This window comes from Mustela nivalis (genome assembly GCF_964662115.1).
Source record: "Mustela nivalis genome assembly, chromosome: 4".
Classification (NCBI taxonomy): domain Eukaryota; kingdom Metazoa; phylum Chordata; class Mammalia; order Carnivora; family Mustelidae; genus Mustela; species Mustela nivalis.
In genome coordinates, this window is record NC_139023.1 from 1,001,573 (window position 1) to 1,145,164 (window position 143,592).

General features: G+C 44.0%; 2 protein-coding genes and 1 long non-coding RNA gene across 12 annotated transcripts; 1 reads left to right on the top strand and 2 right to left on the bottom strand.

The window, feature by feature from the left end:
* Positions 1 to 34,056: 34,056 nt before the first annotated feature.
* On the bottom strand, positions 34,057 to 36,469 carry LOC309862551. Its single transcript, XR_014310577.1, has 2 exons — positions 36,370 to 36,469; positions 34,057 to 34,333 (listed from the first exon to the last, which is right to left on the bottom strand). It is a non-coding gene; the product is annotated as an uncharacterized lncRNA (long non-coding RNA).
* Positions 36,470 to 37,078: 609 nt separating this feature from the next.
* On the top strand, positions 37,079 to 54,497 carry HNRNPD (heterogeneous nuclear ribonucleoprotein D). Of its 5 annotated transcripts, none has more exons than XR_014310562.1 (9): positions 37,079 to 37,577; positions 39,118 to 39,174; positions 48,951 to 49,119; positions 49,666 to 49,827; positions 50,867 to 50,998; positions 51,441 to 51,540; positions 52,896 to 52,993; positions 53,296 to 53,402; positions 54,170 to 54,497. XR_014310562.1 is itself a non-coding variant. In XM_082726509.1 (9 exons), the coding sequence occupies exons 1-8, from the start codon at positions 37,345 to 37,347 to the stop codon at positions 52,961 to 52,963; spliced, it is 1,068 nt and encodes a 355-aa protein (XP_082582635.1). In that variant the 5' UTR covers positions 37,079 to 37,344; the 3' UTR covers positions 52,964 to 52,993; positions 54,170 to 54,497. The 5 variants fall into 5 exon arrangements, 4 of the variants coding, with proteins under 4 accessions (XP_082582635.1, XP_082582637.1, XP_082582636.1 ...); XM_082726509.1 differs by lacking the exon at positions 53,296 to 53,402 and adding an exon at positions 51,652 to 51,798; XM_082726511.1 differs by lacking the exon at positions 53,296 to 53,402.
* On the bottom strand, positions 54,342 to 93,295 carry LOC309862531 (uncharacterized protein). 6 transcript variants are annotated; one of them, XM_082726517.1, is made up of 6 exons: positions 92,857 to 93,295; positions 88,785 to 88,855; positions 85,010 to 85,106; positions 83,433 to 83,534; positions 75,831 to 75,989; positions 54,342 to 62,438 (listed from the first exon to the last, which is right to left on the bottom strand). In XM_082726517.1, the coding sequence occupies exons 1-6, from the start codon at positions 92,932 to 92,934 to the stop codon at positions 62,142 to 62,144; spliced, it is 804 nt and encodes a 267-aa protein (XP_082582643.1). In that variant the 5' UTR covers positions 92,935 to 93,295; the 3' UTR covers positions 54,342 to 62,141. The 6 variants fall into 6 exon arrangements, with proteins under 6 accessions (XP_082582643.1, XP_082582646.1, XP_082582645.1 ...); XM_082726520.1 differs by having other exon boundaries at positions 54,342 to 65,932; XM_082726519.1 differs by having other exon boundaries at positions 88,785 to 88,851; positions 92,857 to 92,933.
* Between the last annotated feature and the right edge of the window lie 50,297 nt (positions 93,296 to 143,592).

Here is a 143,592-nt window from a genome sequence, read left to right on the forward strand (position 1 = left end):
ACCTGAGCCGAAGGCAGCGGCTTAACCCACTGAGCCACCCAGGCGCCCCAACAAAATGTATTTTTAAGTACATTTCATATTCTAGGGAAAAGTTGTTTTAAAATACTTACGTACTAAACTATAACTATAAAGTAGTTATCCATACTACTTAAAATGTAGTATGGATACAATTCAAGTTTTTCTTTAATTTTTTAAAGATTTACTTATTTGACAGCAAGAGAGCACAAGCGGGGAAAGTGGCAGAGAGAGGGAGAAGCAGGCTCCCCCAGTGAGCAGGGAGTCCGAAGTGGTTCAGTATGGGGCTCGATCCTGGCCCCTGAGCTGAAGGCAGACAGAACTTGAATGGCTAAGCCCCCAGGCACCCCAGTTCAAATTTTTAAAAATCATGCTTTGAAGGACTTCAGAACAAAAAGGCCTCTAAATTATACCTCTGATCTCATTTTGAACATAGACTTCTGTTTGTCATACATTTGTTCTTTAGTCACATTCCATGTAACTAAACTAGACCTTAGAGACTGTCCAAACTAAGGAAAAATTCACCCTGGTCTAGGTCTTCCTTATTCTTTTAAAGTTATTTTAATTGCTATTCGCATGATGTTTTAGGACACTAAGATGTAGACATTGAAAGGATATTTAATTTTCTTCCATTCCCCTTCGTAACACAATGACAAATTCAGGAACATCACCTCACTGCCACTCTCTGCTGACCGTGGGATCCGTCCGTCCGTCTGTCCTTCCTCTCTCTTTCCTTTTCTTCCTGCATCTTTCTCTCCCTCCCTCCCTCTCTCCCCCCTCTTTCTTTCTTCCTTTTTTTTCTTTCTTTCATCTTGAACCCCCAAGAGAGGAGGGTCTTGGTGTTAGTGGCAGGTAGAGAGATTTGCCACTGGCCCGTAACCAAGATCCACAGTACTACCAGGCAAGTGTTGTTTAATCTGAATCATTTTCGATTCTGCTTATAGATATTTTCCCCTCGAAATCATCCTCTTACTTCGTTAAGGACACCAGGGGGGCAAATTTTACTCCTCTGCCTCTAACAGAATCAATCAAGCACACACTTAGCCAGGAAATACATAGGCATTAATTACTGTTCTCTTGATAATTCCAGGAAATTGCAATTCTTGGTATAACTTGGTTGAGAACAATGGTCACAGTTTATCAACTCCATTTGTTGCCACGAGGAAAGAGAACGTCTTGGGTAAGATGTCAGCTCTTAAGTCACCCACGACACGCCACGATGATGCTGTGTTCTTACTTAGCAGTACATAATTCACATGTCCAGGCATTAGCCTATTCTTCATAATAGGGTAAGAACATGTACTCAGGTATACATCTACATGAGATACAATTTTCATTAGACATTTGTTCAAAAAGTATTTAATACTTGCTTCCGTTTTCAGCAACTATGGCCTAAGTAGTTCAAATTAATGCTTCTGAACATAAGCAGGATGAAAAGGATTTTTAAGTCTTCTTAAAAGGACTGAACGAGCTAAAAATATAATGAAAAATTCACCTGGCTAAAATCTAGAGAAGGTCAAACCTAGAGAAGTACGCCTGGCATTTACAGTTGGGTTTGATGGCCTTACCAGACAAAGAAAACGAAGTCAAAAGCGTAGGCCACCCCCAAGTGTAGACTCTGATACCCCAATTACTCCATTAAACTAAGAGTTTCCAAAAGACCTGAGAACCCAGTTCCCTCACCAATATAGTTAAGGGAATCTTAATCCCAGAATTCAGACTAAGATAGTTCTAGTAAGGGGCCCCTGGGTGGCTCAGTGGTTTAGCCTCTGCTTTCGGCTCAGGTCATGATCCCAGCGTTCTGGGATCCAGCCCCGCATCGGGCTCTCTGCTCAGTGGGAAGACTGCTTCCTCCTCTCTGTCTGCCTGCCTCTCTGCCTGCTTGTGATCTCAGTCTGTCAAATAAATAAAATCTTAAAGAAAAAAAAAAGATCTAGTAAGGTAAAGGGCCTCAAATGCTTGGAAAAAGGAAATGAAAATCATTTCTTTGTCCTAGATTTCTGATGGTTTCCATGAAGGTTTTTTTCAAACATAATGACCAGTACATAATAAAATCCACCATGAGCAGAATCAACACAATGAACAAATCCAGAAGATAACAGGTCTCCTTGCTTACTGCGTTGAAATAAAATACAAGCTTGAAAATATCTCAGGGAAGAGGAAACTTAAAGCAACACAACAGATCTGATAAAGAATCAAACAGAACTTATACAAATAAAACAATAAATGAAATTAAAAACTAAAGATGGATGGATCTAAAAATGGAGTAGATACAAGAATTAGTAAACTGAAGGATAAATGAGAAGATACTTTTCAAAATTTAACATGGAAAAACAAAAACATGAGAACTGTCATGGAGAACCAGTGACATAAAAGTTCCAGTAGGTGTATAACATGTTTGATTGGAGTTTTAGATGAAGAATCAAGAGTTTTCCAGAGGAGCCCACTGGGAAGGTGAGTACGGCACAGCGGGGAGGGATGGCAGAGGTGCCTTTGGCCTTTCCTTTTGGGCACCCCCCAAAAAGTAAAAGAGACAGAATGAGGCAATATATGAAGAGAAAATGGCTGGAATTTTCCTAGAAGTGATGAGATGCAATCTACAGATTCGATATACCAACAAATTGTGAGTTTGAAGAATATCAAGAAATCTGTACAGGATACAACTTGGTGAAACTAAAATGTTTCACAACAAAGAGGAAAACCTTCTCGACAGAACCTTGCATTCGGAGGCTTCACTTAGGGTGGGCAGCCAGAGAATATTGTGATTCAGCAGCTCGGACCTGCCACCCTCCAACTCAGAACTGCGGGAGCCACCTGTGTGTCCCAGACGTCTGTGGCTGAGGGCAGGAGTGTCCGGCAGACCGCGGAGCTCCTCGCCGGAGACTGGGAGATGATGCTCGCGGCAGCGAAGCAAGGAACATTTTTTGTGGATTGTGAGACCCACCACACAGCTGCCTCTATTCTTGGCACCCAAGGTCAGGCCGGGAAGCCGTGGACGTGTTGCACGACTCAGGGTACCCTTTGAGAAGGGCCATTGCCCCACTGCCAGCGCCAACTTCGATGAGCTCGTGGTGAAGCTCAAGGGTTTCTTCCAGGCTGCAAGGCCAGCAGGATGGAGAGCCAGAGTGCCCGTTACCAGTCCCGTGACCTTCTAGTGAAGGAAGACACAGTCCCCGTGGGGCCCAGTGCCCAGGGTGTCTCCACAGCGGTGGAGCCTGGCCCCTGTGCGGTCTGTAGCAGCCTTGGATCTCGCCGCTCTGGGTCCTACGGAGTTTTCTAGGCAGCCACGCGCCAGGGAACAGTGTCTGGGTACAGCGATGCCAACTATGGCCTAGCAGTTACCACGGTCCGGCACTTGGGCTCTTCGACACAATTCGCAAGCTGCTGCAGGTGCCGGTGGCTGGGATTCATCAGTGGTGGCCGCTGCCCACCTGAGCTCGGTCACCGGGGCAGCATAGGAGGAACAGGGGCTGCGCGCTGAGGCCTCTGGACCCCAGAGAAGCAGGACAGACATGAGGCTTCCTGTCCCTCTTCCCGGCTGTGGCTTTCGTTCTGGGGATCCGAACTCCCCTCCACTGACCCGCACACAGCCCCCCAGCAGCTGTCCCACTCTACGCCTTACTGGACCCGGCCTGTTCTCGGAGGGAACCACGACAAATGCAGAAGTGCAGAGCTTTCCTGCTTTGGGGAAGAGGCAGGACAGGCCCGTCCAGGCCTAGTGCTGGCGGGGAGCCGTCTGGATCTCCAGTTACTGAGGAGTCGGCCGAGGTCCGCAGTGGATGCCCTGGGCTGGGCTGTGCAAGCGTCTCCTTCCTCTGCTCTGGGCATGCAGCCAGGCCTCTCCCAGGGAAGCAGCAGGAGGCCTAACATGGCGAAACGCCCACTGTTTCTGACCTTCTCACCGAAGTGACCTGTGAGTTGACTTTTCGAGGGGTCCGGGGGAGTCCTCTGGAGTCTCCCTCCCGAGTCCTTCCGTTCTGCCAGGCATGAGGTTCTCCTGCTGAAACAAAGAGAACCTGAAGCGCCGTGGCCCTTCGACGTTGACGCTTCCATCTTCTGGGCTCCGCGGTGACTGCGTCCGGGGGGTCACATGGGCTGGGGCAGATTTACCTGTACGAGGTCACCAGGACCTCGGTTTGCTTCTATCTTGTTGTCCAGCCAACCCTGGGGTGTTGACCTTGCCCACAAGGTCAGCTCCGGGTCTACAATACACCAGCGAAAGCAAACAAAGCTGTTTCTTTTCAAAGGATGCGACCTGGATTCCCTCCCATGGGTGGGGCTGCTGGTGTCCCTCGCATCGGTGTGGCCGCACTCTGCGGAAAGGGATGCTGGGACGTGGAGCCTCTTCCTTGAGTGGCCGTGCGTTTAGTCAGAACTCAGAGGCTCCTGTAACTAAACGATGAAGGGGAGAGTGGATGGGGGGGCCCAGTCGGGGGCCTCTGCTATGCGGACCTCAACAGATGTGCCCAGGAGGTCCCTCGGTGGCTCTCAGTGGCTCTCTGCAGAGCGCGCCGGTAATGCAGCCATCTGTCTGCACGCACGTGGGCTGGTGCCAGAGCCACTTGTGAGTTTCGGGGGCTCAGTGGCACTGGGCCGTCAATTGCGCAACCCTCGCCTAAGGGCTCACGGTTCCCCCAGCTCTGTCCTCTCATCGGAGCCTCCAAGCCACTTGTTTGACCTGCCCTCTCCGCTCCCGCTGCAGACACGCTCCGTAGGGCTAACGTCGGTGTATACGGTCAGGGATGGTCTTAGGAAACATGTTAACGGACACACTCCGGAGCTGTCCTCCAGGAGACCAGCCTCATCGAAGGCACCTAAGAGAAATTACTTTTAGATCTAAAGCCTGTGCCGCGGAATCAGGTGGTAGGAGGGTTTCCCTGGCAGGAAGCTCCATCTAATTTTCTAACTACAGGACCTGCCATCTGCATGTTTTGTTCTCCTTTTCCCTTGGCTTTTTTGTTTCTTTGTTTTGTTTTTGCTTTTTTAAATGGAGGTGCATCTTAGATGTCATTTACATACAACAAAATGCATCGATCTTAAAAAAAAGAGAAAAATCTTCAAAGTAGCTAAATCTAGATCCAACTACCAGGAAGCAGGAAATACAAAAAACAGAGGCACATGTTAAACTACCAGGAGAACGCAACCTTCCCGGGGCACCTGGGTGGCTCAGGTAGTTGAGCAGCCGACTCTTGACTTTGGTTCAAGTCATGATCTCAGGGTCACGGGATCAAGCCCCATGTCAGGCTCCATGCTCATTGAGGAGTCTACTTGAGATTCTATCCCCTGATTCATGCTCTCTCTCTCAAATAAATAAATAAATCTTTTAAGAATGCAACCATTCAAATCTAGAATATGGGGAACTTGACAATTAGAATGTTCCATTTCTTCTTCAACAAATAAACAACATGAAAAAAAGTGTGACGTGAGGTGGTTCTAAGAGTAAAGAGGAATTACGGAAAAGCAAAATTCATCATGGCAAGCGAGCATTTAAGGTAGAAATCATTTTGCCTAAATTATGACACTGTATGTGTTATATGGAGCATGGAGACAGCCTTCCCGTGTCTGGAGAATTCTCCTGTGAGTCTTGGTGAGAAGCAAGCACTAACACTCATCCCAGGCTCTGTTAGAGCCAGAGCATTGACATGAGGCCTGTCCATCAGAATTCTCCTACATTAGACTTGGAGACAGGAACTAGTACATCAAATTGATTTAGTGGAGTTGGTGTTAAGACAGCCACCTTTCTTAACCACGGTGGCAGGTGCTTCCTTAATGGAGCTACTAAGGTTCTAGCAGCTGCGTCCAGTTTCTAGCGTGGATAAGGCCACTGTTGGAAGCAGCAGGGTCGGTGTACAGCAGGAGCAGCAGCAGAAACGGAAGCATCTTTCTGGAGCCAGTTTTGGGGTGTGATTTGGAAATTATTGCTAGATGAGAGTTCCCAAATGTGGCTTTCCAGCTCTCCTGGAGGGTGTAAGCTACTAAAATAGACATTATTAAATTCATTTTTACCTAAACACATATATGAGTAGATATTCAACACACTCACTAGTCAGAAGCACTTCCAGAACAGCAGAGTGAGGGCATCCAAAATTTCACTTCACCATTAAAACAATGAGAACGGTGGCAAAAAAACATCAAAGTCCACTTCTCTAGAATTCTGAAAATAATGTCTTGCAACAAACAAGGTGCATTTTTTAAAAAGATAACTGAATCTCAGAAAAGAGGGCTTTATGATGTTGTAACTTCCCTTTAAGGGGATACAATGGACAATTGTATGCCAACAAATTAGATATCTAGGTGAAATGAACAAATTCCTAGAAAGATAAGAACTACTGTGAAACTACAGAAGAAGAAATAGACAAATTGAACAATGGATTGAATTAATAATTTTTTAAAACTTTCTATGAAGAGGGGTGCTTGGCTGGCTCCGTTGCAGGAGCATGCAACCCTTGATCTTGGGGTCATGAGTTCAAACCCCACATTGGGGGTAGAGATTACTTTAAAATAAAAATTTCAAATTAAAAAAAAATTGGGAGGTGCCTGGGGGGCTCAGTGGGTTAGCCTCTGCCTTTGGCTTAGGTCATGATCTCAGGGTCCTGGGATCGAGCCCTGCATCAGGCTCTCTGCTCAGTAGGGAGCCTGCTTCCCTCTCACTCCCTACCTCCTTGTGACTTCTCTCTCTGTGTCAAATAAATAAATAAAATCTTAAAAAAAAAAAAAACTTTCTATGAAGAAAAACCCAGGACCACATACTTCATTGATGTATTTTATCAAAATGTTTAAAGAATTAACAACCCCCCCAAAAATGAATTAACACCAATCCTTCATAAACTCTTCCAAAAACAAAAGAGGAAAGAACACTTTCTGACTTATTCTGAGGTCAGTATTACCCTGATATCAAAACCTGAAAAAGATATAACAAAAACAGTATAGATCAATTTCCCTTATGGATAGGCACACACAAACTCTCAAAAAAAATTCTAGGAAAGAGAATCTAGCAACATAAAAAAGGATTATTCCAAATATAGGATTCCAAATAAAGGATTATTCCAAAAATTCCAAGAGGAATTTTTCCCAGGAATGCAAGGTTGGTTTAACATCTAAAAACCAATGCCAGTATAACATACCATTTTTTAAAGCATGCCGTTTTTTAATATACTAAAGAACAAAAAATACATGATAACTTCAATAGTTGCAGAAAAGCAACTGACAAAATCCAATGCCCTTCCATGATTAAAAAAAAAAGAAAAACCCACAAAACAACAACAACAATACCAAAATACTCAACCAACTGGGAATACAGGTGTTAGGGACTAAATTGCATTCCCTCACCAAAATTCATATACTGAGGCCCTAACCCCTAACTGTATTTGGAAATAGGACCTTTAAGGAGGCAATTAGGGTTAAATGAAGTCATAAGGATAGGGCCCTAATCTGGTATACCTGGTTCCTATAAGAAAAGGAAGAGATGGGGCTCCTAGGTGGTTTAGTTGGTTAAGCGTCTTCATTTGGCTCCGGTCATGATCCCAGGGCCCTGGAATTGAGTTCTGCATCAGGCTCCCTGCTCAGTAGGGAGTATGCTTCTGCTTTTCTTTCTTTCTTTTTTTTTTTTTAAAGATTTTATTTATTTATTTGACAGAGAGAGATCACAAGCAGGCAGAGAGGCAGGCAGAGAGGAGGAAGCAGGCTCCCTGCTGAGCAGAGAGCCCAATGTGGGACTCGATCCCAGGACTCCAAGATCATGACCCGAGCCGAAGGCAGCGGCTTAACCCACTGAGCCACCCAGGCGCCCCATGCTTCTGCTTTTCACTCTGCCCTTCCCTCATCTCTGCTTGTGTTCTCTCTCTCTGTCTCTGTCTCAAATAAATAAATAAATAAAATCTTAAAAAAAAAAAAAAGAAAAGGAAGAGACACCTGAGATCAATCTCTTCCTATACACACACAAACACACGTACAAAAAAGGCTACACCAGAACATAGCAGAAAGGAACACATCTGTAAGCCAGGAAAAACATGCCTCACCATGGGGCATGTGGGTGGCTCAGTCGGTTCGGTGGCTGGCTCTTGATTTTGGCTCAGGTCATGATCTCAGGGCCCTGGAATGGGGCCCCACATCAGACTCTGAACTCAGGGAGTCTGTTTGAAGATTCTTTCTCTCTCTCTCTCTCCCTCCGCCCCTCTCCCCATTTGCAAGCTCTCTCTCTCTCTCTAATAAATAAATAAATAATTCTTTTTTAAAAGATGCCTGGGGGGGGGGAGGGCGCCTGAGTGGCTCAGTGGGTTAAGCTGCTGCCTTCGGCTCAGGTCATGATCCCAGGGTCCTGGGATCGAGTCCCACATCGGGCTCTCTGCTCGGCAGGGAGCCTGCTTCTTCCTCTCTCTCTTTCAGCCTGCCTCTCTGCCTACTTGTGATCTCTGTCTGTCAAATAAATAAATAAAATCTTAAAAGAAAAAAAAAAAGCCTTACCAGAATCCAACTCTACTGCGACCTTGATTTTGGACTTCTAGCCTTCAAAACTGTGAGACAATAAATGCCCGTAGTTTAAACCTACCAGTTGGCAGTATTTTCTCATGGCAGCCTGAGCAGACCTGTAGAAAGGAACTTCCTCCACCTGATACTGTCTAGAAAACCCCACAGCTACATCACACTTAAGGACTGAATGTGCAGCTCCAGAGTGGCTCAGTGAGTTGGGCCTTTACCTTCAGTTCTGGTCATGATCTCGGGGTCCTGGGATCGAGCCCTACATGGGGCTTTCTGCTTGGCGGGGAGCCTGCTTCCCTCTCTCTCTTTGCCTGCCTCTCTGCCTACTTGTGATCTCTGTCTGTCAAATAAATAAATAAAATCTTAAAAAAAAAAAAAAAGGACTGAATATTTCCTCCCTAAAATGAGGAACTACACAAGTATGTCAACTCTGTCGCTTCCATTCAACATTGTACTGAAGGTTCTAGCCAAGCCAGTTAGGCAAGATTGAAAAACAAAAGCAATCCAGATTGAAAAATAAGTAAAACTACCTCTATTTGCAGATGACATTATCTTGTATATACAAAATCTTAAATATTCCACAAAATATTGGGTAATAAAGGAACTCAGCAAGGTTGAAGGGTACAAAATTAACATAAAGCTTGCATTTCCAGGATGAATTTTATTTAGTTATAATGTATAGTTCTTTTTATATTAAATTAAAAACTTCTGTGCTTCAAAGGACTATACCACCTAAGTGAAAAGGCAAGCCACAGAATGGAAAGAAATATTACAAAACATATAGGTGATAAAACACATATCTAGAATATATAAAGAACATTTGCAACTCAGAAAAAAGACAAATAACTCAGTTCTTAAATGTGCAAAAAATCCAAATAGACATTTCTCCAGAGAAGATATACGAATGGTCAAAAAAGACATGAAAAGATATTGAACATCATCAGTCATTAGGGAAATGCAAACATCAAAACCACAATGAGATACTGCTTCCCACACACCGGGACAGCTAAATCGAAAAGACAGTAACAAGTTTCAATGAGAATATGGAGAACTTAGAACCCTTGTATATTATTGGTTGGAATGTAAAACAGGAACAACTTTAATGTTAAATGTAGAGTTACTACATGACCCAGCAATTTCTTTGTTTTTTTAAAGATTTTATTTATTCATTGAGAGAGAGAGAGACCATGTGCACGTGAGAGAGAAAGAGAGAGAGAGAGTGTGTGTGCACAAGCAGGGGGAGGGGCAGAGGCAGAGGGAGAAAGAGAATCTCAAACAGACTCCAGGTTGAGCGTGGAGCCCGACCCAGGCCTCAACCTCACAGCCCCGAGATCATGACCTGAGCTTAAATCAAGAGTCGGATGCTTACCTGACTGCACTACCCTAGTGCCTCACCATCAATTTCATTCTTAAATTTATACCCCAAATTGTATTTATATCCAAATGTGTAAGTATAAAAACTTGTACTTAAATGTTCATAGTAACATTATTCATAAAAGCTAAAAAGTGGAAACAATCCAAATGTTCATCAAAGGATGAATGGATGAACAAAATGTGGCATAGCTCCATGATGGGATATTATTTGGCCATAAAATGTAATGAGGCACTGACATGTAGGATGTATGATAAAACTTGAACATGATGAAACTTGACAACATCATGTAAGTGAAAGTCACTAGACCCACAAGGTCACATATTATATGATTCCATTTATACGAAATGTCCAAAATATGCAAATCCCTGGAGACCAAAAATAGGCTAATAGTTGTTCAGGGGCCAGGAGAAGGTGGAGGGAGTGCCCGCTGTCGTGCACGGGGCTCCTTTCTGAGTGAAGAAAAAGTTCTCAAGTGGTGATGATTGCACAGCTCTGTGAACAGATTACAAACCATTAAATTATACATTTTAAGAGATGAATTTTTAAACTATATGAATGATAAACTATATGAATTATATCTCTCTAAAGTTGTTACTAAAAAAAAAACAAATCCATCCAATACAAATGATATAGTTCTATTTGAAACAGACTTGAACTATCACTATGACAAGACAGTTTTAAAACACATTAAGGGGGAGTCTGGGTGGCTCAGTCAGTTAAGCATCTGACTCCTAATTTTGGCTCAGATCTTGATCTCGGGGTTTTGAGATGGAGCTCCACTTTGTGGTCACGCACTGGGCATGGAGCCTGCTTGAGATGTTCTCTTTCCCTCTCCCTCTGTCCCTCCCCTCCCTAAAACAAACAGAACAACAACAACCACAACAACAACACACACACACACACACATTAAGGAAAATTAAAATATGGACATCACAATAGTATGTAGTTACCGTTTAAAGAAAGTTTTTGCCTGTTAGAGATACATTAAAAAAAATATTTATGCTAAAATGATATGGTAGGGGCACTTGGGTGGCTCAGTGGGGTAAGGCCTCTGCCTTCGGCTCAGGTCATGATCCCAGGGTCCTGGGATCAAGCCCCACATCGGGCTCTCTGCTCGGCGGGGAGCTGATTCCTCCTCCCTCTCTCTCTGCCTGCCTCTCTGCCTACTTGTGATCTCTATCTGTCAAATAAAAAAAAATCTTAAAAAAAATAAAAATAAAATGATATGGTATATGGTATTATCATAAGAAGAAAACAACAGAAAAAAACAAGATAGGAATAACACCGATAATTTTTTTAAAGTGGGTGATGGGTATATGAGTCCATTTTATGATTATTTCTAGTCTAGTGTATGTTTTGAAATTTCCCTTTAAAAATATGAAAATTAATGAATGGAGAGTAAAATAACAAGCAACGGGAGAGAGAGTACTGTTTCCACAGGAGCGACAGTGAGGCATAGAGTTGACTTCAGAGTGGGAAAAAATGGCGGCCAGTCAACAGTAGATGACATGTTCAAATGGGAATAACTATGCCCAAGAATTCTGTCAGCCAAAAATTTTTCAAGATTGAGATGAAATTAAGATAGTTTCTTAAGAAAAAAACTAACCCATGAGGAAGTTTTCACTAAAGGAAATTGTAAAGCTTAAACTAAATGTAGAAAATAACTGATCCCAGAGAAAAGGCCCATGTTACAAAAGGAGTGAAAGAAAGTTAGTGTAGATGTGGGGAAATGTAAATGAATGTTGACTGTGAAAAAATAAATCTTCATAAAAAGTATATGTTCTTGTAAACATTCCACCATTTTTAGAAGGTCATTGTTACCACTTGGAGTTTTCAGAATTTTGTTTTTGTGAAGAAGACTATGAATAGCTCTGCACCATATTTTTCATTCCTTTGGAGTAATTCTTTCTTGTACATTTCTCAAGGTATATAATTGTGCTCTCCAAGAACACTGAATACTCTGCAGTGGTATTTATAACATTTTTGTGCTAATTCATTCTATTTTGTTTTGAGTGCCAACAGTGGTCTTTAGGGTTTTTTTTTTTCGTAGTTTTAGAGAGACGTAACACTTAAGCTCTTTTAGTCTGCTTTTGGTATTTAGTTCCTAAATTGCAGAGGAAATTTTATTATTTACTTCATGATCTTGTTACTGAAGCAGGACACCTTGACTCTGTCATTTTGGACATTCCAACTATTTTCATACACCACTCTTTGTCTTTGTACTAGCCATAGTGCAGACAGTTGTTGAGTCGTTGTGTCATACCGAAACTGACCTATGTATGTGCAGAAATTAGACTGGCCAAGAATTAGACGGTCTAGTAGAATGGAAGAATCCCAAATGATCAAGAGGCTCATAATTGTCTCAGGTTTTCTGAGAAAGAATACAAATTATCAGTCTTTTAGCAAAGTCAAAATGAATATTACTGGTATGAATGACAGAAAGTAAAAATGATTTCATCTAAAACTGCATATGGTCAAATTAATGACATGCATTTTATTTTTTAAAAAAAATCAGATCTCAGGGGTGCCTGGGTGGCTTAGGTGGTTAAGCAAATAACTCTTGATTTTGGCTCAGGTCATGGTCTTGGGGTTGTGAGATGGAGCCCTTGCTTCAGGCTCTGTGCTCAGCTCAAAGTCAGCTGGGAGCTCGCTCTCCCTCACCCTCTGCCCCTCCACCCCACGCTCTCCTTCTCCCTCTCAGATAAATGGATCCATCATCGCCAGGCTGTACCATAACACATTTGTTTACACCATGGATGTGTACTTAGGTCTGGCCCATTTCCCACTCATCAAATACCACTACATGGTACAACACAGTGTGTGTGTGTTTAAGATTTTTTTTTAAGATTTTATTTATTTATTAATTTATTTGGGCGAGAGAGACAGGGAGAGAGGGAGCAGAAGCAGGGGGAGAGGGAGAGGGAAGCAGGCTCCCGCAGAGCAGAGAGCCCGACGCGGGGCTCGATCCCAGGGTGCTGGGTCATGACCGGAGCCGAGGGCAGCGGCTTGACCCACTGAGCCCCCAGGCGCCCCTGACCTCCCTCGTATTGCTGGGAGGGAAAATGATGAAATATCCCACCCGGCAAGCTTTGTGGACACGAGCACGCGCGGTCAGGCCGCACAAGCGTCTCCGGAGCGCGCGAGTCTCACGGCGAGGCCGCGGCGTCCCGGGTCCCACCTGAACGCCTTCGCCGAGCTCCGCGGTCAGACGCAGCCGAGCAGGGCGGTTCACGGGCCGGCGTCGACAGCGGCGCGCGGGTGCGAAGCCGAGGACGCGGGACGGCGTGGCCGCGCGTCCGAAGTCGTCTGGCGTCGCCGCGAAGGACGAACGAGGGCGCGCCTCGAAGCCACCCGGGGAGTCTCAGGTCCTCATGCGGCGGCGGGAGGGGCCCGGCCGGACCGGTCCGCGGCGCGACGCCGGGCGCGGGGACGCTGCGGGGGGGCTGCGGGGGGGCTGCGGGGGGGGCTGCGGGGCGTGCGGGGGAGACGCGCGGGGCGTGCGGGGGAGACGCGCGGGGGGGGCTGCGGGGGAGACGCTGCGGGGGGGCTGCGGGGGGGGCGTGCGGGGGAGACGCGCGGGGGAGGCTGCGGGGCGTGCGGGGGAGACGCGCGGGGGGGCTGCGGGGGGGCTGCGGGGCGCGCGGCGAGGCCCGCAGTCAGACCGCGGAGCGCCGGCACGTGGCGCGGCTCGGTGCGGCCGGTCGCGGCGCAGGACGCGCGGAGGAGACGCGGGTCGCGATCACGGAGCGAGACAAAGTACGACGCGGATTCACGGACACTAAGCCGTAGTCTCTAAGGCACTACATTAAAAGAAAATAACAGCCCTAAAGAGATCCGAGGGGCGCCGGGGGGCTCCGTGGTTAAGTGTCTGCCCCCGGCGCAGGTCGTGGTCTCGGGGTCCTGGGATCGGGCCCCGCGTCGGGCTCTCTGCTGGGCAGGGACGCTGCTCCTTCCTCCCTCTCTCGCTGCTGCCTCTCTGCCTGCTCGTGATCTCTGTCCGTCAAATTAATAAATAAAATCTTTAAAAAAATACTGTATTGGAGCGCCTGAATTGTTCGATCAGTTAAGTGTCCGACTCTTGATCTCAGCTCAGCTGTGGGTTTCAGGGTCGTGAGTTCAAGCCCTGCTTTGGGCTTCATGCTGGGTACGGAACCTGTTTAAAACAAGGAAGGAAGGAAATTAATAAATAAATACTGAATGCACATATAGATTTCAGCTGTAGCCTCACTGCAGAAACATTATGATGTGCTAGAAAAGACAACATCTCATGTGTCTCTGGTTCTTAGAGACTGTCTTTTCAGGCAGCTGTTCCCTTTGCAAACTGCAGTTACTTCTGCATCCTCCATCTGGGAGGAGCAGCACATCAATGACTCCACGGCCCCCTCCTCCAGACTTTCTTTTGCTTTTCAAAGCTCTTGGGTAATATATTTTGGGGGACAGGAACAATGGTAAACATAGGTACCCGTTAATGCCTTTAAGTCTCGCACTAACCCGAAGGAGAGAAACGCGGCTTCGAGCGTGCAAAGTAACATGCTCAGTGCGAGCTGACCCACATTTCAGCGAGGACAACAATTCGCCCAGTGCCTCATTCTATCATACGCAGGATCTCAAACACGAATGTGTAGAAACCTGTACCGTTTCACACGGGCGACACTGCAGAAGGGCTTGTCCTAGCTTGGATCTTCATGGAAAAGCTCATCAAGATCATCTATACACCAGTCTATACCCCTTCGGTGTATCAAGCCAGGAAGAAATGATTTATAATATCTCAATCTTATGCTTTTTTCTCTCCTGAACAGTGCTAGAAAGAACATCACTGTTTCTGCAGGCTTTGAACTTGAGAAAATAATAAACTGGCTGGAACTGACAAAGTGAAAACACCCCCGGCTCTGTCAGTCTCGGAGGACAGACCAAGTCAGCGGCAAATGTCACAAGGAATAATGTGAAGGACGCGGTGCTGTGGTAAATCACCCACCAGCCCCCATCACTGAGTGACTATGGAGTCTTTGTTGTTGCTGTGGTTGTTTTTATGATTTTATTTCTTTATTTTTTAGAGAAAGAGAGAGCGCTCATGACAGAGAGCACAAGCAGGGGAAGCATCGAGGGAGAAGTAGGTTCCCCGGTGAGCAAGGAGCCCAATGCGGGGCTCGATCCCAGGACCCTGGGACCATGACCTGAGCCGGAGGCAGACGTTCAATCGACTGAGCCACCCAGGCATCCCCAATTCTTTAAATCATAGACTAGAAACTTTGCTCTTTGAAGATACAGCAAGAAGGAATGCTGCGCCCTTTCTGAGAGAACGTAAGGCCCGAAGAAACGATCTGCATGTCCAGTCCAGGTGCAACACCTCAGAGAAGAGGTTTCCAGAGACAGCACTCCACACGGGCACTTTCACTTGGCAGTTTCCAAGGAGACAGGGGCCTGTTCCGTTTTGGGTCCAACACTCACCTCGTCCCCTTCATCCATGATCCTGCTTTGCTTTGGTGCTATCGAAACCCTGCTTCGTTTACATTTTACCTAAATGTCACCCTCCCCCCAACCCTGTAACTCAACTTTTCCTTGGCTTAGTGAGACACCCCATACTTCCTCCATGGGAGTCTCTCTGTGGGTACACCCAACCTGGTCTGACTACGGGTTTGTCCCAGGTGGTCTTTGGCTGATTGGGCCAGAACAATTACACCAAGGAGAGCCAAGGCCCTCCCTGCTATGAACTTGGATGTCCGTTCAGTCAGAAGGTACACATCTGAGACCATCTGAGTTTCCCCTTTGAGACCTCTCTCTCCTTGATTGCTTTGATTTTATGCTCTACCTGGAGGACGTCCTTTATCTCTTGGGCTCTTCAGAGTCCTGCTGACTTCAGGAGTAAGCAGGCAGAGCAACTTTTCCTTGAGGTTGGGGCCCCAAACCGTGATATTTTTATTTTTGACCCGCTACCAGCCAACTTCTAATGGGTGCTTGCTAATGAATTTGCTCTGCTGGCTGACGTAACTTCACACACAACATCTTGGAGCGGCTACTCTGAAGAGTTTTGACTTCAATAAGATTGTCCATTTTGGAGATGCCTTAGAATGAAAAAACGGAGTGGGGGGAGCTTCTTTTGAGGACATTCTCTCTCCATCAGTCCACAAGAGACTTCATTTAGTTTAATGGAAGACTCCGCACCTCCTCAAACATCCTTCTTTTCCATTCTTACAAGACGAATAAATATCAGCTGTCTCATGCCTTTGACTTGATAAAACTGCCAAGAGCCCAAGTTACTGTTTAAAGCAGGGTATCCACTGTGTGTGCGTCTGTGTGTGTGTGTGTGTGTGTGTGCTGAAATGCGTTTTTCTAACTCTAAAATTTTTCCCTCACCTAGCAGCAGAAAGATTATTAGTTTTTCTCCGATGATAATTTTTTATATTTGTCTAAAGCTGGGTCCCACTCACCTTCATTCCCTCTGTCCTGTCCCTCTTGCCCTCACTGGAGAAATTAAAGGTAAATTGACTAGGAAAAATCATTTTGTTGCCTTTCGTGCACTGAGGGAAGACCTAGTCCACAGAAACAATCAAACATTTCTAAAAGAAAGATAAAGTAAATTGTTTTATTGTACGAAATTAATGCTAACATTATATTTTAATTTTTATAAGACTAAAATTAAAATTCTCATGCTTTAAACTACCTAAATTTTTTCTCTTGGTGTTATGAGTCAAATAAGTTATCCTTTCCAAAAATTGTTTAAGATTAAAAATATAAAATGGTGGGCGCCTGGGTGGCTCAGTGGGTTAAGCCGCTGCCTTCGGCTCGGGTCATGATCTCAAGGTCCTGGGATCGAGTCCCGCATCGGGCTCTCTGCTCAGCAGGGAGCCTGCTTCCCTCTCTCTCTCTCCCTGCCTGCCTCTCCGTCTACTTGTGATCTCTGTCTGTCAAATAAATAAATAAAATCTTAAAAAAAAAAAAAAAGAACTCAAAAATATAAAATGGTGCTAATTTTTTTAAAGATTAAAATTTTTTATTTTTTTATTTTAAAGATTTTTATTTATTTGACAGACAGAGATCACAAGTAGGCAGAGAGGCAGGCAGAGAGAGAGGAGGAAGCAGGCTCCCCGCAGAGCAGAGAGCCGGATGTGGGGCTCGATCCCAGGATCCTGAGATCATGACCTGAGCCAAAGGCAGCGGCTTAACCCACCAAGCCACCCAGGCGCCCCAAAGATTAAAAAAAAATTTTTTAGAGTAATCTTTACACTAAACGTAGGGCTCAAACTCACAGATCGAGTCACATGCTCTACCAGCTGAACCAGCCAGACACCCTTGGGGGTTGGTATGTGTGTGTGTATGTGTGTGTGTTTAGGGTTTTTTAATTTATTTTGAGAGAGGGAGAAAGTGGGGGGAGGTGCAGAGGGAGGACATTGTCAAGCAGACTCCCCGCTGAGGGTAGAGCCCCGTGCAGGGCTCCACCTCACGACCCATGAGATCCTGACCTGAGTGGAAACCAAGAGTTGGACACTCAACTGATGAAGCCACCCCGTTGCCACCCCTCCTGTAATTTTAAGTAATAAGCACATTGATTTACTGTGCTGATCAGATTAATTTTATCTTAAACTATATTTATAAACTTCAATTTTATAATATATTTATATACTCATGTACTTACATATGCCTGAGTACATATATATACAGAAATTCTTAAGATTAATATAAGAATCATCTGTGATTCTTATCACACACACACACACACACAGATGCACACAAAGTGGATACCCTACTTTTCATCAAGTGTTCCCTTCTCTCTACATTCTCACCAACACTTATTAAAGAGCAAATTAAAGGTGTAATCAATGTCGGTACATTTAATTATTTTAGAAAGCTTGCAAAATCTTTTAAAATCCTTTTTAGGGGGAGCGCCTGGGTGGCTCAGTGGGTTGGGACACTGCCTTTGGCTCAGGTTATGATCTTAGGGTGCTGGGATCGAGCCCCACGTCAGGCTCTCTGCTCAGCGGGGGGCCTCTTCCCTCTTTCTCTGCCTGCCTCTCTGCCCACTTGTGATCTCTCTCTGTCAAATAAATAAATAAAATCTTTAAAAAAAAATCCTTTTTAGGAAAAAGTCACTTGAAGAGAACTTAAAAAGGTAACCAACACTTCAGGGTCAATAGTAGAAAGAAGGTTGGTTTAGAACTTTATCCTGAAAAACTATGCCCCCAAAATGGAAAAGATGGGATTTTAAAATTGAGGTAAAATTGATAGATAACATTATATTTGCTTCAGGTGTACAACATAATGACTTGACATTTGTATACACTATGAAACGTTTATCACAGTAAGTCTGATTACTACCCATTACCATAGTTCTAATTTTTTTTACTGTCATAAAAACTTTTAAGATTTACTCCTTGGCAACTCTCAGTATATGTGCTGCCGAAGCGAGCACACTCCTTGGCAACTTTCAAATAAGCACTATAAAATTATTGACCGTAGTCACATGCTGTACGTTACATCCCCCTGACTTATTGATTTTATAACTAGAAATTTCTACCTCTTAACACCTTTCACCTATTTCACACACCTCTTAACTGCCCTCCATTTCAGCAACCACTGTCCTGTTCTCTGTATCCATGAGTTCTGTTTGTTTGATCGGTTTTTAGATTCCACATATGAATGAGGTCATGTATTATTTCTCTTTCTCTGTCTGGCTTATTTCACTGAGCATACAACTCTCAAGGGCCAGCCATGTTGTCCCCAGTCACAAGATTTCATTCTTTTTATGGCTGAGTAGGACTCAGTTGGACTCCATTGTGTTTGCATATGTGTGAGTACCACAATTTCTTTATCCGCGCATCCATTACTGAACACTTAGTTGTCTCTAAATCTTGACCAACATAAATGATGCTACAATGAACATAGGGTGCATATAGCATTTCAAATCGTGCTTTCATTTCTTTGGATAAATATCCAGAAGTAGAATTTCTAGAGCATATGGTAGTTCTGTTTTTTGATTTTATGACAGACCTCCATATTTTTCCCATAGTAGCTGTGGCAATTTACATTCACATCAATAATGCACAAGTGTTCCCTTCTCTCTACATTCTCACCAATACTTATTTTTTGTTTTTTCTCTTTTAAAAAGCTTTTTTTTTTTTTATCTTTAAGTAAGCTCTATGCCCAATGTGGGGCTTGAATTCATGACCTGGAGAACAAGTCACATGTTCCGCTGACTCAGCCAGCCAGGTGCCCCAATTTCTTTTTGAATTACTGTTTCTCTAACAACTTTTCTTAAACTTTATTATTTTTTGAGAGACTTTGTAAAATTTTTTTAAAAGATTTTATTTATTTATTTATTTGAGAGAGAGTGCGCGTGTGTGTGCACACACACAAGGAGGACAGAAAGAGAGGGAGAAGCAGGCTCCCCACTGAGCAGGGAGCCCGAAGCAGGACTCGATTGCAGGACCCTGTGATCATGACCTGAGCCGAAGGCGGCTGCTTAACCATATGAGCCACCCAGGTGTCCCATGTTTCTTAAATTTTATTCGTTTGTTTGTTTGTTTTTAAAGCAATCTCCACACCTAACATAGGGCTTGAACTCATGACCTGGAGATCAAGAGTCACATGCTCTACTGACTAAGCCAGCCAGGTGCCCCTCTTGTCTTTTAGATTATAGTCATTCTAACAGGTGTGAGGTGATATCTTGTGATTTTGATTTGCATTCTCTGACGATTAGTGACCCTGAACATCTTTTCTTTTCACTTTTCTTTTCTTTTCTCTTCTTTTCCTTCTCTTTTCTTTTCCGTTTTTAAGTTGACTTCATGTCCAATGTGGGGCTTAAACTCACGACCCTTGAGTTCTAGAGTCGTGTGCTCTACTTACAAGCAGGGCAAGCACCCTGTTTTTTCTTTTTCATTTTTTAAAAGTGATGCTGAACATCTTTTCATATGCCTATTGGCCATCTATGTGTCTTCCTTGGCAAATGGCTATTCAGATCCTCTGCACATTTTAATAGATAATTAGTTTTTAAAAAGATTTTATGTATTTATTTGAGAAAGAGAGAGAGAGCGAGAGAGAGCACAAGCAGAGTGAGCGGCAAAGGGAGAGGGAGAAGCAGGCCTCCTGCTGAGCAGGGAGCCTGATATGGGGCTCAGTCCCAGGGCCCTGGGATCGTGACCTGAGCTGAAGGCAGACGTTTAACTGACTGAGCCACCCAGGCGCCCCCAGATCCTCTGCACATCTCAAAATCAGACTGTTAGTTTTTTTCTTTTTAAGATTTTGTTTATTTATTTGACAGACAGAGATCACAAGCAGGCAGAGAGGCAGGCAGAGAGAGAGGGGAGGAAGCAGGCTCCCCGCTGAGCAGAGAGCCCGATGCGGGACTCGATCCCAGGACCCTGAGATCATGACCTGAGCCGAAGGCAGCGGCTTAACCACTGAGCCCCCCAGGTGCCCCAAATGTCCACTTTGTTTTTAAAGTCGACTCCGGGCGGGGCTCGAATGCGCAGCCCCACGAGGGAGGGTCGCGGCCGCCCTGGCCGAGCAGCCGGGAGCCGCCGGTTCCCGCGGTTGGTGGTGTTGGAGAGGGACGCGCTTGGTCCCCGCAGCCTCGGAGGCCCCTAACGCACACCCTTTCTTCCGAAGGAGGACGTGCGGCCTCCGGGAGTGGGTGGCGTGGGGACAAAGGGCCGAAGCGCGCAGACGGGTGGGTCCGACCTCGGCCTCGCGCGGGTGCGACCCCGGCCGGCAGCGGCTGGACGCGGCCCTCCAAGGAACGTGATCCAGTGACGGAGACGCGAGGCCGTGTCTGTCGGGGGTTCAGGAGGCGGCTTCACGGTGCGCGCGTCTCGAGAGGAGACCTCAGGACAGGAACGGAGCATCCGGGCCGGGGCCCCCCAGGCGCGCCCCTTCGGCACGTGCTTTGCCGCCCAGCCCCGTCGAGGCCGCCGGGAGCGCTTCCCCCGCCGTCGGCGGCCTGCGGTGACCGCGCGGCCGCCCGGGCCGACCTCACCGTTCCTGGCTGTCGGGTCGGGAACCAGCCTCCGCGCCTCGGGGTCGGAGCGCGACGCGAAGACGGAGTCGGGGACAGAAAGGAGCCGCCGCTGTCCTGCTTTCGAGCTGAAGCCTTCGAGCCGTGCGGGGCCGCCGGGGCAGGGCGGAGGGGCTGCGCTCCGGCGACACGCGGATCCGGGCTGCTGCGGAGGGCGCGGGCTGCTGCGGAGGGCGCGGGCTCCCGAAACCAGGGGCCGAGAAGCGAGGAGCCGAGGCTTGTGCAAGAAGCTTACATTAAAACTCCGCTTTGCGGAAGCATCAGTGCAACCACTTCGATTAAAAAGTATCTGTTTTATCTCCTTCTCGGACCGGGAGGGAACGCAAGCAGGGAGAGCGGGCGACGGGGAAGCAGGCTCCCCACGGAGCAGGGAGGCCGCAGGGAGGCCGATGCGGGGCTCCATCCCGGACCGGGGTCGTGACCCGAGCGGAAGGCAGCGGCTGCATGACCGAGTCCCCAGGCGCCCCTGACTTTTGTTCTTCGTGCTTTTAGCCACTTTGGGCTGAGTTCTTCCCGCTCGTCCCGGCTCCAGGGGAGGGCCCTGGGCACAGAGCAGCCTTCACGGCCGGAAACGACCCGCAGGCGGCGAGGACGGCCGCCCCCCGCCCCCCGAGACCCCCGCCTGCCTGGTCGGCCCCAAGGCCTTCAGTGCCCGCTGGCCCGTGCGCCCCCGTGGTGCGCACTTGGTCCACATGCGTCCAGCCGTTTGCAGACCGTCTCCAAGACGCTGGGTCCGTCTTCCCCGGGCGTGGCCGCGCGGAAACCCAGTCCCGCCTGGATCCCCGTCCCTGGACCTCGGATTGTCCGTGGCGAGCGGCCGGACGCGGTCTGCTGCGACCCCCGAGCCCGGTGCTGCCCGGGCCCCGCGACAGCAGGACCGCTCGCGGGCACCGGGGGCACCTGAGAGGTCACCGGGAACCCCCCCCACGGAAGCGCCGCGAACGCGAGTGAAGGAGAAGACGCGGTTCTCCTTCCGGGCCGCGTGGACCGCGTCGAGCACCGCTTCCCGCCGGGGGCGCCGGGGGCGGGGGAGGAAGACCACCGCGGGGCCCTCCGCTTCCACGCGCGCGGGGCTCCCTGGGGGTCCACAGAAGCCGAATGACCGCAGAGAAGACGGTTAACGTCGCTCATCACCAGCAGCCGCAACTGGGAGCCGCGGTGACCTGCGCGCACGTTCGTCAGAGCGGCCGGCGCGGCGCGGGGTCGGCAGGTGCGGGGGCCGCGGCAGGTGCGGGGCCGTGGCAGGTGCGGGGCCAGCAGGTGCGGGGCCGCGGCAGGTGCGGGGCCGCGGCAGGTGTGGGGGCCGCGGCAGGTGCGGGGCCGTGGCAGGTGCGGGGCCGCGGCAGGTGCGGGGCCGCGGCAGGTGTGGGGGCCGCGGCAGGTGCGGGGCCGTGGCAGGTGCGGGGCCAGCAGGTGCGGGGGCCGCGGCAGGTGCGGGGCCGCAGCAGGTGCGGGGCCGTGGCAGGTGCGGGAGCCGCGGCAGGTGCGGGGCCAGCAGGTGCGGGGCCAGCAGGTGCGGGACCCTCAGGTGCGGGGGCCGCGGCAGGTGCGGGGCCGCAGCAGGTGCGGGGCCGTGGCAGGTGCGGGAGCCGCGGCAGGTGCGGGGCCAGCAGGTGCGGGGCCGCGGCAGGTGCGGGGCCAGCAGGTGCGGGCGGAGACGCGGGCGGGAGAACCGCGGGCGGCGGTTCTCGCATCCAGCAGCTACGCGGGCCCCAGTTCTAAAACAATGAACCTGTACGGCCGCACGGAAACGGGCACACGGGGGTCCGCAGCGACGCGGGACGGCTCCGACCCGGGGCGGCTCAGCGCCCTTCGCGGGCGGCGGTCCCACGGCGCGTCCAGCCGCGGCCGGTCCTCGGCGATTACGGGAACCGAGTCCCGACGCACTCGGCGATTCCCAGAGAATGCTTCGGAGTGGAGAGCACTGAGTCCCGAGCTCCCAGGCCGTGGAGTTCACTGACGGCCTCCTCTGAAGTGACCTGTCGAGGACAGCAGCGGCGCGGTCCAGGGTCGGGCATGGAGCGGAGCCGCTTCTGAAGCGAAGTTCGACGTCCTGGCCCGGAGCTGTTCGGGGTCTTGACTGTGGTGGTGGGTACGCGACCCGCCACACGCGGCAAAACGGCAGAACACACAGCGACTGAAGCTGGGACCGGGAACAAGACCTTCGGGTTGTATTGACGCCACTTGACGGGCGGAGATTTATGCTGCAAAACGTTTCCACGGCGGGGAACTGCGCAAAATGTACTGGACATTTCTCTGTGTTATTTCTTACAACTGCATTTGAATCTCTAATTATCTCAGTGAAAAATTCAAATAAAGAAAAAAGAACTTGGTGGAGTTGTTACCACGATTCTCCGGGTACAAGCTTATTGAAATAGGTTATTAAACTAAAAAAAGGGCATCTGGGTGGCTCAGTTGGTTAAGCATACGACTCTTGATCTCAGCTCAGGTTTTGTGTGTGTGTGTGTGTGTGTGTGTGTGTGTGTGTGTGTGTTTAAAGATTTTATTTATTTGACGGACAGAGATCACAAGTAGGCAGAGCAGCAGGCAGAGAGAGAGGAGGAAGCAGGCTCCCCGCTGAGCAGAGAGCCCGATGTGGGGCTCGATCCCAGGACCCCGGGATCATGACCCGAGCCGAAGACAGAGGCTTTCACCCACTGAACCACCCAGGCACCCCTCAACTTTTAATTCTTTATGTGATATTAGACATTCAATCGTCTGAGCTCAGAGCTCTGATTAAGGGAATCAACACAACATCCTAGAAGATTATCTGCCACAGAGATTGAGAAGTCACTGAAGAAAAGTTTCCCAGTATAAGTAAAGAAAAATCAAGACTGAAAAATGTGTAAGGATGTAATTCTTAAAAATTAAAACCAATATTTCCTTACTGATCAATTTAGATGTTTGCTTCTAGAGGCTAACGGCCTGGCAGTTAGTAGACCACTGTGATATTCTGATTATATACTGTACTAAGACAATTATAAACCACAATTTTTTTTTGAAGTCACCAAAATGACATAGTGTTGGAAGTTATGAGTAGACCTCATCTATAGATGAGGTCACTCAGAGTTTGTGGTAAGAAGAGAACCAATGACAAAATCTTGGAGAATAATACAATTTAAACAGATGGTAGATGATGGTAGACGAGAAAATCCCTTTTTTTTTTTTTTAAGAGAGTGGGGGAAGGGCCGAGGGAGAGGAGATAGCTTCTCTAGCCTCACTCATCTCAGAGCCTGACTAGAGGCTTGATCTCAGAGCCCTGAGATCATAACCTGAACCGAAATCAAGAATCAGATGCTTAACCAACTGAGCCAGCCAGGTCCCCCAGGTCAGAAGATCTTAATGGTAGAATTCAAGAACGGTGGTATCACACTAAAGTTTATGTTTCCGGGGTACCTACATGGCTCAGTTGTTTAAGCAGCTGCCTTTAGCTCAGGTCATGATCTCAGGATCTTGGGATGGAGCCCCCCGTTAGGCTCCCTGCTCAGTGGAGAGCCTGTTGCTCCCTCTGTCCATGCCCCCTTGCAACTCATGTGTACTCTTTGTCAAATAAATTTTAAAAATTAGGGTATGCTTCTATTTTTGGAGAGTGGGAGTAGGTTAGGAGAGAAGAGTACTTCCTCTCTTTTTCATTTAAGTAGTCTCCACTCCCAAATGGGGTTCCAGCTCAAGACCTTGAGAGATCAATAGCTGTTTTCTCTACCAGCTGAGCCAGCCAGGTGCCCCAAGGACTATTTTTTTACTCCATAAATTTCTGTTTGTCCAGATGGTTAGTAAAACTGCCTCTATATATCATTTGTGTACTTTAATATTACTTTAAGGTAAAAATAAGAATATAGGACAAAATGAAATTGAAACTTCACAAGGGGTACAGAGTGTAAGGATATGGTTCCTAGACCCTGAGAGATTGTTAAGCTATAAGAGGACTCTGTGCTAGGCCTGCCAGGGTGCTTGCCACACGAGAGCCCGCAATGAACTGTAAGCTGAATTGTGTTTGGCAACTTCCTAAAAGGGTGGAGGCAACCTTGGTCCCTTCTATGGCCCACACGGACGCTATCTTCCTGGAGTATCTTGCTTAAAAATTATGTATGGTCCGGAGTCTCACCAAGCTTGACGGGCACGGTCTGCTTTTACTGATTTGTGGAGATCATCCACTACTTGCCGAAGAGACCTAGGATGTACGTTTTGAAGTGCTGGGCCAAAAGATGAAGTACTTAGGAATACAAATAGCGTTTTCACTAGTGTTTTCAATATCAGGTTGTCAGTGGGAAAGAAGAAGAGTGATACGGTATGCAGATGCTTAGGTGCATAGAATTAATCGTATCTTTGGATAATGCAAATTGGTATCTAGGTCGAGGTAGAGCATATCTCTAAAGGACTAGAGGGACACAAATTTTCCCAGAAATATGCCAAACTGCTCAAGAGGGCTGAAAGTGAAATATTAAAGGACATGGGTGAAAGCCCAGATAATGCTAATTCTGTCTATGATGAACAGCACCAGATTAATATTGAATAACAAAACAGAAATCCAAAGTCTTCCAGTTACCAAAACGAGATGAATGTAGATGACATCACTCTATCCTCTTCTTGGCTACTTTTTGCAAATCACTCTGCAATGGCTTAGCTGATTCGGTGGTTTCAGGTTCAAGGTCTTTTATAGTCAAGGAGGCAAAGCTCAGAAGACAGAGATGGGAATGAAGGGGGCTGGCAAGCTTCCCAAAAAAGGGTCCACAGGGTGGCAGTGCTTAAGTAAGATCACCAAAGACACCTGTTCTCAGGTTCTACGTATAGATCATGTCACTGGTGCTATCAAACACACAAGATGCCCCTGCAAAACCCCAAATACCAATTTATTAATGTAAAATCTGGGGGACATAGGAAAGTTTCCTTTCTAGTGGCCTCAACAGTTATAACTGCCATGAAAGAGAACACCTTCTTCATAGAACTATCCTTGGTTAAGTAGGAGGCTGAATTATTAATCAAAGGGTGATTGATCCAGAATGGGTCCAAGAAAAAGGTAAACATTAATCTTGACAGATGCAGGAAGTAATAAAAGTCTGATTAACTATTTGCAACCCTACAGAAAAGAACGTCTCATGTGATAAAAATAACTATATTTATGAAGTTAGGAATTTCTTTTTGGAATTTCAGACTGGAAGACACTAGATAATCACCGCCGTGTTATTTTCATGGTATATCTGGTCAGCCATTACAAGTTTAGCTCTGAAGATTAGGCAAAGTAGGAAATGTTACGGCATAATAGCTGATGAAAGTAGGAAATGCAATTGTATATTATACTCCAATTTCATTGTTTAAAAACAAACAACATGAGGAAAACTGACAAACATATTAAAATACTCACAGTGTTTGTATTAGGAAGGTAGTCTTTTTTTTTTTTTTTTAAGATTTTATTTGTCAGAGGGAGAGCACAAGCTGGGGAGTGACAGGCAGAGGCAGAGGGAGTGGCAGGCAGAGGCAGAGGGAGAAGCAGACACCACACAGGTGTCCCAAGACTGTAGTCTTAATGAAAAATTGGTCCTTATTTTCATTGCTTTTCAAATTGAATGAGTTACCATCTGCATCTTCCTAGGACCATGTGGTCTCTGGTCCCTGGTTCTTTCTGCACATCTGCTTCATTCTCTGTCTCCCCCTTCACACCCAAGCCCATGTTCTCATCTTCTCTGATCTACATGGTGCAAAAAGGCTGCTCCGTCCTTTAACCAAACTTCCCCCTAGCTCCGACCGTCTGGCCAACCTCTTAGAGACCCAGTATCCCAATTTCCATTCCCAGGAGAGAAAGTCTAATTGATCAGTTTGGGTCATGTGTCCACCCTGGACTTGGCTATGGCAATGGAGGTGGGGTCATATGATGTAAATTTGGCTGCAAAGGGGTCACCCTTGGTAGTGGGGGGAGTTCAGAGAAGGGGGTTGTGTCTTGGCAGACAACTTGAAAGGTATTTATTATTTGGGTTTCTTGTAAGTCCTCAGGGTCAAGGTAGGAAAACAGAAGTTGGTTGAATAGATAGATTCCCAGCCAACAGGAGTTGGTTGGAAGAAGATAGATTGTAACTGGTTAAATGATGACGCCCACAAATGATAAATCAGTGACATCCTGCCAGAAGTTTCTGGAGAGAGTGGCTTTCAGATCTTATAAGTAGATCTCCAGCATTATCCAGTGAGTCTTTGTGGGGGCTCTGTCCTAATCAACACTTTTTATTAAAGTCTTGGTTCTCTGGGCCTAGTGTATTTGTGCTTCCACTTTCCCTAATAACCTAAGTCTTCTCTATCTCCACTTCTGTCCACACTGTCAGCTGAGGACAGACATCTTAACTGACTGAGGGAAAAAAGAAAGATTTAGAACTAATTATTTATCACCAAACCTATCTACTGACCTATAACTGACTCATATGATCTTCTTTCCCTCTTTTTTATTTTTTTTTAAAGATTCTATTTATTTATTAGAGAGAGAGAGAGAACATGGCGGGAGGAGTTGGAGAGGAAAAAGCAGACTCCCCGCTGAGCAGGGAGCTTGATGCGGAGCTCGATCTCAAACCCCAGAATCATAATCCAAGCTAAAGGCAGACGCTCAACCGACTGAGCCACCCAGGCACCGCCCCCTTCTTTCCCTCTTACACAACAGATGAACTCTCTCTACTACTATTGTGTACTGGATCCCATTTCCTCAAGAACTTGCCTTCTGATGATACAAGGAAAGGGAAAGACATTCTATGCTCATGGATTGGGAGAACAAATATTGTCAAAAAGTCTATATTACCCAAACCATTTTACAGATTTAATGCAATCTGTAAGTACCAAAGTACCAAAGGACTTTTCATAGAGTTGGAACAAACAATCCTAAAATCTGTATGGAACCACAAAAGACCTCAAATAGCCAAAGCAATCTTGAAAAAGAAAAGCAAAGCTGGAGACACCACAATTTCTGACTTCAAGTTATATTACAAAGCTGTAGTAATCAAAACCATGTGGTGCTGGCACAAAAATAGACATATATAGACCAATGGAACAGAATAGAAAACTTTTGAAAGAAACCCACAATATATGGTCAATTAATCTTTAACAAAGCAGGAAAGAACCACCAATGGGAAAAAGTCTCTTCAAGAAATAGTGCTGGAAAAACTGGTCAGCTACGTTCAAACAAATGAAACTGGACCACTTTATTACACCATACACAAAAATAAATTCAAAATGAATTAAAGACCTAAATGTGAGTCCTGAGACCATAAAAATCCCAGAAGAGAGCATAGGCAGCAATGTCCCTGACATTGGCCATAGCCACATTTTTCTAGATATGGCTCCTGAGGTGAGGAAAATAAAAGCAAAAATAACCTATTGGGACTCCAGCAAATTAAAAGCTTTTTCATAATGAAGAAAACAATCAACACAACTGTAAGATAATCTACCGAATGGGAGAGGGTATTTGCAAATAACATATCCAATGAAGGGTTAGTATCCAAAATATATCAAGAACTGACAGGGGCACCTGGGTGGCTCAGTGGGTTAAGCCACTGCCTTCAGCTCAAGTCATGATCTCAGGGTCCTGGGATCCAGTCCCGAATCGGGCTCTCTGCTCAGCAGGGAGCCTGTTTCCCTTCCTCTCTCTGCCTGCCTCTCCGCTTACTTGTGATCTCTCTCTGTCAAATAAATAAATAAAATCTTAAAAAAAAAAAAAAGAAAAAAGAACTGACACAACTCAATACCAAAAAACCCAAATAGTCTAATTAAAAAATGGGCCAAAGAAATAAACAGACCTTTTCCAAAGATACCCACATGGCCAACAGACACATGAAAAGATGCTCAACATCACTCATCATCAGAGAAATGCAAACCAAAACCACAGTAACTTTCCACCTCACGCCTGTCAGAAGGGGTAAAACCAAAAACACAAGAAACAAGTGATGGTGAGGAGGTGGAGAAAAAGGAATCCCTGTGCACTGCTGGTGGGGATGTAAACTGGTGCAGCCCCTGTGGGATACAGTATGGAGGTTCCTCAAAAAATTAAAAATAGAACAACTGTATGATCCAATAATTGCACTCTTGGGTATTTGCCCCCCAAATAAAGCACTAATTCAGAGGGACAAATGCACCCCTATGTTTATAGCAGCATTATTCACAATAGACCAGTCATGGAAGTGGCCCAAGTGTTCATTGACAGATGAGTGGATAAAGAAGATGTGACATATATATATATCTATAATAGTATTTAGCCATAAAAAAGAATGAAATATTGCCACTCGCAACAACATGGATGGAGCTAGAGAGTATAATGCTAAGTAAAATAAATCATTCAGAGAAGACAGACACCATATGATTTCACTCATATATGCAATTTAAGAAACAAAATAAACAAGCAAAGAAAAAAAAAGAAAGAGAAACCAAGAAACAGACTCTTAACTATAGAGAACAAAGTGATGGTTACCAGAGTGGGGAGAGTGGTGGGGAGATGGGTGAAACTGGTGATGGGGATGAAGGGGAGCACTTGTCCCGATGAGCACTAGGTAAAGTATGGAAATGTTGAATCAGTATACTGCATACCTAACACTGACACAGCACTGTATGTTAACTGTGCTGGAATTAAAAAAAACAACAACAAACTTGTCTTCTGCAATTATTTCTCCAATTTCACCCTACATCACCAGTTTTATCTTTCTACTGGATCATTACCATATATAACCATGATGTATTAGATATATATAGTACTAAAGAAAGAAATCAGCCCCCACACATAGAGTATATGTCACTTAGTCTACCTGTTGGCCATATACTATCAGCAGACCAAAAACTCTTCTCTTAGTCCTCTTGAGCAAATACTGTGTCTACGTTGAGAAATGTAGTAACTTTACAAATAGCTTTCCAAATCTGTTCAACTATGGTCAGCACAAAAGAATGTTATGCCATGTACTTGTCCATTGGGCTCTTCCAAGATCAGAGTATTGAAGAGAATCAGTATTCCTCTGCAAAGCAATGGTTTCAGGAAAGGTCATTACAAGTTCTTCAGGCAAGAGAAGAGACTAATCACCAGATAGTAGATGGACCAGATTCCTATTGCTGCTTAACAAATAGCCACAAATTTAGAGACTGAAAACAACACAAATTTGTTATCTGGAGGTCTCAGCTGGCTAAATGAAGGTGTCAGCAGGGCTCTTTTCCTTCTGGAAATAAGGGAGAATTTCTTTCTGGGCCTTTTCCAGTCTCTAGAGGTCACATGTGTTCCTGGGCATGTGCCTCTTCCACCCATCCACCTCCATCCCGCCCCTTCCTTCACCCCCAAAGCCGTCAAAGTAGCATCTTCAAATCTTTCTCACTTGGACCCTCCTGTCTTGGTCTTATAAAGACCCTTGTGAATACATCGCACCCTCCTGGATAGTCTTTCCATCTCAAGAACCTTAAACACATCTGCACAATCCCTCTGAGGTAACGCATTCACAGGTTCCTGGGATTCAAATGTGGACATCTTTGGGGGCAATTATCCTGCCTATCACATTAGAGGAACATCATTTTTTACTGGCAGGAAGGCTCCACAAAAATTTTGGGTTCAAGGTCTTCAGCTTCAATGAAGTTTGTCCAAATATCCCCACCTAATTTTCAGTTCCACTCTTCCCTGACGAATACCTTAACTGGAACGTAAGAGAACATGCAAATTAATTCATTCACTTTCATGACCAGATTTTGTTTGTTTGTTTCAGAAATGTTGATCCTGTAGCTGTATCAAGGATCACCCCCCCCCCAGGCAGATAAGAACATTTTTGGTTCCTTATCCAGACTTTGAAGTGGGAATTCCAAACCTTGAGCTTATCATTTTCTTTCTCCAAGTTCTCCAGTGGAATTTGATATAGGCAAACTACTCCACAGTCCCGGTGCCCTTCATTCTCACTATGTTAGCCTACTGAGGCAATTTCTTGGTCATCTGAGGTGATGGTAAGTTAGCCATTTGCCACTGTCCTGTAAAATGCCAATGTTATTATCACCAGCAATGGGGCCCTTTAAATCTAATGGGATCAGAGTGTTAATTCCGATACCGAAAGTTCTGCACTTCTTGGAAACCATTTCTTTTTTTCTTTTTAAAAGATTTTATTCATTTATTTGACAGAGAGAGATCACAAGTAGGCAGAGAGGTAGGCAGAGAGAGGGCGGGAAGCAACCTCCCTGCTGAGCAGGGAGCCTGATGCAGGGCTCGATCCCAGAACCCTGGGATCATGACGTGAGCCGAATGAAGAGGCTTAAGCCACTGAGCCACCCAGGCACCCTTGGAAACCATTTCTATTACTAATCACTGAATGTGGTGAGGAAAGCAAAGCTCCTGCAAGCATTCTGGGCACGAAGGGATTTAATGTAGGAATGGAGGATTAGTTGACTGTAGCAGAAGCTGGAGGCGTGAAGGGCTGGGAGCTGCAGGCAAAGGGTTAGAGAACGTTCACTGGCGGCCTGAAGCATTGGAGCAGATGAAGCAGCCAGATTCATGGAGAAATACAAGATGCCAGAACTTGGAGAGGACTTGGAGAAGGTGCCATTTATGGCCCCCTCGACTGCAAGACAGGATCACACAGAAGTCTGAGAAGTCATTGTGTTTTGCTGCCCTAAGTGCAAAGCCGGGGCTTGTCATGAGATCTGAGAAGCTGGAAACTGCCGGTGTCCTCGGAGAAGAGGAGTCTGTGAAAGCTGCCACAACCTCCTGAGAGCAAAAGCTTCTTTTCTCTGCCTTTCCTGTCTACCCTGAGTACCTCTCTTTGGCCAGCTCTACCATGGGGCCCCAGGTGGCAGGGTGTTCTGGGAAATGTTCCTAGCTTCTCTTTTGCAATGCAGAAAGTACAAGTGAGTGGTAGTGATGCAAAACTAACAACCAACAATTCAGCATAGGTAGAATATGTGGATCTTGAGAAATAAACCGGCAAAGCTTTTATGGGATGAGGAGAATCAAAGAACCTAGAGCCTCTGCAACAAAGGAAAAGGCTCCAGATAGTCCCCAAACTAGAGATATGTTCTTAAACTTTTTTCTTTTTGAGGTTTTCAATAGTTCTTAGTTGAACCTTAATCTGAAAATTCCAATTTTTCTGATTATGTTCTTTTTCAGTAAGTATTCTCTTGAACAGTAACTTGTACAAACTAAGTAGGACAATTATAAAATTAGCAGCTAAATCAACCTTAAAAGTGTGTTATGAGGCAAAACCTGATACTATTTGGCTTCAGCCTTGGTATTTGGGAAAAAAGAGGTCTGGAGTATCCAAGATGCCAGAACTCAGTTCAAGTCAAAATATTTATATTATTTATTTTAAAACTGTATTTATCAGGGCACTTGGTGGTCTCAATCAGAAGAGCATGTGACTCTTCATCTCCGGGTTGAGTCTGGGCCCCATGTTGGGTGTAGAGATTACAAAAACAATAAACTTAAAAAAATATTGTACTTATTGCAATGCCTGAGGCAGGATTATGCAAGGGCTCTGGACAATACATAACTACAGCAACTAACCAGAATTTCATCCCAGGGATGCAGAAAAGAAGAGAAAAGGAAGAAATTTAATGAAAATGCTGGTCTTGGGGCGCCTGGGTGGCTCAGTGGGGTAAGCATCTGCTTTCCACTCAGGTCATGATCCCAGGGTCCTGGGATCGAGTCCTCCTGCATCTTGCTCCCTGCTCATTGGAGGGCCTGCTTCTTCCTCTGCTTGCCGCTTCCCCTGCCTGTGTTCTCTCTCTCTGACAAACACACACATAAAATCTTAAAAAATAAAAGCACAATGCTAACTGCAACTTACAAGGCCCTGGGTGACTTTGTTGCTGGATACCTCACAGGTTTCACCTATTACACTTTCTCCCCTTCCCTCTATTCAGCCTTGCTGGCCTCCGTCTTTCATTGAAAGTGTCAAGGACACTCTGTCTTTGCCTTGTAAATTCTTACCCTGAGCTATGTGGTTTTCTCTCTCAACTCCTTGAGGGTTCTACTCAAAAACTTACCTCCTTGGAGTTTTCTCAAACTACTCTATCTAAAATAGCACATACTCTAGCTTTAGCACCTTACTCATCATTTTTCTTCCAGTCACAATCTATTACATATTTGTCTTTTTTTTCTCTTACTAGAACGTCAGCTCCTTGACATCAAAGACTTTGCTATTTTGGTTGGTTATATTCCCAGCACCAGAAATGTACCTGTGTTGGGGCATCTGGGTGGCTCAGTAGGTTAAGCCTCTGCCTTTGGCTTGGGTCATGATCTCAGGGTCCTGGGATGCAGCCCCATACCAGGCTCTCAGCTCAGCAGGGAGCCTGCTTCCTCCTCTCTCTGCCTGCCTCTCTGCCTACTTCTGATCTTTGTCTGTCAAATAAATAAATAAGATCTTAAAAAAGAGAAAAAGAAATGTACCCGTGTCATGTGTTGCATGGTTGAATGTAAATATATCTAACTAGGAATAACAGCACTGTTTATGTTCTAAGAAGCATTTAGATGAATCAAGACATTTTGGAAGTCGTTGTTGGGAATTGATCGGGTATGAGGGGTTTGGGAGGGGGTGATACGAAGGACTCCCTGATTCTTGCCAGGAGCACGTGGGTAAGTGGAGATGTCATTTACTGAGAAGAGGAAGACTAGAGAAGTTGATATGCAGGGAAGGTAGAGTTCAGTTTTGGACATCTAGAGGTTGAGATACTCGTGGGATATCCAAGTGCAGACATTACGTAGGCAGTCGGATGTATAGGCCTGGAATGAGATGACTGAATATCCTCATCACCGAAATCCTTGAGAAAGGTTTCCTTGGAGTCTAAACGCACCCTATTGACACCATCATGGTTAAGCATGACCCAAGCTTCCACGACAGATTCGCCAAAGTGAAATCTGAAAATTCCCAGTGCTGGGGCCTCTATTTTCTCTAAGCGAAGGGACAGCTTTCCGACAACAGGACTGGTGATAGAGAATGTTCATTGTGTGCAACTGCTTACTTCCCCTAAGATCACAAACTAATTCAACAAAATGCTTGAATTTCACTGAGGGTGTTCTGCAAGTGAGTAAGTGGCTGCTCCACATGGTTGTAGAATAGGCACTAGTATGCATACCCTGGGTAGGAAATGGGGTCCTCCTGTTTCTATGGGACGTTTAGTCTCGGTGAGTGAATGGAATGCATGTTCCTCTTCTAAACATGCGAGCACAGGATATGCTTGCCCCGTCTGCAGAGTGTACTTAGATCAAAACTGTGACTTTTATTTGTGCACATCTTGTTCTGGGTGCAAGTGATTCCAGCTTAAACTTCAAATGAACTCGTTTGCTCTTTTACAAGGACTCTTTTTCCCGCAGTTCTTGCTTCACAAAGGCAGAATTCAAGGAGGATCCAGTATTTCAGAGCTTCTCAAATGTGATGGGAACCTGAAGCAATGGGTCTCTGATGTCATGGACACTGAGAGGAAATACTGCTTTCTTAACAATGGTTTGAGCCAGTCTTCAGTGACTTAAACACTACCTTAAAAAAAAAAAAAGATTTTATTTATTTGAGAGCAAGAGAGAGAAAGTGAGAGAGAGAGCACAAGACTAGGGTGAGGGGCAGAGGGAGAAGCTGCCTCCCTGCTGAGCTGGGAGCATGACATGGGACTTGATCCCAGGACTCCCGGGATCATGACCTGAGCCAAAGGCAGATGTCCAACCCACTGAGCTACCCAAGCACCCTAAACACTATATTCTCATGAATGTGCGGTAATTTTTTTCCTTTTGAAGGAATTTGATGCGTCAGCAAGTGGTTTTCACACCTGAGATGAGGTGGGATGTTGGGGAGAAGCCTTTTAAGTCCCTGCAAGCACACCTAGTTTGCCTAAGAGGCCCTGAACCTAGCTAGATGAAAATAATGTCGTATTTTGCCATTCAACAATTCGACTATAAATTACTGTGTCTGTTATGTGTGTGTATGTGTGAGGTACAGAGCACACACAGAAGACATTATCTTTGCTCTCAAGGAATTCATGGTCTAGTACAACTGCGCATTTAGAACAGAAATAAGGGGGCACCTGGGTGGCTCAGTCAGTTAAGTGTCTGACTTTGGCTCAGGTCATGATCTTGGGGTCCTGGGATACAGTCACATCCTGGTTGTGCTCCCCCCCAAATAAATAAATAAAAATCTTAAAAAAGACAAGAATAACAGAAGTAAGCATAAAAGCCTATGAGACTGGCTGGTTAAATCTGCCTGGAGAGTGTGGGAAGGCTTCACAGAAGTAGGGACATGTGACTGGGTTTTAAAAGGATGCACAGAAGTTGACTAGGCAGATGAGGAATGTGAAGGAATGACAGCTGAAGTCAAGTCAGTTCTAAGAGCAATGCTGGGTGAATGCAGATTAGGACCACCAGCAAGGAGGACAAAAGTAATATGGCATTACACTCGCTCACGTAGCATGTAGTAAATCATTCCCAGGTTTTTTGGAGTTTCCAATAAAAACTCCAAGAAGCCCAGAAGCTACTGGACTACATGTGAATTAAAGTGAACCTTTGGGGAAAGCCTATTACTACAAGCTGGACATGTCTAAAGCTGTCCTGTTTTTGAACTTTATTTACTTGACAGGGCAAGAGGGCACGCGGGAGCACAAGTGGGCAGAGGAGGAGACAGAGAGGGCGAAGCAGGCTCCCCGCCGAGCAGAAGGTTTGATGCCCGGTGGACGCCAGGACCCCAAGACCATGACCTGAGCTAGAGGCAGATGCTTAAGCGACCGAGCCACCCAGGCGCCCCCACAGCGGTCTTGAAAGCAAAGTAATGCTCCGTGTCTTGAGCGCGAGCGCGCAGCGGCCATGCGAGGGGCAGCAGCAGCGCAGGCGGGTCCCCGGCCGGCTCCCCGAGCCAGAGCCTGATGCTGGGCCTCACGACACGGAGGGGGGGACTGACCGGAAGCCCCGAGTCCCACGCGCACCCTTCGGAGCCGCCGGGCGCCCCGAAGACGGCCCCGCAGGCGGCCCCGGCCGGCCCCGACGGGAACGCTGGCTCGAGCCCGCAGCAGGTCCTCCGGCCGCCGCGGCAGACACCCCGTCCCAGCGCTCGGGCCGCACACGGCCGCGTCCGACCCGGAGGCGCCGCAGCGCCCGGAATTCTCGGGTCTCGCTCTTCTCGACCGACCCCGGCTTCCGAGGTCGGGATCTTCTCCGACCCGGGGTTCTGGACTCTTCCGACCAGCGACACCGTGAACACCTGCTCCTGCCCCGGGGCTCGGCCGCTCCGCACGCGTCCTCGTCCGACCGCCGACCCCGCACCGGAGGCCCCGCAGGCGGCCGCCGTCTCCGGCCGCGACCTCGGGAGCTTCCGCCGGCCGGGACCGAGCGCCCCGCGCCCCGCACCGAGCTCCCGGCGGCGCTGGTCAGCCCGAGTCCCGCACGCAGGCTCGGGAGCCCGGGAAGGCGCTCGCAGCGCCCGCGCCCCGCGCCGGCCGCGAAAGGACCGGAGCCTCCGCGCGACCCCAGCCGCGTCCTCAAAGCACGGCGGGAGGCGCGGGATCGCCCACGAGTCGGGCCCAGCGACCCGACCTGCACCCGAAGCCCGTCGCCTGCCTCTCCCGACGACAGCCTCAGGAGAAACGCGGGCGAGCGGGACTCGCGCCGGGAGCGCCCTCCGCGGCCGCCGGCCCCGGGGACACCTCAATGTCACCCGCTCGCGGCGACCCCCGCGGCCGAAGCGGTGGCGGCGGCCCGTGCGCGCGCCCCGCTCCGCTGGCCCGGCGTCTGCGGGCGCCGCCCCGGGGAGAGCCGGGGTCACCCGACCCCCCCACGCCCCCCGGGGCAGCCTCCCCCCACCCAGCCCGGGCCCGGCGCGAAGGAAGGAGCGGCCGACGGGCGCCTCCCGCCTCGCCCCCGCCCCCGCGGCCGGAGCCCCGGGCGCAGCCGCCTTCGGGGAGCCGCTTCCACCGCCCGGGCCGACGCCGCGGAAGGGCGGGGGGCGAAGCAAGGGCCCCTCTAGCTGCGCCTCCCGGGCGGCGCTCCTTGTTCTCGCTGGTCCCCGCGCGGCCGTCCCCGCCCACGCAACTTCCGGTTCCTTTGAGAGGCCCCGGGCTGCGCGCCGCGGCGCCTGCGGAAGGCAGAAAAGGGAAGGAGAGGGCGGGACCCGGGAGGAAGAGGAAAGAAGCTGGCGGCCGAGGGGGCGGGGAGGCGCAAAGGGCGCGCTCTCGCGTCACGTGACCGGGACGCGCCGTTCTTCCGTCGGCCATTTTAGGTGGTCCGCGGCGGCGCCATTAAAGCGAGGAGGAGGCGAGCGCGGCCGCCGTTGCTGCTTCTTCTTCCCCAGGGCAGCTGCGGAGGGCGGGCGAGCGCGCCGCGCGAGTGCGGGAGGCGAGGGGCAGGCCGGGGAGAGGCACGGGAGCCCTCGCAGCCGCGCGCGCCTTCTCGGTCCTGTCGTGTGCTCCGCGCGGTGGAGCGGGCGCGCGGCGGCGGCGGGGATTACTTTGCTGCTCGTTTCGGTTCGCGGCGGCGGCGGGGTCGTCTCGGCGGCGGCGGCGGCAGTCGACGATGTCGGAGGAGCAGTTCGGCGGGGACGGGGCGGCGGCGGCGGCGGCGGCGGCGGTAGGCGGCTCGGCGGGCGAGCAGGAGGGAGCCATGGTGGCGGCGGCGCAGGGGGCAGCGGCGGCGGCGGGAAGCGGCGCCGGGACCGGGGGTGGCACCGCGGCCGGAGGCACCGAAGGGGGCACCGCCGAGTCGGAGGGGGCGAAGATCGACGCCAGCAAGAACGAGGAGGACGAAGGGTGAGTCCGGGGCGGCCCGGGAGAGTCAGGCCCGACCAGTGCCCCCTGCCCCTCCCCCGCCCCTAGGCCCGGTCCCCGCGCCCGCCCGCCGTCCCCGCGCCCGGCCCCCCGCGCCCCGCGCCCCGCGCCCGCGCCCGCCGGCCCCGGGCGTCCGTTCGCGCTGCTGGCGCCCCCTCCCCCCGCACACGCGCTTCCACCTTGCCCGTCTCACGCTGCCGCCCGGCCCGCCCTGCGCCCGCCCTCGGCGCGTCTCCTCCCCCCGGGTTTTCCCGCCCGTCCGGGGCCTTTTTTCTCGCTCCGCGGCCTCGGCCGCCCGCTTCCCGCCGCCGTCCCGGCGTAGGGGGAGACGCGGAGGGTCCGTGCGGGGACGGCGGGGCTCGTTCGGGGCGCGCGCGGGCGTCCGGAGACGGCGCGTCTGTCCGTGAGCGGCAGCTTCGGGGCCCCGCCGCCCCCGCCGCCGCCGCCGCCCCCTCGGCTGCCCCGGCTTCAGGCCGCCCGCGCCCGTGTTCCCGGCCGGCTCGGCGCGTCGCGGCGTCGAACAATGGCTGCGCACTGGGGCCTGCCTCGGCCGCTGGAGCTCGCCGGGCCGGGCCGCTCCCGGGCCTCCCGCCGCCGCCCGGGCCCCGCGGCCCGGCGCCCCGGCTGTGCGCGCCCCGGGACCTCGCGTCTCGCGCGCCCCGGCCCGCGCCCCCCCCCGGCCCGCGCCCAGGCCCCGTTTTTGGTCTCTCTTGACCTCTCCTTCCCGCGCTCTCTGCGCTGGGGGCGGCCCGCCCGCCGCTGCGGCCACGAGCAAGTCCTTCGTGGCGCTAAGCCACGGTTTTGTGTTTTTTTTGCAGGTTTTAAAGCGCCGGCTTGTTCCGCACGTGGAACAAGTTGTGCCGCGCCGCGTTCGGTCCGCGCGAATGCGGCCTGGGCGCGGGAGCCGGTGCGGGGCCTACCGGAGGGCTGGACCGGGCGCGGGCTGGGCTTTCCCACTCGGCGGCCGCGCGGCCTGCGCAGCGCCTCGCTTCCCTTTGTCGGGCGCGCGCGTTTTTATCTCACTAGCACCGGAGAAAGTGTGCAAAAGAGCGGCAGAAAGCCTCCCTGCCCCGGTGTGAGACCACACGGCCTTTTGGGGAAGAGCCCGAGGTCCGGAGGGTGGGAACGAGGCCCGACGGCGACTTTCCTGCGCCCGGGCCGGCCCGTGCGAGCCGCTGCTGGGGGAGAGGGCGGTGGGCGGGACCTGCTTTCTCTGGAGTCGGAGTTCCGCGCAGTTTAAGGAGGAGGAACTTAAATACCTGGAAACCTAAGCCTTTCAGCATTTTGGTTTTTGCTTTCTGAATTCTGTTCTTTGGACAGAGGCACCAAAATGATTAACTGCGTGACTTGCTGGTGGGGCCGGGCTTAGCCCCGGGGATCTTTCAAATCCCAAAGCTGCTCCGCTTCTAGGTCCCCACTGTTGAACTGAAGTGTAAATGAATTAAAGTTTTTTAGCCCTAACAATGTCGAAAGCTAAAACTAGCATTTTGATTGGTTGCTGTACCGGTTGTTAATTCCCTAGCCATTCAAACTCCTCCCCACGACACTCTGAAGCAGCGACGGCACAGCGGGAAGAATGGTAAAGCTTTTACTTTTATTTCTGTATTGTAAAGGTTTCCGTAGTCATAACGTGCAGAGGCTGTGTATTGATTAGCTGCCCATTGATCCCCCAGGAAGTTGTAGACCTAGTCCAGTAGGATATCTTGTGCCTGGGATATAAACCTTTTAGGCATCGTGTGTGATCTTTGGGCAAAATGAATGCCATCTCTTGGTTTGTGGTCTGTGGTAATGCATGTAATTGTGGTTTGGTTAATTGAAACAATAGAATTAGTGATACCATAATTTCAAATTTGATTTTCTTTTGTCAAGAAATATTTTTGTGGGAATTCTGAGTTTAATTTTAAATATGAAGGTTGTTTGATATAAAATCTTGTGTGTTTAAAATGTCTTGCATGCCCTACCGAAATACTCTGCATATGTGAAAAGTAAAACCATTTTTAAAGTAGTGCTGTGTATATGTATATGTATGCAAAAATGTACATCTCCAGCCGTGTTTTTAAGTAGAAAGAACGTTAATAACGATTGGATACGAACCATTCAGAGGTGGGCTGATGTGGCTTTTCACTACAGCTCTTAGCAGATTTTTTATTTTCAGTGCGATTTGTTTAGAATGTTAATTACCGTTGGTTGGTTCACATGTCTCTGAAATTGCATGACTTTTCCATGGAAGGATGGTAGATGATGATTCTTTTTATCCTTCTCTTTCCCCTAAATGTCAGTCTTCCTGCTTTTAGGATTAATTTTATTTTGAGCTTTCCAGGAGTTTGTTCACCACCACTGGAATTAAGAGGGCCAATAATTTGTAGAAAGCTGACTTGGCTATACAAACTGCATTCTATTTTAAGAGCCCAGTGGGGATAACATTTAAATTTTACAAGAGCTTTTCTTACTACTGTATTCTCATCCATTGAAATCTGTCCGGTTTTATATTGCAGATAAAGCAGACTGGAAATAGGCAAATGGGAAAAGTAAAAAGAAGACTGGGGTCAGAGTTTGACATATGGAATAAAACCTTTTTGATGAAAGTTCATCCAGTTAGCACTGTGATTGTTCATTTCCACTGCCAGCTAATCGTGGCAAACTTAGATTGAATAGTCAGTTTACCTGACTTTTTTACTCTATTATGTTTCAAGTGTTATGTAAGGAGTCATTTTCAGTGATTAGAAAGGGCATAAACTTAGGTTTGCGATCACTGTTAATGATTCTTGTAAGAATTATTTTTGCCCTGCTTCCCAATCATGTATGTGTACAAGTTTTTTGAATGACCTCTTAGGAAAAGTGGATAATTAAATATTTATAGTTAGGGAACATTTTAGATTCTGACCTATTTTTATTTCCTGAAAATGGGATTTAACTGAGGTTCGTTTTAAGTTAAGCAAGTTTACATTTAAGAAATGTTTTTAAGGTGTAACATTTGACTTTATAAAATTACTGCTTAATCACCCAGCCTCGTCCTGTTACAGATACTCTTGTTTTTCTTTTTGGTGTGTGCACTTGTCACTCTATCTGTTCCTTTCTCTGACTTCCAGTTCGAGAGATACTGTGCTGCAGTTCCATAATAGCCTCAGGGATGAGAATAAGACTGGCTTTACTAGATACAAAATCATGCAAATTTAATTTGTTAAACATACATGTGCATTCTTTTCTACAGTTTTAACTTGAGAATAAAGTTACTACAGTGTGATCCTTAAAATTTTTAAAAAATGAGTTTGTTGTGTACCCAGAAGTTTTTGTTTTTTTTTCTGTTGAGTGTAAGAACAAACAGCTATTCTTAGGAGGGTACGTCTGTTAACATCTCTGTGGATGTTTCCACATTGCAAACCTTTGGAATAATTTGTTCATTTCCCTAATAAAATGCTTTCCTGAGTTCATCTCATTTTAATTTTCCCAACTTTAATATCCCTGGTTTTTACTTGTAAGCAGTTGCCTGGAATTACCCATTTTTGTATGGGTTCATGTTCTGTAGAGGGCTGTAGTTCTTTTAGGGTAGGTAGTTTTAAAGTTCGTGTGGGGCAAAATACATGCCATGTAGCACAGCTACCTGAAGGAGATTTTTTTTTACATATCAAGATGAGTGGAAAACTCTTAATAGTGTGTTAGCTTTCAGATGGTTTTATAAGGTCGGTACATTGATTTGCCTGCATTTGATTGGGCAAGAAGCAAAATACTTCCCGTTCAGTTTTCAGCCAAAGCACAGCACTTGTCTAGTAGCAAGGCAGTAGATCTAGACCTATAACATTAGTGTATAAGCTCGTGTGATTTCTTCCTGTTTGGAATTTTGCAAATTAATATTGCTGTCGGTTGACTGCCCTTTAATTTTTAAGAATGGGGATATACAAGTTTTTGTTTTAAATATTGAGATTATAATGTATATCCTAGTGCTTTTGGGGCATTCTGAATGTTGCTTTATAAAACAGTTACTTTTAGAGCAGTCTCATCATACCTCATTTACTGGCCTTTAATTCAGTAAAGTTGGGTTTCTGTAAAGTTGAGACCCTGAGTAGATGGTCTGAATTTTATTGTTCTTTGGAACCTTTAACAAGTTTCTAGTGTTAAAATTGCAGAAATTGATGCTCCCAAGTCTCAAGATTACCCGCTGAGGGAGGAGAGAAGTATTAAATTCTCTTCATTTCAAATTATGGAAGGTACTAAATCACCTGACCTTTAGGGTTTGGAATAGGAGAAAATCATGGTGGTTTTTTTCAGTGCTGTCTTTTGAGATAAATCTATTTGGCCTTAAGCCTGGATTTTTTTTTTCTCCGAGTCCTGTGACTTCTGTAAACTAAGTATATTTAATGTATATATATATATTTTTTAAGATTTTATTTATTTATTTGACAGACAGAGATCACAAGTAGGCAGAGAGGCAGGCAGAGAGAGAGAGAGGAAGGGAAACAGGCTCCCTGCTGAGATGCAGGGCTGGATCCCAGGACCCTGAGATCATGACCTAAGCCGAAGGCAGAGGCTTAAATCCATTGAGCCACCCAGGCGCCCCTTAATGTGTATTTTTAATATTGCCTGGGTATTCTGTCCTCTGTAAGGCTGCACTAATTTAAGAACGTTTTGAATTCTACTGTTGGGATATGTGATGTGTGGCCAATATGGAGGATGGTTGGTTTTAGTCGAGAAGCAATACATGCTACGCTTGAAAGCATTTAAAAAGGAATAGAATGATAACCTCTTTCCTATTCCACTTAAAGCTGTGCACCTCAAGTGTGTGTACAGATTGACGAATGGAGTGAAACATAACTTCTGTTAGTCCAAGATTTATTTGACTTTAGTTCTGCTTCAACGTTTTAGTAGCTAGGGCACTGAATGCTGGATGCTGGAAGCGTGGGATCTGTTTCTGTTACTTCACTTCCAACAGTGTGGTCTCAGGTAATACAACACGTTTGTTACTTGGTTTGCTGATCTGTGTGTTGGAAACAATGCTCACCACGGGAAGATTGACTGCGTAGCCTGCTTTCATAGCTTGTGTGTGTTTATCCGGTGCCTTAATAGTTGATACTGCCAGTGATTTACTCCTGTGGAGTAAAGGTAAGCATGTTTTAGTTTCTGGAGTATTAAATTGTACATTGGAGCTAGACATTTATGATTACTTGGGGGTGGGGAGGGTCATTGCTGGTAGTGTTTGACCAGTAATCAGGGTGATAGTTGTTAAGTATTGGGTCATGTCCTGTGTACTCTTGCTTATCTAGACTTGAAACTTGCACACAGTTCAGACTACTGGGAAATTTTCCCATTCTCTCTTCACTTGTAAGAAAGATAGATTAAAAACCATCAGCAAATATACTCAGAAAGCAACCAGTAGAGGCAATGTCATAGAATCAATCTTTCCATAATTTTTCCTTTTTACTGTTAAAAACATTTTAAAGGATTGCAAGAATCTAAAATTTCATCATTTTCTGGGTGTAGTGTTTGTATCTAAATTAATTTACATTAGAAAACTACAGAACTGTGAGTGTGTAGTAATCTCAGTTAACCAGAACCTTAACCTCTAGGTTAAGGAAACCGCATTCCTTAACCTCCAGGTAGATGGGAGTTGATCTTCTAAAGCTGATTGCCAGTTTCTTTTGGAAGTGAGAATATAGGAAATCATTCCTTCTTTGGAATGAAAGGAAAAGGGGGGGGAATTTTGGGTTAAACATTTGAAGTTGACTTAAAACCTGTCATCTTGTTAGCTGTTATGTTTTCAACCTAATTATCGTTTTTAGTCATTCAGATTCGTTCTAAAGTGTGAAGTAATAATGAGATTTTTAATAAGCTAGGCTAAAAGAGTTAGTCTTTTATTGGCTTGTTGAAAGTTTGTCAGTTTCCAAAGGTATTTTTTATACAGATTCTAAAATGATTACCCTACCACGTGGTACTATCTAGTTGTCAAAAGTAAGCCCTGTCCCCCATTAAAGGTAGTTACTTAACTTTATACTTTCTGGCAGCTCTTTCTGCCCACAGGTCCTGTCCCATGTTTTAATAAAACCACATTTTATTAAAACAAAAATCCCAATAAATAAGTAAATACTTTAAAGGAAAAATACTGATTTTATTTGTGTTGGTGGGATTTTCCTGGTATTTGGGATTTTAAAGGAATAATTTTAATGATAAAATAGCGAAAATTTAAAACGAATTAGTGGTATGCTTGAGTTGTTTCTGAACTGTGACAGTGATTGGCTAGCCATGTTATATGTACTTGAAATATATATCCTATTGGCATTCTGTTTTTTTTAAACTGTCAGAACTTGTTATGAAACCACATATGGAAGGTCATGAGTTGTCAGGAAGTGTTTGAAAGTTACAGAGTATTATTTTGGCCATATTTCAGAATTGGGAGGGAGTGTAAATGGTGTTTATTGTGGAAGCTTGAATAAGGTATTTCACACTAGAGCCTTAGAAGTATCTTTCAGTAAAATACTATTGACTTTTGGAGTGTTAAATCTAGTGATCTCAATAACACAGAGTAAGTTTTGGGGTGTGAAAAAACTGGAGTGTTAAATCAACATTTTCATCAGTCAGCACTGCTCCATATGTATTACTTATTTTTTTTTTCTTTCCTCCAAAGATTTTATTTATCTGACAGTGAAAGTGAACACAAGTAGAGGGAGAAGCAGGCTCCTGGCTTAGTGGGGAGCCCGATGTGGGGCCTGATCCCTGGACCTTGGGATCATGACCTGGGCCAAAGGCAGATGGTTAACACCTGAGCCATCCGGGTGCCTCTCTGTAACCTTTTTATATTTTGAAATTCCTTATTAAATACTGGCATTTATATGGAGTACAGACAAGTCACTGAGATGGTTTTTTAACTATATTTTATTGAAGACTTTTTTAGGTGACCTAATTTCTAGTTTGTATTTTTATGTGGGATACTTAGACATTTTGGGTTAAGACTATAGTATTGAAAATAATCTTAGGATCTGTTTTATAGGACTTCATTCTTCATTCTGGCTTTTTCCTTTTAATGTTGATGACTTCATATAGACCATGCAAATTTTAAAAAGTTTAGGTGCTAGGTAAATGTAAACATTGCTCTGTTAAGTTCTATTTAAATTGTGCTCCTTCCCTTCTAAAGAATTTTTTATTGAGCACTTGGGATATTTCAACCTATGTTCTGTACCTTTAGGTGTATTTGCTCCTTTATTTTTTTATTAATTTTTTTTAAGGTAAGGTCTATGTCCAATGTGGGGCTTGAACTCAACCCTTATTTCGGGAGTCTCCTGCTCTGGACTGAGCCTCCAGGTACCCCTGTGTTTGCTCATTTAATCCTTATTGAAGATTCTTGAAATAGGCTCTTTGTCCTCTCACAGAGTGGAAGCAGTCTTGGGTTTTTGTTTTCCTGAGGGTCATATAGTTAGTACTAGGTAGAGGTAGGATTTACACTCAGGTGGTTTGGCTTTACTGCCTCTAAATTTACTTGAGAATGTCCCACTAAACAGTCTAAATTCCTAAAAAACATTGTATAGCATTTGGAAAGTCCTTTGCACCCGAGTTGTATAATTTTATGCGTATCGTTTAATACTATAAGATGGTATAGTATTACTACCTGTAAAAGCAAGGAGCTTTCCATGGTTGAGTAGGTGTTCTAAATTGAATACTCTATTGCCTCTGGGGTGCTAAAAAGCTTAGTAGGATTAAGAAGTTAAACTCTCAGTAAAATACTGTAGATGCAGTCCTGTGTTTTCATTAGGGTTGTTGATACAGTTACAACTAAGGATAAAAGTTTAAGCTTGTATTGCAGGACTAGGAGCCCATTTTTGTTGCCACTTGAACAAGTCTTGTGACATAGTTTTCACTTGGCTGCCTAGGATTTCTGAAGTTCTGTCTACCTCATTTAAGTATTTGCACATCTCTGCAGGAGTGACAGCAACTTTTGGTAGTCAGGGCAGCAGGGATGATCTGCATGGACAATAGTAGGTACCCAGCTTTAAGCAAAATACAGTAATCTAAAAGAAAATGAAGCATACCTTACACCATCTCATAACTTGAGAGAGAGCATGTCCGTCGTGTTCTGAGAGGCTAAGATAACTATTTATCCAAAATTAAGACAGTAGGCCTTTTCTTACCGTGAGTACAAGTTGGTGTGTCTACTGAATAAAGTTTCGATGGATTTGGCATGTTCCGTTTAATAAGGATGAAACGATTTGGAACAGATCGTGTTCACTGTAGTATTTACCTCTCTGCTATCAGTGGTGCGGCAGCCTTTCCTGTAAGAGCGGCTAAAGCTGTAGCTGTCTTGGACTGCCAAAATGGCAATGCGTATGTCTGTCTCAAAGAGCCAGTTAGGCTCTTGCTCAGAGGCTGTTTTACTCTTCTTTACACAGAATTTGCCCAAGTTCAAGTGCTGGCTACCCGCCCTACAGAATGGAAGGGGTGGGGTGGATTTAACGGCAAGTAGTGATTAACCTGGCAAAGATGAAAAATAAAACTTCTTAAAATAACTAAGAAATGAGATGCACTTTGTGTATTAATAGTTCTCTCATTTCAGAAGAGCCTTTGGGCATGCTTCAGTAGCTTAATATTAATTAATGGTGACTGACCCATACAGTGTTTAAATCATGATTACTGTATTTATGAAGGCAGAAGTGTGATGTGCTGTAGAAAAAAAATCCCAAATGAAGGTTAAAAGACAACTGGGAGAGATTGGAAGACAGGCAGTGTTTTTTAAACATGGTGGAATGTTTGGCTCACTCTAAAGGTGCTGGCTGGATAGCTGAAGTTTTCCTTTGTGTTTTGCTCTAGCTTTTTGAGAAATAGTAATCATTCTGTGGAACATGTATAAATTATAGTTGACCCAGAGTTTTTAGTATTTTTTCCAAAGGGGATTGATTTTTAGGAAAAGCCGCATCTTCAGTGACCTTTTAGCTGTAAGGTGGTAGGCACGTGTAACCACTTTTGTACTAATGATTGTATTAAAGGGGGGAAGTTTCTTAGAGTTCTTTATTGGGCCAGTTGATGCTTATCCAGTATTTAAGAAAACTGACTTCCTAAGCTGTGAAAAACGTTTGGGGCTTGTGAATAATAATAGGATATGCCTCAGTCATGGGTTATAATTTATTTCTTTGTAATTATTATTATTTTTTTCAATTATTTTAAATCAAGGACACTTAACCCAGTATAAACTTTGCCTTGGTTGAATAAAATTGAAACAAATTCTGTCTTAATATCTGAGGACTGATCAGGCAGAATATTCTTGCCTTTCAACTACCTTGCTTATTTATTCATTTATTTATTTAAGATATTTATTTATTTATTTGATAGACAGGGATCACAAGTAGGCAGGGAAGCAGGCAGAAGAGAGGAGGAAGCAGAGTCCCCGCTGAGCAGAGAGCCCGACGTGGGGCTCCATCCCAGGACCCTTGGATCATGACCTGAGCCGAAGGCAGAGGCTTTAACCCATTGAGCCACCCAGGCGCCCCTAGTTTTTTTTTTTTTTTTTTTAAACAGGCTTTTGTTACTATATTGTCTTCAGACTGAATTAATTTCAAACTCTTACACTAGTGGTAGAAAAATTTTGTAATCCCAGAAGGTGGTAATTCAGTAGTTAAACTTAATTGAAATTGTTTCTGTTCTGAAATTGCCATGGATACCTGAGTAAGGGATTATTGCTTTATAGTTTGTTCCTTCTCATCTTTAAAAATACAGCAGTGTGCTTACCGTGGAAGGGTAAATGTTGCTAATCAACTTTCATCTATGAAGGAAGTGCTCTGGATCTTTAGGTTATAAAAGTAAAGTGTTTTTAAGGTGTATATTTAAGTGATAAGGGTTGGATTTCAGAAGGTGCACTATTTGAATGAAAGACTATGTAATTGAGAATAAGTTTTTTCCATGAAATTGGCAATAAACATTAAAAACGACCTATACAACTTTATGGGTGTTCTTATGTTCATTTGATAAAATAAAAAAGGGGGTTAAAAAGGGTTACTTCAAGCTTGGAGGTTTTATTAGAGGAAAGTTAAGCATATAAATAACCCAGCTTTAACATTACAATACAGGTACTAATTGAAACATAACCTGAAATGGGAAGCACAGTATATACTGAAAGTAAGACGACCTTTGGTTTGTCAATTGATTTTGTTAGAACTAAAAGCAAGTCTGTGGCAAAATAGTAAGATCAGTAACACCTCAGTTAATCTGGCATCTTTAGGGGAGAAGCAGAACAAGATCTCATTCTAGGGACACAGTTGGCCTCTTGTTGGAAGAATTGGGTGAGTGGCAATATCCTAAAAGCCCACAAGGTGGAGGTGTTTCCTGCTTTAGGTTCTATCTGGAGCTGAAAGTTAGTGCCATATCCTTGTTCCTACCCCACTTACAAAGATGAGAAATCATTAAGCAAGTGTGATTTTATTCCCGTAAAATCGTTAGCCTTTACATAACAAATTCTGACAGTTTACCCTTAAAATGAAAATCTCCAGTCCTGTCTCTTTAAAGGGTAGGAGGTGTGTCTAAGCTCTTGGGGCAGGCTGGGGATGGCTCTGGGGGCAGATGTAGAAGCGGTCCGAGAGCTGCCAGGTCTGAGCACAGTAGTGTTCTGCTGTGAGAAGAATAATACTTCACCTGAGGGGTGTTGGGTTTTTTTGTTTTGTTTTTTGGAGTGTATATATTTAGTCTTAAAGTGTTCTGGTGGTTTCCACTTAACCACCTGTCACTTTTAGTATCTTTAAGGCTTAAATATTTTATTGCTGGTTAACTGAGGTTCTACTGTGAGTAAATTATATAAGTCAGTTCATGGGTTGTGCTTCAGTGGGTAATTTTTGTTACTACATTGTTTATATTGTCTTAGCACATCAAAAAACTTTGTTTTCAACTTAATTGTGAGACTTAGAATTTTCCATTTTATGTGCTAAGAGTTTTGTTAACGAAGAGAACCATTAAATAGGAAGCTTCAGCATAGGCATACCGGTTGCTGTGATCAGTGGGGACTGCATAGTCTTTTCTCAAGTTTAATGAAGATGGGGAATGGAAATTTGAAGCTAAAATTCTGTTTCACTGTTAACCGATATTTAACTTGTAATTTAAGACTTAAACGTGTAGTATTTTTACTTTAGGGTTACAAATATCTTTTTGGCAAGTCAAAAAGAATTTGCTGCTTCCTCACGTCCCTTAAATGTAGATGCAGCAATAATAAGCAAAACTTGACAAAACTGGAATGGGGTGTTCTTGGTCCGTGGTGACATAGGGAGAGTGACCTGACTGATCTGCCCAGTAAACTGGTGCAGTTTGGAAAAGGTATTGTTGTTATGGATACTTAAGGCAAAGTCTGTTTATTTGTTCTTAGCATTTTAATACTACTTTTTGTCTTTACAGGAAAATGTTTATAGGAGGCCTTAGCTGGGACACTACAAAGAAAGATCTGAAGGACTACTTCTCCAAATTTGGTGAAGTTGTAGACTGCACTCTGAAGTTAGATCCTATCACAGGGCGATCAAGGGGTTTTGGCTTTGTGCTATTTAAAGAGTCGGAGAGTGTAGATAAGGTAGTGTGTTATATGTTCTGATTAGTTAATAATACAAGATGTGGATAGTTTGATAACACTTAATTTGCCTGTTCATAATTTCCCCTTTTGCAGTATATGAAGGAAGAGCTCTATATAGTTCTTAACCAGTACATTTTATAAAGAGTACTCTTTTTAATTATTTACTGAATACCTTCTATATGCCAGGCTGTACTTGAAAAAAAAATTAAATTTTAAAAATACTGAGACTTAAAAACACCTGTTTAAAAGGACAGTCTGTGACAAGTTCACAGAAGTACAGATTTTGGAATTTCTTGGCAGTTGAAGGTGAGATGGTTTTCTAGTAATTGATTAGATTTGTGTCTCCCCTTCTTCCCATCCTTACTGACAGTCAAGTTTGAGCACTGTTCTGTATTAGCTGATGTCACATCACCACAGTTTGATAGTTCAGTTATGAACAAGTCCGCATATACCTGGCATTAGCTGTATTTATAATTATTAAGTAAGTTAACAATCTGAACTTCAATTAAGATACATACTTAAAATAAAAAACTTCAATTTCCTTAGGTCATGGATCAGAAAGAACATAAATTGAATGGGAAGGTGATTGATCCTAAAAGGGCCAAAGCCATGAAAACAAAAGAGCCTGTTAAAAAAATTTTTGTTGGTGGCCTTTCTCCAGATACACCTGAAGAGAAAATAAGGGAGTACTTTGGTGGTTTTGGTGAGGTATGTGATAATGTTTTGACCCAGTTTTTTGTCAAAATTAGTGTGAATATAATTGTCGCATTTTAAAAATTGTTACGAGGTTTGGACTAATTTGTGATTTGTTTTGAAAGAAGGATATTGTAAATCATTGGCAGATCTTCTGAGATTTGATGATTGCATTTTTCTCATTTATTGAAGGTACAGGGTCCACAAAGATGGACATTCTTACCTTGAGGAATTTACCAGATTAGTAGAAGAAATAAAAATAAAACATGAGGAGGAAACCCATATTATTGGGTCACCTGAGCTATAGAAGGAAATCATTCAGTTGAGAGTAGGAAAGGAATGAATTAAGAATAGGATGTGGTGCCTTCTCAATTTACAAAAAAGTGTATGTGCAAATTTTATGAGTCTAATTATAGACTTAGTGAAACCAAACTTTGTTCCTTCTGTGAATTAGTGATTCAAAGCTGAGACACTGTGGCTTTGCATGCCAGATACAGTCTGTAAACATCTTTTGCTTGATCTAAGCAGAGCATGTTTTGTTGTTTGTATTTAGGTTGAGATGTTTCCCACACATATCTGGACATGTAGCTTTTCCTTAAATCCCGGCAGGAGCAAGCAGCCTTGGAGCCACCTGCTTGCGTGGCCATAGCCATCTGAGCCAACAGTAGCAGCCTCCACCTCTGCTTCGCCACGTGCTCTCCAGTTTTCAGTGGTCCTCACCACTCCCATTTGTTCCCTCAAATGCAGTCATCTTTATCCTGTTGTTCTTAAAATTCTTGCCTTCTATTCTTGGTCGGCATTTGAATTTGTGATCCTTGAATTAACAAATGTCAGTGCCCTGTAAAGCTTGTTTTTATAAATAGGTATGAAGACTTTTTCGGTGGATTGGATATTCTAATTTGAAGAATTGTCTCAAAAGATGAGGATAAATGGGGAGAGATAGCAGAATAGAATTTAGGGGCCATGTGTTTTCTTTGGGTGTTTTTTCTACTAGTGCTTTTATTGTCAGTCACATGCAAACTAAGATATTAAAACTTTATTTTTTTGATACCAGGTGGAATCCATAGAGCTCCCTATGGACAACAAGACCAATAAGAGGCGTGGATTCTGCTTTATTACCTTTAAGGAAGAGGAACCAGTGAAGAAGATAATGGAAAAGAAATACCACAATGTTGGTCTTAGTAAAGTAAGTTAAGCATCCGTTTATTTATAGAGAAAAAACTAGTTTCTGTAGAGAGTTTCAACATCTAGCTTTCTGTAAAGGCTGCAGTTTTCATGCTTGTGCTTTAAGACATCTCATTGGCTTCTTATTTATCAAAGGCATTGATTACCAGTTTGAGCTTTTAACTGGGGAGCAGGAGGAAAACTATGTATTTAAGTGAACTTTTGTCTAGGCTTTACCAAAAAGATAGGGTTTGAGTGCATGATGAGTAGAAGGTAGCAGCCTACGTTAAAGAACTTCCTGGACAGCATTAGAGATTATTTCTGAGGATCGATTTAGTTGATGAACTGACTTTAAGGAAAGTATCGTATTAGTCAACTGTATTTTAGACAGTATTGGCTGTTGTGGTTATAACAAATTTTGATGTGCTTTGGGTGCATGTAATAACGTAATTTTTCTCTTGTAGTGTGAAATAAAAGTAGCCATGTCGAAGGAGCAGTACCAGCAGCAGCAGCAGTGGGGCTCGAGAGGGGGATTTGCAGGAAGAGCTCGTGGAAGAGGTGGTGGTAAGCTAGAGCTAAGTTTACTCTATCTTAAGCTTTTCTGCTTTTTAATTATCCTGAAGTAAAGATCTTTGCTGATCTTCTGACTTTAGTGAACCTATTAATGTGCTGCAGGCCCCAGTCAAAACTGGAACCAGGGATATAGTAACTATTGGAATCAAGGCTATGGCAACTATGGATATAACAGCCAAGGTTACGGTGGTTATGGAGGATATGACTACACTGGTTACAACAACTACTATGGATATGGTGATTATAGCAGTAAGTACTATACTTTTTATATTAACTGCTATTTGACATTTATTTTGTACAAATTTGGATAGGTAGAAAGGTTAGTGTAGCTCTGCCAAGTGCAAACTGCCTCAGGTTTCAAATTCCTGGAAACTTGAAACTGCAGCCGTCTTACTGCTAGGTTCCTCCCAGCCTGTCTACCACATGCACGCTAATAAGGGCAGGGTGTGTGTGTGCTGCTTCTGGGCTTTTATTTTTCTTGCATTTAAAAACTTAGTTAGGCCAGGTCTTGTGAGCTCAAGGTATTCTAAATGTCAGTTCTTGGACCAACCAATAATCTTGGCTTGGTGCATCTAATTCTATAAAATGAAATGATAATCACATGTTGCCAGTTAAAAGAAATCGTATCCTCACCTTAAGATTACAAGATAGAATTTCTTGATAAACAGTTGTCGAGCTTGATAAAGCAAAGAAAACCTTGAAATTCAGGCATGGAAAAGTTCTGACTTCATTGTGCAACTAGATATGTTGCTCCCTTAATCTGTGGTGATTTCGCTTTTCAGGGGAAGGGCTCTGCTAGAAGCAATCTCAGATTCTTTTGGAGTAGAAAGCGTAGTTGCATTGATTGGATTGTTTTAAGTGGTGATTATTTTCCTTCCTTGGTTAGACCAGTTCTTGGAATTATATTCTTTTTCTTAGGCGACTAGGCCTGCTGCACAATAATAGGCTAACTAAAGTCAGAAGAAGGTCAGCAAAGATGGCTTGGGTGAGATTGGAGCCCTTTGCTTAGAAGGGCAAAGAAGCATTGATTGTGGTCGACAAAATCTCTTGTTCTCAATTGTAAGATGATTTTACCTGGTGGTTGTGAGAGGGTCAGCTATGTGCTTTGAAACTGGAAACCTTTAAACTGGAATGGTCAAGGAATTACCTCCCATCTTATATAAGCAATTAAGTGACCAGCTCCTCTTGAATGCCTGTCCTTGTAGGCATTCAGTTCATGTTTGCTGAATGAATGTTTCACATGGGGAAGATAATGTTAACTTTTTGAGGTTATTTAAAGTGAGGCGGTGTTCTGTCATGAGTGTGTAACCACTACAGATCTGGTTCTAACACTTTTTTCATTTTAGACCAGCAGAGTGGTTATGGAAAAGTATCCAGGCGAGGTGGTCATCAAAATAGCTACAAACCATACTAAATTATTCCATTTGCAACTTATCCCCAACAGGTATGTTTTAAAAATAGTTTCATTATCATTTTAAAATAGTTTATGTAATCTATATTGTACATAAAATAATGTTTACTATTTTAGAGTTTTCACAGCACCCAGAAGTGCTTATCATATTAGAACATAGTGACTTTTCAAGATATGTAACACAGGTGCTTTTAAGCTTTTTGCCTTTTTGTCCTATTATTAACAAGTCAGTAAAGTTAACAGGTAAAGTACTGCTAATGGGTACAAATTAAGGAATTGCAGCAAAAAAGTATTGCCTACTAACTCTGACATTATACCTTGTTTGTACCCGCCAGCGGGAGCTTCATTGCAGGCCCTGTGTCGCGCTGACTTCACGATTCTCACAGGCCCGCTCAATGCGGACAGGGTACGAGATGCTCACGCTCTCGAATGCTGCCGTTTGGTATGGTCTCTTCCAACATCCTGTATCAGCATTATAAAATAAGATGGATACTTCAAGCTTTGCCTTCACTTATTTCTTTGCTTTTTAAAAACTATTTGTAATGTAATTTTAATGCATTTTTTACAGGCCCAGTAATGGTTAAATACGTCAGCTTACTGAATAATTTTAACTATTTATTCTTCTAAGGATACAGCTTGTCTCTGGATTTTCCAGTCTTAATTTTATATTTTATTAATCTATTTTAATGCTTGCTTTTCCCATTTATAGACGTTGTAGCAGTAATTGCAAGAAGTTCTTGAGCTGAATTCCTGTTGTGACAACTTCCTATATATCTATAATTATTTATAATAGATAACTTTTTCTTTTAGTTGTATATAACTTTTCTATAACTTGTGATGGACAAGAGATATGCTGATCCAATAAATAAGTTTAAATATTAGATGCTCTTGGGTCAAAATATCCTTTTACCAAATTGACTGACCTTTTTTGAGTTCTTTGGGTAAATACTTTTTGAAAAGCTTTTTGTAATTTTAAAGAATACTTACTGAAAGCATATCACATCTTAAACCAGTGGTGCACATGTGGATTTACAGCTCATGGACTCTACTGTTCAGCTTTAATTTATAAAACATACCACACATTTTAATGTTATACAATATTTACATATAGTGGGACATAGGGGTATTTGAGTTTTATGTAAATTTTTGGTATGTGTGGTAGCCTACCCAGAATGACTTCTTTTTCTTCTTCTTTTTCTTTGTCTCCAGGTGGTGAAGCAGTATTTTCCAATTTGAAGATTCATTTGAAGGTGGCTCCTGCCGCCTGCTAATAGCAGTTCAGACTAAATTTTTTGTATCAAGTCCCCGAATGGAAGTATGACGTTGGGTCCCTCTGAAGTTTAATTCTGAGTTCTCATTAAAAGAAATTTGCTTTCATTGTTTTATTTCTTAATTGCTATGCTTCAGAATCAATTTGTGTTTTATGCCCCTCCCCCCCCAGTATTGTAGAGCAAGTCTTGTGTTAAAAGCCCAGTGTGACAGTGTCATGATGTAGTAGTGTCTTACTGGTTTTTTAATAAATCCTTTTGTATAAAAATGTATTGGCTCTTTTATCATCAGAATAGGAAAATTTGACAAATACAAAAAATTGTCATGGAGTCACCTTAGTAGAAACATAAATTTGGAAACTCGAGGGCATGGTTAAGATTGCAGTGGAATTTTAAATGTTTCTAGTAGTCTGATTTTTGCCACACTGTGACCTCCCTGTCCAAATTGGAAATTGACTTAATGTAGTTAATTTGTTTGTTGAATGTTCTAATACTACTTCCTTATGTAGCTGTTAAGATTTCTATGAATACTTTCCCAAATGCCCAATTTTTGCTTCATGTGTATTAAGCTTTTTAGAACAAATCTAGATAAATGTTAAGAACCCTTCTGCACAGATGATGCGTTACGCTTCCATTAAATAAGGTCTGAGGAAATCTGTTAATCATAATAGAAATGCAGGTAGTTGAGAGACGTTCTTAGGGATGTCGTGGATCCGTGGATCCTCCAGTGTGGAGGGAGGATTAAGGAAAAGCGTTCTGTGTCTGTGTGCCCATTTGTTTGATTTTATTTCCATATATGAAGTCTTAGTTTTTGGTGAGGGCCTTAACATATCCCAGACTGGTATCTGAAGACATTGTTAGCAGTTCTGAGTCATTTTAAGAAAGTGTGACTGGGAGTCTGATGGATTTAGGATTAGGGCAGAAGAGTTCTTCTGTTTTTTATCATTTTGTTTTATTGAGTAAATGTAAAAATTGGTAAGCTTTGAGTTGGATTTGGTATCTGTGACTGGCATTTAGGAAATTAATTCAGCAGTTTGGAAAAATCTCTTCAGATTATGACTTGAGAATAAATGTTCTACCCTAGTGGTAATTTAAGACTCTGTCTAGCCGGCTAAGTCAAGCCAGACTGCTAAGAAAAATTAGCTAGAAAAAAAACATTATAAATGAGAAATGATCTAAATTCTGTATGTAGTAGAGGGAAGTGATTTTTTCTAGTACTGGTTTTCTTTGTGGAATTGGATTGTTAAGAATAGACCTCCCAAGTAGGCAGACATCTTAACAAAAGTGAGTGCTACTAAAGTAAAACTTTCACAGTAAGTTGGGGGCCAGCAGCGTGTTCTGTGCCCGTACTGCACACAGCTTTGCTTGCCTCCGTGTTGTGTCTGGCTGCTTGCTCTGCGCACTGCAGTAGCGTTGAGTACAACTGAAAGGCCAAGACATGCAGTCTCTGAGCCTTTACAGAAAAGGCCCCGAGGCCCCTGATGCAAGTCAGAGAATTTGTGTTGGGATTGTTAAGCAGCATTGTTCTTATTTTCTGTAAGTAGTTCACGTCAAAACTTTTTTTTAAAAAGGAGTTGAAACTGATTAAAGAAATGGTTTAAGAAATGAGGTTTGCCTACCATTGTCTAACACAAAGCTCTCTGATTTTGAGTCTCCGCTGTAATGTTGAAATGCCACTCTGGCCCAGGAGTTGGTAGATGTAATTAGAAGACAGACTAACGTGTACTCTGCTTTAATTCTTTGCCCCTAGTAATTTAATATTTTGAGTTTGGGATGATTCATTCCCACTTCAGACTTTTTATAAAAGTTGCAGGGTTAAGGAAAAGCAGCTTGATTTTTTTTTTTTTTTTTTTAATACTGTTTGTTTTCATATATTCTCAGTCATATTGAAGTGTTCTTTCTGGTTCATTTTAGGCATTCTGTCTTGACCTAGATGAGTATGCTTTTGTGCCACGCACTGATGTAGTTCCAGATTTACAGAATTGAAAATTTCTCCCTTCATGCAGATCAGTCCGTCACCTTCATGCTTGTCCTCTGTATTTCAATCTGAGCGCATCGCCCTTTAGAAATCGTTGAATAACTGTTGGGGCTTGGCCATCATTCTGGGCTTCCGTTTGCCTGTTCATGTAAATCCTCCACTTCGTGAATTTCAGAGCTGCTTTCTGGACAGCCCGTCCCTCCTGCTCCGGAGACCTCCCTGTCCAAAAGGGTCTATTCTACCCTCTATGTGGATCACTCATTTTATTAGAGTTGTAAGTTTAGTGAAGAAATTGGATGGTACTTTGGTTGGTTGTTCATATGAAGTATTTTTACTCTGAAATTGCTCAGAGTTTTATCTGTGTCCACTGGTGTTCTCAAAGTCCACGATAGGATTATTTCATGGATGTTGTTGGATACTCCGTGGGTCTAGCCCGTGTGTAAACTTCTCTTGTGGTTCTGGGGACGATACTGAGTGCTCATCCCTTTCACCACCACTCGTCTTTTCCGTTGTGGAATTTTTGAGTGTAAGCTCTAGACCCCTATTTGCCACTTGAAGTGTTGGGAGTGATTTTCACAACTTTTACAGCTTTTTTTTTTTTTTTTTTTTAAGGTTTTAATTATCTGATTTCCAAGACTCCTCCCCCTTTCAACCTGTGTTAGAAACAGCAATGTATTATTTGGATATACTATTTTTTCCTCATGTCTGAGTTTATTAGTAATGACTTCAAAGGTTTGTTTCCAGATGCTTTACTTTCCTGTCACTTAGGCTTCTGCCTTTCATATTCTAAATTTTCCTCAAATGTTTGGTGATCTTTGGCTCATATTTAGGAGTGGGCAATTTTTTTTTTTTAAAGATTTTATTTATTTATTTGACAGAGATCACAAGTAGGCAGAGAGGCAGCAGAGAGAGAGGAGGAAGCAGGCTCCCTGCTGAGCAGAGAGCCCGATGCGGGGCTCGATCCCAGGACCCTGAGATCATGACCTGAGCCAAAGGCAGAGGCTTAACCCACTGAGCCCACAACGGAAAGCTGGTCAGGTTCACTGGAAGTCGGAAGTCTGTCCACTCCTGCCTGAAGGGTAGGACCCCTGGCTTCAGTGCTGGGATCCAGTGAGGGAAGGCCGACGAAGGTTCTGAACACTTGGCTTGCTCACTTCCTTTTGAGTACAGAGAGCACCTTTTCTTGTCCACTTCCACACTCTGCTTTCTGCCAGGAATGTAGGGCTCTCGTTGTTAGTACAGAGGAACTTGGGGTTTAACTGCTTGTCAAACAGACTTTGAACCAAGCATCTTAGTTTTACCTCTATTTTTAAAGGTACCTGAGCTGTCATTACTGCGCATTTGGGGGGTGTTCTGTGGTACAGTCGGATACCTGCGTTGCTGATGGCATATTCGGTTTTCTTGTCTGTCGAGTCCTTTACCACTTTCATAAGCTTTGCAGTTTCCAAGATTCTGTTGCTGTTGTCTCCTCTCCCATTCTTTGTCATGGTTTTTAAATGTTGTCTGCCCCACCCCCACCCCACCCACCTGCTTTTTCAAGTACTGGGTTTTAGTAGGGTTTCAGAAGGGACTAAAAGTGATAACGGTCTGTTTTTTAGCAGTGTTTTTTATTTGCATGGGGGTGGATGGTGACGCAGGATTTGGGGGAACGTAAAGGGGTAGATAAAGTAGAGATAGTATTCCGGAACAGTACCTTTCAGAATTTGGCCACCATAGTATGTTTTACAGTAAAGTTCTTTATTACAGAACAAATTTGTTTATTAATGGACAGTGTTAGGTAGCTTTGATTTAAATTCACCAGTTTCACAGACTTACCGAATGTATCAGTCCCACTTCTTTTCAAGTAATGTGTGAGCTTCCTTGGTCTGCTGTCCTAGTTCAAGTTTTAATACCTTTTGCTTTACTAGATGTGTGCTACCAGGTGAGTTATAATCTCTCTTCTTGGGGTTTTGGGTTTGTCTTTCATTCCTTCCTTAACCTTCAGTGAATTTCATAAGGTTGCAAGTTTTGTTTACAACATGACCATTTCCACGCTGGGTTGGCAGTTGCTGCGTTGTTGTGCACAAGTTAGAATACATTATGCGGAGCACCTGTCCGGGTGTCAGTCATGCGGAGATAATTTTGAAAGGTGGTTTCATTAATATTAGGATCCAAGTTCTTAGACCTTTGCATTCTATATGTGCTTTTGGTTTTTCACTGCTTGGAAAAGTTTTTGAAATGGTTACCTTGTACTTTAAAAAATACTTTGTTTAGTGTTTTGAGGTATTGGGAATTTTGAAAACCAGAACTGAATTTGTTTGGTTCTGAAATACATAATTTTATATGGTTTGGGGTCAGATTAACCTGAAATGTCAAGATTAGGTCCATACATAATATACTAGCACCTCTCAGTAAATTTTCTTCGGTAGCATTTTACTTAGTGTAATTCATCAGCATTCTGACAGTTAAGCATGATTCCAGACTATTCATAAAACCTGATGTGTGCTGTCGGCTTTTGACCAGCTGAGGGCCTGCCCTTCATGGGCACAGGATCAGCATCTCCTGATTCCTTCGTGGCGGACCACGTTGGAAAGTCCAGTCTGACGTTCCCACACCTGAACTGATTCTGGCAAGATGGAGTTTCAGCTTGTGCAAACTGAGTCAGCTTGGCTTGTTAATTGCTGTTAGTTGCCTATAATCTACAAATTTGGGGAAGGATTGATTATAATCCTCATTTCAAGAGGCTTGCAGAATCAGAATTGTTTGGGGCTGTCGCCTGGGAACTTGGATATCACCCACCCACCCCACCCCCCGCCAAGTGATCTTAGCTACAGTAAAGTTTTACATATTGTCCCTTTAAAATGGTTAAATATGCTGTTGCATAAGGACTTTTTTTTTTTTTTTTTTACTTTTGTCTTGTGTAAAGACAAAGATGCATGTTCTATAAATCTTAACACCACTCCAGCCTTTGAATTATGAACTCCTAAGTCTAGCTTGAAAAAAAATTTGGGAGGGCTTTGTATCCAAATGAGTGTACCGGGCGGCAGGGAGCAGCGGTGTGCCGGGGGGAAGGGCTGCTGGAGTAGCAGTGAGTAGACTCACCTGGAAACGCGGGGAGTCGGCTCCGAGTTTCAAGTTTTCTCCAGACATGCTCTCATTGCATGTCGCCTGTCTTTGGTGTGTCAGCGCTACTCACTGATCCTTGATGAACTGGCAGTCAGCAGCTCTGGAATTGTCTTGGGTGGTTGCATACTGCCCCGATGCCCTTAGGATCTTTCAGGTTCTCCCGGAGTTCCAGCAGCCTCCCAGTTTGAATGGCCGGAGTATGGTAGCCTTAGGTAATGACTGGTATCCAAGGGACTGTGCAACTTAGGAAGATCCAAGTAGTGGGTAACTGCTGAGTGTTAATTTTCCCCTGTAAACTCTGTAAATTTGGGGGGAAGGAGGGCTCTAGGGCCATGGAAAAAGGACCTTACAAAATTACTGTGCTACTTGTAGAAGGTGAGGCTTCATATGAATTATTAGATCCTAAGGAAGAGCAAGGTGTTCTTTGGTAAGAACAGTTCAGATCAGTTACTTTAATGGGCATGAGAGGAATTCTTCAGTCTTCAGAGAAAGCTTTGCATAACTCATTAAACAATGATAGAGGTTATTGGATTTTTTAAAATTCTATTTTGAGAAACTTAAGTCACTTGATCGGAAGATCGTTTCCTTCAAGGTTATTTGGTGTACATTTTATTTTGTAACTGGATAAGCTATATTCTGTTTGCACTTAAGAATTTGAATGCAAGGTTACTTTTCTGGATCTTTTATTTCTCCCCAAAATAAAATACTGGAAGAAACTTAAGAGGTCTGTTAATGTCAGAACCTAAAAGCAACATTTAACATGTCATGGAAGGTCTGCTTTGAATAAGTACTCGAGAAAAAAATTCTATAATTCCCCTTTTTTTGGTTGTATGGATGGCCTTGGGTTACACAGGGTTAATCACATTTTTAGAAGACACTTGACAATCTCACTGATGAGGTGGAACCCTTTAAAAAAAATTTGGAAGATGGTTCATTACAGTGTAGTTAAATTGGCTAAGGCAATAAAACTTTGAAATGCTCAGAAATTTGTTGTACACTGCTTCTACAATCACTGATATATAAAGCATGCTACTCCTAGTCAATTAGTTTTATGTATTAAGACCTATCAGCATGTCTTTTTTTAGTATCTGGTTGACTTGATTTTAAACTAACATGTTCTCTGTACCACTTAACATTTTCAAGACCTTCTCCAGCAAATTCTGTTAGAACCAAGTGTTTCCATTTCTAGAAGCCTATTTTTAGTCTTCATATTAAGTTTATAGTGGGCTTTAGTGGGGTTTTAATTTGCACTAAATTTTCTTTTCTGGAAGATTACTTATGTTCAAATTTAATGTAGTGCTTTTGTCTTACAATTAAACTCTTACAGCACTCATGCATTTTTTGCACTGTCTTTTTCTTTTCTTTCTTTTTTTTTAAGTTAAGCTTTCCTCTCTTGGATGAATACCTTGAAATAACAGGTCTTATTTTCTTAGTTGAAAAGGTAAGACTACTATCATGTTTAAAATGTTATAATAATGTTAAATGATGGGATTCTTTTGAAAGTTAGATTAGGCGTAATGGTCAAATAGTGCTTTAAGTTGAAGAGTCACTGGATTTAATGGAAGAAAAAGGGTAATTTTGAGTTTTCTCCATAATGTTCACGAGGAGGAATAGTAGGAGTAGGAAGACTCTCTGTGGAGGTGCTCCGTCTTTGGTCTCTACCGGTTTCGATGTCAAATGTGAGGCACTGAGAGGGCTGGTGGGCATCTGCTGGTCATGCAGACGTGTAGATTTTTCAGAGGATGACATATTGTATTAGATGTGTGAAGTAGCGCTAACGTTAGCCAAGGTATTCACACTCTGTGTAAATACAGAGGAAGCCTAACATTGCTTCACTGTTCCATTTCCTATGTGTCCATTGAGCACTTTCTGATGAGTATGGGTTAAGTCTTACTGCTGGCCTGTGGGAAGAGGTGGTCATTGTGGCAGGTCATGGTGTGGTGCCGAGCAGGTCTCTGCCACAAGTAAGTGGTCTATAGCCAGCTTGTGATTGGCCTTTTTTTCCTAAAGATCAGGCCAAATTAAATAATGGGTTTTGTTATTTTAGTCTCTGCCGTGATTCTATAGTGAGATAATATGAAATTTTAAAACAAGTTAAAAATAATCCTTTTTAAGATTTATTAAGATGTGTGAGACATTCTATTTCAATTTCTTAGAAATTGAAATAATTAGTAATCTAATCTAGTCCGTGGAACTAATTATTTCACATGAGTGTTTCTGAGGTCCAGCTCTGTTATTTGCCCTGTGTTGGGCAAAGAAAATTTAACCTCTGCAAGCATCAGTTTTTTCAAGTGAAAACTGTCTTCCTCAGGTATGGGTGTTGGGTGATAAGCATGTAAAAGTCCTTTGGGGTTGGTGGCTCTTTATTGTGAGATTAGGCACCCACTTTGAGGCCATATCTCAGCCTTAAGTAGATACTTGAGGGGGTAGAGCCCAGGCATCTTTATCGCTTAGGTAAATCAGATGATTTAGGGTTGAAAACCAAAGCTTCATATTTATTGCTGTGACTGTTCAAGAGCTGTGGAAATCATGCATATGAAAGCGTATCAAGTATTAACACCTGTATGTGCTGGGTGACCTGAATATGAAGAGTATAATACAGCCGGGCTTGAGACCTACAGCTGTGCACTGTAAGGGCATGAGTGGCCTAGCCATCTGCCAGGACTCCCCAGTTGGCTTCTGTAACACTTCTGGGTTTCCTGAAATGAGCAGAAAATAGGCTAAAACAATGTGGATTATAGAATAGTGAGATACCCTTTATAGAGGTAAGAAAGTCATGTAAGCATGTTTGTGGGGAAAGGAAGAATGATAGGTGGTTGAGTTTTGGGATTTAAAATGTGAGGTGTTTCATGATACCCAGTAGAGAGAGAACAGTTTGGAATTCAAAAGAGGCTGTTTGCCGGAGAAGGCAATGTGAAGGGAGTAAATGAAAGCACCGCAGAGAGTTTGGGGAATGAAGAGGCCACCGGATGGGCTCCGCGGCAGCCCCGTCGACGCTGGAGTGCGCGGCTGGAGGAGGCCACCGGCACCCCCACGGCCCTCGGTGTCTTCGATGGTTGATCCGGTTTTCTTTTACGAGCCCCGTGGAATCAGGCAAGTGACACTGCTTATCCTTCAGTTTTCTTGACTGTAAATTGGAAATAACAGTCCCGACCTGAGGGTTGTGGGGATTGAGAATCTCTGAAGTACTTAAACAGCTACTGCCACATAGTAAATGCTTGGTCACATCACTGTTACTGTCAACTGTCTTTGTCGAGATAAATTCAATTTCTAATAAGATTTCATTACTATCTCACTTAGAACCCATGAAATTTTCCTCAGTGACTGAAGCTGGTGTTGATTATCTTTCTGGAATTTATTCTCTGCCATGCAATGTACCACTTAAGTAGACCTTGTTCCTTTAATGTGTTTATGAGTTTTATTGGTCTTGCCTCCTCAGTTGGAATGTAAGCTTCCTTTGGGATTAGGTCCATTTCTTATACTTCCATTTAGATAGCCCCTAATTTCTCAAACATCCGTTGTCCTATCAGTGTGACTTAAAATAAATCCTGATGTTTTAGAACTGTTTGGGTGCAGAGTAGGAGCTGAACAATATTTGAATGCAGAAGTAAATGAAGAGTCTAAGATTGCCTTAATATTTATCTCTTTCTTCTCAGGCATTTTCTGACAAGGGAAGCACAGAGAGCAGGTAAACGCTCCTTATTAAACAAGTGCTTTTCTTCTTCCTGACTCTAAAGCTCGAGGAAAACAGGCATCATGTGGAACTCACCGCCTGGGTTAAGGGTGCTCCACGTGGGGAGCGAGGAGCCGGTCAGACACTCTTCAGTTCTAGGCTCCTGGGTATTGGCTTCCTACTGTGTGACACTGGGGAGCGGGGGAGATGAGACGATCCTTAGGTTGATGTCTGGTACTCACGATCAGCAAACAGATATATTTTTAAAGATTTTATTTATTTGACAGAGCTCCCATGAGCTTGGGGAGGAGAAGAGGCAGAGGGAGAAGCAGGCGCCCTGACCAGGCGCTCCATCCCAGGATTCTGAGATCATGACCCGAGCTGAAGGTAGGCAACTTAACTGGCTGAGCCACCCACGCGCCCCCACAAGTGTATTTTCTACATGATTACAAATTACAGAAATGTTAGGAGACACTGTACAGGCCTCCAAAATAACAGCAGCCAAGTACATGACGATTCCCCGCCTCACGACCCCCTCTTACGATTCCTCTCTCTCCCCAGCCTCCTCAAAACAACCTCCCAATCTGCAAAAAGCAAAAATACTCATGTCTCGTGTCTTATCTGGCCCACAGTTAACTTACGGCATGAGACAATACACTCTGAGTTCAAGGTAAGGGTTTCATATATGCACAGCTGGTACTTGAATAAGTGACATCTTCAGCTTTCTAGCTCTGTGACCCTGAACGTGGCATTTAGCTTGGCGACTTTCTCATCTGCCAAATAGATGGCGAACAAACATTTACCTAGCACTTCTTTGACAGCCACTGTTCTATGTGCCTTACATTATATTTAATAGTTTCTACCTCTTTATGTCATTGTAAAATTAATGAGGGACTTCTTTTTTTAAGATTTTTATTTTTATTTTTATTTATTTGACAGACAGAGATCACAAGTAGGCAGAGAGGCAGAGAGAGACAGGAGGAAGCAGGCTTCCCCGCTGAGCAGAGAGCCCGATGCGGGGCTCAATCTCAGGACCCCGAGATCATAACCTGAGCTGAAGGTAGGGGCCTTAACCCACTGAGCCACCCCGGCGCCCCTAATGAGAGACTTCTTGCCCAAAGCACTTAGTACATTATATCAGAGTACATGTTCAATATATCACCTATTTTTCCTCCTGGATATAAATTACAGAAACTCTAAAGTTTCTAACATTAAAAATCCTATAAAAAGTATTTTGTGAATGGAAAGGTTCATATTCTGCTGGAGGAACAAGCTTGGTGCCTAATTAAAGTGCGGATACTTGGGCGCCCGGGTGGCTCAGTTAAAGGTCTGCCTTTGGCTCAGGTCATGATCTGGGATCCCGGGATGGAGTCCTGTGTCAGGCTCCTTGCTCAGCTTGGTGGTGTGGGGTCTGCTGCTCCCTCTCCCTCTGCCTGCCACTTACCCTGCTTGTGCTCTGTCAAATAAATAAATAAAAATCCTTTTAAAAAATGCTGATACTTGATCATTATCAGAATTAAAATGAGTTATTTAGCAGATAGGAACCCCTGTTCTTTTATTCTTCCCTATGGATCAGTAAATGATTTTTATTTTATTTTTAATTTTTATTTTTTTAAAAGATTTTATTTATTTGTGAGAAGCGAGCACAGCAGAGGAGGAGTGGAGGGAAGGGGGGAAGCAGCGGTTGATGTGGGGCTTGACCAATCCCAGGACCCCAAGATCATGACCTGAGCTGAATGCAGATGCTTAACCAACTGAGCCACCCAGGCGCCCCCCTAAATTTTTTTTTTTTAAAGATTTTATTTATTTGACAAAGAGTGAGCACAAGTAGGGGGAGCATCAGACAGAGGGAGAAGCAGGCTCCCTGCCAAGCAGGGGGCAGGATGTGGGGCTCGATCCGAGGACCCTGGGATCATGACTCAAGCAGACACTTAATGAGATACCCAGGTGCCCCCCCCCCCCCCCCCCAAGAAGTGATTTTTAAAACCAACTTAACACTTCAAGTTCCTTCTTAGGAGATAGAACTCATGAAGTGTTAACAACCGCAAAGTGAAGTTAGATGCTTTGGTTGTTAGAAATCTTAGTGATTTGAGGTTATTGGATGAAGTGTATCATGTGGGGAAAGACAGCAGCTGTTAGGGTGGTAAAATAGGACTTGTGACTTCCTAGGGAAATAGTACAGCTTTGTAATTTAAAAATTTTTATCCAAGGAAATGTCTAGTATAGAACAATGTCTTGAGCTGTCATTTCAAATGAAAGAATATGGAGAAGAGATGAATGTCTGTTTCTGGACTGTGCACTCGTGTTAAGGCTCCTATTTCTAAGGAAATTAGAAGTTCACAGTCATTTTTTTCCTAAGAAGTAAGATAATAGAGATTTAATGCCACAAACGCAATCATTTTTTTCCCTAGGAAGTAATAGTTAACGCTCAGCGCTGACTATGTGGTAGATAAAATGCTATGCAGTATTACTGTCAGCTCCATTTCACAGATGAGGAGACAAGGGCACAGGTTAAATAACTGGTCCAGAGTCACCCAGCTGGTATGTGGCTGAGTGGAGGGTTAAGCTTCAGTGATGTGACTCCACGGTTTGTGCTCCTCGTCTTGATGAAGGGACAAGAGGCTGGGAAGTAGCTGGAAGTGGGAACAACAAATGGGACTGCAGCAGGGACAAGGCACGAGGAAGGATGTCCAAGCCCCGCGTCCTGCAGTCTTCCTGCACCAGAGGATACTTTCGTAATCGCTGGTCATGGACTCCTCTGTTTACACGTAACCATTTATTGGTAATTGCTGGTCTGGGGAGGAAAGGGGTCAGGTTGGTATCACTTTCGTACTTAGAAGAATGATGATGACGGAGAGGAGAATGGCCACAGTGATGATGGTGACTTTTCTGAAGTGTTTCCACCACATCCTCCTAAGAGCCTTACTCGTGTTTTGGGATTCTTTGGCCTGAAATAAAAATGAACACAAACATCACGTTTTCTTTCTGTATGTGGATGCATGGGCACACCCCAGTCCTCCTCAGAGCTGTCTGAAAGCACAGACTGAGCCTGGTTTGACCAGTCTCAGAGTCTCAGTAAGTGTGAACAGCTTTCACAGGACGATTGATGCACCAAGATTCCAGACGCCCTCCCTGCTGTGTTCAGCTGGGCTTGTGTGAGCTTTGTTAAGTCCATGACCTACCGCGACCAGGTTACTCACTCTTTGAGCTTCAGTTTCCTCATCTTCACTTCATGATTTCACTTAAATCCCTTACAACCCTATTTAAAATCGCGACTCCCCACCCCCATGGTGAGCCTGGGTAGCTCGCTGGTTAAGCAGCCAACTCGTGGTTTCAGCTCAGGTCATGATCCCAGGCTTATGAGATGAAGCCCCGCGTGGGGCTCTGCGCTCTGCACGGAGTCGGCTTGAGATTCTCCTGCGCCCTCTCCCTGTCCCTGCTCGCTCACTCTCTCTCTAAACGTTAATTAATTAAAGACAGTGCTACTCCCCTCTCCATCCAGGAAAATAATATTTCCCTTCAATACATTATTTTTCTCTAGAGTACTTACCTCATATCTAGCATTATATAAATTTTTATCTTTTTTTAGAGAGGGAGGGAGAATCTTAAGCAGGCTCTGCTCTCATGGAGCCTGACATGGAGCTCAGGCCCACGACCCTAAGATCGTAACGGGAACTGCCGAAATCAAGAGTCGGTGCTCCCTGAGTCACCCTGGTGCCCCACGTTGTGCAAATTTTACTTATTGTCCAGAAAGTAAGCTTCATGAAGGCAGAGGTTTTGGTATGCTTCACTCACTGCTACATTACCAACAGTGCCTAACACAGAACATTCTTCTGCTTTTCTTTTCTTTTTTTTTTTTGCAACTGGAATCATTCTTCTGCTTTTCTTCAGCACCTGTACATTGCTATTGAGAAATGTGGTGCTATTCTAATGACCAAGCCTTTGTGTTTTCTCTCTGAAAACACTTAAAATCTCTCTTCCTTTTTGATGTTCTTTAATTTCAGGATTACATACCCAGCTATGGTCCTTGTTTTGTTCATTCAATCTGGAAACTCGTCACTTAGTTCTAGGAATGTTTCTTGTATTACTCTGATTTCCTCTCCTTTGATTTCCTTCATATTCTTTTTCTGAAACTCCCATTATTTTTTTTTTAAAGATTTATTTATTTATTTGACAGAGAGAGAGAGAGCAGAAGCAGGCAGAGAGGCAGGAGAGTAAGAGGGAAGGGCAGGCTCCCTGCTGAGCAGAGAGCCCGATGTGGGGCTTGATCCCAGGACCCTGAGATGATGACCTGAACCAAAGGCAGAGGCTTAACCCACTGAGCCATCCAGGTGCCCCTGAAATTGCTGTTATTCAGATGTTGGATCTCTCCGACTGATTTACTGTATTCCTTATCTTTCCTCTTTCTTTGCTCTCCTTTCTGAGAGAGTATCTCGACTTTATATTATAATAATTCCATTCAATTTTAAATTTTTACTATTGTTTTTATTTCCAAAAGATGTCTTTTGTCCTATGAGTAAGCTTTTATGTGGTTTTTTTTATCTTTGTTTCGAGGATGTATTACCTTCTGTTACTTTTCTGTAGACAGAGATTGGGGAATGGTCACCATATTCAAAATACAGATATTCAAGATCAGGTTTTTCACTTAATCCATCTGACTTATACGCTGGTCACTCTGGCCTCAACTGCACGTGGTGTCTGAGTTTAGAGCCTCTCTGATATTGTCTTTAAATAATATTTATTATCCTTTGTCAGGGGTAGGGAGAAGCAGCAATATGGCTATAAAACGTGGGAAGGGCCCTGCAGATGACACGTTCCTTTGAGAGCCTTTATACCCGGTCTGGTCTTCTCAGACTTACACTGCAGGTCCACGCTTACGAGTACCATGTTCTCCACTTTCTGAGCCCTTCCCAGGTTCTATGACCCGGATCGGCTTGCGTCTTAATGTCTTCTCTACAAACTTGCTAACGAGGACTCATAATCCATTTCTAGCTTCCAAAATTGTTGACATTTCTTACCTGTTGTCTTTTCTCTTGTTTCTTTTCTTTTTTAGATTTTATTTATTTATATGACAGATCACAAGCAGGCAGAGAGTGGGGGAGGAAGCAGGCTCCCTGCCGGGCTCAGTTCCAGGACCCTGGGATCATGTCCCGAGCCGAAGGCAGAGGCTCAACCCACTGAGCCACCCAGGCGCTCCTTTTCTCTTTTTCCTTTTCTTCCTTTTCTTTTTTTTTTTTTTTGAACTTATTTATTTTATCGTAGAGAGTGTGAGCAGGGGAAGGGGCAGAGGGAGAGAAATCAGGAAAGAATCCCAAGCAGACTCTGGCGGAGTGTGGAGTCTGTCACAGGACTCAATCCCACCACCCTGGGACAGTAACCTGAGCCGAAATCAAAGAGAAGCTTAATTGACTGAGCCCCCCAGGCACCCTTCTCTTGTTTTTTATACATTATACATGTATTATTATTACACATTATACATTGTTTTATACATTAAAATCCCTAATTATTGCTTCACCTATCAATTTATTAGAGTTTTGAGAGTATACCAAAATAAATGGACCTGTTTAATCAGCCAAATTATAATTCATGCCCCGTATTTACCTATAGAGTGACTGAGAGAAAGCTTATGGGCCTAGTTTTTATTAAAAAGCCAAATCTGTTTCCCAAGAACATGCAGTAGAGTCTTTTACATAAAGATCAAGAGAAAAGAGAGAACCAATTTTGTTAAAATAGAGGTTTTACTGAGAATGATTATGTGCTGTGTGAAAATATTGTGAGAAAAACTAAAATACTTCAGTCAAATATTTTATTGAGCTACTTCTATTCAGTTGGCTTCAAAGAAAAAGTAATTTTTTTTTTCATGTAATCAGGCATGCATAAAAGTGAAATTTGGAAGGTAAGGCCGTTGGGTGAAATAGAATCTCTTAAAACTTTTTTGGGGGGTCATATTTTCATAGTGTTTAGATGTTGCCACTTTCCCCAAAAGAAAGACATGTAATCTGGGGGCCTGGGTGGCTCACATGGTTGAGCGTATGCCTCAGCTCAGATCATAATCTCAGGGTCCTGGGATTGAGCCCCGAGTTGGGCTCTTTGCTTGGGGGGGTGTCTGCTTCTCCCTCTTACACTGTCTCTCCCCCTGCTTGTGCTCTGTCTCTCTCTCTCAAATGAATAAGTAAAATCTTTAAAAAAAAAAGACATAATTTAATGAGAAAAGATCTAGCAATATGGTGATTAGGTAACCCCTTAACCCTCCTGCCACTATTACTACTCAGAAGTGCTAGGTAAAATATAACAAGCAAACTGAAATTCATAGCTGAATTTGGAAGAATGTAAGGCCTGTTGCAGGAACCTAGAAGAGCAGTGAAAAATTGCACTTATGGTGCAGCTCCTCTGTATTTGGGAGGGTGAGGATGTGGCTTCTGTCATCCGGGGCTTAGGATTTCACTGTTCATCAGTACAGCAGGCTAAACTCTGGGCTTACATGAGGCGATGGAACTATACTGAATTCTCCTCCTTCCTGTTAACTAAGCTCAAAACTTGGGACTCCTCAGCTCTTTCTCACCACACATTCAGTCTGTCCGCAATTCCAATTTGTGGCATCTTCAAAGTATATTCAGAATCCAAGCACTTTTCACCACTTGTACTGCAGTCAATGGTCATTTACTGTTACCTAAACCTTTACTGCTTTCTCCGCTCTTTAATTTTTTGCTGAAACTCAGACTTTTTCTCTTAGGTAATTTTGCAACTACCAAACACTTCCTTTAGAATTTCCTTAGGGCAGATGGGATAAAGGCAGCCGGCTGTCCACGGAGGACTTGACTCCCCTTCTATCATGTGGAATTGTTGCTGGCAACCATCACTCCGACCACAGGCCACATTTCTCAGGCTCCTCACCCCACCCTACGCTGCGTCCCTCTCTGCCTCTTGCACTGAGGCAAACTATCAGACTAATTCTTACCAGTAGGTTGTGGGTAGAAGTGATGGGTCTCATTTTGGGGCTGAAGTGGACGTAAGTGAATGTGCTCCCTCCGCTCCCTGGTTAACCATCTGCTACCGGAAACTGAAAGACGCCGAGCTCCAAGGCAACGGCAGAGTCACGAAATGGGAACATGAAAATCTTGGGTTCCTGGATTACCATGTGAAAGTATGCCCACCAAAAACCTGTCTTAGACTGTTATACAACCAAGAAATAAACCTCTGTTTAGTTAAAACACTGAAAGCTGACATATGTTGGTACAGCTAGTGTTTCTCTAATATTTCAGTTGGTCGGATGAGATGTTATTATAAGAATCTGAAACGTGGCATTGGTTTAACCAGGGTTGGTAAACTGTGAAGAAACTGCTGTTTGGGGCTGGAAAGATAAAGACCTATGCTCTTCAGAATAAAATATCTGATAGTTTTATATCTCCTATGACAACTTGGAAGGTGAACAAATTGCCTATTGAGTCTCACTTTGGAAGAAACTTTTGGAAAACAGAATGGTAGTGGTGTGAGTTGAGTTCTTGTTTCTGACTGCATTTATCAAGGTACCAAATGACCGATTTGCAAGAAGAAATGAAAAAGGAATAGAGAGGGTGCCGAAATGTGGAACACTGAAACACTGGATAAGCTGATGTTTTTTTTTGGCCCAAACAGTAGGAAATAAGATTAAAAAGGTGGTTAATGACAAGTGTCCCTTAAGATTCTGCCCCTCCTCAATAACAAAAAACCAGAAACCTATTCAAAATTGGGCAAAGGCTTGAATAGAGTTTCTTCAAAGAAGATCTATAAATGGCCAATAAGCAGGTGAAAAGATGCTCAACATCATTAGTCATTGAGGAAATGGAAATCTAAACGAGATGCTAATAAAAAAAATGAGATGCTAGTTCATACCCAGTAGGATGGCTGTAATTAAAAAAAAAATTGTTGGAGAGGATGTGGAGAAACTGGAACCCTCTTAAACTACTGGTAGGTACTTTGGGGTACCCTCTTACACTACTAGGTTCAACCACCGAGGAAAATAGTTTGGAAGTCACCTCAAAAAGTTAACACAGAATTACCATATGACCTAGCAATTCCACTCCTATGTATATACACAGAGGAATTGAAAAGTTTTCAAACAGAAGTTCATACACGAATGTTTGGGGCAGTATTACAGTAGCCAAAAGGCAGAAACAACCCAAATGCTCACCAACGGACGACAACTGGGTAAAGATGTAGAGACGTCTCTGTGCAATGGACTATTACTCCGCCACAGAAAGCAGTGGATTACTGGTGTGTGCTGGGACATGGATGAAGCTGAGAGCACGCTGAATGAAAGAAGCCGGACACAACAACAGATCGTATGATTTTGTTGACAGGAGATAGCCAGAATAGGTGAATCCGTAGAGACAGAAAGCAAATTCGTGGTTCCCAGGTGCTGGGGAGTAACTGATGAATGGGTATGAGGCTTCGTTTTGGGGGACGAAAATGTTTTGGAACTAGTAAGATGTTGGGTATACACTTTATGAATATATTAAATGTCACTGAATTATATACTTTAAAATACTAATTTTACCTCAATTAGAAAAAAAAAGGTTCTGGGGAGCCTGGGTGGCTCAGTCAGATATGCATCTGCCTTCACCTCAGGTCATGATCCTGGAGTCCTGGGGTTCCCGTGTAGGCAGGGAGTCTGATTCTCCCTCTGCTCCTCCCCTAGCGGCTTCTCCCTCTCGCTTACTCTCTCTCAAAGAATAAAAAATTTTGAGGAAAAAAAAAAAAGATTCTGCCCTGCAGTAGAGATGAGATTAAGGGTATAATAAGGTACCTACCCAAGCCTTATGGCCTCAAGGTACTTGTCTTTAAATTGAGAGGGAGGCATGAGGGCGCAGAAGCAAAGAAATAACCAGGTTTCAGAATATTGTCCAGAAAAGAACCTTACATGTGGCTACAGGCATTGGAAAGAACTAGAAGCAAAAAGATTAGAAATCATCAAGTTTCGAACAGAATTAAAAATAAACCAAAATCTGTTTCTTTGAAAAGATTAAAAAAAAAAAACTTGATTAAAAAATTAAGAGTTTAGGAAGGAGAAAATTAAACCAACCATAGGCACAAGATAGATTATAAAAATTCTATAAGAATACAGCCTCACATGGCATTTAGTATACAGCTTTTATACAGAGAGTCTTTTGAGTCCACAAAGATAAAATTATAAAACTGAATCCTACAACACACACGTTTAATGTGCAATGTATCATATTAACAAGTTTAAGAAGAAAAATCATCTCAATGTAAAAATAGCATTTGATACAATTCAACACCCTTTCATGATAAAATTTCTTGGCATATGAGGAATAGAAATGAAGTTGTATAACTTGTTACAAAATATCAAAATCTGAATGTAAATGTAATACTTTATTGGGAAGCGTTAGAAATAATCATTTTAAATTGAGAACAAAACAAGTATTTCAGGTGTCACCATTTCTATTCATCATTTTCCTGGCATTGCTAGCTAACAGGAAGACAAGCAAAATAAAAAAGTAAGTAAGTAAATAAATGGAATCTAGCTAGCTCAGTTGGTAAGGCATATGACTGTTGATCTTGGGGTTGTGAGTTCGAGGGCTGTGTTGTGTATAGAAATTACTTAAAAATAAAATCTTAAAAAAATACGTATATTGGAAAGGATGAAAAAATACAGTCATTATTTATATATGATAAAATTTCAATGTAGAAAATGCAAAAAAATCCCTAAACAATACTATCATGAAAAATTTCACTAAGATTTAGGATACAAAGGCAGAATATAAAAATTGATTATGTTTCTACTAATCAAAAAAAGCTTTTGAAAGAGACCTAGAAAAATGAAGACACATAGCATGTCCAGAGGTGGGACAACACTATTTTAAAGATGTCAATCCTCCCCATATTAACGTAATTCCAGCTAACACCCCAACAATTTGTGTGTGTGTAACCTGAGATGTAGGTTCTAAACTTTGCTGAAAGAGAGAGTAAGACTTGCCCACACAATTTTCCCAAAGTAGAAAGTAACTTGCCCTATAAGATATTAAGGCTTCTTATAAAACTTATAAAAACCATAGTAACTAAAACAGTATAGTACTAGTCCAGGGATAAAGAAATAGACAAGTAGAATACTTACATATAAATTAAAAGGATGAAAACATGATATATGGTAGGGTCGGCATTACAAAACCAAAGAGGAACGGCTGAGCTAGTCAATAAATGGTGTTTGGGCAAAACTGGTTTTTCCAACAGAAAATAATAAAATTTTGATTACTATCTCATACTATGTGCAAAAATAAAATTCCAGGTTTTTTAAAGATCCATGTTTAAGGGGCACCTGGGTGGCTCAGTCAGTTAAGCATCTTCCAGGGTCCTGGGATCGAGCCCTGAGTCTTGCTCTCTGCTCAGTGCAGAGCCTGCTTCTGCCTGCTCCTGCTCTCGGCATTTCTGTTGCTATCTCTGTCTCTGTCAAATAAATAAATAAATAAAATCTTAAAAAATCCATGTTTAAGAAGCAGGATTTAAAACTTTTAGGAAACAATATGAATATCTTTATAACCTGGGGAAAGGAAGAAGTTGTGTGTGTGTGTGTTTTTTTTTTTTTTACATATTTTTATTCCCTTATTCATTTTGGACTATATTCAAAAGAATGAAACTGAACCACTGTCTTACACCACACACTCAAAATGGATTAAAGACCTAACTGGGAGACCTGAAACCATAAAACTCCTAATAACAACAGCAACAACTATAAGCAATAATTTCTTGGATATCAGCTTTAACAACCTATTTATGGATATGTCTCCTTAGACAAGGGAACCAAAGCAAGCAAACTATTGGAACTATGCCAAAATAAAAAACTTGTTTAGGAAAGGAAACCATGATACTTGCATTTTTAAAGAATAGTTTCAGTGTGGAGGATGACTGGAATAGAATCAAACTAAAAATAGGGAGAACGAGGGGTGCCTGGGTGGCTCAGTGGGTTAAAGCCTCTGCCTTCGGCTTGGGTCCTGGGATCGAGTCCCACGTTGGGCTCTCTGCTCAGCAGGGAGCCTGTTTCCTTCTCTCTGCCTGCCTCTCTGCCTACTTGTGATCTCTGTCTGTCAAATAAATAAATAAATAAAATCTTTGTAAAAAATTAAAAAAATAAAAATAGGGAGAATGATTAAATAGAGGGAAGGCAATAGACAAATAATCGAACATGGAGTGATACAGTGAGTGGCACTGGGATGGGCAGAAAGTGGAATTTAGCCATTCCGTGGGTTACTATCCAGCAATGGAAAGGAATAATATAATAACACACACAAAAACATGAATATCAGAAAACTATTAGTAAGTCAAGAAGCCAAGCACAACGTGTATCTTATAATTTTATTTATATGAAGTTCTAGAAAAGACAACGCTATAGCGGCAGAAAGGAGGTCAGTGGTAGGCTGGGGTCAGGGGAGGGTCAGCTGCAAAGCACAGGAAGATTTTAAGATGGAAGAGCTATTCTATGACTTGACTGTGGTTACACAATTGTACACAAGTACCACCGTTCATCAAACTCTGCTTAAAGTGGGTGGATATTATTTTATGTAAACAATATCTTGTTGTTTCTAAAAGTGAAAAAGTGAGACCAAGAATAGAAAAGATTTCAGGAGGTAGAACTGATAGGACTTGGTGAGTAGAAAGTATGTGTATATTTTGTTTTACATGGTGGCTGTGTTTCTCAAAAAGATCTATAAAATTAAATTTTAAAATGCTCTAAGGTATTCAACCCTTATTGATTGCCTTAAAAGTATTTGCTAATAGAGAATTTTGAACATATGCAAAAGTTGACAGAATGGCATAATGAACTCTATATACTTGACATCTAGGTGTTTGTTTGTTTTTTTTTTAAGTTTTTATTTATTTATTTGAGAGAGCATGAGCTGGGGAGGGGTGCAGAGGGAGAGGGGAGAGGGGGAAGCAGACTTCCCCCTGAGCAGGGAGCCTGACTTGGGGCTCAATCCCAAGACTCCAGGATCATGACCTGACCCCAAGTCAGACACTCAACCGACTGAGCCACCCAGGCACCTTCAACATCAAGTTTTAACAGTCACCCATTTATGGACAATTTTGTTTTCTTTATACCCCATTCTACTCCTGAACTATTCTGACGCTAATCTCAGACATTACATAAATTCACTTGAGATATTTTAATATGTATCTCTAATAAGTAAGGACTCTTTAAAGCACAATATCATTATCACACCTAAGAATTAATGATACTCCTTAATGTTATCTAATATCTGGTCAGAGTTCAAATATCTAATTATCTTATGAAGTTGCAAATTTTCATTTTTATAATTTGAGTCAAATACCAAATAAGGACCATACACTGCAATTGATACACCTCCTCAACCCATTTTTTGGTAAAGTCTACTTCCCTTGCAATTTATTTGTTGACTAACCTGTGCACCTCTTAATGTAAGAAATGCATTTGTTGGGGCGGCTGGGTGGTTCAGTGGGTTAAAGCCTCTGCCTTTGGCTCGGGTCATGATCTCAGGGTCTTGGGATCGAGCCCCACATCGGGCTCTCTGCTCAGCGGGGAGCCTACTTCCTCCTCTCTCTCTGCCTACTTGTAATCTCTGTCTGTCAAATAAATAAATAAAATCTAAAAAAAGAGAGAAATGTATCTGTTATGCCGATAACTACTTACTATTTTAATGGGCTTTTAATTTTCATTGTTTTATAATTAAAAATTTTAGTTGCATTCCAATAATTTTTTGATAAAGCCATAATTTGGCAACATAGGATGATCTCACAGTATCCCTGGTATGTACTTGCTTTTGGCGGTTTGTTTTGAGCACTACTTAGATACCAAGACAGGTGGGCATCACTTACAGTTGTCTGGAGATCATTGGTTCTATCAGTGAAGATACTCAATCTGTTTTCACTTTCCAAAATTTCATCAATATTTTGGGACATAATATTTTTTACATCAGTTACTTGACTCCTCAGTGTAGATATCGGGGTATTGTCTTGATTTTTATTGTATTTCATCTACACAGAAGTGAAAGATAATACAAATATTATTTTCTATAAATGAAATCTATTACAATATATTGTACAAATTGAACAAAAGTGTCAAAAGTACATTTCACTTGCTTTTCAGCATAAGGAATCAACCAAGCTTCAGATTGTCCCACCTTAATCTTGCTGAGAAAAGGGCCTGGGGGTTGGACGGGAGATCGATATTTCAATGTATACAATCAGTGGTGGAAGCCTTTTTAAAAAAATTATTTATATATTTACATAGTTTTTTAGAAATATGTTTTACGGTCACAGTAAAATTGAGTGGAAAGCAGAGTCCTCAACCTACTGTTATCCCCTCCACCCCCTGCCCCAGCTCCCTATGAACTTCCCACACCACAGCGGGGCATTTGCTGCGACGGATGAGCCTCCGCTGATGTCTTCTCATCACCCCGAGTCCGTGGTTTACATCACCATTCACTGCTGGCGCTGTGGCGCTGTACATTCCCTTGTGTGGACAAATGTGTAATGACAGGTGTTCTCCATTACAGTATCACACAGAACAGTTTCACCGCCCTATTTGACAATGATTTTTACTTTTTAAAAATTTTATTTATTTCTTTGTCATAGACTGAGAACACAAGTAGGCAGAGAGGCAGGCAGAGGCAGACTTCCTGCCCAAGCAGAGAGCCTGATGTGGGGCTCCATCCCAGGACCCTGAGATCATAACCTGAACAGAACGCAGAGCCTCAACCCTCTGAGCCACCCAGGCACCTCAATGGTTTACTTTATTGATTCTCCTTTGTAGATTATATAAACTGATGTGACCTTATCTTTTTTCTGCTCTAAAAATGATGTGCTGCACTGATTCATGCCTCCCTTCTCCCTAAGCCCTAGCAACAATTGGTCTTTTTCCTGTCACCGTAGCTTTGTCTTTTCCAGAAGGTCATACAGTTAGAACCAAGTAGCCTTTTCATATTGGCTTTTTTCACTTATTAATAAGCACTGAAGATTCCCCCATATTTCTTCATGGCTTCCTTGCTCATTTCTTTTTAGTGTTGAATAAGTCAGTTGTTTGGATGTACCACAGTTTACCCATTCACCTACAGAAGGACAATCTTGGCTCTTCCATGTCTTGGCAATTATCAGTAAAGCTGCTCTAACACGTGCATGCAAGTTTTTGTGTGAATAGCAGGGTTGTGACTGTCGAAGCGCAAGGTAACAGTGTGTTTAGTTTTCTAAGAAACTGCCAAACTGTCTTCCACAGTGACTGTTCCATTTTGCATCCCACCAGCAGCGAGTGTGAGCTCCCAGTCTGCAGCAGGTGCTGGCCCAGGGTGAATTTCAGCCTCCGTCGCTGCGATTTGCGATCCCCTAATGATGCACGATGTGGCCATCTTTTCATGTTTATCTGCTGCCTGTACATCTTCTTTGGAGGCATCTATTCAGCTCAGTGGCCCATTTATTTTTAAAGACTTTTTTATTTATTTACTTTAAAAAATATTTTATTTATTTGACAAAGACAGAGATCACAAGTAGGCAGAGAGGCAGGCAGAGAGAGAGGAGGAAGCAGGCTCCCCGCTGAGCAGAGAGCCCGATGCGGGGCTCGATCCCAGGACCCTGAGATCACGACCTAAGCCGAAGGCAGAGGCTTAACCCACTGAGCCACCCAGGCACCCCAAGACTTAATTTTTTAAAGTAACCTCTGCATCCAACATCCAGCTCAAACCCACAACCTCAAGATCAAGAAGTCGCATGCTCTACCAACTGAGCCAGCCAGGTGTTCCCCTTGGCCCATTTTTTTTATCAGCTTGTTTATCATCTAATTGTTGAGCTTTCAGAGTTCTTTATGTATTTTGGATAACAGATGTATCTTTTGCAAATATTTTCTCCCAGTCTGTAGTTTTATCAGATGTGTCTTTTGTAAGTATTTTTTTCCAGTCTGGGGTTTGTCTTCTCATTCTCTTGACAGTTTTTTTTATCTAACCTGATAATCTGTGTCCCCAGTTAAGAGCAATAATGAACTGTATTTAGACCATTATTTTTTTTAGACCGTTAATTTTTAACGTGATTATTGATATAGTTGGACTAATATTTACCATAATTGTTACTGTTTTCCTTTCATTGTTCTTGTCCTTTGTTCCTCTTTATATCTTCCATTTTATCCATATTAACAAAAATGACCTCTACAAGAGAGTGTTACATTAAAAAAGTAAGCCGTAGCTGCAGAACAATATCAAATCATAGCTTATTGGGCACTTAATATGTGCTAGGTACTGTCTCAATCACTTCACACATATTAACTCACTTAATTCCCAAACCACCTGATAAAGTAGTATTTTTGTCATCTTTTAATTTCTAAAGAAGAAAACTGAGGGGTGCATGACTGGTGCAGTTGCTAGAGTGCTTGACTCTTGATCTCAGGGTCTTGAGTTCAAACCCCGCATTGGGTGTGGAGTGCACTTAAAATTAAAAAAAAATTAAAATTAAATTAAAAAACATTAAAATGAAACAAAACAAGACAAAACTGAGACTGAAAGTAATAAGGTATCCAAATTGTTACACAGCCAAACAAGTCAAGCTCCAGAGATTAAGCCTTTAACCCACTGCATTAATGACTCAGTTCTGTGAATTTAAAAGTTATATATAAACGTATGTTATATATATTATAAACATATGCATATAAAATGTATATTCTCATACATTTATTATATATTTATCTATATGCATATTCATATATAAATAATTCTGGAAGGTTACACATTAGGCTGTCTGTTAAGAATGCTCACTTCAGGGGCACCTGGGTGGCTCAGTGGTTTGGGCTTCTGCCCTCGGCTCAGGTCATGATCTCCGGGTCCTGGGATCGAGCCCCACATTAGGCTCTCTGCTCAGTGGGGACTCTGCTTCCCCCTCTCTCTGCCTGCCTCTCTGTCTACTTGTGATCTCTCTGTCAAATAAATAAGTCTTAAAAAAAAAAAAAGAATGCTCACTTAAGGGGATTTGATTGAGCTTGTTGAAGACATTCATATTTTGCCTTATATATTTTGTGTTATTTTACCTTATTAATAAGCCTTATTTTTAAACTCAAAAATATTAAAAACCTCTGCTCTTTGGCAAGTTATCAAATTTACCTTTTAAAAAATATTTTATTTATTCGAGAGAGGGTGAGAGAGAGAGCGAGTGAGCAAGCAAGCATGAGTAGGGAGAGGGGCAAAGGGAGAGGGAGAAGCAGACTCCACTGAGCAGGGAGACCAACTCAGAGTTCAATCCCAGGACCCTGAAATCATGACCTGAGCCACACAGGCGCCCCTCAAATCCACCTTAAACAGAACTCTGATCTTGCTGGTTACTGGAGCATGCAATTTACAGCTGATGGTCTGTGAGGCGCTCGCTAGGTAAGTGTAGAAAGACGAGGTTGCTAGTTGAATTGTGTCCCTCGCCCGAAGATATGTGCAATTCCTAACACCAGTTGGCTAGGAATGTGACCTTCCCGGGATATAACGTCTTTGCAAATATAATCAAGTTCAGATGAAGGGTTCGTCTTTTTTCTTTTTGTTCCTTTTTCTCTTTCTCTCCTTTTAAAAAATGCTTCATCTTTTAACCCGAGGGAATCATTTAAATTTTGTTAAGATAATGTATTCATAGTCCACTCATTGGCATTCAGCTTCTACACACATTTACATACACACATATTTAAATCTCTCCAAACTATTTTTATTTTGTTAACTACTGTGTAAGAAATTCAACTTTTTTTTTTTTAGAAATTCAACAAGTTTTACAAAATTTTCTACAGATTTAATGCTTACCTTAGTTTATAAATGTTAAACAAATTTCTTTGACGTCAGGTGTGTTAACTGCTCGAAATGCGCATATTTTCATATGGTAACTAGTTTTCAGGGAGCTATATTAATAATATATTTTGGCTGTGTTGAATCTGCAGAATTCTTCATAAGAAAATTTATGAATTTACTATAAAAGCATCTATCCTTAGTTATTTTTCAGGCATTGTGGTGGACACAGCCTATGGGAAACCCAATGCATCACATTCTTGAAACCTCCCCCCACGAGTATGACTTGTTTCTAACTAATAGCAAAGATGATGGGGTGTCACTCCTGTGACTATGTCCCATATAAAATTTAGTAAACTGGTATAGGGAGACTCCTCTGGTGCCCTTGAGAAGGAAGCAGCCATATTGAGACTGGCAAAGCGGCATGAACTATTATCAGTCTCTAGGACCTGAGGGTGTCCCCTGGCCAACAGCCAGCAAAAAGCTGCATCCTTTAAGGAAATGAATCCTGCAACAGGCTCTAAATGAGCCTGGAAGCCGAATCTTCTTGAGCTCCCAGATGAGAGTACAGCTTGGCTGATGACACTCACCACAGCTTTGGGAGACTCTGAGGGGAGAACCTGTTAAGTGAGGTCTGGATTCCTGACCCACATGAACTATCAGATGGTAAGTGTGTGCTGTTTTAGGCTAATGATTTGTAAGATTTATCATAGAAAACTAAAAAGGTATACTTAGAATATTTTATTATGGAAAATTTCAAACAAACACAAATGTAGAGTGAACAGTATAATCAATCCCTATGTACCCATCACCTAATATCAACACAGTCAATCTTGTTTCATCTGTACTGATTCCCCCTTCCCCAAATATACTATTTCAAAGCAAATCCCAGACAGTATATTGTTTTAATCTGTAAACACCTCAGTTTACATCTCTAAAAGATATGACCTCATTTTTCTTAAAAAACAAAAAACAAAAAACCACAACATCATTATCACATCTACAAAAATTCCTTAATATCATCAAACATCCAGTTTGGGTACAAATTTATAAAAAATCATAGTTTTTAGTTTTTTTTTAATGTTTGTTTTGTTGATCCAGTATCCAAAGTCCACATTTAGTGGATATGTGTCTCTTTTAATCTATGAGTTCTCCTTAACTTTTTCACTGTTGCAATTTATTTGTTGAAGAAATTGGATTCTTTGTCTTGTAGATTTTCTCATATTCTGGATTTTGCTGATTATACTGATGTGGTATCATTTAATGTGGTCCCTGATCTATTTTCTGTAAACTGGTAGTTGGGTATAAAGGCTTGGTCATATTCAGGTTTGATGTTTTGGGCAAGCATACCTGCCCACACAGACGTGTGCTGTATACTACTCATTGTGTAACATAGGAGGCATAACTAAAGATCGATCATCTCCCTTACTGTGACCTTAGGAATAATCAGTGGGTTTGGGTGTCTTGAGCCCATTTCATCTGTTATGAAGTTCTTCATCAGCTTTTCACCTAATTTTTTTAGTCACTGATGATGACTCCTCAGGTCCATGATTTCATCAGCAATTATAAAATAGTGAAATTTATCACCTCTTCTTTGTTTATTAGCTGGAATATGTCTATAAAGACCAAGAAAACCTTTTCTCTACCAACTACTTGTTTTCTTTGAGGTACAGTTCAACTAGGAAAGTCAGAACAGATGGAGTCTTTTATTTATTGGTTTCTAGAGTGATAAGATAGATCCTTAGTATCTTCCAGAGTTGACTGGTGAGGAATTATTTTGTCTTTGATAGTATCTAGAACTCATGGAATTTAAGACATTTGACGTGTTACAACCCACTGCAGTTACTATTCTTTTCTATGTTCAAGTTATTCCATCACTGACCAGTGTTAGCCTCTTTAAGTTGGTTCCTAAAGCCTTTTGACATGAGCACAGTGAACTTTGGTAGCTTCCTTGTTTCTGGTATGACAAAGTACTTCTGGCTTACATGTTTCCTCCCTGATATCTGCAGTCAGGCCTGGTTCTTCTCGTGTAAAATGGTATTTAGAGACTATAATCTAGATGCTAAGGGGGCACATTGCTCCTGGGTTGCTCGTTATTTCTAATGTTTTGCAGTAGATAGGCTAGAAAATACTTTTTTTGAGAAAATTCAATGAAAAAATTCTTGGGGTGCCTGTCTGGCTTAGTTGGTAGAGGATGTAACTCTTGATCTTAGGGGTCATGGGTCTGAGCCCTACATTGGGTGTAGAGATTACTTAAAAATAAAATCTTAAAAAAAAAAGAAAAAAAATCAGTATTTAATTTTCAATTAAAAATTTTCACAATTTGATTTTCTTTTAAAAAATATTTAATTTTCAACTAAAATTTAGGATTAGAAGGTTTCACTTAATTCTTTGACTTTATATTTGCGACTCTTGCTGAAAATCTTGATTCCTAATGACATTAACATGATTACACAAAGTAACAGATCTATATAAACCAATTTTAGAATAGCAACACCAATGTTATCACTAACAGTGTGGTACTTGAAAATAAATACTTTAAGATTTATTTTTAGTTCTTCTACCATTAGGGTATAATCTCACTAGGAATACACAATCAAATTATAGTGTTTTAAAGTCACTTGAAATAAATTTTCACTGTCTTTCAAGCCATCAGCTCAATACACAATTAGGTTCTTGTTTTTTTTTTTTTTTTCTTTTGAGTTTTTGGGATTACTTCTTAAAATTAAAAAATTATGGTAAGATATACATAACAAAGTTTATAATTATAATGATTTTTAACTGTTTAGCTCAGTGGCATTGAGTATATTCACATTGTTGTACAATTACCACCCCACCCCCACCATCTCTGGAACATTTTCCATCTTCCCAAACTGAAACTCTGTACCCATTAAACACTAATTCCTCCTCATCCTTTTCCCCCAGGCTCTGTCAACAATCATTCTACTTTTCTAGAGATCTGACTAGTTTAGGTATTTCATATAAGTGGAATCACACAGTATTTGTTCTTTTGTGACTGTCTTATTTCACTCTGCGGACGATTATTTAAATCCTTAGTAGTATTTAATAATTATGTAAAATATTTTTATGGTTCCAAAGTCAAATCTCCAAAACAAGTTTCATTCAGGGAGGCCTAGTTTCTATTCTTGTCCCCTATCCCTAAATAGGCAACGATTAAAATGTTTGTGGTTTATCCTTTTCTTGCTGTCATCCCTTTTTTCCACTATAACCAAACAAAAACACATATTTGTATTTATTCTCTCTTTCTTAAATGGTTGCAAATAAGAATGGTAAACAAATAATAGTATACCGTACAAACTTTCTCTCTCTTGCTTTATCCACTTATCCATATATCAAGGATGTCATTCTTTGTCATTATATAAAGATAGAAATTCCCAATTCTCACTCATTTTTACAGCTCTTATCTCCTAATTCCAAACTGTTCCGTCAGCTTTCATACAATGTTGAGTACAGCTGGAGGGGTGCCTGGGTGGCTCAGTGGGTGAAGCCTCTACCTTCGGCTCAGGTCATGATCTCAGGGTCCTGGGATCGAGCCCCGCATCGGGCTCTCTGCTCAGCGGGGAGCCTGCGTCCCCCTCTCTCTCTGCCTGCCTCTCTGCCTACTTGTAATTTCTGCCAAATAAATAAATAAAATCTTAAAAAAAAAAAGGAGTAGGTTACCTACCATATACTTTCCTAATACTTGTTGAAAATCTGCAGCAACTGCATTTGAAGGAGAAAAATGTTCTTGCGACATCAAAGGATTTCTCAGAAAAGTATCACTAACCTGGGGACATTAATGGAAATATTTAACCTATATAGATAATTTCAACTGGCGAATCACAGAGCAAATGTTTATTTGAAGCAGAGTCTGGCAGAAATGTGAAATAAAAGAATATTCTATTGCCACACCATTTCTAGCTTTTTGGTCCTTTCCAAAAAGGAAGGGAGTCCTTTCCAATCGAAGATGCTCTATGTGTGAAACCTGTGCTTGCCGGGTCTTCTCTGCAGCTCTCGCACAGATCACAGGCTCAGGCAGTGGGGCTGCGAATCCCACTCTGAGTCTTGGGTATGCCTGCGGACTCGAAAGCAAGAGCAGGTGCTCACCTGCGGCACACAAAGGAGGAGTCCGTGACGTTGTCTAAGTACGTTTTTTTCACTTCGCCTTCCTTCTCCCCCACTCCAAAGCCATTCAACGATGAAGAAACAATCCCAGCGGAATGGCACTATCTTTCAAACCCTTATGGTTTTTTTTTTTTTTCTTTTTCCAAATGCTTATGGTTGTCATAGGACATTTCAAGATCTCAAGAAGGAATTCTTGCAATTGTTCGTACTCAGTGTTGCATTCCCAAGCAACGGTGGTAAAATGTATGTGGTTATCATACATTTTCCCATACCTGGTTTTAGGTAGGTGGTAAAGTTCAAGTGTTTTGTCGTAATAGGAGAGAGGGAGGAAAATTTGGATAATTTTAAATAGTCACTTAAATCGCTAATAGTGGTTAGTATCTACACTCTAACAGTTATTCAGGTGTATCTGAAGAGTGAATTTCAGTATTTGTCCTTATAATCCTTGATTCTATATGTGGTTACAGTTTGAGTTATGTTAAAGCAAGACAGTATACTAATCAAATGTATGCACATTTCATGAATTTGACTGGAGAAGATCTGTTAGTCATTATAGTGTTGCTGACTGATTTTTTCCATTAACGTTTTTTACTTATTTTTTATTTTAGGGAAGATCTATGTACTTATTTTAGAGAGAGCATGCTTGATTGAGGGGGAGGAACAGAGAGAGAATCCCAAGAAGACTCCCCGCTGAGCAGGAGGGTCTTGATGTGAGGCTTGATCCCATAACCCTGAGATCATGACCTGAGCCAAAATCAAGAGTTGGAGGCTTCACCGACTGAGCCACCCAGGCACCCCATTTGTAAATTAAATACACATGCTCTTGAAATGGTAAAATAAATATTAGTAAAGTTTAATTTCTCTCTTAGTTTGAAAGAACAAGATAAATACAAAGAGAGAGTCTAATGGATCTGTGTGGGCAGTCTTTGCAGACCTTGCTTTAGGGTTGGGAGAAGTGTGGAAACAGGGCAGATGAAGGATAAGGGTAAGAAATCTCTGAAGGTCATTAATAGCTCTGCTTTATAGACAAATGATCTGCTTTTAGTTATTGACACTCTTACTAACACACTATAAAACAGAGACCTCATAATTTCAATCACTGAGAAAGTCCTTAAAGTAGTATAAGAAATTACTTACGTTTTTAAGAAATGCAGATGGTGTTATGGTATCCAAGGCATTGTCTGTAGCACATAGGTAAGTGATTCCATCAATAAAGAGAGTATGGTAGACAAAGCTTTGAAAAGAATACATTAATTTATATGATAACATTGAAGAAATTAAGTACCCTTACAGAGTTTCTATTTTCAAGCTCTCAGTAGTATACAAGCTCTGTAGATAACTTTTTTTTTTTAAAGATTTTATTTATTTATTTGATAGAGATCACAAGTAGGCAGAGAAGCAGGCAGAGAGAGAGGAAGGGAAGCAGGCCCCCTGCTGAGCAGAGAGCCCGATGCGGGACTCGATCCCAGGACCCTGAGATCATGACCCGAGCTGAAGGCAGTGGCTTAACCACTGAGCCACCCAGGTGCCCCTGTAGATAACTTTTTATGAGAACTAAAAAAGCTTTCATATATATGAAAGATTAAATTATGTTAAATAAAAACTATAAAATTAGACTATGTATTTAGGATGTCATCAATAAAATAAAATGCAGTCAAGAGAAAACTCTATTCATTTATTTATCTATATTTAAAATGGACTTGGTAGGCGTACCTGGGTTAAACATCTGTCTCCACTCCGGTCATGATCCTGGGGTCCTGCGGCACAGACTCCTGCTCGGCGGAGAGTCTGTGTCTCCCTCTGCCTCTGACCCTTCCCAGCTGCAGGGCTTGTGCTCACTCTCTCTCTCTCAAATAAATAAATAAAATCTTTAAAAAATGGCTTTTTATAGATAGCACTCATTCTAAGACTGAATAAAGATTGTCATAAAAAAAAAGATTGTCATCAAATAGGAAATGCAATGTTCACTATTTTTTACTCTCCCTGTATCTTTAGGTAGACACATTTAATTTTGGAGTTTCTTGACTTTCTATTATGATAGATTAGAATTTAAAAGTTATAAACCACCAATACTAAATATTCTGAGGAACCACCAATACTAAATATTCTGAGGAACACGATGAACTGGAGAGGGGGAAATTAAACTTCCTTATAGCATGTGATAGTGTATCTTACCTGACCTTTTATGCCTTCTCAGAGTCACATATTAAGAAGCTAGAAGACTCTTGGAAAGTGCCTCCATTTTTACTGCCCAACAATCCAGAAAATTTAAAAATATGGCAACAGAAATAGTTGCTTGGTGCCTAGACTTTTAATCTCGTCATTCTGAACATTCTATATCCAAATGGCTAGCAGGTAGTAGACCTGGAAAAATGTTAAATTGGATATACACAAAAATGACGAATCTCAGAAACAGGGAGAAAAGATAATCCCAGAGGCAGAAAATTTAAAGTATGTGCCTGCCCTTACCATATAAATCCTTCATATCATATCATGAATATAATATGCTATAAATATTTTTAATGAAGATATTGATTGATACACATAATCTCCACTTGGAAAATATTTTTATTTCTAAGTTGGGAGGAGTCTTTTTTGAAAAAGAGTTGCTAATTCTATCATCTGTCTGAAAATTATATATGTGATTTGAGTAACTTGATATTGGATGTGAGAGAGGAAATATTCTAAATTTATACTTAGTATGTTATTAGTGAGTGACATTCAAAAGCCATCTTAAAGTTAAAAAACTTGAATACCCAAAGTCCAGGATACACTGTAATTAACAAAGGTGTGAGGTAGTACCATTTATCTATCATTCTCATATGCTCCCGGAAGAGAAATGCCATATATGCATGTGTCTCTTCTAGAAAGGAAAAGAAAAGGAAAGGAAAGAAAAAGGAAAGAAAAAGAAAATGACAAATTGAACTTTGTCAAAATGGTTACCTTTCTAGGGGGGAAGGGAGAACAATGTGGAGAGGAAAGGAATGAAAATTAGACTTCCCCTTCTCCTCCCACTTCTCCTCCTCCTCCTTCTTCTCTTCCTTAAGAAAACTTGTTTTTTTTCAGTTTGACTTTGGAACCACATGCTTATTTTGCTTAATTACAAAGGCTATTAAATCAAGGTTTGAGAGAGAAATCCTTGAAAATAAAAAAAAAAACATGATGACAAAATGAACCTAACTTTGTATGGAGAAACCCAGAGAGATGATGGTGGTGTGGCTCCTATAGTAGGGCTGGAGGCGGTCAGATTCTGGATATTTGGAAGGGAGAGGCAACAGGATTTGCTGATGGATTGGGTTTGGATGTCAAAGAGCCAGAAGTCAAGGGTCACAAAAGTTTCAGGCCTGAAGAACTAGAAAAGCAGTATGTGGAAGACTGCAGCGGGGGCAGTGGCGGCTTGGTTTTGGACATAAGCTTGAGATGCCCATCAGACATCCAACAGAGACACAGAATAGTCAGGTGGATATACGACTTAGGAATTCAGGGAGAGATCTTCCAAAGATTCAAATTAGAATGTGCAATATAGGAAAGCAAATAGTAGACGAGAAAAGAATCTCCTCTGGAAATCACGCTGGCTAATAAGTGAGAACAAAACTAGAATGTCAGCATTTTATGTTCCCCAATCAATGAATGGCTTTAGGGTACAGGCAAGGAACATCACTGGCTGCTAACAAGTCAGAAGGAGACAGAGGCAGACACATGTGCCATCTGATGGAAAAAAACACCTATCATCTTGTGAAAGCGACCCAGCCTGTGGACCCTGCTGTGTGAAACATGGTGAACTGCATCCTAGATATACAGTCAGCAGAGCCAGAGAGTGGGAAACTACGCTCTGCAGGTTCCTCAATGATAAACTATAAGGAAAGGAGAGGGATGGGAGAGGAAAATAAAGATTAAAGAGATTTAAAAGACACCAAAAGAGGGGCGCCTGGGTGGCTCACTGGGTTAAAGCCTCTGCCTTCAGCTCAAGTCATGATCTCAGGGTCCTGGGATCGAGTCCCGCATTGGGCTTTCTGCTTAGTGGGGACCCTCTCTCTCTGTCTGCCTCTCTGCCTACTTGTGATCTCTATCTGTCAAAAACAAAACAAAACAAAACAAAACAAAAAAACCCCAACCAACCAACCAAACAAAAAACCCCCCACACACACCAAAAGAAAAAAACAGGCAGGATCAGGCTCTTGTACCTGAGGCTGCATGTTTAGGCGATGAGGCGATGAAGACCCAAGGTAAGTGACAGCTGTTGATGGCACGGGGCACATGGTGGGGGTTTTGGGGTTTTGGGGATAGCTGGCACTAGTCCGTATTTTTGGCTGAGGTGGTAGTTGGTGGGGAGACTCCCTTGTAAAGCTTCATAAGGCTATACTTTCGCTTGATGAGTTTTTGTATTTTGTCCTATTTTACAACATAAAGGTTAAAACAAACCTGCTCTTAAAAAAAAGATGAGTCCAGAAGTAATAAATGCTCTTATTTCCCACCTGGTGTTTTACTAGTAAAATGGTGTCAAGATTGGTTTAGGCCATACCTTGTAATGTCACAAGTGTAGCTTAGAGTGGTCTTATTAAAGATTTCTCAAGTGGAAGTTTCCTTTTTCATTAATGAAATATTTTGGGTATCCTAAAAACAGTTTGGAGAATAAGACAACAAGAATACTTTAGACCTACCAATTGTTTAAAATGTTATAGATAGGATTCATGTCCCATGGATACCCTTCCCGCACTTCATTTTTTCTCCCTTCCCTTTGGAGAAGTAACCACTACTTTGAATTTGGTGTTAATCACTCTCATTTGATCTTACACTTTTCCATACAGTTCTCCTTTCTGAGGGTTCGAGAGCATGTGCAACTGACCTTATTTTCCCTAATGTCATTACTATTGTTAAAAAGCAAGCTGACTTCGATGAGAATAGACCTTACCTTCCCATCTGCATTATGGTCTTTGGCTCTGCTCTAAGAAGCACTAGTTTAAGCACGGTCGCCACTGCTTCCTAAAAATAAATGATCAGCATTAACTTAGTGGAACACCAGAGTGTCTTTAATTATTCTTCTAAATTTACCCATGGTCTGATTGGTTTATTAAAGACCAAGTGTTCACTAGAACTCATGGTTGGTTAGTCATAATGTGTGGTAAGAAGCAAGTTATGAAAGTCATTTGAATCTGAAGGAAAATATGAAAATTACACAAATATACATATACTTGTGCGTATAGTTATATACGTGCAAATACAGGTTACACGAATCAATCTTGAGTCACATCTGACATGCGGCTTTAAGGCTGGGTAGTGCTATCTAATCAAACACCTTTTCAGTGACCTTGGCCACTGAAACTATACCTAAAAATGTTAATGGATTAAAAGTATTCCGTCCTGGGGGTGCCTGGTGGCTCATGGTTAAGTGTCCAAGTTTTGATTTTGACTCAGGTCACGATCTCAGGGTCATGAGATCGAGCTCCGTGTTGGGTGGGGTGGGGGCTCCATGCTCAGTGGGGAGTCTGCCTGCGATTTTCTTTCCCCCTTTGTCCCTCGCCGTGTACATGCTCTCTGTCTAGAATAAAAACGAATCTAAAGTAGTCAGCTTTCTCTGAATGACCTGAGCGTCCCCTCCCCTTCCCACCCTCTTTTTTCTTCAGCATCTTCTCCATTTTAAGATAAAAGTTTTTATTCAATATTATTCACGGATTTCTTTCTATAAAAGAAATAATCGCCGGGGTCCCTTATTTCTGTTTCTTGTAAGGCTCCCTCTCCGGGGGGAAAAGCGCAAGGTGTTGACGATTACCCAGAGTATCTCCAATACGGCGAGGTTTCAGGGGTCCTATTAGTTCACCTTAGACGCGTGAAAGGAACAGGAAGGTCACCTAGGAAGACCCGCGTAGCCACATTCCTCCCCCTCCTTTTTCTTGTAAAGAATCATTGTTTGAGAGAGCCAGAGAACCAGCGCGGTGCTTCGGGTGCGAGCAGGGGCAGGGGCAGGGGCGGGGGCAGGGGCGGGGCAGGGGCAGCGGGCACCCGCGCAGGCGCCGCACCGAGCCGCAGCCGCACACCCCGCTCCCGGAGGCAGCGCGCGGACCAGTGCGAGGCCCGAGGTGGGGCTCGACCCCACGACGGCGGGATCCGGAGCCGAGCGCGAAGCCCGTCAGAGGCTCGGCCGTCCCCGTCGCCCTCGACGCCCGCCGCCCTCCTCTCCGGCCTCCAGGGTTCCGGCTTCGGCCTCCAGCGCTTCTTCCCAGCCGCGACCGCAAGTCGCCAATCGCCTTGTTTCTTTTAAAGATTTTATTTTATTTGCGAGGGAGAGCGCAGGGGGAGAGACGGGGGAGCGGCCTCGGTCCCGCACCCTGAGCTCGTGGCCCGAGGCGGCGGCGCAGCCACCATGTACCGTCGAGCCGGCGAGCACCGCTCAGCTCGGTCAGCCGCTTCGGCACAAGCGCATTCGCGGGACTCTGCGCGTGCGGGACGCCGCGGCTCGGGTCGAGGTCGCCCGCTGTCCTCTCCGGACAGTCTCTGCTCCCGGGGCCTCTTCTCCCCGCACTCCCGGCTTCTCGGCGCTCTTCGACCGGCTTCGGCCGCCGGCCGCGCCCCTCTGAGCGCGACCCAAACCTGCGGGGACGGACGTGGAGGACAGACACAGACTGGCCACTTCCGCGGGCAGCAGAATTCAACTGTCCCCTGCACCCCTCACCTCCTCCGGACCCGGCCGGCCTTGCCCGGGCCCGAGATCTCCCCCGGCAACTGCGAGGACGCCGTCCCGGCTGCGGGACCGTGAGGACGCGGTGCCGGCTGCGGGGCCGTGAGGACGCCGTCCCGGCTGCGGGACCGTGAGGACGCGGTGCCGGCTGCGGGACCGTGAGGACGCCGTCCCGGCTGCGGGACCGTGAGGACGCGGTGCCGGCTGCGGGACCGTGAGGACGCGGTCCCGGCTGCGGGACCGTGAGGACGCCGTCCGGGCTACGGGGCCGTGAGGACGCCGTCCCGGCTGCGGGGCCGTGAGGACGCCGTCCCGGCTGCGGGACCGTGAGGACGCCGTCCCGGCTGCGGGGCCGTGAGGACGCGGTCCCGGCTGCGGGGCCGTGAGGACGCGGTCCCGGCTGCGGGACCGTGAGGACGCGGTCCCGGCTGCGGGGCCGTGAGGACGCCGTCCCGGCTGCGGGGCCGTGGGGACGCGGTCCCGGCTGCGGGACAGTGGGGACGCGGTCCCGGCTGCGGGCCCGTGGGGACGCCGTCCCGGCTGCGGGCCCGTGGGGACGCCGTCCCGGCTGCGGGACCGTGGGGACGCGGTCCCGGCTGCGGGCCCGTGAGGACGCGGTCCCGGCTGCGGGACCGTGAGGACGCCGTCCGGGCTACGGGGCCGTGAGGACGCCGTCCCGGCTGCGGGGCCGTGAGGACGCCGTCCCGGCTGCGGGACCGTGAGGACGCCGTCCCGGCTGCGGGGCCGTGAGGACGCGGTCCCGGCTGCGGGGCCGTGAGGACGCGGTCCCGGCTGCGGGACCGTGAGGACGCGGTCCCGGCTGCGGGGCCGTGAGGACGCCGTCCCGGCTGCGGGGCCGTGGGGACGCGGTCCCGGCTGCGGGACAGTGGGGACGCGGTCCCGGCTGCGGGCCCGTGGGGACGCCGTCCCGGCTGCGGGCCCGTGGGGACGCCGTCCCGGCTGCGGGACCGTGGGGACGCGGTCCCGGCTGCGGGCCCGTGAGGACGCGGTCCCGGCTGCGGGACCGTGAGGACGCCGTCCCGGCTGCGGGGCCGTGAGGACGCGGTCCCGGCTGCGGGCCCGTGAGGACGCCGTCCCGGCTGCGGGCCCGTGAGGACGCGGTCCCGGCTGCGGGCCCGTGAGGACGCCGTCCCGGCTGCGGGGCCGTGAGGACGCGGTCCCGGCTGCGGGACCGTGAGGACGCGGTCCCGGCTGCGGGACCGTGAGGACGCCGTCCGGGCTGCGGGACCGTGAGGACGCGGTCCCGGCTGCGGGACCGTGAGGACGCCGTCCCGGCTGCGGGACCGTGAGGACGCCGTCCGGGCTGCGGGACCGTGAGGACGCGGTCCCGGCTGCGGGCCCGTGAGGACGCCGTCCCGGCTGCGGGGCCGTGAGGACGCGGTCCCGGCTGCGGGCCCGTGAGGACGCGGTCCCGGCTGCGGGCCCGTGAGGACGCGGTCCCGGCTGCGGGACCGTGAGGACGCGGTCCCGGCTGCGGGACCGTGAGGACGCCGTCCCGGCTGCGGGACCGTGAGGACGCCGTCCGGGCTGCGGGACCGTGAGGACGCGGTCCCGGCTGCGGGACCGTGAGGACGCCGTCCCGGCTGCGGGACCGTGAGGACGCGGTCCCACGGCTCTCCCCCTCCAGCCCTCCCCCCACGTCATAACCGAGCAGGTTCTCCAGAGACGCTCCGACCCTGCGGCCCCCGGGCCCCGCGCCGAGTCAGCGTCTCGGCTTTCCCGCGCTCATCCTCCGCCGCCGCACACGCGAGCCTGCGCCCCGCCTCCCTGAGGCTCCCGCGGCCCCGCACGCAGCACCCCGTTCCACGCGCGCGGAGCCGCTTCCCTCTCCCGCTTCGGCCGTCCTGCCTCACGCGGCCGCTGAGCCGCAGCCCCAGTAACCGCGCGGGACCCACGGGCCGCCCCGCCCCGTCCCGCCGCGAGCAGGGCTTTCACGCCGGGCGACAGCGGCGTCCGGCCTCGGTCCTAACCCGACCGCGAGCTCATCCCGGCGCCACTGCGGGTCCCGCCCGTTCCTCGGGGCCGCAGCTCCCGCAGCTCCCACCCTGGACTACGCAGCTACCAGCCGTCCCACAACTGTGCGGACGCGGGGGACACGAGCCGTTCACCCGCCGCCTCAACTGCGACCGCGCGGGGCGGCCCTCGCCGCCTGCGGGCCGCGTGCACCACCCACCCCGACCGCTGGGCGGCGCACGTGCGGCCCCGCGTTGCGGTGAGGGGCGGGCCCGGCAGGCACCGCCCTCGAAGAGGCGGGAGCCGCCGGGGCGGAGGTCCGGACACGGGGTACCTGATAGGAGCCGCCGGTCAGGGCCAGCTCGGCGAGGACCGCGCGGCCGTTAGCGACACAGCTGTAGGTGATCGTCATGGCGCGCGCGGGGAAAGGACGGCTGCGGCCCGCCCCAACCGCCCGGCCGGCCTCGGGGCGGGGCTGTGGGCGGGGCTGTGGGCGGTGCCTGCGCAGGCGCGAGGAGCGGAGGCGGGCGGGCGGGTCTAGCCGGTGCCGCGACGCGGCGGTTCCGCGAAGCACCGGCTCGGGGTGGGCGGGCGGTTCTCCTCCTGGTCGTCCGCGAGGTCCTCCGCGAGCCGAAGGCCCAAGTGAGCCGCGGTGTGTCGGGCCTCAGAAGAGACGCGAATTCGGGCCCTTGCGAGAGCGGGGCCGAACCCAGCGCAGCGAGCCGGGCGCGAAGAGCGGGGGACGGCTCGGGGGTCGGGCTGCGGAGACCCGGCGGGCGGCGGCGGGGCGGGGCGGGGCGGGGCGGGCGGCGGGGCGCGGACCTCCCGCGGGGACGACGAGGGTTCCGGAAGGGGCAGCCGGAACTGTCCCCGCGATGGGGGTGGACTTGGTGGCGCGGAGTCGCGTTCGTCACGGCCTCGCGCGTCCGACCGTTAACCCCGGTTTCAGGGAACTAAACCCGCACGAAACGGCGCGGGCGGGAGCCGCTCCCGTCCCGCCTCCGCCTCGCTCGCGGTCGGGACGCGGGCGGTGGAGACTCGCCGTGAAGGGGCCTCCTCGGGCCTGGGCCGGCGCCTGCCGAGCTCGCGCAGTGCGGGTGCTGAGACCCCGGCCCGCGCCCGGCCCCGCGGGCTTCTTCCCGGAAGCGGCCCGCGCGGCGGGCGCAGACGCCGCCCTCAAGGGCGCTGCGAGGGGGCGTACGCGGGGCCGCAGGACCGGAGCGCGGGCCGCCGGCGCTGCCCCGGCCGCGGAGCCGAGCTGTCGGTCTGCGGCTGCCTGGAGCGGCCGGAGCCCCCAGAGCGGAGGGCGCGAGAGCCGGCGGGTGGGGTGCGGGACTGCGCGCGGGCGAGCGCGGCGGGTGGGACTCGGGCGGGGCTGCCCGGACCACAGGTGGGCGCGGATCTCCACTTCCTTGAGCTTCGGGCGAGGACGCGGTCGCGTCGGAGAGAACAGTCGGACGCGGCTGGGTTGAACAGGCGTTGCCGGGAGCCTCTCGGAGACCCGCTTGCCTGGTCTGAAACGCGGGCACCGTCGCCCGGTCCATCAATCACGCGGGACCCTTAGCGTGCGGCGGGTGCGCGGGTCAGCAGACGCGGGGACCCGTGTAGCTCCGGGGGTGATCCTCCAGGGGGTCGGCGGAGGTGAGGCCGCGCCGTCGGGGGGTCGGTCGGCGTCCTTCGGGGGTCGGCGGAGTCGGACGGGCTTTGACAAGCAAAATGCTCTGTGGAGGCGCGTGTCCTTGTGCACGAAGGAGATTCCGAACCGGTGCGCCTCAGCCGCCCAGAGGGACCGTCTTGGGGCCCCGACCCGAGCGCGCCGGCCACACGGTCTAACGCGGGCCAGTTCGGAAGCCCCGTGAACCGGGCGGCGGCTTTTCTTCGGGACCCGCGGGGCTGAGACGGGCGCGAAATCCCGAGCCGCAGGAAGGACAACGGTCGTCGGACGCGGGGCACGTCGGACGGTGTCCCCGGGTCACGCTGACACGATCCTGCAACGTTCCGCGCGACACCACGGCCGCGCGTCTGCCCGAGCCCGTACCGCCCGCGGTCGGAGGGCGGCTGTCCTCGGTGGGCTGCGGCGTCGCCCCTTCCCCTGCTTGCGTGTAGGGCAGGGGTGGGCCGTGTGGGCAGGCCCGACCCGAGCGGCCGTCTCTGCACGACGGTTTTCGTCGGCGTCGGTTTTCCGGCCGCTCCCGGTCGCCCCCTCGGGCCCCCGCGTCCGTCTGAGCCTCCGCCGCGAGCCTCCGGGCGAGCAGAGCGTCCCGGCGTCCCGCACTCGGCGGCGGCGGGCGGCTCCTGTCGCGCGGGGCGCGGCGCTCAGACCTGCTCCCGCGTGCGCTGCAGGCCCGGGGTTCCCGGTGGACCGAGCGTCGCTCGTCGCCTCCTTCCGTCGCCTCACCGGCCGCGGGGACCCGGGTCCTCCGCCGGCTCTGCACCCTCCTGCGGGGCCGGGCGCGGGGCCAGGCGCGGGGCCTCCCACCCCCGCGTTCTTCCCGGTTTATGCCGTTCCCGTGCGCTTCTTCGGCCCCAAACCTTCCCTTTTCATATGCTCCCTCCTCAGGGACCTGCCAAAACCTCTTCCGAACGGTTAAGAGCGGAGATTCCCTTCCTCCTCTGCTCCTGTGCCTCTGCCCTTCCTGGTCCTCCGCTGTCCTGTTGTCGGTTTTCCGCGCAGAAGAGCCGGGACAGCCACAGCAGGTAACACAGAACGTCGCAGGCTTCCTTCTCCTTCTCCTTCTCCCCATCCCCCTCCCCTCCTACCCCCTCCCCCCTTCCTATAAAAGCTTTGTAAGTTTCTTCATAAAGGCTTGCCATTTTTTAAAAAAAATCTTTGTTCTAGGGTATTTTGGCTGTTCTCATTTATTTTTATTTATTTATTTATTTTCGAGGATTTTCTTTATTTTATTTTATTTTTTAAAAGATTTTATTTATTTATTTGACAGAGAGATAGAGTACAAGCAGGCAGAGAAGCAGGCAGAGAGAGAGGAGGGGAAGCAAGCTCCCCGATGAGCAGAGAGCCCGATGTGGGACTCGATCTCAGGACCCTGAGATCATGACCTGAGCAGGGCAGAGGCTTTAACCCACTGAGCCACCCAGGTGCCCCGAGGATTTTCTTTATTTGACACAGAAGGAGCAAGCCACAAGTGGAGGGAGCAAGAGAGGAAGAAGCAGGTTCCCTACTGAGCAACGAGCTCCAAGCAGGACTCAAGCCCAGGACCCTGGGATCATGACCTGAGCTGAGGGCAGAGGCTTTAACCCACTGAGCCACCCAGGTGCCCCTTGGCTATTCTTGTTTATGGACTTTGTTCCGCATTTTGTCTTCAAAATTGCTGTTTCTGGCATATATTATTCCATTTTTTTAAAAAGTAGATTTCATGCTCAAAGTGGAGCTTGAACTCACAACCCTGAGATGAAAGGTGCTGTGCTCTATTCACTGAGCCAGCCAGGCCCCCTGTTTCTGGCATATAGAAAATCTGTTGGCTGTGATGTGGGGTTGTCAAGTGCAGTGGCCATGAAGGAATTCTTGAGATGTTTTCTGATGCAGCTTAGTAAGTTTATTTAAGGAACGTGGGGACAGGACCCGTGGACAGAAAGGTCTGCACTTCCGCTATCTGAAGCTCTTGGTTATAAGCTTAGCGTGCAGGGCTGGGAAGGGACGTGCAGGCGACATTAGATCATAAATAGCTTTGCATTTCTACCCGTCAAACTACTTTCACAAGATTTCTCCAGTACTTATCATTCAGTTCAATATTAGCGAGCAGTGACATGCCCAGGCAGTTACCAGACCCTTTCAGGATGCAGCAACCAGCGCACGTTTGATCCTTATCAGACCTATGCAGGTCAGCCTTGCAGGCTGAAGTTGAACATTTCTCTGCTTCTGTCCTTCATCAGCTACATGTAAGTTATTTTATGTATAGCCCCTGCTCCATTATATTGTAAACTAAGGCTGGGGGCTTTGTGCGCAACACAGAGCGCTATCCTCCATGTGACCGGGATGTAGCATACCTCTGTTGGCTCTCATATTAGGTTTCTCTTTATATTCAGAGGCCAAGTGGACGGGAACCTCAGATCACAGTGTTTGTGAAAACTAGAAAATGATTGAAGACAGTGTAGGGGGAGGAGATTGAAGGGACTTTGGAGTCAAGTGGACCGGGACTGTAATGCTGACTTTGTCACTTTCTAGTTGTATAATCTTAGCATTCCTGAACCTCAGTTTCTTTCTTAGGCTCATCTCTGAAGTTAATTCAGAAAATGAGCTTGGGGTGTCTGGGTAGCTCAGTCAGTTGAGCCTCTGACTCTTGGTTTCATCTCATGACATGATTTCAGGATTGTGAGATCAAGCCCCGCGCCGGGTTCCGTGCTCAGTGAGGAGTCTTCTTATCCCTGTCCCTCTATTCCTCCCCCCCACCTCTATTTCTCAAGTAAAGAAATAAGTGAATAAAATCTTAAAAAACAAAAAACAAAAAAACGAGCGAGCATACTAGGACTGGCTCTTGGCAGGTGTTGCAGTGTGGATGGGCATTATGAGTCCGGATTGTCAGGGAACCAGATCTGTCCATTAACATGCACATTTAAGAGCGCACAGCCTGGCCTACGTGAGCGGCCTCTACAGATGAAGTGGACATATCTGAATCGCCATTCAAGACACCTGATTGATAGAGCTGTCTTCTAAGATTCTTCCCTTTGAGAAATGTGTTCTCTGTTGGGCTCTCTCCTCTGTCTTTGGTTTCCTGAGAACAGAGGTCAGATGTTACTAGTCTTTTATCTCTAGCATCTCCCGCAGTGGTGGATGCAATTTACACGGCTGCATTTCATAGTCTGAAGCACAATAATTGAACTGTTCCGCTACCTTTATTTTGTTGTTTTTGTTTTGTTGCTGTTGCTAATGCAAAAGATGTTGGGTTCTCTTCTTTGCTGAGAAGTGTAGCCAGGTTTAAGAGAGGGTACGTAGAGGAACACACCTCTACAGGCCCTGCAAACGGAACTGTTCTATTTCAGTTGGTTTTAAATCTAATTGCTGCATCTCTACCAGCAGAGGGAGCGCAGAGCACGGCTTTGAAGGAGAAAGCGCCGCAGCGGGACTGGGGAAGAATGAAAAAGGCTGCTCAGGGCTTTGGCAGAGGAGGGAAGTGAGAGCTAGGATGAAGGTCGTTCCTCTTTGCCCCGTTCTCTTTGGTAACCCATTCAGGCCCAGACAAGCCTCTTCTCATCTTTTCTTTTGCCTCTTGCTCAGCAGCTTTGCTAACCCTTCCCTTTCCTCTAGTTAACGACACAGGAAGACGGACCCACGGGGGCCCACAGATTCTCCAGGCCAGTTTCTCTCCTAGCCCACTCAGTTACTCAGCTCAGATTCAGGGAGTGAACACTGTGGAGGGGCCCAGAGAAACACTGAGGAACCCAGGTGCCTTGATTCACAGCTCCCTCTGAATACAGCCGTACCGAGAGCTCCGGGGTTGGATTCCTCTCTGCATGGGGAATCGCCGAGACACACGAGGCTACTGGACAGAGAGGTTGTAGGGAGTGGGGAGAGGGCCACTTTCTGCTTTATTGTCTCGAATAAGCAGATCTATGTCCCTAACCACAAAGAAGCTAATAGTATAGGCCAATGTTTCTCAGTTTTTCCTGTGGAATACTCGGATGTTGGTAGATACTAAGTGCGAATAAGGTCTGTGATCAAATAAGTGTGGAAGCTGTTAAAAAATTGAACAGATTTCTCTACTGTGAGAGTTCTTAGAGCCTTTAGCAGGCTCATAAATATGGGATATTATATTTACGTGGGATTTTCCAAACTTATGTGAACTGAACATTTTTAACAGATGGCATCTATGGGATGGGTATTTCATGAATCCCATTTTGGAAAGTGCTGAAATCTAATGTTTAGGAAATTAGGACATATAGCCATGAAGGATTTCCAGAAGGGCACTGTTTTCTTCAGAGGCCTCCTCTGACTTCCCATTGACTGCGGTGTAGAAGAATGAGCGCAGTGGTTAAGGAAGGAATAGCAGAATCTCAAGTGGGACTTCCGAAATCTCTTCTGTCCCCCCTCCTTCCGTAATCTCCACCAGGGATTCTACCATTTTCACCACTTCATCCCCATATTGGAGGGTCTCTTGAATTGGGAGCCACTGCTGCAACCAGGAGTGATCGCTTTGCTCAGGTGTATGGGAGGAGGAGAGAAAATGATTGTGAATTGTTGTCCTCCAAGTCAAGTACAAAATTCTCTCCCCATTTTTAAGGTTTCCTATTGTCTTCCCCAACTCCAGTATCTCCCTAACTGTAACCTACTTCTCCCTGCATTACTCAGCCCCATAGCCAATTTAGTTTGTTCACTGATCTGAGATCTTATTATGCTGGTTCTAGGCTGGAAGGTTTTGTTCATATAATTTCCCCCACATTCCCCCAATTCTTCTTCCATCCTTCGAAACCTGGGTGAAGGCCTTCAGATGTCACCCACTTATCTTTTTACAGAATGGGTTTCAGCCATGAATAACATACAGCTCATTCTTTGTTAATAAGTCTGTGGGATTGAGGAGGTTTGTAAGTTGATTGGAATGTAAAGCACGTTTCTCTGCAGAAATATTGTAACTGAGTCAAGATGTATTTGAAATAGAAATAGTAGAAAACAATCTTTAGTAATTAAACAAAATAGCAACTCTAGTGATTAAACAAAACAGGGAATCAATAAGATTGAATTAGCTCACTCCCATTCATCTTGGTGCTGGTGTTTAAGGAAGAGTAGGTTTAATTAAAGGAGTATCGAGAGGTGCTGGAAATTAGAGGATATTCTGTTTGGGCCTTATGGGGCAATTTCACGGAAGACACAGGCTTTTTGTTATGTCTTTATTGCTACACAACTCCTCACTCTGCATTTCCATGATGCTGGTGTCTGGCTACTAGTGCTTTTGTACTTAGCCATGGTCTGGGTTATTTGTGGCTTAAAAAAGGTTATGGGAGAATGTCAGGAAAAAAAGGCCAGAATAAAGGACCTCCCAAAATACTCCCCTTCATAAGAACAATGAAAAAAAGGCATTTTTTGGGGGAGAGTTTACTTTGTAACATAATTGTCGAATCACTGTGTTGTATAGTTGAAACTAATATATGTCATCTATACTTAAAAAAAAAATCAGAATTGGGGCACCTGGGTGGCTCAGTGGGTTAAAAAAAAAAGTCAGAATTAAATTTTTAGAACTCTAGACGTTAACCAAAGGCTTGCTAACCCAAGGATCATTTATTCAAGAAAAGTGTCTGAATCTTAGTACGAATAGTGAAGTCTGTGGAATTTTAACTTATCCTAATCCCACCCCTGACTTTCCAGTTATGCAGTAGTCTTAATAACAGTTCATATTCTGGGGGCAGCTTGGCAGCCACCAGAGAGAGCAGAATGGATATGGAGGTCTTTCAAAGCCCCATTCTCATAGAATTGTCATTATCTGGTCTGGCTAATGGTTCTCCAGAAGCGTTCACTTAAAAGGCTTACTCAGGGCTCACTTGATGCTAAAAAAATCTCCTCCCACAGGGACCATTGTCAAAACAATTATAGGCAAAGGTTTCAACTTGCAGATGCTCTAGGTGGTGGGTAACAGTTGGGAAAACAGTAGACTCAACCAAGAACTTGAAAGGAATAGTTGGTGAATGTGCTGTCCATAAGAGCTTTGAAAAATTCGGACATATTTCTGGTAATCTAGAAGTCCAGGTTATAGGGAAGAGTTCTGAGCATGTCTGGGAAAGATGTGAGAAGGCTCTAAGCTCTCATGTCTGTTTGACCTTGAGATTTTATGCAAGTAGGAAGTGAAGGCTGAGCTAGAATTATAAATTGAGGATTTTTTTTTCCTTAAAGGAAATTAGGTTTTATTTATTTATTTATCAGAGAGAGAGAGAGCGAGCACACAAACAAGCAGAGCAGAGAGAGGGAGAAGCAGGCTTCCCGTAGAGCAGGGAGCCTGATGCCAGACTCAATTCCAGGACCCTGGGGTCATAACCTGGGCCAAAGGCAGATGCTCAACCGACTGAGCCACCCAGGTGCCCCAGGAGCTTTTTAAAAAATATTTATTTATTTTAGAGAGAGAGAGAGAGAGAGAGCGCGCACAAGTGCGGGGGGGGGGTGCGCAGAGAGAGGGAGAGAGAATCTCACACAGACTCTGCATTGAGAACAACGCTTGACTTGGATCTTGATCCCACGACTTGATCATGACTTGAACCAAAACCAAGAGTTAGACACTTATCTGACTGAACCACCAAGGCGCCCCATGGACTGAGTTTTAAAGACACGCTCTAATAGCTACACAGAGCTGCTCACACCAAAGCCTGGGAGATTTATTAGTTCCAGTTATTTAAGGATATTTATGTCCAATCATTAGCTAACCAATAAACTAAGTAGAGACACTAACATGACAACGAATGTAGACTTTATAGAACTAGTCCAGAAAAGTCACTAAACAAACAGTTACTATAACAAGTAGCAACAACAATAAATTGTCTAGGTGGGGGTGGTGGATCTGATTGTCAGAGTTGTCACATTATGTTATTTTAAATGTCTAATTTTTTTTTAGAATAAATTTATTTTTAAGATTTATTTATTTGACAGACAGAGATCACAAGTAGGCAGAGAGAGGAAGGGAAGCAGGCTCCATGCTGAGCAGAGAGCCTGATGTGGGGCTCCATCCCAGAACCCTGGTCTCATGACCTGAGCCAAAGGCAGAGGCTTTAACCCACTGAGCCACCCAGGTGCCCCTAAATGTCTAATTCTTAACAAAAAAACATGAGACATACATGGAAAGAAAATATGTTCCATAAAAGGAAAAAATATGTTCCATAAAAGGAAAAAAAGCAATCAATAGAAATTGTTCCTAAGGAATCCCAGATGTTGCACTTACAAGACAAAGACTTTATTTGTTTATTTACTTATTTATTTAAAATGTACTTATTAGAGCGAGCAAGAGAGAGAGAGCAAGCAGGGGGAGGGACAGAGGGAAAGGAAGAGAATCTCAAGCAGACTCCCCAGTGAGCATGGAGCCTGACATGGGTCTTGATCTCAGTACCCTGAGATCAAAACTTGAGCTGAAGTGGAGAGTCAGAAACTCAACCGACTGAGCCACCCAAGCACCCCTCAAGACAGAGAGTTTAAATCAGCTGTTTTAAGTATTCTGAAGAACTAAAGCAAACCCTATCTAAAGAATTAATGTGTGATAATGACATTTCATTAAATAGAGAATATTAATAAAGAGGTAGAAATTATGAAAAAGAAACAAATATAAATTTTGGAATTTAAAGTACAAAAACTGAAATGAAAAAAAAAATCACTTAGAGGACCTTAACAGCAGTTGAAGATGCAGAAAAAAGAATCAGGAACTTGAAGATAGATGTGTTGCTATTATTCATTCTGGGGAGCAGAATGAAAAAAAAGAATGAACAAAAGTGGACAAAGCCTCACAAACCAGTGGGACACCAATCAATGTTACCAGCATAAGCAAAATGGAAGTTCCAGAGGAGAGAACATGAAAAGGGCAGAGAAAGTACATGAAGAGATAATGGCTCCAAGCTTCACAAATTTGATGAAAAATATTCATCTACTCATCCAAGAAGTTAAAAAGAACTCCACATAGGGTAAACTCAAAGAGGTCCACTCCTAGACATATTGTAATGAAACTGTTGAAAGCTGAGGGAAAGATAGAATCTTTAAGATAGCAAAGGGGGGGGGTACTCATTACATATATAGGAACCCTAATAACATTAACAACTGATTTCTTTTTAAAAGCCATGGGAGCCAGAAAATGACATATTGCCATATAGCCAGTTGAATGACATATTCAAAGTACGGAAGGAAAGAATGAAAGAAGAAAGAAAAAAGGAAGAAGAAGATACCACTGTCAACCACAAATTCAGTATCTGGCAAGGAGAAATTAAAACACTGCCAGATAAACAGGAACTAAGAGAGTTCATTATTAGCAGATCTGCCCTGTAAGAAAAATTAAATAAAAGAACATTACACAGTAATTCAAATCCACATGAAGAACTAAAGAACACCAGTAAACACATAGTTACATGTAAATGATAATATAAATGTAGTTTTTGTTTGTTACTCTTTTCCCCCATATCTAATTTAAAAGATGAATTGCATAAGGCTATAACTATAAATGTATGTTGATGAGCATACCATGTATACAGATATAGTTTTTAATAATAACAGCATAGAGCAGTTATAAATTTATATATTAATGGTAATATATTACTGGTATATATTACTGGTAATCACCAAGGCAACCAGTAAGAAACAAGCTCAAAAATATATAATAAAATAATTGACAAGGGAGTTAAGATGGTACACCAGAAAATATTCAACACAAAAGGCTGTATCAGAGGAGTCAAGGAACCAAAAAAATCAGATGTGTAGAAAACAGCAAAATGCGAGGTGTAAATCTTATCAGTAATTACATATAAATGGGTTATACTCCAATTAAAAGGCAGAGATTTGTAGGATGAATTACATGATCCTACCGTAAACTGTCTGTAGGAGACTCACTTTAGATTAAAAGACACAAATAGTTTGAAAGTAAAAGGATGGAAAAAGATATACTGTGCAACAGCAATCAGAGAGGTGGCGTAGGTATACTAATGTCAGACAAGTAGACTTTGAGACAAAAAAAGTTACTAGAGACAGAACATTTTATAATTCATCATGAAGACATAAACATCTGCATGTAATAGAGTGTCTGAAAGGAGTTTTGAAGGAAAAAGAAAATTAAAAAATAATAGTTGGGACTTCATTGCCCTGCTTTCAATAATAGGTAGATAATCCTATTAATTAATAACCCTGTTAATTTCAATAATAGGTAGATGATAAGTAGGCAGATAATCAACAAGGAAACAGGAATTATAGAACACTATACACCAACCAGACTAATAGACAACACACATTCTTCTCAAGTGCACATGGAACATTCTACAGGACAGACCATAAATTGAGCCATAAAAAAGCCTCAATAAGTTTGAAAGGAAATCATTATGAAATATGTTCTATAACTACATATTGATAAAATTAGAAAACAACAAAGGGAATTTTGGAAAATTCAAAATACATGAAAATTAAATCACACATTCCTAAATTAACCAATGGGTCAAAATAGAAATCACGAGTAATTCATCTATACTTTCAGATAAAGTGAAAATACAAGATGCCAAAATATAGGATATAGCTAAAAAAAGTCCTTAGAAGGAAATTATTTGTAGAGGTAAGTAGCCCAGATACAAATCTTATAAATTGATAGATAATGCAGAAGAGTTTTCGAGGCATGTGCTCATGTGATTGCAGAGAAGCAGGAATAAATAAACTTGGTCAAGCAAGCTCATTCCAAGCCTCTGCTTGTGTTACATCTGCTAATATCCTTTTGGTCAAAATTAATGACATGACAGTCAAGGGGAGGGGCACGACAGACTCCTCGCAGTGGGAGGGCCGTGGTACTCTCACTATTACACTTCCCTATAATGTTGCTTCTGTTTCCCTCTTTTTGAAGTAGGTATGGAATTACAAAAACCCAAGATAAAAGCAGTGAAAACTGTGTTGCTTTCATTGTTCAAGATCTGTGAATTAATACTTAGCATGAGTTCATATGTTAGAAAACTACTTTAACTGTGTATTCTAGTCATTGTGGTGTCACGGGGGAAATACCTCTTGGACATTTCCTAACCAGCAGTGTCCGTTCTGATCAGATGCCATTGTTTAAAAGGTACTGGAAAATGATTCTTTGATATGGCTTATCTTTTGAGGCTGTCCATCTTGAATTAGAGAGTCCTGCTCGGGCTCTATTAATTAGCCCCAAAGTAATAATCCTTCACTAACCTGTGAAGTTGGAGGGTAGAATTGGAAAAAGCCTGAATATTGTATCGCATCCCAAACTAATTTTTGTATTGTCCACTTGGTGGTGGAGTTGTTTTTAGGAAGCAGTGTGAACAGTAATGAATTAATTAAAAGAGAAACAGAATTTCATGAATTTCTTACTATGAGAAAAATACAGTGTAAATCTTTAGTAGGTATTTTTCTAGGCAGTAGCATTACATATATTAAAGTGTAAGAGATATTATAATCCAGGGAAAGTATGTTCATATAATAGTGGATATTTTTTGTTTTGTTTTGTTTTCTGTTTTTTTCCTAAAGAGGTGTGATAAGTTTATTTCCCAATATATCAGATGAAGCTACTTGCTTCCTGGTCAGAGTTCAGTGCTCAAAAATATAGATTTTAGAAATTGTCTTAATTTGGGTAGTCCTAAACATCATCTTTTCCTTCCTTTCCTTTCTTTCTTTTTTTTTTTTAATTTTATTTATTTGAGAGAGACACAGACAGCAGGAGAGAGAGATAAAGAGAGAGCACATGAGTGGGGTGAGGGGCAGAGGGTGAAGCAGGCTCCCTGCTGAGCTGGGAGCCTGATGCAGGCTCGATCCTGGGACCCCAGGATCATGACCTGAACCAAAGGCAGATGTTTAACGGACTGAACTACCCCGGTGCCCTACTCAAGGGGGGATTTCTCCTCAGCAGCACTGGTATCCCTTGGACTTGGGAGCCTATTGAAAATGCAGACTTGGCCCTCACCTCAGACCTACTGAGTCAGACTGCAGTTAGGGTTTTTGCATGCACCGTGAGAGGCCCTGTTCTCCACTGGTGGATGCCAGCGGTGGATGTGAGGTACAAAGGGAAGAGAAGTAGGGCCGGCATTAGGACTGGAATCATGTAACAGATATTCACCCATTTATTCTGAACCTTCAGTTGGCTTATTTGAAGCCATCCTGAAATGCTCGCGCTCGAGTGCTGGAGACGGTAAACGCGAAGGTACCTCGAGTTCCGTTAGAGTCTAAAAGAAGGAAATTGGAATTAGGTCAGTCATTCACACACTCCTCAGTCCGTCATCAAAACTGGGAGACTCTGGGGACTGGTGCTCCAATCTGGCTCAGCCAGTAACGATGGTGTTGCCTTTGGCAAGACATGATCTCTTAGTTTCTAGCTTCTCTATCTGAAAACTGAGGTGGTTGGGCTGGTTTATCCTTTTCAGTTTTTCTGAAAATACTATGGTTTTGGGTAGCGTCAGAGCTGATGTTCATCTGGTAAACCCAGGTAGCCCCGTACCTGTCTTCAGCCTGGCCTTGGCTCCGAGTGGCTGGTGCCCCCCTGCGCATTATAGTTTGACGGGTCCTGTTAACAGTTGACTGAAGGGGAACTAAGTACGGGGACTGGAGGCATTGAGTAGTATCACTGCAGGTTCCTGAATCCTTGCATGTCATGATTCAGATCCACGCCAGGATAGGCCCTAGGGGTAGGAAAGCTGAGCCCAGCAGTGCAGAGAGTAGAAAGTGCACGAGCTTTGGTGTGAGTCTTGGGTTTGAATCCTAGTTTGGCTGTGTGGGTTTAAGTACGCTACCTAAACTCACTTGGTGACAGTTTTGCTTCTTAGCTGAAAAATAGGATTAATATAATAACATGTGCCCCACAGTATACTCATGAGGAATGAATGAGATGACTGATGAATCTGGTAAATAATGTAAATGCTCAATAAATGTTAGTTTGCTTTCCGCTTATGTATCCATATACAGAATGACTTGTATGTGTACTTTATCTTCTGGAAACCTCCGTACTGTGATATCTGAATGAACAGAAGTACCATATACCATAATAATAATAAAAGAAGATGGGGTGTCTGGGTGTCTCATTGGTTAAGTGACTGACCCTTGATTTCTGGTCAGGTCATGATCTCAGGGTCATGAGGTGGAGCGGCACATTGGGCTGTGCACTGGGCGGGGCGCCTCCTTGAGATTTTCTCTCCCTCTGCTTCTCTCCCCGACCCTCCGTATGCTCATGTGCTCGCTCTCCCCCCCCACATCTCAAAAATAAATAAATAAATCTTTAAAAAAGTAAAACAACATAGCTAACTTTGAGGGCAAGTCTAATAATTCCAATTGGGGAGAGGGAGTTTATAACCACCTAAGGCTCTTGCTGAAAATCAAAGATGACTTTCTTCTTCAGGCCAGTGTTCTTTAAACTTTTTTGCTTGCATGTCCTCTCCAAAATTTTTGAAACAAACCAAACCAGCCATGTTCTCCACATACATTTTAAAGTTTATATCTAGGGGTGCCTGGGTGGCTCAGTGGGTTAAAGCCTCTGCCTTCAGCTCAGGTCATGATCCCTGGGTCCTGGGATTGAGTCCCGCATCGGGCTCTCTGCTCAGCAGGGAGCCTGCTTCCTCCTCTCTCTCTCTCTCTCTGCCTGCCTCTCTGTCTACCTGTGATCTCTCTCTGTCAGATAAATAAATAAAATCTTAAAAAAAAAAAGATTTTATTTATTTGACAGAGATCATAAGTCACCCAGGCGCCCCAATATTTCAAATATTTAAAGTTTGTAAGAAACATGCTGGGTCCCAACCTGCAAGGAAGACCATTCTGTATTTTTTCCATTCTTGTCAGTGAGACACAGCTTGGTGAGGCCTTATGTTCCCTAGTGTCCCATTCTGTCCCTGGGTGCTTATTTAGTTTCATTTCAAGAAGAGAAGGGAGAAATTACCTATTCCTTCTGACAGCTGAACACTGCATCTCTGAATGAGACAGAGATTGGCACACTTAAAGGGCCCATAGTAAATCTTTCAGGCTTTGAGGATCACACAGTCCGTGTCACAACTATGCAGCCCTCCCTTGTATTGCAAAACCCGAATGGACAGGGCTGTGTGTCCGGGAAGTTATTTCTCCTATCAACAATCACTCCCTTCACCCCTGCACTTCACCTAGTAAGCGAGGCATTCACCATCTGTCTCTATAGATTCGCCCAGGTTGGACTTCAGGAAGTCTACTTTGACCTTGTTCTGGTGATTGTGTAAGAATATTAAATTCCTTTCTACCTAAAAGGCATTGAGGGGCTTTCTTTTAAAAAAAAAAATCATTTATTTATTTATAAAGTAATCTCTATACCCCATGTAGGGCTCAAACTCAAAATCCCAAGATCAAGAATCTCAAGCTCCAATGACTGAGCCAAGCAGGTGGCCCTAGGGGCTTCTGTTTCTTGTGCTGAACCCTGACTGGTTTAGTCAGAGTTAAAGGAGAAAGATGAAGAATGTAGCATTTTCAACTTTTAAAGAGGAGCTGCTTTTTTTGTTAAGGTGTGATAAATGGGTATGAAATCGCTATGATATTTAGAGTCACTTGCATACATTTAAATATCGATATTTATAGCATGCCGAAGAGTATATACTTTGAAAATATAATTATGGTGATAAAATTAGATATTTCATTTAAAGCTGCACAAGATAATGTTTATAAAGTTGCTAAACGTGAGGTGTAAGCAAAGGGGTCTGAAGTTTTGTGTTTGGGCATCATTATCTCCATCTCTAGAACGTTCTTTGAAAGTAAGGGTTTGACTATACTTTTTTACTTCAATCTTTAAAAAAGTTTGCCAGCCTTTACAAATCATTTTGTTTGATTCCTTAGATGACAAAAGCAACATGTGTTTATTATTTAAAACTTTGAACAAAACAGATGTGATGGTCCTACTTTTAGCCACACTTTCTAGAGGTTAATCATAATTAACACATTTTTATCCTTTGAGATCTTTCTCTGGCATGGGAACTGTAAGAGAAATATACTCCCTACATTAGATGATCTCTTTAGGTGCTTCCTAGCATCTAAGATTTAAATACAAATTCAGTGATTTTCATTGGGCTCTCTTTGAATTCCTAACACAGTGCCCTACCTCTGATGCTTAGTGAATCTTTGTTGATGCTGACCTCTAATTTAAATGATTCAAAGCCTGACGAGGCGCTGAAAGCAGATCATCTAAGATGTGAGTCTGGAGTGCACATCTCTATGTGCGGCAGAGATCCTTTGCAGAACCAGTGTTGTTGTTGTTTTTTAAATTGAAGATTTTTATTCACTTCTTAAGCAAGTGGATCCCTATTATACAAAAATAACAACTGCCTTTTTTCTCAAGTTTGATGTTCTGGATCTGAACAAGATGAAGCAATTCCTCATGCTATAACATTTCAGTAAAGATTAGTACTAATAATACCTGATATTTATAATTGCCTTGTATTTTTTAAATTGCTTTGTATTTTACAAAGTAGTTTGAGATGTATTTTTTAAAAAAGATTTATTTATTTATTTGACAGAGAGAGAGAGATAGATCACAAATAGGCAGAGAGGGGGGGTGGAGCAGGCTTCCCACTGAGCAGAGAGCTGGATGTGGGGCTCGATCCCAGGACCTGGAGATCATGACCTGAGCCAAAGGCAGAGGTCTAACCCACTGAGCCACCCAGGCGCCCCAACTTTGAGATGTATTTTATTGGACCTAAGTGAGGCAGACTTAGGAAGGGTTATACCCATCTCAGAGATGAGTAGATGGAGACTAAGAGGAGTTCATCAACTTACTCAAGGTTACACAGTTAGTGGTGGGACTTGAACTAAAACATTTTGACTTTAGTGTTCTTTTCCCTATACAAAACATTGGCCAGCAGTTGCCTTTATCAAACGAGAATTTGAGTTAAGATGACTTTGGGGGTTAGTTATGGGATGGATGGGATATACTTCTGTAGTTTTCACTTACTGTTGCACAACTTCCTCATCTTGGAAGCTAAGTGACAGGTCAGCACTAGTGATAGAACTCAGTCAGTTGTGGCCTGAGGGGGTGCTCTTCTTCAATGCAAGGTTTGAGAATTGATGTTAAATTTAGTTTATAACTTTACAAATTGATTCAATAAATGAGTGTGAGCTTGAGTATATTTATCTTGCAATATATAATACACACGTATATAATATAATACATTATATATGTATTACCTATTTGAAGAACTGGAATCTTGTCTTTTCCCCTTACTTTCAGTATACTGTAGATTTAAAAGAATAAAGAACCTTCCAAAAATGGGATTGATTTAAATCTGATTCAGGAGGGAGAGTGTGGGGGGGAATGAGGCTGGATCATACCGGCTCTGAGAAGGTAGTCAGCGGCTGGTGAAGCTCCAGAAGGAGCCCTTCTGACCCTCTTCCTCCGACCTAGTCCTGACAGCGCAGACGTCACATAGATTGGACTCCCTTGTGCCGGCACTCAGGTTTTGGGTTAGTCTGTCTAAACATTTGGCTGACACCCCAAATTATGAAGTTTACGTTGGTCTCAATTTACTTATTAAAAAAATTAACCTTTTTAATTCAAGCTACCCATTTATGGGCTGACTTGGGTAATACCTTTTCCCGGCTGGCCAGGTTCCCCTTCCTGCCGTTGCACTGTCACCCACGCACGCACGTCCTCAGGTCTCTTTTGAGCAGGTGCTGCCCCATCGACCCATGCCTGGGAGGCCCCAGACAGGTCAGGAACATCGTGTGGTCTGTCGACCCAGTGATCACTTTCACTCTCTGGCCTCTAGGCAAGACATTAGTTTATTAAAACCCATTATATTGTGGCACGTTTAATTTCTTAAATTAAATAGTGTCAGGCAGCAGTGACTCTGCCACTCCCTAGCCTAGAAACACTGAGCAAGTTACCTAACCTTCGGGTTTCAGTTTTCTCACTTGCAGAATGGGGTAATTATGGTACTTACCTTAGAGTATGGTTGTGGGGATTTAAAGATGCTGTAGGAAAACTGCTAGCATATGGCCTGCTGAATACTTAGTATTATTAACTCTCCTTGGCTATAAGCCCTAAACTTAGAGGGTAGGGTTTTTTATGGGGGAGGGAATGCAGGACCAGTAATAATTATAATTTTAGGAACAATACGTTGGAATAGGGACCAAAGAAAGATTTCCATAAACTCATAAGCAGTAACTTCATAAGAGGAACTTAATGGGGAGAGATTCAATGTTCACAAAGGAAATTAGTGGTCATTTTAGGAAATAGTGTCCTGGGTATGAGTGGTGGTAAAGGGGGTCAGGTTAGAATTGGAGATCTAGACACTCCTTCCTAGTCATCTCACCAGAAGGATGCTTCAGTGTTGAACATCCCCAGGGTGATGGCTGGAGCAGCTCATGTTAAGGGAGGATCAGTACTTACATCATACTCAGGGAGACAGAGGGAGGAATAGTGTGTAAACTGCACGTGAAATGACAAAATTCAAACGTTTCATTGCATGTCTATCCCTCTTATCCCCTCCGTGTTCAGCTCCTTCGGGGTTTATTTTTATATAGTTGAAATGGGTGTGCTAATGATTTTTTAGACAAGAAAAATCTCTTGTTTGGAGATCTCAAATACTGTTGGTTTGGCAAACTTTTTATAGCAATGGACTATTGAATTCTTAACAGAGCAGTTGAAGTCATATAGTGTGACATGATTTTTATTGTTGAAAAACAGGATTCTCCCTATACATATACATCATTTGGGTGATATTCTTTTTCCTATCATTGTTTAAATGTGTGTTTAGACTTACCCTCATCTTCCTTCCCTGTTTTCAACTTCCTAAATATTGCAGAGAAAGAATAAAATGGAATTGATGTGAATAAGACTTCCTTGATAATGGGGCATCTATTGGAGACACAGGATGCCCAGTTGACTCAAGAAAATATGCCAAAGTGTGTATTTCTGTCTATGTACGGAGACAGGCTGAGGAGGGTTATGTAAATGGAAAGGTGAGGTCCACCTGGAAGAGTTAAACTTTAGTTGTCTGTCTATTTTAGATGACATTGTTGATTCTAGAACCTTAATTAAGTAGACTGTAGTAGCCGGGCTGGGCTAAGCTGTTCTGTGCAACAGATAAACCTGAAAATCTTAGGGGCTTAATACAGCAAAGGTTTATTCCTCTTTTATATCACAGGCTGATATAGGTTGGGTAGCTCCCCTGCTTGGCTCTCCTCCTTGTGGTGATCAGGGGTCCAAGTTGTTTTTTCTCTCACAACTGTGATGTCTTGGAGTACTTGGTTACCACTGCATGGATGGGACAGAGAATGTGGATAAGGTACATCCTTTTTGGATTAGAAGTGACACATAACTTTAGCTCATATTTCATTGTTAAGAATTAGTGATGACATGGAACATTAACCAGAATAGATCACATATTAGGCCACAAAGTAAGTCTTAACAAATTCAAAAAGATTGAAGTTGTACCATGCATCTTTTCCAACCACAATGCTATGAAAATAGAAATCAACCATGAGAAAAAAATCTGCAAAGGACCCAAATATATGGAGGTTAAATAACATGCTACTAAACAATGAATAGGTCAAACAAGAAATCAAAGAGGAAATAAAAAAATTCACAGAGACAAATGAAAATGAAAATACAGTTGTTCAGCATCTTTGGGTGCAGCAAAAGCTGTTCTAAGATGGATTTGTGTAGCAATACAGGCCCACCTCAAGAAGCAAGAAAAGTCTTGAATAAGCAACCTAACCTTACACTTAAAAGAGCTAGAAAAAGAAGAACAAAAAAAACCCCCGAATCAGTAGAAGGAAGGAAATAATAAGATTAGAGCAGAAATTAATGAAATGGAAACTAAAGCAAACTAACAAAAACAAAAACAAAACAAAACAAAAAACCCCAAACCCCAAACCCAAAAACAAACAAAGAAAACCCAATAGAACAAATCAGTGAAACCAGGAGCTGGTTCTTTGAAAAAATCAACAAAATTGGGTGCCTGGGTGGCTCAGTGGGTAAAGGCTCTGTCTTCGGCTCAGGGCATGATCTCAGGGTCCTGGGATCGAGTCCCGCATCGGGCTCTCTGCTCAGGAGGGAGCCTGCTTCTCTGTCTCTCTCTGCCTGCCTCTCTGCCTACTTGTGATCTCTGTCTGTCAAATAAATAAATAAAATCTTAAAAAACAAAAATTGATAAACATTTAGCCAGACTCATTACAAAAGAGAGAGAGAGAGAAGAGAGAGAGAGAGCTCAAACATAATCAGAAATGAAAAGAAATATCAACTGTCACCATAGAAATATAAAGGATTATAAGAGAATATTATGAGAAATTATATACTAACACACTGGACAACTTAGAAGAAATGGATAAATTTCTAGAAACATAAAATCTCCCAAAGCTGAAGCAGGAAGATATGAAAAATTTGAAAGATGATTACCAGCAATGAAATTGAATTTGTAATAAAAAAATTTCCAACAAATAAAGGTAGCTTCACAGGTGAATTCTACCAAATATTTTTTTAAGATTATTTATTTGACACAGAGAGAACACAGGCAGAGGGAGCAGCAGGCAGAGGGAGAGGCAGGCTCACCACTGAGTAGAGAGCCTGATGTGGAACTCGATCCCAGGACCCTGGGATCATGACCTGACGGCAGCTACTTAACCAACTGAGCCACTCAGGCATCCCGAATTCTACCAAACATTTAAAGAAGAGTTAATAACTGTTCTTCTCCATCTATTCCAAAAAATAGAAGGAAAACTTCCAAATTCATTCTGTGAAATTAGCATCACCCTGATACCAAAATCAGATAAAGACAGTACAAAAAAAGAGAGCCACAGGCCAATATCTCTGATGAACACAGATGAAAAATCCTGAACAAAATGTTAGCAAACTGAATCCAGCAATACAGTAAAAAAATGATTCACCATGATCAAGTGAGATTTAATCTTGGGATGCAAGTATGGCTCAATAATTGCAAATCAGTGTGATACATCACATCAATAAGAGAAAACAAAAATCATATGATCATCTCAATAGATGCAGAAAAAGCATTTGACAAAATATGATATCGATTCATAATAAAAACCCCCAATAAAGTAGAAGTAACATACCTCAACATAACAAAGGCCAAATATGAGAAAAGAAAGTCACAACTGACATCATACTCAATTGTGAAAAACTGAGAGGTTTTCTTTTAAGGTAAGGAAAAAGACAAGGATGTCCACTCTCACCACTTTTGTTGAACATTGTACTGGAAGTGTTAGTCACAGCAAAAAGACATGAAAAAGAAATAAAAGGCATCCACATTGGTAAGGAACAAGTAAAACTTCCACTATTTGCAGATGACATGATACGATATGTAGAAAACCCTGAAGACTCCACCAAAAAACTGCTAGAACTGATAAATGAACTCCATAAAATTTCAGGATACAAAATCAATACCCAGAAATCTGTTGCATTTCTATACTCTAATAATGAAGTAGTGGGAAGAGAAATTAAGAAAACAATCCCATGTACAATTGCACCAAAAATGATAAAATACCTAGGCATAAACTTAACCAAGGTGGTGAAGACCTGTACTTTGAAAACTATAAAATGTTAATGAGAGAAATGGAAGGTCCTACAAACGGAAAGGTCCCCATGCTCATGGACTGGAAGAACGAATATTGTTAAAGTGTCCGTACTACCAAAGTCATCTACAGATTGAATGCAATCCCTATCAGAATACCAGCAGCATTTTTCACAGAATTAGGACAGATAATTTTAAAATTTATATGGAACCACAAAAGACCCTGAATAGCTAAAGCAATTTTGACAAGAACAAAGCTGGAAATATCACAGTCCCAGATTTTTTTTTCCCACAGTCCCAGATTTTAAGATATACTACAAAGCTGTAGTAATCAAAACAGAATGGTACTGGCATGAAAATAGATATATAGATCAGTGGAACAGAACAGAGAGTCCAGAAATAAACCCATAATTTTATGACCTATTACTTTTCGATAAAGGAGGCAAGAATAGGCAATGGGAAAAGACAGTCACTTCAACAAATGGTGCTGGGAATACTGGACAGCTACATTCAAAAGAATAAAACTGAACCACTTTCTCACACCATACACAAAAATAAACTCAAAATGGATTAAACACTTAAATGTGAGACCTGAAACCATAATAATCCTAGAAGAAAGCTTAGGCAGTAATTTCTCTGTTGTCTGTGGCAGCATTTTTCTAGATATGTCTCCAGAGGCAAAGGAAACAAAAGCAAAAATAAACTGAGACTACATCACAATAAAAAGCTCTGCATAGCAAAAAGAAACCATCAACAGAACTAAAAGACAACTTATTGAATGGGAGAAGATATTTGCAAATGACGTATCTGATAAAGGGTTAGTGTCCAAAATTTTTATAAAGAACTTACACAACATAAAAAACCCCAAATAATCCAATTAAAAATGGGCCAAATGAACAGACATTTCTCCAAAGAAGACATCCAGATGGGCAACAGACAATGAAAAGAGGCTTGACATGACTCATCATCAGGGAAATGCAAACCAAAACCACTATGAGATCACCTCATACCTGTCGGGATTGCTAAAATGAAAAACACAAGAAACAAGAAGTGTTGGTGAGGATAGAGAGGAAAAGGAACCCTGGCACGCTGTGGGTGGGAATACAAGTTGCTGGAGTATGGAAAACATAATGGAGGTTCCTCAAAAAATTAAAAATAGAGCTACTATTACTATAGAGTGTTGCTATTACTGGATATTTACCTAAAGAATACAAAAACATTAATTTGAAAAGATATATGCACCCCTGTATTTATTGCAGCATTATTTATAATAACACAAATTAAGGAAGCAACCCCTGTGTTCATCAGTAGATGAGTGGATAAAGGTGTGGTATATGTACACACCACACATATGTAGTGGAATATTACTCAGTCATCACAAAGAATGAAGTCTTGCCATTTGCAGTAACATGAATGGGAGTAGAGAGTATAATGTCAAGTGAAGTAAGTCTGAGAAAGACAAATAACATATGCTCTTACTTATTTGTGGAATTTAAGAATCAAAACAAATGAACAAAGGAGCAAAGAGACAGGAATCAAGGAACAGACTCTTAACCACAGAGAACAAACAGGGTTGCCGGAGGGAAGGTGGTGGGGGGTTGGGTGAAAGGGGTGACAAGAATTCAGAGTAAAATCATGTTGAGTTCTGAGAGAATGTACAGAATTGTCGAGTCACTGTATTGTACCCTTGAAACTAACCCTTGAAACTACCACCTGTTAACTGTTAAGTGGAATTAAACAGAAGAGGAGCGACTTAACACAGTTCTGGGACTAGAACACAATTGTTTTCTTTTTAAAAAGATTTTATTTATTTATTTGAGGGACAGAGAGAGAACATGGGCAGGGGGAAGGGCAGAGGGAGAAGAAGAGGGAGAAGCAGACTCCTTGCTGAGGAGGGGGTCCAGTGCAGGGCTCGATCCCAGAACCCTGAGACCGTGTCTGAGCCAAAGTGAGATGCTCCGCTAACTGAGCCACCCAGGGGCCCGGGGACTAGAAGATAATTTCAAGTAAAGCAGTGGCAGCTACAAATTTTCCCATTAAAAAAAAAAAAAAGATTAGTGACATGGTCCCTCTGGGATTCACGGGGGCTGGGAAATAGAAGCGAGCACGTGGATATTGGATGGAGCATCAGCAGTTTTTGCTACATGCACACTGCCTCCATTATGTTGTTCTGTGTCCTTTATCTTTCCTTGATAAATATATCATGGAATTAGCATCAGGAAAAGGTTTTCTCCTTCTAAAGAGTTGGTATACTTCCCCGCCTACGCCTGCCCTTTTGTTGCTGGGAACTTTAAATGCAATGCTGGTTTTCCCTGAGCTGCGGTTTTCGTGGCATCATGTATTCTCTCCTATGCTAGGTTTCTGAAATCACTTTATGCCTCTATTTTTAACTGACCTATTGTATTTCTTTTTATTTTAAGTTGCCACCCTCCTTCCTAGTTACAGCTGTTATATTGATGAGGATGTTTTTGCTACAACAGAAAAGCCAACTAATAGTTCAAGCAATAAAGTCCTTGTCATCTAACGGGACAGGCCTGGCAGTTCAAGGCTTGATTAAATTGGATGGTACAACAGTATCACAGAGAACCATATATACCCTATTTTACTCTTCGGCAAACCTCGTGTTTGGCCGTGTCCCCTCCTTGCTGTGAAGAGCTTAGTAGTTCTAGATGTCACATGCTGTGGTAGACCTTGGTCAGGCCTGGGTACTGGGATGCAGGAGACAGATGATGCTCAGAGATTGACTATGATGGCATTGTAATGTAGTGCCATTAGGCAGGCATCGTGCCTAGTTATTGCATAATGCCGTGTTATATAGCCTGTGCAAAGTGTTGCACACGATGCTGGTGGCAGCGTAAGAAATTGTGTCCAGAGTTGAATGTTAGATCCGGGCAAATGGCTTGTTGGAAAAAGTTTTTGCAGTCATGTAAAGAAATTGTGTCGTTGTATCAGGTGACATGTTTGGCGGGGGGTGGTGGTCACAGAAATGGTGAGAAACAGCTGGATTGGGGATATAGTTAGAAGGACTTGCTGATGGATTGGGTAGGAGGACTGAGAAACACAGAGATATTGAGAATGGCTCCAAGTTTTTGGGCTGAGCGACGGCGGGAATGGAGCTGCCATGCATTGAGATGGGGAATCCTGGAAGAGTTTGCTGGTGTTTCATAGAATAAAGTGTTAGGTTGTTAGCAACAACCGGTGGTAGGACACTGAGGAGTCCGGACTGCAGCAGAGATGAGAGCTGGAATTGGAGCAGGGCCCAGGTCCTAGGCCCCAAGCAGGGAGAGAAGATACTGGCAGGAGCAAGGACTCCTGTGTGTTGGAGCCCCTTCCTCACATTCTAGGCCATGTTCATCTCCAGGTGTTGTTGGATATAAGTGTTGAATTTACGAAACTCTGTTATCCATTATTCCACTCAGCCCTCAAGAAGCAAATGATACTGAATCTAAAAAAATAGTAGTTGACCAAGATGCCCTTCAACAGATGAATGGATAAGGAAGATGTGGTCCATATACACTATGGAGTATGATGCCTCCATCAGAAAGGACGAATACCCAACTTTTGTAGCAACATGGACGGGACTGGAGGAGATTATGCTGAGTGAAATCAGTCAAGCAGAGAGAGTCAATTATCATATGGTTTCACTTACTTGTGGAGCATGACAAATAGCATGGAGGACAAGGGGTGTTAGAAAGAAGGGAGTTGGAGTAAATTGGAAGGGGAGGTGAACCATAAGAGACTATGGACTCTGAAAAACAACCTGAGGGTTGTGAAGGGGTGTGGGGGGTGGGAGGTTGGGGTACCCGGTGATGGGTATTCTGGAGGGCACGTATGGCATGGAGCACTGGGTGTGGTCCATAAACAATGAATTCTGTTATGCTAAAATTAATAAAAAAAAGTAAAAAAAATAGTTGTTGAATGATGACTGAATGACTCATTTGCTTCTTTTGCTCATTTTTCTTTTTTTAAAACATTAATTATTTTTATTAACATATAACGTATTATTTGCTCCAGGGGTACAGGTCTGTGAATCATCAGGCTTGCACACTTCACCCTTTGCTCATTTTTCTATGGAGTTGTTTTCCTTTTTTATTGGTAGGAGCTGTTTATATATTATGAATATTAACTCCATTTCTAGTCTATGTATTACAAATATTCTCCTTAGTCTGTTACTTATCTGTAACCTATTTATTTGCCACATTTTAGGATTCATTTCTTTCTTTCTTTCTTTCTTTTTTTTTTAAAGATTTTATTTATGTATTTGGCAGAGAGAGAGAGATCACAAGTAGGCAGAGCAGTGGGCAGAAAGAGAGGAAGAAGCAGGTCCTTGCCAAGCAGAGAGCCCGATGCAGGGCTCACTCCCAAGACCCTGGGATCATGACCTGAGCCGAAGGCAGCCACCCAACCCACTGAGCCACCCAGATGTCCCTGGGATTCATTTCTTGTTCACATTAGAAAACCCCAGAGCAGTAGTTGAAAATATCACCCCAGATACTGTTGTTAAAATTTGTACTGGCCATTTGAGAAAAGTCGTGATGATTTAGGTATACAGAGGAACTATGATGTGGGTAATATAAGGTCTCATTAAGTTAATCTAAATATGAAAAATAACCTCAAGGGAATTAGTTGCTTTGTTCACAACGAGGTACTTCAAATTACAATTCCCCTTTAGGCGAACTTACAATTGAAAAAGAAGGAGCTGGGGGTGATCGTGTGTATTAGATTGACATGAGGGGAAATGAATTTTTACTTCATCTGCAACAAATGAATCCTAATCAGTTAAGTGGCTCTGAGCTAAAGGAACTGTATGACATCTTTCTCTCGTTTTGTTTCCACTTTTTGAAGTGCCCTTTGCGGTCCTGTGAAATTCTCCCTATCCTGCTGGCTGAGTCACTTGTCATTTCCCTTGAGGCCTCTAACCTTTCTCTGTCCTCCTGGAGCATTTGACCCAATACTCTGTGTCAGACACCTTCCTTGCTGTCAGAGCCCCACATTTGTTGAGGTGACCTCAGGGATGTGATCGCACTCCCGAGGTCGCATGAGACCTGGTGGAAGCCGGAGTGTCCTCAGACTGGAGCATGTGTCATTTTCGCGTGGGGCGGGGATCGGGGGCTGAGGCCCGTTCCCGGAGTGTTTGATTCAGCGGGTCTGGGGTGGGGCATTCCTAACAAGCTTCGGAGAACGCTGGGGTGTGAGGACCACACTTAGAGAATCACTGCTCCAAGCCAGTCATGACGATCCAAAGTCCCTTTCATCCTCCATGATTGATTTAGGTATATTATCCTTGATTTTCCCGATGATTCATGCAGACTGTCACACCTGGAAAACCACACAAAAGTAATTCCTCAGATGGGAGCTCTCAACACATATTGTGTAAAATATGATCTCCATTTTATAGGCTTTCTGTTCTTTTGGTATAAAGATTGTGCCCCTAACGCAGACCCTAGTATGTAAATATACAAGATGCAGAACCATGTGTTTGCCGCTGGGCAATTCGGGCTCCCTGGGTTTGCGGATGGGTCTGGTACGTGGACTTGGATATCAGAGTAGCTTGTGTTTGAATTATGTTTTTCCTGCGTTGTACTGCTTGAACTTGGACAAGTGATTTAATTTCTTGGTCTTCGATTTTTCTCATCTGTAAAATGGGGATAATCATTCTCATGGAATTGTGAATATTAATTATAATGTTTTCCTTGTGCCTGTCGTATAGAAGGCCCTCAAGAAAAGGTGGTAAGTATTGCTATTGTTATATGGGCATTTCCCAGGGTTTCTAGGTTAGTAGCAACTTGGTTCTTTGGTTTTCAGGCTACCACTAGGCTCCTAGTAGTGTGACGTTCTTAGTTAAGGTTATAGGCTTACTGAGTTACTCTGGCTTGTCCGTTTGTCATTCCCACAGCACCTAGCTATACGGTCTGCCAACTCTGTAACTGGGAATGGAGCGGAAGCAGCTTTGTCCCTCACTTTCTGGGCCTCGGTGTCTCAGTGAATATTGCAACTTCTAAACGGTAAAAATACAACTAAGTGCCAGATAATCCCTGTTCCTTTTTAGCTGATGAAAAGAAGAATATTCTCTAAATTACTTATTGAAGCCTAACCCTTCAATATTACTCCTAATTACCTGTAAAATTTATTCAAGAATACAGGGAGGTGTTGTCAAAGGGTAGCCTTTGTACATTTTTCTTTTTCTTTCTCAGTGCAAACTCAGGACTGCTGAGAATAAGCCAGAAGCCAAAGGTCATAGAACTTATTATTATTCCTCAAGCCACTTGGACTTTAACTAAATATTAAGAAAATTGAAAATTCATGGGGCCCCTGGGTGGCTCAGTGGGTTAAGCCTCTGCCTTTGGCTCGGGTCATGATCTCAGGGTCCTGGGATCGAGCCCCGAGTCGGGCTTTCTGCCTGCCTCTCTGCCTGCTTGTGATCTCTGTCAAATAAAAAAAAAGAAAAAAAAGAAAATTCAAAATTCAAAATAAGCCATGACAAAGTCCCCATTTTTCCTAATATACTTCTACCTTTGGTACATTTAGTCAATAATGCTTGATAATATTCATGTGACTACCTCATACATTATTACTAGCTATTCATTTAAAATCTAATTTATTTGGAGGCCAAGGGTTTACTCTATTTTTGTGTAAACTCTGACTCCACCAGCCATTAGAACTTTTCAAATGCAGATTTTTACTGCTCTTGTGACTACTTCAAAGCTGACTTCCAAATCTGAGAGTGGTACTGTGGAAACCTTTCAGAGTGTGCATGGGTCACATAATTATAAATTACACCGCTAGCTCATTTCGATGCTCTTAATATTCTTTAACAAAACTTGAAAGGCCAGGGAAAATGCTTCACAGGGGAAAAGCAATACAGTAATTTTATTTTCTCTTTATTGGATCATTGCAATTTATTTTTTATCTTTTAAAGTGTCAGTTGCTCAAACTGCCAATGCACCCCCCCACCAAATCAGTCTTGAAATGATACAGAGTTCCAAAACTGGTCTTTTCCCGGGTTTTCTAAGGATAATGAGATTGCAAGTATAGTGTCTAGTCAATTTTCACATCATTGGAAACCATACATGCTAAACCGGTTTGGATTTTCTGTGATGACCACTCAAACTTATTTACTAATTATTTTTCTAAATAGCAAAATAAATCTCCACTCAGTCTTCCCCCTCCAGTAGTCCCATAAGAGATCATTTTGCTATTAGCCTGGAATGTTCCCAAAGCAGAACAGTGTGCCGGCCGTCTGCAGCGTGGCCTCAAGGGGGACCTCAGATGTTGGTTCACACGTGACTTTCGTGATCTTGATCCCAAATCTGAAGTCGGGGGGTCTTGTAGAGGTGCGGCTGGGAAGCAGTGTTCTGTCTCTGTCAGCCCCGCAGCCGCTGGGGAAGTGCCATCTAAAAGCCGTGAGCGGACTCCTGGGCATTTCCTTTAATCTGGGTCTTTCTTAGGGCCTTGAGATGTGGTGGGAGAAACCAATTTAAGGCGAGCAAGTGCTAATCATGCAGCAGCCAGCTGTAGGAGCCGCTCTCGTCTGGGGATTTAAAAACACTTTGCAAAACGTAAGTCGTTAATCTTCGCGGTGGCCCTCTGGAGTCCTAAACATCCATCACCACCCATGTCGGCCACTAGGAAATCAGGCACGTGGGCCTGCCCCCAGGGTCCCGGGGTCCTGGAATACGAACTGTGATCTGGTCAGGAGGCTGGCGTTGATCTGGTGAGAAGGTGCAGTGGGCCCGTGGGGAGATGGGGCTGCCTTTGGGACCATGGAAGGGCTGGCATCATCTGGACCTCACCCGCATGAGGCTGGGAGCTACCTGAGGAAGTGCTAAGAGCAGAAGACCAGGCTGTTATGTCTGGCTTTAGTCCTTTCCTTTCACTGATCATTTCTCTCCTTCCAGGCCCGTCACTCTTTCTCTCTCTCTTTCTTTCAATATAGTGGGGGACGTGGCGGGGGAAAGAGGGAGAGCAAGAAAGAGAATCCCGTGCAGGGTCCACGCCCAGCACAGAGCCCGATGCAGGGCTGCCTCTCAGGACCCTGAGACCAGGACCTGAATGGAAATCAAGAGTCAGGCGCTTAACCCACTTAACCCACCGCTTAACCCAGGCTCCCCAGTCCCTCTTTGTTACATTCACTCTCTTAATTAGATTTCTCATGTGTAAAATCATAGATTCACAGCATTTTAGAACACAAAGAAACATCAGAAATAACCATTTTTATTTTTAAAAAATTTTATTTATTTGACAGAGAGAGAGAGAGAGAGATCACAAGCAGGCATAGAGGCAGGCAGAGAGAGAGGGGGAAGCAGGCTCCCCGTGGAGCAGAGAGCCCAATGTGGGGCTCGATCCCAGGACCCCGAGATCATGATCTGAGCCGAAGGCAGAGGCTTAACCCATTGAGCCACCCAGGCGCCCCAGAAATAACCACTTTTAATCTGTCCATAAAATTTTGAAAATCAGGACGGGGCTATGAAGTTATTGACAGTGAAATCGTAGGCACTGGGGGAAGAACACTGTTCCTGTTGCTTTATCTTTCTCCCTGAAAACTTTTGGCCCATGGCCGTTGCTTCATAATTGTTTTTTGAATGCGTGTGTGAATGAATAAGACCACACTGGGGGTAAGGGCTGGGAGGAAAGCAGTTGTGGCAGTCGTAACTGTTCAGATGCTACTCAGGAGGCTCAGAGATTTACTGGGTCACCTTTGCTGGTTGCTGTTGGTTGGGAACCTTTACTCTATTTAATACCCTAATTTATAGAACAAAAGAGATCACAGAGACTTTAAGTGACATACTTAAACTTCCAAATTCTTAGAAACATAGTCATATAATAAAATATAAGAAATCCCTGGATTCTTTCCTTCTTGTGCAAAATCTGAAATCGGTTGGAGTAATGTCTTGATAAGTGAGTTGACATCCTGGTCTGTCACTTCTTCTCTGCGACTGGCCAAGGCCAACTTAATTCTGATGACCAGTTGGTTCTTCATGTGTAAAATGCAAATAATGACACTAACCTTACAAGGTCATTGTGAGGATAGTGAGGCAATGAATGTGAGAAAATTGAGTAGAAGGTGGAGCATTATATATTAGGAAGTAGGTATTTTATCATTGTCTTTGAACATAAAGTTCTTACCGGAGGGTTTTTTCTGAATGACTGAATTACGTATAGCAGGTTATTCAGAGTGACTCATCAGACTTCCAGACACATCTGGTTGTTGTTAAGCAGAAGGGAGGATCATCTAGAAAGGAAATGTCATAAGTACGTCTGCCAACGTCAACCATTCCAAATAGAGAACAGTTAGATACTGTGTCACTGACCGCGTCGAAGTGAAGATGTTAGAAAATAGGTTGCAGGAAGTTTATGGAGGCGTCTTGTGTGTTAGAGAGACGGGAGTGGGCAAGGAAAGGGCGAGAGAGAGAGTGTGTGTGTGCTGTGAACCAGATGTTGTGATGCAGAGTTAGGCAGAAACATTGAAGACCACATTTGGGCCTCAAAGCTTTTAAAAAAGGCTCTGTCTTTCCCTAGATTTGTAAACCTGCATCCACCCGTCTGCTCACCAGCAGCCCTGCTGCATGATCCTGTGTCTCAAGCAGTCACTTGGTTGTCTACTCAATATGTATTTCTACCACTTTCTCCCTTCTAGGAAAGTGCACTCCTCTTGAATGAAGCTAAAAATGCCTGATTCTCGCTTTCTCAGTGTATTTGCCACTAATTATAACCGTGTGACCCAGCTCTGGTCAATGAGACATAAGAGAAGTCTGTGGGGATAGGAAAGATTTTTCTCCCTGTTAGAGAGATTTGTACGTGGAGGCCATTTCTTTCTCCCTTCGGGTGTTTGGCACTGTGGTGTGAGGACGTGACCGCTGTCGTTGCTGCAGCCATTACACCACCAAGAGGTAACCAGCCAGAAGTTGAAAATCCAGTGTGTTGAGGTTATCAGATCACAAAGATGGGAAGAACCTGAGCCTGGATGACGACTGAGCTGCTGGACCGATTCTTAAACAGTACGCCTTCAGACTCCTTACTCGGAATGATTATGTGCTTTTATTGTTTAAAGCACTCTTGGTTGGGCGCTCTGTTCATTGCTCTCATGCGTATGCAGATGCACTCTGAATTTCCCTTCTCTTCATTGTTCTAGGAAGAACTGGGGGCACCTGCACTGCTGTAGGAGTAAAGAAATTTGAAATAGGTGAAAAATAAAAAATAAAAATAAAAGGATGGAAAAGAAAGATGGGACAAGGTTAAAAGGTACGCCATGAAATTCTACATATTGTCTAGAAGAGTGCTAACATTTTACTCGGCCGTAACTGAAACACTGTTAGAACACAGCATCCCAGGGTCGCTCCTAGAGGTTTGTTGGATGGAAAAGATAATACAGCCCCAGCCTGGGAAGGAGCTTCCTCCCACTCTCCTCCCCTCTTCTGAGTACGAAGGTTGGAGCATGGCGAACAAGGCAGGTCAGTGAGCAGGCGTTAAGACTGAGGCCCTAAGGTGCCACCAGCAGTTGGTTTTCTGACTCTGTTGGCCAGAAAGAGAGAAGGAATTTTTTTCACGGTGCTGTGCAATGGCAATAACTGGAAAGAAGTTAAAAGGATAGGGGAATAGTGTCTCAACTGTGACTTACCTCTTGAATGGAATGTTATATGGCTAGTTTTTATTTCTACCCATATTTAAATTTTCAAGCAGCAACGATAACATACTCCTGGCTCAGGTGATACAGCTGTCTCTCAGTGTGGTGGCAGCACACTGTCCCCCAGAAAAGAGAGAGCCAGCGTCCCGTCAGCCAGTGTGGCCCTTTCTGGGGTACGTTTTTTTCTCCTCCTTGCCTGCTTTGTTGGACTGAGCTTGCAGAACTGTAATAACCACCATCCTTGGTACACATGTACTTTCATCTTTGGTTCTGGGTGATGTTTGGACCTCTTTTCATCAAGTCAGAGTCCCAATTTGATATACTGTAACCTAAAAAGCACATTATAAAGTTTGTCACTTCGGGGCCCCTGGGTGGCTCGGTGGGCTTTTGGCTCAGGGCATGAGCTCAGCGTCCTGGGACTGAGTCCCACGCCGGGCCCCCTGCTCCATGGGGAGACTCCTTCTCCGTCTTTGTGTCGCCCACTCATGGTCTCTCTCAAATAAATAAAATCCATAAAAAAGAGGTTGTCACATCAACGGACCTTGGATAAAACATGGAAAAGGTGGACGGACAATGTAGAGATAAGGAGCAAAACTGTATGGTCACTCCAGTTCTCATTCAGGTGCCTGACCCGGGGTGAGAGCTGGTGTAACTTCTCCTGCGCACCCCTATTCCCTCGCTCGGGGCCTCCCGGGGGCGTTCTTGCCGGTGGGCCAAGCTTCTGCCCAGTGGGCCTTGTTCTGAGCGGACCGGGGTTCTGTGAGCCTCTGTGAGCCGACGGGTGCTCGGGTTCCAGACTGCCCCCAGCCCTCCTGGCTGATCCGGAGGCTCCACCGTCTTCGGCCCTCGCTGGTCACTGGGTGTTTATTTCCGAGTCCCAGGTTGGCTCATGTTGCTTACGACGGTAACTGTCCCTTCAGTGCAGTGAACGCGGATCCCGCGACGCCTTTGGAAAGGACATGGGGGGGTGCGCCTGGGGACTCAGTGGGTTAAGCCTCTGCCTTCGGCTCAGGTCATGATCTCAGGGTCCTGGGATCGAGCCCCGCATCGGGCTCTCTGCTCAGCAGGCAGCCTGCTTCCCTTCCTCTCTCTGCCTGCCTCTCTGCCTACTTGTGATCTCTGTCAGATAAATAAATAAAATCTTAAAAAAAAAAAACTTTTGTAGATTTTCAGTCTTTCTTAAGAATTACTAAATTGATATCTTCTTTCTAAAAGATTTATTTATTGAAGTAATCTCTCCACTCAATGTGGGACTCGAACTCACAACCCGAAGATCAAGAGTCACATACTATTCTGACTAAGCCAGCCAGGTGTCCCTAAATTGATTTCTAAAATGATTTTATCACTGTATACCGTGGCCAGCAAGCTATGAAAGTACATTTTTCTTCTCTTTTCCTTTCTTTTCTTTCTTTCTGAGAGGGAGAGAGAAAGTTGGGAGGAAGAGAGGGTCTCAAACAGATTCCACACTCAGTGTGGAGACCTATGCAGGCCTCAGTCTCACAACCCTGAGATCATGACCTGAACCGAAATCAAAAGTTGGATGCTCAACCGACTGAGCCGCCCAGGCGTCCTGAGAGTGCATTTTTCTTTTTCTTTTCTTTAAAGATTTATTTATTTATTTATTTGACAGAGATCACAAGTAGGCAGAGAGGCAGGCAGAGAGAGAGGAGGAAGCAGGCTCCCCGCTGAGCAGAGAGCCCGATGTGGGGCTTGATCCTAGGATCCTGGGATTGTGACCTGAGCTAAAGGCAGAGGCTTAACCCACTGAGCCACCCAGGCGTCCTAAGAGTGCATTTTTCTAATATTGGGTTATTTTCTTTAAAGAATTTTGTCAGCTTGATAGGCAAAATGATGTTTGCTTTCTTTAATTTGTATTTATTTATCAATGGACGACACCTATTTTTGTATGTTTATCATCTCTTTATGTGTGTGTATAAGTGTGTATGCATATACACACATATACATCTAGTGTGCTCTGTGTAAATGTGTAAATTGCCTATTATGTCCTTTGCCCAAATATTTCTTGGTATGTTAAATTTTTTTTTATATAATATAATTCAAATACTTTTTCTCATTTGTCATTTGCCTTTTAAATTTTGTTCATGGCGTCTTTTGATCTATTCAGTCAAATTTAATAATTGTTTCTTTTGTGGTCTGTTATGCTTGGGGAGGCCTTATCTGACTCTAGGGAAGAGGAACTTTGATGGGAGGTGGGGTCATCTGTGGGGGGAGGCAAAAGGGAGTAGACAGAGAGAAAGGCTGATTATGCCTGCGGCTAACTCCAGCATCCTGACAAAGGCCTGGAACTGAGTCTTCTCCCTCCTTCATTTTACAGATGAAGGAGCAGAGGTCCAGGGAGAATAAGAAATAAGATTGAAGCAGTAGATTACAAAGTCTCCTAATAACAGCATTATCCATAAAGGGATATATTACATTTTTGGAAAAAATAATTAATTTAGTGTTGGTAAAAAGAAAAAAAAACCCTTTTGTGTTCTTCTTATATGCTTATGTTGCTCACCACATGGAAAAGAAGAATTTGAAATGCCCAGAAAGCTGATGACATCTTTACACATAGTATTGATGGTTCTAATTTTTTTTTATTGATTGTGAGGCATTTTATAAAAGCTGTATGGATGTCATGGTGCTTACCCAAAGCAAACTCACCGCAGCGGTCATCATCTGTCCATAATTGTTAACAGTGTCTGCAAATTAAGCTGGAGCTTTTGGAAACCAAAGTGGAAGAACAGCCTGCACGGTATGCAGTATCTGGTAGTTGTTTTGTTGGTTCAAGGACTAGAAACAAACAGCAAATAACAGAATATTCCAGAAGCAGGCCTTGCATCTATGAGGTAGGATGCAGGGCAGCTAGTTTTTTTTTTTTTTTTAAAGATTTTATTTATTTATTTGACAGATGGAGATCAGAAGTAGGCAGAGAGGCAGGCAGAGAGAGAGAGGAAGGGAAGCAGGCTCCCTGAGCAGAGAGCCCGATGTGGGGCTCCATCCCAGGACCCTGAGCCGAAGGCAGAGGCTTTAACCCACTGAGCCACCCAGGCGCCCCCGGGCTGCCAGGTGTAACAAATAAAGACACAGGACACCCAGGTCAATTTGGGTTTCACGTAAACAATGAATGGTTTTATAGTAAGTGTGTCCCAGGTCAAGCACAAGATGTAACTAAAAAAAATCATTCATCATTTATCGGAAATTGAAATTTAATGAGGCTTCCTGCATTTTTCAGGCAACCCTAGCAAGCGGGACTTTTTGCATCTAAGATACGAAACGCATCACATGCGTGGATGAGCCTGGTTCCGTACCGAGCAATTATGGTGGTTGAACTAAGAGGGCGCTTTTCAGGAAAAGTTCACCAAGAATCTCACATTGATGTGAAAATTAGCAGTAAGAAGCAGAGACACTGTGTGAGAGTCTCGCGGCCAGCATAATAAAGTACCACAACCTGGTGACCCCAAATCACAGAAACTTACCGTGTCTCAGTTTCGGAGGTTGCGAGTCTACAGTCAAGGTGCTGGCAGGGCCGCACTCCCTCTGAAACCTGTGGGGGAGGCTCTGCTCGCCTCTCCCTGGCTGCTGGCAGTTTGCAGCTACGTCCTGGCACGCCTCAGCTTGCCACTACCGACCTCTGTCAGTTCCTGCTTCTGTCACCATGCGGCATTTCCCTCCTGTCTCCGTCTTCACATGGCATTGTCCTTTCATAAGGACGCCGGTCGTCTTGGATCGGGCCTCCCCTTAATGACCTCATCTTAATTTGATTACATCTGTAAACACCCCATTTCCGATTTAGGTCCTATTCACAGGCGTTGCAGGATTAGGACTTCAGCATACCTTTTTGGAGGGACACAATTTAACCTAGAACAGGTATGATTGCCTAATATCTTTAAATGTATATTTAATATCTTTATATTTATTTTCATATTTATATTTTATTTATTGCCTAATATCTATATCTGTCTATCTGTCTATCTGTTTATATACTAACCGTAGTCGTTTTATTATTTGCTAGTTCTAGATACAGATACCGACTGCGCAATCAGCTCCTATTCAGTTGTTCTCTGTTGGAAAGATTTTTTTGTTTTTTTTTAAAGGGATGCATTTCCATTTTATTTATTTATTTGACACAGAGAGATCACAAGTAGGCAGAGACACAGGCAGAGTGAGAGGGGGAAGCAGGCTCCCCGCTGAGCAGAGAGCCCAATGTGGGGCTCGATCCCAGGACCCTGAGATCATGACCTGAGTGGAAGGCAGCAGCTTAACCCACTGAGCCACTCAGGGACCCCAAGATTTTCATCTTTAAAAGAGCAAATAGAAATTTTTATGTGAGATTGTAGGATTTAGGCTTACACATTTGGCCTGCAGCCCAAACTTGTTCAATGTTAGAAGGGGGAAGCTCTGGGGATTGCAAAAGTTCGTGTTTTCCTGAACATAAGGTAGAATGTGCTTTAAAACAAAAATTTGAGTCATTGTGGACTCTCAGATGTGATGGTCAAGCAGAGACTCCTTTCGCAGTCCCACAGGACCATCATCGCCCATGTCCCTGACTTCCAGTGCAATTATCCCACGAAGAGAGGAGGAGGTATTATAAAACCTTCAGAAACTTTTGCTTAAAAACTTGCAAAGCATTTTGATTTTAAAGTGATTTGAAGGATGCCTGGGTGGCTCAGCTGGTTGGGCGACTGCCTTCGGCTCAGGTTATGATGCTGGAGTCCCGGGATAGAGTCCTGCATCGGGCTCCCCGCTCAGTGGAGAGTCTGGTTCTCTCTTTGACCCTCCCCCCCCCCCCCATGCTCTCTCTCTCATTTTCTGTCTCTGAAATAAATAAATACAATCTTTACAAAAGAAATTAAGTGCTCTGGAGGGGTCTTTAGATAACATAATCAGAGCAACTCCTTAGTAGCCGACAAGTTATAAAAGAGAACCTGAGTGAGCAGCAGAGATGGCCAGATAATACTTGGACTTAAGTTATGATATCAGCAAATCGGTACAGTTAATCCAAGGCTAGAGCAGTTCAATTTTCTAATTCAGAGTAAGTCAAGGAAAGGAGGACATCTGAATATATTTATTCTTGGAAAGATGACATGACAGCCTTGAAGAAAAATTAAAAACAATTAATCTCAGAAGCCTTACACAAATATGTTTGTTTCTGTGACTTTCCACTCCTTTTGTAGTACAGTGATGTACCATTATAATGTTGGTTGTTGCATATAGTAAAATAAAGCATATTTTTTGTAACTTAAAAGTATACCCTTTGAAAATGAAGGCCATCCCCGCTTTTAAAAAATATTTTATTTATTTATTTGTCAGACAGAGTAAGCATAAGCAGGGGGAGTGTCAGGCAGAGGGAGAAGCAGGCTTCTTGCTGATACAGAACTTAACCTCAGGACCCTGGCTTGGGATCATGACCTGGGCCAAAGGCAGACACTTAAAGACTGCGTCACCCAGGTGTTTCAAGGCCACCCAACTTTAAAACACATCTTCTACTTGGGCCTGTTATGTAGAAAGAAAGAGCACAATAAAAATGTTAGGAAATTGTTTGACATGGTAAATGAGGTTGGTTGTGACAGGGGACTTTGTTGTTGGGGAGGGTTGCAAACTGAGTGGCTTACTTGTAAACTTGTGATTCAGGGTTACAAATGTTTTACCCCACATACTTAAGTCTGGATATAAAAGGTTTTATATCCTGTGGGGTTTTTTTTTTTTTTTTTTTGTGCTCATTTGGAATATCAGGAACTAGTTAAAAAAAAAAAGATTTATTTACCTTTTAAAGAGAGAGAGAGAGCAAGCCCGCATGAGGTGGTGGGTGGGGACAGAGGGAGAGGGAGATAAATCTTCAAGCAGGCTCCCTGCAGAGGATAGAGCCTAGTGCTAGGCTGGATCCCAGGACCCTGACCTGGGAAATCAGCTCAGCTGAAATCAAGAGTTGGACATCCAGCTGACTGAGCCGCCCAGGCACCTTGAGAGGAACTACTTTTTGAAATAGGTTCATCTCTGATATGTTATTGTTTTTCACTGTGTGTTCTTAGGCAATATCTATTAGTTGGTAATATAGACTTTCTCTGAAAGCTTTCACTCTGTAACCAGAGTGATATATTTTCTTGGCAAATTCTGACCCAAAATTGAAGGGCCTTGTTTGAGTGTAGGAGGTCTTACAGAGTGATGGGGGAGGTCCCACTGCATTTGTTCTTGGCCACATTTTAAAGATGAACCATTTTTAAATTTTATTTGTTTATTTGTTTGACAGAGAGTGAGAGAGAGAGAGAGAAATCACAAGTAGGCAGGGAGGCAGGCAGAGAGAGAGAGGGAAGCAGGCTCCCCACTGAGCAGAGAGCCCAATGTGGGGTTTGATCCCAGGACCCTGAGATCATGACCTGAGCCAAAGGCAGAGGCTTTAACCCACTGAGCTGCCCAGGCGCCCCGAACCATTTTTTAAATAAAGATTTTATTTATTTATTTGACAGAGAGAGACACAGTGAGAGAGGGAACACAAGCAGGGAGAGTGGGAGAGGGAGAAGCGGGCTTCCCGCCAAGCATGGAGCCCGATGTGGAGCTTGATTCCAGGACCCTGGGATCATGACCTGAGCTGAAGGCAGACGCTCAACGACTGAGTCACGTAGGTGCTCCAAAGATGAACCACTGTTAAGGAAGAAGTAAAACTTTCACTTTTGCAGATGACATGACACTATATATAGAAAACCCTGAAGACTCCACCAAGAAACTACTAGAATTGATAAAACTGATAAAAGAATTTAATAAAGTTTCTGGATACAAAATTAATAGAAATATGTTGCATTTCTATATGCTAACAATGAACTATCAGGAAGAGAAATTAAGAAAAAAATCCCATTTACAGTTACACCAAAAATGATAAAATATCTAGGAATAAACTTGGCCAAGGAGGTGAAAGATCTGTACTCTATAATGTTGATGAAAGAAATTGAAGTTGATACAAAGAAATGGAAAGACATTCCATGTTCATGGATTGGAAGAACCAATATTGCTAAACTGTCCACACTATCCAAAGCAGTCTACAAATTGAATGTGATTACTATTAAAATAATAGCAACATTTTTCACAGAACTAGAACAAATAATCCTAAAATTTGTATGGAACCACAGAAGACCCCAAATGTCCAAAACAATCTTGAGAATGAAGAACAAAGCAGGAGGTATCAAAATCTTGGATTTTTAAGCTGTAGTCATCAAGACCATATTGTCTTGACCAATATGGTCTTGATGACTGGCACAAAAATAGGCCCATAGATCAATGGAAAAGAGTAGAACCCAGAAATAAACCCATGCTTAGATGGTCAGTTAATCCATGATAGAAGCCCAACAGACCCATCAAAAGATACTCAACATCATTAGTCCTCAGGGAAATGCAAATAAAAAACCACAATAAGATATAATCTTAAACTTTTCAGAATGGCTAAAATAAAAAAGAGAAGAAATAACAGGTGTTGGTGAAGATGTAGAGAAAAGGGAATACTTGTGCACTGTTGGTGGGAATGCAAGATGGTGCAGCCACTATGGAAAACATTATGGCGTTTCCTCAAAAAATCAAAAATAGAAATACCATATAATCTAGTTATTCCTCTACTGGGTATTTTCCCAAAGAAAATGAAAACACTGATTCAAAAAGATATATGCACTTTTATGTTTACTGCAACATTTTTTACAGTAACCAAGGTGTGGAGCCAATCCATGTGTTCATCAACAGATAAATGAATAAAATGATATGGTGTAAATATATAATGAAATATTACTCAGTCATAAGAGGATGAGATTTGGCCATTTACAATGATATGGTTGGACTTAGAAGGTATAATTCTAAGTGAAATAAGTTAGAGAAAGTCAGATACCATATGATTTCACTCATAAGTGGAATTTAAGAAGTAAAACAAATTAACAAAGAAAAAAAAACAACCCCCCCCAAAAAACTAGAATTTTAAATTCTAGTCATTTAACATGTAGTATAATACTGGTTTTAGAGCAGAATTTAGTGATTCATCACTTACATATAACATCCAATGCTCAACACAAGTGCCGTCCTCAAAACCCATCACCCGTTGAGCCCACGCCCTGCCCACCTCCCTCCTGGTCTCCAACACTCTCCCTGTGCTGCATCCTTTCCATTCTGTGTGTCCCAGCGACCTGGCTGTCAGCTCTGGTGCCTGCTAACTGGCTTTGCTCTTGCTAATCCTTTTCCTAGAAGCTGCAGTCCTGCCTCAGCTTCCAGGATGGGTAACATGGGCTCTGCTTTGCCTTTGACAAGTGTTATCATGTTGCTCTGGAATCTTCTTTGACCCTTGATTTACAGCTGCTGTTTCCCACTCACAGCTGAGTAGCCTCCCCCAGGCTTCTCTTGGAGTTTCTTTGTGGATCTTTGTTTCTACTGCTGATGTTCTTTCCACGGTTCCCAGCCCACATTCTTTGGCTGGATCTTTTCAGGCAATGGTCCTAACCTGGTTCTGAGGCACATCTGTGGTATCCTACTCTTTCCTCTCTACCTATTCTGTGCTGCTGGGAAACCACATCTGTCTGAAACTGAGTTCTGAGACATAACAAGATGGGCCCACTATTTCGGAACCATTTGTGGATTTTTGTCTTGAGAGTGTTTGTACTGCCCAATATTGGGTCTTCCTAGGTTCCTCTATTTTGGCATTATCTACGGAGAACTGTGGTGAAGACCGCGTATAGGACATGATCAAAAAGCATTTGTTTATTAATGAGTGCATGAACGAATAAAGGACTGCAAAACCCAGAGCTCAGGAAGGACATGTGGTGACTCACAGTAGACGGTAGAAAAGCTGCAATTCAAAACCCGTTCTGCTTGACTTCAGCACCCATAGGACAATGCCCAGTGACAGCTAAATGATGTAGTGGAAGAAATACTCATAATTCTCTCCCTAGCCAGGGAGAGTTAAAAAGGAAACATTGATAGGTTTTAACCTTTGTATGTGGCTTCTCATTTTATTGTGTCTTGGAAAGTTGACTGTGAGCTGTCTGGGCATCTGTAGAACCTGTGACTATGCTGGAGAAATGGCAGCCGCTTTGTGTGGGATGCAGGCAACATGTCCCGCTCCTCGATGGCAGCCAGAGTGACAGGTCCTCTCGAGAGAACCCTGGGAGAAGAAATGGGCCACATGGGGACCTGAGACTTGCTGGTCATGTGGTTACATTATAACAGGAGGCACATGTGTACCCAGACACTGGGTCTGATGGTTTGTGGTCCTGTATCAGGACAGGCTTGTAATAAGGATCTTTTTCCTGGGGAGGTTTCAGGAAGGTGTTTGAGGCCTCCTACATAATGTTCCTGTGCTTGTGGTAGTCTGTGCACATGTTCTTAATCTGTTGTGTGTGTGTCTTGCCTTGTCTTTTCTCTTTTCTTTTTCCTTCCCTTTCCCTTTCCTTTTCTCCTCTCCTTTTCTTTCCTTTTGTGCCTTGGATCCTTTTGGCAGCCAGAAGAGTGTTTTTGAATGCATAAAATGAAGTATGTAGGATTACAGAAAAAATACATTTTTTTGAAATCCTGTTATCACAACATAAAGATCCAAGAGCTGCTTTTGCAGTGGTGATGCATACAAATGGAATGGCAAGGATTCATTCAGCAGTTAGGAAAATGTCTTGGGTTTCTTTTGGTGACAAATTCCTAAGTGCTGCAAATGCTCAGTCCTTGGTGCCCATATTATAATGAAGAAAACCTAAGTTAGAGGTTTGTGGGGGGAAAAAAGGTAATTTTTTTGTAATCCAAGATCACAATGCCTTAGGTGAAGGGCCCTTTGTCTTCGGGCGGGAGGACGCACTGGCTGGAAGGAAGCCACGACAGAGCTGGTTTGCCAGGCCTCCTCAGAGCGGCCGCGGGATCTCTAAGGCAATTGGGGTGTGACAGTCGAGCCCAGATACATCACTTCACCTCTTCACGTATCACTTTCTTCTGTGTCAGTGAATGGGATATGCTGGCTCCGTCTTAACCCAAAGGTTAAATGTAGTGATCTATGTCAAATCAAACATGTCCCATGCCTTTAGGTCCTTGGAAGCGAAGTCAATATTCAGTGGGTGTAATTTCATCCAGACAGATGTAGGGAAAATTAAATGGGAGAGATCAGTTTTCATAATTCATGATTCTTTCTTTACCCAGTTTTTTTTCCTCTTTGATGGCCTTCCTAATAGACATTGCCTCTTGATGATAATTTCCAGGACCAAAATGAGAAAAACCTGGATTCGTTCCGTTTTCTCCTTCAGTAAAATGGCTTACCATATTATTATTAATAATTTAATAAAATTTCTTTGTTAGTTGGAAGATACTGGAAAAACCCTCAAAAAATTAAAAAAAAAAAAAAAAAAAAAAAAAAAAGGAAAACCGCCTTCAACTGCTCAGCTGCATGAAGTAGGACCCGCGGTCACGCTGTTCTCCGCACCCTCCCCGCGGGGCTTTCCGGCTCCCCGCAGCCGGGGTGGGCGCGCGCTTCACCGGTCCTGGGACCCGCGGGGGCGGCGCCACGGTTCTCACCGGTTCCTTGGCGAGATCAGTGACTTTGGAGGGGAGGCTCCCTCCTTCCAGTCCGCGCGGTCCTTGGGGCGGGTCGCCGAGCCGTGCCCTCCCCCGACCCGCGCAGGGACCCGGCGGCTGGTTCGCGGGGGCCGGGATCGCGAGGCCGCCCGCCAGGTGGGCGCGGCGACAGTCGCGCGACCTCTGCTTCCCTGGCTGTCCCCGGCCCGGGGCGCGCGGCGGCGAGGAGGGGGCCCTGCGGCCCGGGAGTCGGAGCGGACACGGCCCGGGCGGCCCGTCCCCCGCGCGGCCCGTTGGGGGCTGCAGCGGGGCCTTCCCGGGCCTTCCGCGTCCGCCGCTTGCTCGGGGCGCGAGGGACGCCCTCGGGGGAGGACAGCAGAGCCCGGGGACACCCTTGCAGCTCCTCGGTCCGGTCGTGTGTGGGCTCTGGGCTCTGGGCTGAGGCCCCGTTTCCGTCCTGCCCGCCGCGTTCGGGTTGCGGGCGGCCCCCGGGCTGTTTCTCTCCTTGGGACCGAGAAGGCGCACGTGGCCCCGAGACCTCGGCGCCTGCCGCCCGAGGCGCGTCCTCCCCGACGCTGTGGCGGGGGCGCGCACGCACGCGCCCACGAGCACCGCACGCGCACGCGCGCGCGCACACCGCTCCTATACACGTAGGTAGTTTTTACTTAAGTGTGAGTGGCATCACGCTGTACGTACTTTCCTGTATCTTCTCCACACATTTTGGCTCTTTCCATGTTAGCAGATATGGATCCAATTCATTCTTTTTAACAGACACGTAATATTTCACGGAGTGGGTTTTTTTTTTTAAATTAACATGTAATGTATTACTAGCCCCAGGGGCACAGGTCTGTGAACCGCCAGGTTTGCACACTTCGCAGCACTCTCCGTCGAACGTGCCCTCTCCCTGCCCCTCCCCCAGCAGCCCTGTTTGCTTTGTGAGATGAAGAGTCTCAAGGTCTCTAAGAGTCTCTAAAACTAACTTTAGTTGAATTTCTTCTATGGACCTGTAAGTTCCTTTCCCATTTCTCTGATTATAAAACGTCGTGTTTATCTTGTGCGGAGCGGGATGATGAGCGTGTCTTTACGCAGCTCCCCAGACAGATGAAGAATCGAAGGTCATTTTTCCTCCATATCCTCAGCAATACTTGCTATTTTCTGTTTTTTTTGTTTGTTTGTTTGTTTGTTTGTTTTTGGTGTCGTTTTGTAGCAGGGTATGAAGGTGGGGTGATCATTTGTGACAAATTATAAGAGTTTTTTTTAAAACTCAAAACTACTGACGTTCATAAATGGCTTTCTTTAAAAAACTAGACTGGATTTAACATACTTTCCTTCGTAACAGCTGCTTCGTTCCCTTGCCTTCCGGTGTGCTCTCCCGAGTGGGCGCACGGAGCGCAGGTAGCTCCGTGCGGCGGGAATTAAGTACAAGCACGCAGGGAGTCACCGGAGCGCATGTCACAGGCCTGGGACTGAGCCGGCCTGGGGAAGCCGATGAGCTAAACACGATCCCTCGTCGTCTGTTGCAGGTTCCCAGACGGGGCCGCGTCCGGTTCCTAGCGCTGCTCATGGGCTGTGATGCCATGAAATGGCCAGCTGTTTCCAGCGCAGCAGGACGTTCGTGCCGGACCTCAGCCTTTATGCTGCTCTCAGACGCGCGGAGTCACGCCCCCGACACGCACCTGTGCTTGCCGCAGTCTGCGGTTAGCCCTGGACCTCTCGGACTTCACAGCCCGCATCCTGAGCCCCACCTGCATGAAGGTAGCCCTTTCCTTCTGGGCCTGCATACTCTGACCGGGGCACCGGGCGCCTGAGTGGGAACTGGGGGGCTGGAGGGTGGTCCACGGGGGGCCTTGACAGAAAGGGCACCGGACCTAGTAGCGAACTGGGCAGATGAGCCGTCCTCCTTCCTTGGACTGCTCCGGGTTCGTGGCTTGTAATCAGTTCGATTACACATGCCAGGTGCGCGGTGCAGGCCCGACCCTTTGTGTCTGCAGATTGTTGTAAGGCGGCGGTGGTCAGGGGGCGGCGCCGCGCTGCCCTGCTCCGCTGCTTTCCCCACCTCTGCCATCCGGCTGCCAAAACCATCCTGGACTTGCAACTTGGACTCCCCACCCCCGCCCTGCTTCCTGGGGGAATCAGGCTGAGACGTCGCGTGAATGGGTATTTTGTGCTGGATTGTTCTGCATGGTTGTAAGACTCAGCAGATTCTGATACTTAAAAAAAAATACTTTTTCTCAAAGCAGTTCAAACTAAGGGCCCGTTTCTCCTTGGTGTTAAGCTGTGATTATTGAAGTTTAGTGAAAAATTCTTAGAAAAAATCAGAGGGCTTCTATGATCATATATGATTATCTTTTACTGATCACACGTGTAATACGTGTTCATTGCAGATGTAGCAGAAGATAAAACGAAGGGAAAGGACAGCCTGGAACCCTAGCTCGGAACTGCAGTTGGGTGATATCTTCCCAGCCTGTTTCCTTCCTTCCTTCTTTTCTTTTTTAAAGATTTTATTTATCTATTTGAGAGAGAAAGTGAGAGAGAGAGCATGAGAAGGGAGAAAGTCAGAGGGAGAAGCAGACTCTCCAGGGAGCAGGGACCCAGATACGGGACTGATTCTGGGACTCCAGGATCATGACCTGAGCCAAAGGCAGTGGCTTAACCAACTGAGCCACCCAGGTGCCCAAAACCAATGTTTTATACTCAATCTGTTATGAACATAATTCCATGCCATTAGTTCTACAACATTGTTCCTTTTTGCCTGGCTGCATAACAGTCCATTAACATTACAGTATGCTCTGATATTAAGTAGATTCTTTTGAGAATCATATACAGTAGAATCTTTTTTAAAAAAGATTTTACTTATTTACTTATTTGAGAGGGAAAGCACAGAGGGAGAGTGAGAGGGGAAAGCAGCTCCCGCTGCTCGCGGGGGGTCTGCCCGGAAAGGCAGCCCTGAGAACCTGGGGTCGTAACCTTATCCGAAGGCCGATGCTTAACTGGACCTGAGCCACCCGGGTGCCCCTAGAAGAATCTTTTTAAAAGTTCTAGTGAGCTCTACGGGGCACCTGGGTGGCTCAGTGGGTTAAGCCTCTGCCTTCAGCTCAGGTCATGATCTCAGGGTCCTGGGATCGAGCCCCACATCGGGCTCTCTGCTCAGCGGGGAGCCTGCTTCCTCCTCTCTCTCTGCCTGTTGCTCTGCCTGCTTGTGATCTCTCTGTCAAATAAATAGAAAATCTTAAAAAAAAAAAGTTCTAGTGAGCTCTAAACCACTATGCTAATGTGGATTATAATAATTACCATTTGTTGAATTAGAAAGTTGAAGACCTTACTTTGTTTGTGGTTATGTTTTTCTGCCTAATCTCTCAGATGAGCCTTTGTGTTTTCTGAGTCATCTGTTCAGGAAAGGTTAAAATAATAGTAACCAAGGTCAGTGAAACTTTCTGTGCTTCAGGGAAAAGAGTTTGAATTCTGTTGCCCTGAAGAAATCTCATGAAAGGCATTCTGTGAGTTTTTAAGGCGTCATGTCTTTTCGGAGAGCAGATTAAACAGTGAGCTTACTCTGTGCGGCCCTGTAAGCTCGACCCTCTGCATTCCTAGGAAGAAATGCATGACCACGACCGACTGTTAGTGGGCACACGTGCGGGGAAATCTCGGACATGTTAGCACTTTCTGACATTGTTAGTGACTTCTGCCGTGTAAAGAATAATGGCACCTGGAAGGTTGTGATAATGAGCGATTTCTTTCTTTTTTTAAAAATTTAAATTCAATTAGCCAACACATAGTACATCATTAGTTTCAGCTGTGGTGTTCAACAATTCATCAGTTGCATATAACACTCAGGGTAATAAGCAGTTTCTTTATCAATAATAGATAGAGCCTTCAGTGCGAAGGTCCAAATTGTTAGGTAAATTGGGCACAAGTCTCTGGTGGTCCCTGGTAATTTCACTTTCTGCATGAATGGAAAGCTGGACAGGTAATTCCCGAGTGTCTCCTAAGGGGTATCCTTTGCCTGGTAGTGGTGTTTGGATTTGGATGGGAACTAGTAGGATGTTGGGCCTTGTCTGTTGACATAATCCGTAGCCAGGAAGCTGTTGAACGTTTGCATCTTTACATTGTTCGGAAAGAAGTTAAGGCGCACACAAGCCAAGTAGTACAAGACACTTCCCTTTGGCACCTGAAGACAGGGTTCGTTTGATTCAAGTCTTTGGCTGTGGTGTTTGTGATACTCAAGGCATTTTCTAACCTTGATGATCCTCTGGGGATTTTACCTGAGTCAGAAAAATTTCAGTAAAAAGAACTAAGCATTTTCTTCGAGTATAAAACCTTCTGAACTGGACCCAGAAAAATGTGGACTGGTTTCCAGCAGAGCATTCTTTTTTCCAGGCAGGTTTAATAATGATGAATGTTTTATTTATAATGTTTGCCAGAGAAATAAATCCAAGGCTGTTGCTTCAGAAATCTGTCAAAGGAATCAAAGGGAGGAAATCCCTCGCTGTTTCGGGAAAGGTGCTGTTCGCAGTGGTAGCCGAAGGAGACTTAGGAACGCCTTTGGGGAGCTTTGGGTCCACTTCACTTTCCAGGCAGCTCAGGGAAAGGTCTTATCCCTGCTCATCTTCATTACCTGCCCCCCTAATTAGATTACATATAGGAGAAATATACGTTTAACTGCAATTAAACATCTAGCAGTTTACTCTGTGAAAAATATTGGTAATAGTCCTCTAATCAGCTTGCAGTGTGGTCGGTAATAAAGCAGGGAATCATGAAACGGACACAAACTGTTTAAGTATTTTTAATAGTATGTTTAGGGTTGTGGGTTCTTGCTGCTTGTCAAAACACAAATCTACCTCCTGGGGTGCTTATTGGAATGGCTGCTTTTCTCATTCATCAATTAAGCACCTTTGCATTTGTCTTGTTGGAAGTGGGGTTTTTTTTTTTCTTTCTTTTTTAAAAAAGAAATGTAGCTCTTTGTTTATTGTTGGTTAAGATGTTGAACTCTGGGGCACCTGGGTGGCTCAGTGGGTTAAACCGCTGGCTCCCCACTGAGCAAAGAGCCCAATGTGGGGCTCGATCCCAGGACCCTGGGATCATGACCTGAGCCGAAGGCAGTGGTTTTACCCACTGAGCCACCCAGGCGCCCCTAGTTTTGCTTTTTAAATAATATTTATTGAAGAGGAAAGAGTGCCCCTCTTGTAGGTATTTCACTGAAATTTCTGGGTATGTTGACACTCTTTTGAGGTTACTAAGAAGTAGTTACTGAATGCAGCTAATCAGCTCTGTAAACTTTTCACTCTTTATTTCTGTGCTTTTGAAGCAGGTGTTTAAGTATCTCAGGGATCCAAGGGAACAGTAAAGAAATTTCTCTATTTTCTCGTATTTGTTTGTTTGCTTGTTTTTTGGGGGGGAGGGGCCGAGGGAGAGAGCGAGAGAGGATCTTAAGCAGGCTCCATGCCCACCGGGCTCCAACTCATGACCCTGAGATCATGTCTTAGTCAAGAGGGGGAGTCAGATACTAACTGAGTCAGCCCCCGGGGCGCCTCTCTCTTTTCTCGTATTTGACAGAGTGGTTGGCTATTTGGAAGTCTGGAAGTTGTTATCGTAAACCAAAATTATTAAGTCTTAATCGTATTTTCTTATATGTGTTTGAAAGGTGGATGTTATAGTTTTATGCCACAGGAACTTGTGGAATAATAAACTCTTAATGGATTGTTTTGTCATGCACTACACTATTTGATCTGAGGGAGAAAAGGTCTATCCTGAATATTATAAAAATAAGTCAGGTGTATTAACAAACAGCATGGCAGTGCTTTTTACATCTCTGTCATAGTTCGGGACCTTTAACTTAGGATCTCAATAAATGTTTGTTGAGTAAAGATAATTGGAAAACACACAAAAAAAGAAAAACCATCCCATATTCTCCTCAATAATGTATCCACTATTAACATTTGTGGGTATCGCACTCCATATCTTTTTTCCCCAAGGATAATGAGCAAGCTTCCATGATATTATTATAGTTTTTGTAACCATCATTTCAACTATGTTTTTTCAAAATGGTAATATCTTCATATCTTTCTTCTCATTATAATATGAAAGAAATAACAAATTCAAACCTTAAGAAATGCATTAAGTGCAAAATAAAAATTCTTTATAGTTTCATTCTCAGAGATAACGTGTTTAATAGTTTTATCTGTCATTTAAACACCTACTTATTATTCCATTTAGTGGGTATAATTTACTCAGGATTTTAGTTTACTTAGGTTTTTCATTATTATTGGATATTTAAGGTTTTTCTTCCAATTTTAGCTATTATAAGTGATAGTCCAGTGAGTATCTTCACACGTAGAGCTTTCCCCATATTTATTTCTTGGAGATAAATTTTTCAAAATGGAATTATTAGATCAAAAGCTGTGAATGAACTTAAGGCCTATGAAAAATATTTTCAAATTGCTTTCAAAATGGTTTTGCCAGTTTACATTTTTGACAAGGTTTAAAGGTTGAAACCTGGTGTGAAAATACCAGGTTCACAACACCAGTACCAGAGTATAATACTATCATTCAACAAAGTACTTGGTAATATCACGAGAAAAATAGCACTTCCCTGTGGTTTTATTTTTCATTTCTTAAATTTCTATTGGAACGTTTCCCCATGTTTACTAGTTATATTTTCTTTTGTGGTTTGTCTGTTTATATTATTAGGCTATTAGAGTTGTGAGTTTCCCCTTCTTGTAGATATGAGCCCTATAAATTGTAATGAGTAGGGTCATTTATCTACTATATAACCTGATTTTTTTCTCAATGTGTGCCTTTTAATGTTGATTTTTAAAATTAATTTGGAGAAATTTCCCAAGTTTTGGGTAATAAAGATATTGATCTTTTGTTTCTTCTGTTGCTTTTGAGCTTAGGATTTCTTTCTCCCTCCAGAGGTTTTATACCTTTCTCTCTATGAGTGTTTGACCCATCTGAACCTGATTCAGTTATGGCAAGAAGGAAGTTCTCTACTGGTTTGTTTTTCAATTCTTTTTATTAAAACTTTTTTAAAAAAAGATTTTATTTAGGGGTGCCTGGGTGGCTCAGTGGGTTAAGCCTCTGCCCTGGCTCAGGTCATGCTACAGGGTCATGAGATGGAGCCCCACATCGGTCTCTCTGCTCAGCGGGGAGCCTGCTCCCCTCCCCTGCCTGCCTCTCTGCCTGCTTGTGATCTCTCTCTCTCTCTGTGCCTAATAAATATTAGATAATTATCTCTCTCCCAAATAAAATGGATAATAAATACCATATAATATCCACCTAATAAATATCCATTATATTTGGGAGAGAGAGAGAGAGAGATGAGGAAGGAGAGGAGGGAGAGGAGAAACTTTCGAGCAGCCGCACACTGAGCGCAGAGCCCACCATGGGACTCAGTCCCACAGTTCGGAGTCATGACCCAAGCTGAAACCAGGAGTCAGATGCTCCGCCGACTGAGCCACCCAAGCACCTCTTGCTTTTCAATTTTTTTCGCACTTCATCACCGTTTATTAAATAATTCTTCTCCCTCTTCTGCAAATAATGGTAATTTGTCTTTTTCTTTCCTGCATGTATTAGTTTTATTTTTCAAAAGAAATGATAGGAAATACAAGTGATGGAAAGCTTCCTTGTTTTGTGCTTTATTTTTTTAAAGATTTTATTTATTTGAGAGCGAGAGAGGAAGAGAGGGAGGGAGCAGGAGAGAAGTCCCAAGCAGACTCCCCGCTGACTACAGAGTCTGGGACCCAGGGCTTGATTCCAAGACTCATGAGATCATGACCTGAGCAGAAACCTACAGTGGGACACTCAGCTGACTGAGACAACCAGGAACTCCTGTGCTTGATTTTAATATTATGCCTGTAGAATTTCTCTTAAGCATGAAGCTGGTTGATGGTTTGATATAAAAAAAATAGCTTCTATTTATTGGGTCGTCTCCTGTACCAGGTGCTGTGCTGTGTATACATGATGTCTGCAGTGGTGCTGGTTGACCGTGGGTCTGTTAAATTTCCCCCTTTTCGTTCTTATTTTGAAGCTGTTAACAAAATCAAGAATGGAGGTTAATTTCATCAAATGCCTTTTTTGGCATCTCGTAATTTTTATTTCTTGATGTAGTGCTGTTATAAATGTATGTTTGATCCTTTGTATAAATTAGTATTTTTTCTTATCAGAAGAAAGAACTTGAATAGCTTTCAATTATTCATATATGAGAGTAAAAAATAGATGACAAGTTGGGGCAAATGATTAGCTAGAGCATTATTATGGATTTTTTCTGTTTGGCTTTTTGTTATAGTATATTATATTAATAAATTTCTCATGATTGGGCCATTTCTTCTTTCCCTGTTTAATTCCATTTGGTTGCTTTAGAAGATATTTTGTTGAATTCTATTTGCAAATATTTTATTTGTAATTTCACTCATACTCTTAATTCAAATTTTTCAAAAGTCTCCTTTCTTTCCCTCTCCCCTTCTTTTTCTCTTTTCCTTTAAAAAATGGTATGCTCTTTCTGTAAGGTTTTGACATTAGGGCTATATTTGCTTTTCTCGTATTAATTAGGTTGTTTTCCATTTCGTCTTTATGTTTTGGAGCTGAATCTATTTATTTAATATGACACTCCCTGTTTCCCCCAAATTGAAAAGACTTCACTTAAAAAACAGTGTGAGCTAGGAGCACAAGCATTGCGGTAAGTAAGATAAGAAAACATGTGAGGCGAAAGTACACATATTTTTATTACTTGAAAATGTCTGCCTTTCTTTATAAGTTAATTTCCCTTCTCAAATAGGAATA

What these genes read in the sequence shown, in the direction of transcription:
- LOC309862531 (XM_082726517.1), bottom strand. Translation starts at nt 92,934, where the DNA reads ATGACGATCACCTACAGCTGTGTCGCTAACGGCCGCGCGGTCCTCGCC. An exon ending in TGACCGGCGGCTCCTATCAG is followed by an intron (nt 88,856 to 92,856) that starts GTACCCCGTGTC and finishes ATTTATTTTTAG; the next exon opens with GAAGCAGTGGCGACCGTGCT. An exon ending in ACCATAATGCAGATGGGAAG is followed by an intron (nt 85,107 to 88,784) that starts GTAAGGTCTATT and finishes TTCTTTTCAAAG; the next exon opens with CTTTGTCTACCATACTCTCT.
- HNRNPD (XM_082726509.1), top strand. Translation starts at nt 37,345, where the DNA reads ATGTCGGAGGAGCAGTTCGGCGGGGACGGGGCGGCGGCGGCGGCGGCG. An exon ending in ACGGCACAGCGGGAAGAATG is followed by an intron (nt 39,175 to 48,950) that starts GTAAAGCTTTTA and finishes TTGTCTTTACAG; the next exon opens with GAAAATGTTTATAGGAGGCC. An exon ending in ACTTTGGTGGTTTTGGTGAG is followed by an intron (nt 49,828 to 50,866) that starts GTATGTGATAAT and finishes TTTTGATACCAG; the next exon opens with GTGGAATCCATAGAGCTCCC.